Here is a 144,179-nt window from a genome sequence, read left to right as displayed (position 1 = left end):
GGTTTTCCACATTGCCGGGTAGATGCCAGTGTCGTAGCTGTACTGGAATAGCTTGATTAGGAGCATGACAAGTTCTGGAGCACAAGTCTTCAGGACTATTGCAGGAATATTGTCAAGGCCCAAAACCTCTGCAATAACTCGTGCCATCATCCATTTCTTGATATCACATGGAGTGATTTGAATCGGCTGCAGATGGACATCTGTGATGGCGGGGATCTCCAGAGGAGGCTGAGATAGATCACCCACTCGGCACTTCTGCCTGAAGATTGTTGTGAATGCTTCAGCCTTACCTTTGGCACTGATGTGTTGGGCTCTCCTCCATCACTGGGGATGGGGATACTTGTGGAGCCTCCTCCTCCAGTGAGTTGTTGAATTGTCCACCACCATGCAAGGACAATGTGATAGGACTACAGAGCTTACATCTGATCCGTTGGTTGTGGAATCACTTAGCTCTGTCCATCACTTGCTGCTTATGCTGTTTGGCACACAAATATTCTTTTGTTATAACTTCACCAGGTTGACACCTCATTTTAGGGTATGCCTGGTGCTGCTCCTGACATGCCTTCCTCCACTCTTCATTGAACCAAGGTTGATCCCCTGGCTTGATGGTAATGGTAGAGTGGGGAATATGCCGGGCCAGGATGTTACAGATTGTGGTTGAGTACAATTCTGCTGCTGCTGATGGCCCACAGAACCTCATGGATGCCCAGTTTTGTGTTGCTAGATCTGTTCAAAGTCTATCCAATTTAGGTGGTAGATTCCCCAAGGGTTCGCTCCATGTTGCAGTGATATCGCTGTAGTATTGTAGAAGGCATCGGGTCATAGTAGCCTTTAACTAAGTCTATCAAATCATTAAAGGATTTTGAGTCAGGGGCACCTGGGTAGATCACGCTTTTTATTACACTGAAGGTCAGGACCCCGCATGTCTTCAAAAGGATTACTTTCTGCTTCTCGTCCCCCTCAATATTATTAGCCCAGACTCCGGTTTCCTCCCACAGTCCAAAGATGTGCAGGTTAGGTTGATTGAACATGCTAAATTAACCCTTAGTGTCCCGGGATGTGAATGGTTGGAGGATTAGCAGGATAACTAAGCAGGCATAGGGCCTGGATGGGATTGATGTCGGTGCCGAGTTGCCTCCTTCTGCACTGTAGAGTTTCTATAATTCTATAAATAACACATGCGCACTGCGTATTGGGCCCAATCTTCTATGCTTGCATCGTAGGCTGCAAATTTACCAAAAAGAGGTATTGTTCTTACCAAATTACTTGCCTTGATAATGAAGGTTGTCAGGGGGAAGATCAAAACTCCTTTTACTCCTCATCGCCAATGTAATAATCTCGCCGAGGCTAGTATTCCGTCACCAACACCCTTTATTTACATAGTGAATAAAGCACCACTTCTGCAGCTACAGTTCACAGGTCAAGCCCAGCAGTCCTTTGACTGCCGCTCTGAATAGAGGCAGCTGATTTTAAACTTCTGCTGCTCCTTTCCTATTGAGCAAGCCTCTGCTCACTTAATCAGGGAGCTCGTACTCTACGAACTACACGTCTGCTGCCCTTGTCCTTCTAGGTAATAGAGGTCACAGATTTGGAAGGTACTGTCAAAGGAGCATGCAATGAATCTTGTAGATGGTGTACATTGCTGCCACTGTGCGTTGGTTGTGGAGGCAGTGAATGTTTAAGATGGATTTTTATGGTTTAATTTTTATGGTTTACATATAAGCAAACCAACAGGGACAAAAACAATATCTACTTCCACCTTCAGTGTTGGGTAATGACCAGTTAATCTGTTTTGATGAAAGGAACATTTAAGATTGAGTGAAGAGTGGGCTAACACATGAGTCCTGGTTATTGGGACACTTAGACCCGTCGTACTGAAGTTCTATTCTCTCACCATGGGCAGGGTTTCAGTGATATGGATATTATATACATAATCATGTCACCAACATCTCGCTGCCATTTATGCCAGTGTGATCTTATGGTCCCGCCAATGGCACACCCCCGCCATGGGTTCCCTGATGGTGAGGGGTGCATTCAATGGGAGACCCCATTGACAATGGCAGGACAATAAGATCCTGCTGCCAATGAGTGGTGCGCTGTCTCCCGCCACCACGAAAGACACTGCAGAAGGGGAGGAAAATCCTGCCCTGGCCTAGTGGTATTACTGCTAGACTATTAATCCAAAAACTCAGCTAAAGTTCTGGGGACCTGGGTTTGAATTCGAATTCAATAAAAAGTACCTGGAATTAAGAATCTACTGATGACCATGGATCGATTGTCGGAAAAACCTATCTGGTTCACTAATGTCCTTTAGGGAAGGAAATCTACTGTCTTTACCCGGTCTGGCATACATGTGACTCCAGAGCCACAGCAATGTGGTTGACTCTCAACTGGCCTCTGAAATAGCCTAGCAAGCCACTATGAACAAGGGCAGCTAGGGATGGACAATAAATGCTGGCCAGCCAGCAATGTCCATGACCCATGAATGAATATATATTTTAAAAATTGACTAGTGCAATTGCACAAGATGTTTAAGTCATTATTATCACTGCCTATGTATAACATAACGTTTTGGACTCAATAGAATGATATCAATGATTTGGTTGAGTGGGTAGGGAAGTGACATCAAGTTACAAAGAGCAACATCTGCACTGATGTTACATTAATGAAGATACTCCTAACATTTCATGCACTTAAGTTTGTTTCAGCATCAGGTGAGTGGGACTAAAAACATGTAAGAATGGCCAGTCTTAAGAGCCTTGCAGTTCTCATGATCTGCTGCCAGCTGACAGCAATTGGCAAACATTAACCTTACCGTCTTCAGAGCAAAAGGAAAATGGAGCTTCAATGTTGTTCGAATCTTTCCACTTTCTCAGGAGGCTAAAGAAATCCAACATGTCTGCTACAACTCCCGCCAACCTTTACTGATGCACCATAGAAAGCATCCTTTCCGGGTGTATCACAGCTTGGTATGGCTCCTGCTCTGACCAAGACAGAAAGAAACTACAAAGGTGTTGTGAACGTAGCCCAGTCCATCACGCAAACCAGTCTCCCATTCATTGTCTCTGTCTACACGTTCCACTGCCAATACTTTTCACTGTATCCCAATACACATGACAATAATAAATCAGATCAAATTAAATCAAATCAGGCAGTTTGTGCGTTTGTTAGTCTATACTCAACTGGAGTCACATCAAGTAGAACTACAAGGCATGAGACCAATTCATCAGGTTGTGACCCCTCCCAACCCCCTGGAGAATTTTGTTTTGACATCTAGGGAAGGGGTCAAATGGACACTGCAGGAAAAAATAACATTCAATGCTGCTTACCTGCATTCAGCTGGCAAAGACGCCGCATTTCCTGAATACATCATGTTAAATTTATCAGTCGGATTCCTGCTGTTCGCTGCATCAGTTAACTCTGGGAAGTTTCAATTATTCATTAAGCAGGCTTTCTCCTTTCCTAAATTCTGCAAGGAGCTAATGAGGGCTCAGGCTGGCAGCTTGATTAGTATCTGACGGAGATACACACAAGCCAGCGGGAATTCCACGGCGATGTTAACATTGCAATCTACAATGTGGGTTTGCATTGAGTCAGGTGTGGTGTCTGCAGCCCTGATTTTCTAAACATTTTATTTTATATAGCCTAATGCAGACATTAAAGTAACACCAATCAAATAATCCCGATTTATTTGTCATTGTGAATTATGATATACTTGGTTCTGTTAGCAATAATGAATTACATTAAATCAATGTACTGTCTATAATCAGGCACAATTGAAATGACACTGATCTGGTTCAATTGAGAATTCGACTGAAGAGCGGCAATCAAAGGATGTTTGTGAGGAAATGCATTATGCATGGATTTCAATGCTGGAGTCCATCTGAATGAGGAATGGTGTAGAACCATCGAAAAGTTATGGCACAGAATGAGGCCATTCAGCCCATTGTGTCTGTGCCGGCTGAAAAGTAAAAAACGAATCGCCCATTATAATCCCACCTCCCAGCCCCCGGTCCGCAGCCTTGCAAGCTACAGCTCGTCAGGTGCAGATCCAGGTACATTTTAAATGACTTGAGGGTTTCTGTCTCCATCGCCAAAACAGGCAGCAAATTCCATATGCCCACCACTCTCTGGGTGAAGAAAGTTTCCCTCGTGTCCCCTCTAATCCTCTTACCAATCACCCTAATCTGCACTCTCTGCTAAGTGACCAGTTCACTAGGGGAAACAAGTCTTCCCTGTCCATTCTATCCAGCTCCTCGTCATCTTGTACATCTCAATTAAGTCAACCCTCAGCCTCTATTGTTCTAAGGAAATAGAACTGGCTTGTGCTACCAAATAAACCTGTTGGATTTTAACCTGGTGTTGTGAGATTTCTTACTGTGCGAAGGAAATAACCACAGCCGAGCCAATCTTTCCTCACAGTTGCAATTTTCAAGCCATGGAAACATTCTTGTAAATCTCTTCTCTCCAGTGCAATTATGTCCTTCCTGTAATGTGGCAACCAGAATCATAGAATCCCTATAGTGCAGAAGGAGGCCTTTCAGTCCATCGAGCTTGCACTGACTCTCTGACAGAGTATCTTACCCAGGCCCACCTCCCGCCCTAACCCCACACATTTACCATGGCTAACCCATTTATCCTACACATTTTTAGACTGTGGCAGGAAACCAGAGCAAGTGCAAACTTTACACAGTCACCCAAGGCTGGAATTGAACCCGGGTCCCTGGCACTGTGAGGCAGGAGTGTTTGAGCGCTGCCCATGTACACAAAATTTCAACTATGGCCTATCCAGCATTTTGTACAGTTTCAGCATTACAACCCTGCTTTTCTATTCGACACTTCATTCAACACAGGCTTGGAGGGCCGAAGGGCCTGTTTCCTGTGCTGTACTGTTCTTTGTTCTTTGTTCATCCAATAAAGGAAAGCATTCCACATGTTTTCTTTGTGTATTCCCTTGCTCTGATTGCCCTTCACAAATGCATTACCTCACACTTCTCTGAATTGAATTCCATTTGCCACTTCCCTACCCACTCAACCAAATCATTGATATCATTCTATTGAGTCCAAAACGTTGTTTGATTTCAAGAAAAAATTAGACACAGCTCTTGGGGCTAAAGGAATCAAGGGATATGGGTAGGGAGGGGGGGGGGAGGGGTCAGGATATCGAATTTGATGATCAGCCACAATCAAAATGAATGGCGGAGCAGGCTCGAAGTTTCTAGTTTCTATGTTTCTATTCTGGAACTGACAGTTTATCACATGATTGGATGATATTATATTACACTGAGTATCTGCCCCTGGCTCAGAGTGGTGTGAGCCTACTTGTGACACTAATACATAAACTTTAAAAAACCTGGTATTCTGACCTTTGAGACAGTAGATCATGAGCTCAAACCTCACTCCAGGGAATTGAGCACAAAATTTAGTCTGACATTCCACTGCAGCACGCCTCGGGGTCTCTGCACTGTTTGCAGTGCTGGCTCCCAGATAAAATGTGAGGCCCTGTCTGCTTTTGCAGGTGGTCAAAAAAGAATCCCATGGCACCATTAGGAAAATAAGCAGGGGATTTATTGCCAATGTCCTGGATTTCCCGGGGTGGGCACAGTGGCACTGTGGTTGGCACTGCTGCTTCACAGCGCCAGGGACCCGGGTTCGATTCCCGGCTTGGGTCACTGTCTGTGTGGAGTTTGCACATTCTCCCCATGTCTGCGTGGGTTTCCTCCGGGTGCTCCAGTTTCCTCCCACATTCTCAAAGATGTGCTGGTTAGGTGCATTGACCTGAACAGGCATCGGACTGTAGCAACTAGGGGAATTTCACAGTAACTTCATTGCAGTGTTAATGTAAGCCTTACTTGTGACTAATAGATAAAACATTTTTTTAAAAATAAAAAAAACTTTTAACTTTTTTCAGCTTATGCCATTTGACATCATTGGAACAAGGCTTGTGCTTTCATGGTTGAGGGCCCCACATTCTGTTTAGCTCAAATTCCAATACTTTGGAAAAAGTCTGAGAGACAAAACTCCAGCGGGCCGAATTTTCATTTGATCACCGGGAGTCATGAGTTGGGCCATTTCCTAACGCCATGTCTCTGTCTCCTGCATAAGCCCACACACACGTGTTCCTTTCCCTGGGGAGACTGGTTCATGTTGGAGTTGGAGCAGTAGCTTCATGAGTCAGGTAGTAATGGAGGTAGGTGTATGTTGAAACCTGCAGGTTAAAAGGGCCACCTCCATTCACTGTGATTTTGGCCCAGTTCTATTCATCACTGTTAGGTTTCCTAGCCCTCACCTCTCACCCTGCCCCCGTCCCAACCCCCCTTCCCACCCATACCTTCAAACACTCCATACACCCATCCATGCCCTCTCTATACCCCCATTAATCCCCCCCCCATGCCCTCCATTTACCCCCTTATCTCCCTAGCCCTCTCCATATGATCCATACCCATTCATCAACTATCCATTATGGACAAAACTCATGAACACTATAATAATGCTGGGAAGTATTTTAAATGCTCATTAAACCATCAAAATTAACAATTATCAAGTCAAACACCACTTTAGAACTTTCTCCGAGAAACTCATGAAATAGTCAGTCAAACACACAACCATCAAAAATAACTCGAAAGAAAAATAATCCTATTAAATGGTCATAAAACTGTAAATCAAACAAAATTCATGTTTTCTTTGGGGATGGAGCCCAGCATTCATAATGAGATTCTAATGCACAGCTGTACAAACAAACCCTCCAGAGCTGAATATAAGCGAACTTTTGAAGGGGACTAAACAGATGCCTAGCTTTCTGGTTAGATTTTTCAATGACTCAATAGATGTATATGCCAGAATTTTACCGCCTCGCCCACCCGAGACTCGTAAGATCCCGCCCGAGGCCAATGGAGGATACCATTCCGAGAGTCTTGGGATGGGCATGCCAGTAAAATTCTAGCCATAGACTTTAAATCAAAGTAACAATCAAAGCACAGACTTCAGGAACCCACCCGCCTTGCTAAAGGTCTCAAATGCAGGAAAATACAAAACTGAAGCAGACATTTGAAAGGCTGTAACTGACATCACTTTGAGTGTGCGTTAAATCATGGTTTCTGCTTCAATCATCATAGCAGCCAATGGGAATCGGCTGGAAATTTTAAATTCACGGAACCAAAGCTTCAATTTTGAGCTACCTAATGTGGGTTTGTTCAGCATTAATACGGCAAAATCGGGAGCCAGGAGCTGGTTGCTGTTGTACATCACTTAGCTCTTCCGCTTCTGAGTAAAAAACATGAGGGCTCAACTCCCAGTCCCAAGATTTAAGCCCCCAATCCATGTTGATACTTCAGTGCAACCCTGAAGGAGCGCTGCACTGTTAGACAATGAGATGTCAAGTCAAGGCTTCATTTGCCTTCACAGGTATAAGATCAGGGCCAAGGGTGCTCAGCGGTGCCCTACACCACACCTGAGTCAAGGAACAAAGGTGCAGAACTACCTTCATTTCCAGCGCATGCTTTGTTTCTGAAGACTAGGCTCTTCTACTCCTTCTACAGCCTTCGAATAGTTAATGCTGATTGAGCATAATCCTGGATGTTAACTACCTGTCTCCCAACCGCCCTGCCAGCAAGCTCCCACTGTTGGTTCCCTGACACAGACACCATCTTTGTTGTGTACCACCTTCTCACGCCAAGCAGAAGATGAACAGATGGCACCTTGCACAATTGGATGGTTCTTGGTGTAATTAATGACTGAAAATATTGAGAAGTGTTTTGTTTTATATTTTCCTAAGATTTCCTTCATGGTTTTCTCACCTCAATGTCCAGGAAATCAGACTCCAGCGTGATCCTGCTAGGGTTTGTAACTGTACACTGGCTGTCGACTGGTCTAAGTCCCACTGAGGCTTGTTAATGGCTGACCTCAGCAACTCTCTAAGACACAGAGCCTGGATATCAGGCCGTAGATGGTCTGCTCATCATCTTTGGCCATTGGAATGTAAAGGAAGGCTGTAAGTCTGGCAATGTCCCAGACCACCCAGATTCTCCCCACAGACCAGCACTTATAACAAATCGTCTATGCATGATCATAATTCATTCACTTTTTATTCCTTCAATTTTTAATCATGGGCGTTCCTGGCTGGCTAGCATTAAAAGAGGGCAGTTGAGAGTCAACCACATTGCTGTGGCTCTGAAGTCACATGTAGGCCAAATCGGAGAGGATGGCTGATTTCCTTCCCTAAAGGACCTGAGTGAACCAGATGGGTTTTTTCCAACAATCAACAATGGTTTCATGGTCATCAATAGATTCTTAATTCCAGATATTTTTTATTGATTTCAAATTCCACCATTTGCCGTGGCGGGATTCGAACCCGGGTCCCCAGAACATTAGCTGAGTTTCTGGATTAATAGTCTAGCAATAATACCACTAGACCATCCCCTCCCCTATTATATGTGACTGTAAGAGGAATTTTCTGAGGTGTCCCACTGGGGTGTCTTGTACTCAGTTGATCTCACTAAAACAATACATAGGGCCCAATTTTACCATTGCGTCGCACCCGTTTTCGGGCACAAAAAGGTGGTAAAGTCAGGTGTGAGGCTATTAACATGATCCGCACCCGCATCTGCGCAGATGCCCACTTTACCAAGGCCCGAAAATGGCCGTGATCCGAATCGCGCCCGAAACGGGTGCAACGGCGATTTAAATGCATTTGCCTGCATTTAAATTGAATTAATGGGCTGCCCACCCAACTTTCCCAGCATTTCCCCCTTTGCCATCGCGTTCGCCCGTCCAGATTCGGCGCAAAATAGACATGCTCAGCAAAGGTCTGTTTCGGGCGGTCCAGCTTCTGAAGAGGTAAGTTCAAAGCTTCCAACGCTCTTTGACTCAGATCCGTGATGGAGGGAGGAGGGGGCCGGGCTAGATCATTCTCTGGTGAGGGGGGAGAAGGGGGGGGGGAGGGAGGAGGGGGCGGGTCAGATGTATCTCTTGGGGGGGAGGGGAGGGAGGAGGGAGGCCCAATCATTCTTTGGTGGGGGGGGGAGGGGGGGAGGGAGACCAGATGGTTTTCTGGTGGAGGGTGTGGAGGGATGCCAGATCGTTCTTTGGTGGGAGGGAGGGGAGGAAGAGGGAGGCCCGATCATTCTCTGGTGGGGGGGAGGCCCGATCGCTCCCGGGAGGTGGGGAGGGGGAGGTGGATGGAGGCCAGATCATTCCCTGGGGGTGGGGGGGGGGGAGGGAGGCCCGATCATTCTCTGGTGGGAGTTAGGGAGGCCAGATGGATCTCTGGTGGTGGGGGCGGGGGGGCAGGAGGGGTCTGCTGCCACTCTGCGGGCGATCGGTGGGGGAGAAGGGGGGCAGGGGGTTGCGATCAGTCTGGGTAGCGGGGGAGTGGTGTTAATTTGTGGTTAGACAGTTTATAATAACTTTGCATATATTGTTCCAGGCACGTTGTGAATTCTCACTATGTATAAGGGGGACAGTTATGTTGTGGAGGGTGGGGCGAAGTCTGTGGGGGCCATTGCTCCCTGCTTTTTGCTCCCGGGCCACTTTATCCACTTTTTGCGGCCCGGGAGAGATGTGACAGCGGCATGATTTTCAATTTTATTTCTCACTAAACATGCGCAGTTCAAAGCTCCAATCAGACCAGCGTTTTGGGCGTGATAAGCCCCGCCCACAGCACAATTCAGACTCGCGATTTTTTTTCCAGGCAAAGGCGTATGGGGGCTGAGAGCAGATTTACAAGTCGGATCTGAATTGCACCCAGATTCAGCACTTAGAATCAAAATGGTAAAACCGGGCCCATAGACTATGGAAGTCAGTGTGTAGTTAAAGAATGAAAGGGAATTTGATTTGCTAATGCATGCATCAGGTGAGAGAATAGCCCCACCGTCTATCACCCCTGCCTTAACATTACAAACATAGAATTGATATACTGTCTTGTACACTTCAATATCCCGCCCAACCTGTCTCTCAAACTGGAGGGTCCAATTACAATATTATACATTATTACCTTAGCCAATAACGTTCCACCTGTCAACAGGATTAGGAGATCGTTACCCATTGCGCCTAAGGTTCCTACCCCAGTACCTAGGAAACCCAACCCATGTACACCCTGTATAGCCAAGGCCACAGCTAACATCTGTGAATTGTAATTGGCAAAAGGAGTCATTTTGCCGTTCGAATCGGGGCCTCTTTTATCTGTATGAGAGACTGCACCAGCCTCGCTACCCAGGAGAAAATTCACTCCCATACATTCCAGGTCTCTGATTAAACTTGCTTTTGCGTGTCCCAAACAGATAAGAGAAACTGCCTTTCTGTACTTCATTGTATTAAAAGAATTTGGTCTGTCTACCGCTGTGTTTCCCATCATGCTGAGCAAACAGATCATTGTTTGGCCAAGGTTCACAAACACATTGAAAACTACATTCTAGTTACAATACCTACATATATATATATATATTTAAAAATACAGTTTAAGTTTATAATACTTGTTAATTTGTGGTTAGACAGTTTATAATAACTTTGCATATATTGTTCCAGGCACATTGTGAATTCTCACTATGTATAAGGCACTTTACAATTACCTTTACTTAGTCTACTTATTATAGTAAAACTGAAATGAAGGGCTTCTATAATCTGATTTCATTTTACCCTTCTTCAGTGACTCATCTCATACACAACAAGAATAGAATTACAGCATTTCCCCTTGTTTGGATTTGTTGTCTATTCATCCTCAGATCTCACATTATTACTTGCAAAGGAGACTGGGCATGATTTCATTAGTACAAGATTAATGCAGCATTTTATCTGCATTGTGTGTTTATTTAGGACGCATACAGATCTGCGATTCAAGTTTCAGGCTTATTCCTGTTCGCTGCAGTTTAAACATGCGTGATGACAGCTGTACCCTCGGCTGTCATTTGTCTGGACATTTTCTACACAGAGCCCTGAGGCATCACTGCACAGTAGGTAACTGTCAACGTCTCTGTCCCTGCTTAAAACGAGCAGCATGACATTGCTCACCGACCAGCCGAATGCTCTCTCCCAAGTCCAGGACGTGCTTTGCGAGGATTACTGCGGTTGGTGAAAAGTGCCAACGTCCTGGGTGCATCGCATCAAAGACACAAGATTTTAACTGTGCGTGGCCTGGAGGCACTCATTTAGAGCTAATTAATGTCAGGAGGCATAACTGAGATGGGATTACTGTCCTCATGAAATAAGCACACACACATATTTTATAGGAACACTACTGTTATCTCAATAGACGAGTGAGCTGCCAAACTGAGCAGTTTAAATTGTTTACTGGCTTATGTGCTCATTTTATGCTTCTCAAGTTGAGAAATATTTGATTTAGAAGGTGGAAAGATGTTTATGCTCCTATGTTATAACAAGCGTCTAAACCAAACACAGACCAAACCTGTGCTATTCTACTAAAATGGACAGGTTCAGTTTTGTTACATTTCTAGGGATTTCCTTTGAACTAATTTGTTTAAAGTTTGAAGTTTATTTATTAATATCACAAGTAGTCTTACACTAACATTGCAATGAATTTACTGTGAAAATCCCCTAGTCGCCATACTCCGGCGCCTGTTCGGGTACACCGAGGGAGAAGTTGGCATGGCCACCTAACCTGCATGTCTTTGGAGTGTGGGAGGAAACTGGAGCACCCGGAGGAAACCCATGCAGAAACGCGGAGAAAGTGCAAACTCCACACAGACAGTGACCCAAGTCGGGAATCGAACCTATGTCCCTGGCACAGTGAGGCAGCAGTGCTAACCACTGTGCCACCATGCTGCCTCAATTTGATTTATTATTGTCACATGTACTGGGATACAGTGAAAAGCATTGTTTCTTGTGCAATATACAGACAAAAGATAAGTACATAAGGGAGAAGGAAAGGGATAGGGTACAGAATATGGTGTTACAGTTACAGGTAGGGTGAAGAGGAAGATATATGATAGGACCGTTCAAAAGTCTGATGGGACAACAGGGAAGAAGCTGTTCTTGAATCTGCTGGTACGTGTTTTCAGAGTTGTGTATCTTTTTCCAGATGGAAAAAGGTGAAAGAGAGTATATCCGGGGTGCATGGGGTCCCTCATTATGCTGGCTGCTTTCCTGAGGCAGTTTTTTTAAGTTTATGTTTATCACAAGTAGGCTCACATTAACACTGCAATGAAGTTACTGTGAAAATCCCTTAGTCGCCACACTCCGGCGCCTGTTTGGGTACACTGAGGGAAAAGTTAGCATGGCCAATGCTTCTAACCAGCACATCTTTTGGACTGTGGGAGGAAACTGGAACACCCAAAGGAAACACACGCAGACACGGGTGGTGACCCAAGCCGGAATCGAACCTGGGTCCCTGGTGCTGTGAGGCAGCAGTGCTAAGCACTATGCCGCCGTCCCGCCATACACTCCGTCTACATTTCCCACAGTGAGAAGTGTAGACGGAGCCAATGGATGGGAGGCTGATTTGTCTGATGGGCTGGACTACATTCACAATCCCTTTTAATTTGTTGCGGTCTTGGTCAGAGCAGGAGCCATACCAAGATCTGGAAAGGATGCTTTGTATGGTGCATCTGTAAAAATTGGTGAGAGTCGTAGTGGGCATGCTGAATTTCCTTAGTCTCCTGTGAAAGTAAAGGTGTTGGCGGGCTTTCTTAACGATTGGATCGGTGTGGAGGGACCAGCACAGATTGTTGCTGATCTGAACACCTCGAAACTTAAAGCTCTCGACCATCTCCACTTCATCATCGTTGATGTAGACGGGGACATTGTAGTGAACCATCGTTGGTTCCCACTGGATAGTGCTGAGCCAGGGGCTGGCCAGGACTACAAGGATGTACATATGTTACTGTCGGGTTGTGCTAATGTTGCTATTGGGTTAGGGTGGGGTTGTTACACCTTTGTACTGTAGTGTTGTGGCACACCCCAGTCGGGCTCCGCCTCCTGGGAGAGGTATAAGAGTCCCTGCTCTGGCCGGGACCCCTTCAGTCTGGGATAGTGTACATAAGTTCTGATAGCTTCGTTAACAGTAAATAAAAGCCTTTCATTTACTGAGCTTCAGGCCTCGTGTCTGAATAGCGCATCAGGCATATCCTTCACTACGCTTCTTGAAGCCGATGACGAGCTCCATCGATTTTGTCACTTGCCCAGCTGCCTCTAACCACTCCTCCCCTACAGTCCCACCATTGGTTGCTGACATGTTCGCCCTCACAACCCTCGGCTTTCTCAAACCAATTGGGAACCCCGGCACCCTGCGGTATCCGGAGCTGATGATTCTCAACTGTCAGTTAAGCCACGTTTCTTTTTCGCATCTCCGATATTTATGCAATGAATAATTGTAAGCTTTCAATGGAAATGAAGATAAAAAGACACCACTTTGTTTAATTGCCCTGTTGATTTTTCTGCTGGGTGAGTAGGTGGGGGGTGCGGGTGGGGGCTGGAGGGAGTTGCTCGCACCAGTGTCCATAAAATTAATCTCCCTCCCACACAAACATACCAGAGTTCAACGGGCAGTTGAATTTTCCTGCTGTTTTTGAATACAGTTAGAGTGTTGAATGTTGCTGCTAATCTGTAAATCATGTTTGAATAATTCTGTTTTTAATAACTAATGTACAAAATTATCGTCCTTCACTGAAAAACATACCATTGTGTTTTGCCTTAATCTATAATTATTTTCTCATAATTTTGCAACTCTGGAGGGACACATATGCTCCTTTTTGTCATCACATCAGTCTGACTGGCACCCTGATGTGATGGCATATTATTTTCTTTAATAAAAGGCCGTCAAATTACAAACAATTAAGCTCTCTCTAGGCATTTACAAATCCAAGACGCACTCCACATAGTGGTAGGGAGATGTTAATGTCTTAAATCCCACTCTGCATTAGTCTGCTCCGACTGTTGCTTCATTAACTGTGCTTTGAGCTCTCCACACACTAACTGGTGACTAGAAAGATTCCTGCAGGACTGACCGGCCAGTAACAAATATGTTTACTTTCAGAAAACTTCCACATTTTTACTCATCACAAAGTCCCAACACACTTAGACTCTTTTGTCATGCCTACAGCAATAAATTTAGTTGCATCCATTTAAGAGGCTTTAGATTTGCACCTTCATGTGTACAATTTTCATAGAATCCCTACAATGCAGAAGGAGGCTATTCAGCCCATCGAGTCTGCAACAACCCCACCCAGGCCCCATCCCCGTAACCCCAAGGATTTACCCTGCTAATCCCCCTGGCAATAAGGGGTCAATTTAGCATGGCCAATCAACCTAACTCACACATCTCTGGATTGTGGGAGGAAACTGGAGCACCCGAAGGAAACCCACAGGGACACGGGGAGAATGTGCAAACTCCACACAGACAGTCGCCCAAGGCTGGAATTGAACCCGGATCCCTGGCGTTGTGAGGCAGCAGTGCTAACCACTGTGCTGCCGTGCCGCCCCAAATTTTTACTCATGCGATATCCCCAGTTGAACTTAGAATCTCACACAATGGGCAGAGTTTTCAGAGTAGCTCTGCAGTTACAGGAGGGGGCAGGTGCTGCTGAATCCTTGAAAGGGGACAGCAGGGGGTCCATGTCCATGGGAATGGGGGAGGGGAGCGGAGAATGCTGATGATTCCTTGAGAGCCAGTGGTGGGGGCACAGCGGGGTGAGGGGGCTTCGGGTGGGCACCTGTAGCCACGCGACGCGCTCCGATATTGCCGGCTCAAACGCCACCATTCAACAACTACAGGACAAGCCCGAACAGACACCATCAACTTTGCCGCACCAGTCACGTACACACCAGCAATAGAAATCCATGGCAGAAACATCTGGGGGAAAAGATTGTGTCCTGGGAAAACCTGGCCCAGAACGCCGGACGAGAGACCAAACCACTGGAGGGTTCCCGGAAAATCCCGGGGCGGTTAGTCATCCTGCAATTGATGGCCAGAGATTGGGCTCACTATCCAATTAAGGGCAGCCAGCAGAATCTCGAAGCTGGAGGGCAAAGCAAAGGCTGCGATGGAAGAAGGTAAGTCAGGGAGAGAATACTTCAGATAGAAGCACATTCTCTCCAAACATTCACACTGGTCACTTAAAAAATGGGTTTTGCAGCCATGCTACCTCTGAGGTGGTGGTGGGTGGGCTGGGGTGGGGGTAGGGGGCGGTGGGGTGGGGCGGGGGGGGGGGGTGGCCGCGGGTGGGGGAGGCAGAGTTAGGAGTTCCCAGGCAGGCAGGGGTGAAACTATCAGGCAGGCGATAAGGCCAGCCCATTGCACTCGGGGTGTGCTGAAGCCTGCGACGGTGGTTTCCCTCAGCCAGGGTAGAAACTAAAGGATCAGGGTAGGCATTGAGGTTAAACCGAGCTATACCTGATGCAATTTTTCAAAGCCATCTCAGCCTTTTGGCTAAGATGCAGAATTGGGGCGGCACGGTGGCACAGTGGTTAGCACTGCTGCCTCACAGCGCCAGGGACCTGGGTTCAATTCCCGGCTTGGGTCACTGTCTGTGGAGTTTGCACGTTCTCCCCGTATCTGCATGGGTTTCCTTCCACAGTCCAAAGATGTGCTGGTTAGGTGGATTGGCCGTGCTAAATTGCCCCTTAGTGTCAGGGGGACTAGCTAGAGTAAATGCATGAGGTTGTGGGGATAGGGCCTGGATGGGATTGTGGTCAGTGCAGACTCGATGGGCCGAATGGCCTCCTTCTGCACTGTAGGGATTCTATGATTCTTTTAGACCAAGCCCGGTAGGGGGTGCAATGCCTCATCCTGTCAGCTTGGATCTGGTTTGTTTATCCCTCATGTGGGGACCATGATTGGACTTAACTTGATTAGAAATAAAGTACTGGAAAAAAAAGGCAGGGAGTATCTCTGGGCTTGGCTGGGGTTCCGGTCTAGTTTATAACCGGGAAGCCACTTCCAGGCAACTAGACTGCCCACGGTGGTGTGTGAGCTGCCTGTGGGATCCTGAAGACCGACTGGAATAGCCCAGTCTGCCTCCTCTCACTGACAATAAGTGGCTGTTAACTAGTTCAATCAGCTAACCACTTCCCACCTCCCCACCCTAGCCCTGCAGAAATGGTCAAGTGGCAGGACGGAGCCAGGGAACTAGCACACATGCCGCCAGCGTCTTTTCCAGTGCCTGCCCACGTCTGATCAATATCAAGCCAGATATAAAAGCCACTCCAGCTATCCCAGCCATCCCACCCCAACCGTCCGGTGCTAGTTTTCACTCTGTGATTCATGGGGTCACAAAGGGAAGAATAAAATTCATTTCAGGGAGTCAGTCCCCATGCAGTTTAACCAGACAGCCTTGTGAATGAATAATGCCTCATTGGTTTCCATGCAATCTTCTCTTCGGTGTTTAAATTCATGAGAAACTGTTAAAACTCAACTGAAAATGTCAAACTCTTTCACTCCATTTCTGTGCTCAGATCCATTCGGCTTCCTTTTCTTAAAAAAACAACTGATAGCAAATCTATGCAACAGGGCAAAAATCCCAACCCAATCCCATGTGGACCTGCACCCACTACCACAGAACTGTTGAGAATCTGCCTCCAGGCATGGCTGCAAGCACTGGTATTGGAGATGATAAAGTGGAAGAACTGTTCCAAGAATTAACATTGAGCAACGTGGTTGGAGGAGAACAATCTCAGTCTAACCTGAGCCATGCTCTGCTTTGGAATGCTTCCACTCCCTCACCATAAATATTTAACAAGAGGTTAAGGTGCACGATTCTTTGATTTTATTGACCACACAAGTTTATTTTATTTCTTAGTGTCACAAGTACACTTACATTAACACTACAATGAAAATCCCCTAGTCGCCACACTCCGGCGCCTGTTTGGGTACACTGAGGGAGAATTTAGCATGGCCAATGCACCTAACCAGCACCTCTTTCAGACTATGGGAGGAAACTAGAGCACCCGGAGGAAACCCACGCAGACATGGGGAGAACGTGCAGACTCCGCACAGACAGTGACCCAAGCCAGGAATCAAACCTGGGTCCCTGGCACTGTGAGGCAGCAGTGCTAACCATTGTGCCGCCCTAATGTTAGGAATGTCTTTTTTCACTTGCTTTACAAGTAGAATTAAGACATTAAAGAATTTAATTCAGTGTCAGCCTATGCTTTGCGGATAGCACTTTCAGCTTCCAGTCAGAAGGTGCCAAATCCCACTCCAGGGATTGGATATCGTTATCTAAGCTGACACTTTGGTGTCGTACTGAGGGTGTGCGAATTTGCTTGGGGTGTTATCTTTCAGACGAGGTTGCACTCCATCTGCCATCTCAGGGCGTACAGATTCCATGACATTATTTCAAAGACAAGCTTTGATTTAATTTGATTTAATTTGATGTGATTTGATTTATTATTGTCACATATATTAGTATACAGTGAAAACTATTGTTTCTTGCGTGCTATACAGACAAGGCATACTGTTCATAGAGAAGGAAAGGAGAGAGTGCAGAATGTAGTGTTACAACCATAGCTAGGTTGTAGAGAAAGATCAACTTAATGCAAGGTAGGTCCTTTCAAAGGTCTGAAGGCAACAGGGAAGAAACTGGTCTTGAATCAGTTGGTACGTGACCTCTGACTTTTGTATCTTTTTCCCCATGGAAGAAGTGGAAGAGAGAATGCCCGGGGTGCGTGGGGTCCTGAATTATGCTGGCTGCTTTTCTGAGGCAGCAGGAAGTGAACACAGAGTCAATGGATGGAAAGCTAGTTTGTGTGATGGACTGGGCTTCATTAGTTCTCACCAGTGTCCTGGATAATCCTATTTTAGGCCAATTAAATAACAAATTAAAATCAATCAAACAAACTGAGGGACAAATAAAAGAGGCAGACCCTTAAAGGGATACTGCTTTAAATGAAAACAAATCACAAATGAAACTTAAAACATCAAACCAAAACGTGATTGAGAGGGTCAATATGGCACCCAGTCCTTGTGCCCATCAGGCATGAAAGGCTTCAACAGTGCCGGCAGGCACCATGTCATCCCTCCAGGGACATCCGGCCTCGATTGTACCTGCAGTAGAGAGGCAGACAGTAGGGCCAGAGGACCCCCTTAGTTGCCTGCTGCCTGAACCTGTTAATTAATAGTTTGGCCAGGTCCAGGAGCTGGGTCATAGCTCAGCATTTAGAAGGCAGTGGTATAATCAGACAAAGTCAACATGGATTTACAAGGGGGAAAATCATGCTTGACAAATCTTTTGGAATTCTTTTAGGGTGCAACTAGTAGAGTTGACCAAGGAGAACTGGTGGATGTGGTTTATTTTAGACTTCAGAAGGCTTTCAACAATGTCTCACATAACTGACTACTATGTAAAGTTAAAGCGCATGGGATTGCGGGTAGTGTCTTGAAATGGATCGAAAGCTGGTTGGCAGATAGAAAGCAAAAAGTTGGCCTAAATGGGTATTTTTCCAATTGGCAGTCAGTAACAAGTGGGGTACCGCAGGGATCTGTGCTCGGACCCCAACTGTTCACATTATATATTCATGATTTGCAAGAGGGAACTAAATGCATTATCTCCAAATTTGCAAATGATGCAAAGTTGGGTGGGAGGGTGAGCTGTGAGGAGGATGCAGAGATGCTTCAGTGTGATTGGGACAGGCTGAGTGTGTGGGCATATGCATGGCAGATGCAGTATAATGTGGAAAAATGTGAGGTTATCCACTTTGGTAGCAAAAATAAGAAGACAGATTATTATTTGAATGGGTGAATTGAGAGAGGTAGATACTCATCGAGACCTTAGTGTCCTCATGCATCAGTCACTGAAAGTAAGCGCACAAGTACAGCAGAAAGTAAAGACGGCAAATGGTATATTGGCCTTCACAGCGAGAGGATTTGAATATAGAGATAAGGATGTTTTACTGCAACTGTATAGAGCATTGGGGGGTGAGGCTACATCTGGAATATTGTGTGTAGTTTTGGTGTCCTTATCTGACGAAGAATGTTTTCACTGTAGATGGATTGCAGTGAAGGTTTACCAGGCTGATTCCTGGGATGACAGGTCTGTCATATGAGGAGAGACTAAGTCAGTTAGGATTATTTTCACTGGAGTTTAGCAGAGTGAGAGGGGATCTCACAGGGTTAGACAGGGTAGATTCAGAAAGAATGTTCCAAATGGTGGGCGAGTCCAGAACTAGAGGTCATAGTCTGAGGATAAGGGGTAAACCTTTTATAACTGAGGGGAGAAATTTCTTCACCCAGAGGGTGGTGAATGTGTGGAATTCACTACCACAGAAAGTAGTTGAGGCCAAAACGTTGTCTGATTTCAAGAAGAAATTAGATAGAGCTCTTGGGGCTAAAGGGATCAAGGGGTATGGGGGGGAAAGGGGGATCAGGATATTGATTTTGATAATCAGCCATGATCAAAATGAATGGTGGAGCAGGCTCGAAGGGCCGAATGCCCTTCTCCTGCTTCTATTTTCCAAGTATCTATGTTTCTATGAAAAGTAAACAAGCTGGCAGAAGATTCAGGCCAGCATAAAACTTACTCCCAGCAAACTCGCCCCTCCTCATCCAGCATTGTATCTTCCAGCAGGGGCAAGGGATAATTCCGCCTGTGTTTCAATGCATGTTGAAAGGGTTAAAAAATCACATAAGCTGCAAGCTGAACCTCAGTCACACAGGGAAATCTATGCGTAAATGATAGGTTTTGATTAAAATAAGCCCAGATAACACTCAAGGACTATCTAATCAAATGATATGCAGCTGCAGTTCATTTCTGCTTATTAGAACAAGGAACAATGGGAAGGGAGGTTGAGATGCCATGGGTCAGAGATATAGATATCATTTCTTGACGATACAACATGCACAAGTTACACCCTTATGTATGCATGATGTAACCATGGTTTTTATTGGTAAATACTAATTACTTGTAATCAAAGCTGAGACTTTAATTACTTTTGTATTTCTGAATTTTTCACTCTGAATGCCCTCAATGGACATTCAGGGTCCTATAGTTGGTTATAATAAAGTTCATCTTGGAACCACTCTGTAACTTTGTTTGGCTACTTGATAGTTTTTAAATACAACAAGAAAACCGTTGTAACAGCCCCTAACACATGCAGAGACTGACGAGTTGACTACATAGTTAATGCATGAGAACAGTGGGTACATAGTGGACAAACACGCAGTCACACAGGATTGCGCAGGCGAATGTATCTTATGTTAACTGTTATGAAAAAGTGATGGTTGTTTTTTTTTTCTGATATGAGAAAAGGGGACGTTTGGCATCTGGAAATGCAATCTTGTACTGACTAACTGGATAGCCATGGTCATGTGATTCTGCCAGGAGGCACTCTGCCTCTGGAGGAAGACATCTTCAGATCACTTGAATAAAGACCTTTCACTGAAACACGCTAAAGCTGAAACAATTATCCCCAGACTGTTTGTGGGACCTTCCAAAGCACAAACTAGCTCCAGTGCAGTATCTCCTGCATTACAAGAATGACCACACTTCCAGCTCCCAAGTGCACAGTATGAGTATCATAAGCACATGCAACAACAATGTACAATTCAAACAAGCGGCACGGTAGCACAGTGGTTAGCACTGCTGCTTCACAGCTCCAGGGTCCCGGGTTCGATTCCCGGCTCGGGTCACTGTCTGTGTGGAGTTTGCACATTCTCCCCGTGTCTGCGTGGGTTTCCTCCAGGTGCTCCGGTTTCCTCCCACAGTCCAAAGATGTGCGGGTTAGGTTGATTGGCCAGGTTAAAAATTGCCCCTTAGAGTCCTGTGATGCGTAGGTTAGTGGGATTAGTGGGTAAATATGTGGGCGTAGGGCCTGGGTGGGATTGTGGTCGGTGCAGACTCGATGGGCCGAATGGCCTCCTTCTGCACTGTAGGGTTTCTATGATTTCTATGATTTAAGTTACTGTTGAGTTTGACTGATTCATATAGATGTGAGATAAGTATTAGTGTCTCAGAAGAATAATGGTCAAAATTCTCCAGTCCCACCGGCAGCGCACCCCCTGCCCACGGGTTTCCCACCAGTATGGGGAGACATCAGGGAGAATTCCCATTGATGCAGCTGGACCAAAGAATCCCGCTACTAGCAAACAATGGGGGCAGCACAGCGGCACAGTGGTTAGCACTGCTGCCTCACAGCGCCAGGGACCCCAGTTCGATTCCAGGCTTGGGTCACTGTCTGTGTGGAGTTTGCACATCCTCCCCATGTCTGCGTGGGTTTTCTCCGGGTGCTCCGGTTTCCTCCCACAGTCCAAAGATGTGCAGGCTAGGTTGATTGGCCATGTTAAATTGACCCTTAGTGTCAGGGGGATTACAGGAATAGGGCCTGAGTGGGATTGTAATCGGTGCAGACTCGATGGGCCAAACGGCCTCCTTCTGCACTGTAGGGATTCTATGAATGCACCACCTCCCACTGGCGGGAAACACGCGGCTGGGAGGTTGGACAATCTCACCCGACATTTTGATGAATTAGTAGCATTTTAGAATATTTGAAATAAACATGTTCTCCTGTAATATTTATATTTATGGTATGAAAATGTCTGTACTTTTGCTACTGACGTGAATTAATGGTTTACTTACAATTTTTAATATTTTAAAAATGCACATCAACTTATTACAATTAGCAGCAAAAATTCAGCAAAATATTTATGGTTTCCATAAGTATTCGCTAATTCAGATGAGATTTCTTTGCGGTGGCAAATGGTACAGCCAGTAGGTCGTCCACAGGGTCTTTTCCCTACCTAAGTGATCCACTGATTAAAAAGTTTGAGAGCTACAGAACTGTAAAAAAGAATTTTCTTTACTGTGGCCTGTTATTGATAGTCTGCCTGTTGCATTGCTATCATAGTGCAATAGCGCCATCTGCTGCTTGGCATTGCTACAGCATAGAGGTGAGCAAACGTTCACTGATCAAAATTCTCCCCAACAAAAACCTTGTTCAACAGAGGTATGAATATGAGCTACTTTTTGTGTTAAAGACTTAACAGGTAAATTCTGTACTCAAATCTCAGGGTATGAACAACTCAGGGGATATAACTAAAACCGTTTTTCTATAAATGCAGGCAAATGGGGTTAGCTTGGATGGCCTTTTTGGTCGGCATGGACAAATCTGCGCCGAAGAGCCTGTCTCCGTGCCGCAGATTCTATTGGCCGAATTCTCCAGCTGCGCTGGTCTAAAAGCCGGAAATTCCTGCCCAACCGTCAATGGCGTTTCACATTCTCCGCAACCCGCCCACTAAAATTCCAGTGGTGGGCGGGATGGGAGGATTCCGGCTTATAATTCGATAGGAAGTATTTTCTGTATAAAGTATTCCACATAGCATATAAGAAAATGTGTATATATGCTACAGAATTGTTATGCTTGCCCATCTAGATTATCTCCCTTGCACATTTTCTACATCTGGATTCCACTACGCTGGCTGAACAAGTCATTCCAAGAGTGTTGACTGAAATGTTTTTGATTAGTTAGGCTATTGTTACAACCAAATGAGGATCAATGAACTAGCTCCCCTTTATTCAGTCCTCCAGTTGGTCACAACAAAGGTTTTTTAAAAATTTATTTTCCCTGTAAATGCCTTTTCCAATCCAAATGTGTTTACTTTTTAATAAGGAATCAATGAAATCATGTTTTATTGAATCCAAGAAAGAGCAAGTTTATTAGTTACTAAACCTGAGAAAAAAAGACATGAACACACACACACACACCTCAGATGTAAGAAAAGTTAAAGCCCAAATAAAGGATAAAAGAATTCGCAATTAAGTCCTTTGCTTGTCCCTTCAGGTGTAAATTGTTGAACATTGCCACCAGTTGAAGTTAGCTGATTTCCTTCAAAATCTTGAAGTTGAGTTAAGGTGCAGGTAACTGCAGCTTGATGGAGATAATTTTAGCTTCAGAGAGAAAAAAAAATCAAACTGCACCGTTCATTATCATTTCCAAATAACTTTGATTTTTTTTCCTTTTCTGACTTGGCAAAACCAATTTTTAAACCTCCTGTCTGTATATGCCAAGAAGGAATTTGATTAATATGGCTTGCAAGTTGTCAGACAAGTAATCACATTTTTTATATTTCATCTTCAAAACCTCGGACAAAGAACAGTACAGTACAGCACAGGAAACAGGCCCTTCGGCCCTCCAAGCCTGTGCCGCTCCTTGGTCCAACTAGACCAATCGTTTGTATCCCTCCATTCCCAGGCTGCTCATGTGACTATCCAGGTAAGTCTTAAACAATGTCAGCGTGCCTGCCTCCACCACCCTACTTGGCAGCGCATTCCAGGCCCCCACCACCCTCTGTGTAAAAAACGTCCCTCTGATATCTGAGTTATACTTCGCCCCTCTCAGCTTGAGCCCGTGACCCCTCGTGATCGTCACCTCCGACCTGGGAAAAAGCTTCCCACTGTTCACCCTATCTATACCCTTCATAATCTTGTACACCTCTCTTAGATCTCCCCTCATTCTCCGTCTTTCCAGGGAGAACAACCCCAGTTTACCCAATCTCTCCTCATAGCTAAGACCCTCCATACCAGGCAACATCCTGGTAAACCTTCTCTGCACTCTCTCCAATGCCTCCACGTCCTTCTGGTAGTGCGGCGACCAGAACTGGACGCAGTACTCCAAATGTGGCCTAACCAGCGTTCTATACAGCTGCATCATCAGACTCCAGCTTTTATACTCTATACCCCGTCCTATAAAGGCAAGCATACCATATGCCTTCTTCACCACCTTCTCCACCTGTGTTGCCACCTTCAAGGATTTGTGGACTTGCACACCTAGGCCCCTCTGTGTTTCTATACTCCTGATGACTTTGCCATTTATTGTATAACTCCTCCCTACATTATTTCTTCCAAAATGCATCACTTCGCATTTATCCGGATTAAACTCCATCTGCCACCTCTCCACCCAATTTTCCAGCCTATCTATATCCTGCTGTATTGCCCGACAATGCTCTTCGCTATCCGCAAGTCCAGCCATCTTCGTGTCATCCGCAAACTTGCTGATTACACCAGTTACACCTTCTTCCAAATCATTTATATATATCACAAACAGCAGAGGCCCCAGTACAGAGCCCTGCGGAACACCACTGGTCACAGACCTCCAGCCGGAAAAAGACCCTTCGACCACTACCCTCTGTCTCCTATGGCCAAGCCAGTTCTCCACCCATCTAGCCACTTCTCCTTGTATCCCATGAGCCTTAACCTTCTTAACCAACCTGCCATGTGGGACTTTGTCAAATGCCTTACTGAAATTTTAAGGTAGCAGAAATCAACAGGGTGGTGGGGGCATTTCATCCTCTACATCAGGTTTTGAAGTTTGGTTGGGTATCTGGCTGATTAGAAGTTCCATTTTTTTGAAAGAATTATAGTTAAAGTTCAGCACTTTGCATGTATAATGCCTTCCTTTCAAGAATCTCTTTTTGAAGTTGACTTGACACCATCTTGCTGTGAAATTCCATGTAACATGCCAGGACAGGTCTGCAATGTAATCCATATAGGAACTTTCCAGAAAACAGGTCAAGTTACAACCAGACATCAGGTGACTGGTGGTAACCATCTTTGGTCAGTGTCTTTTCTGTGTTTTTTTTAAACAGGTCCTTTACACATAATTAAATAAGTTTTTGGTTAGCTGACAACAATTTCTCACGGTCACAATTTCCATCATTGTGACACTGTTAAAGGATATTGATGAACAAATAGAGTTAAGAAACTTATCAGCCCTGATCTAATTGAATGGCAGAACATACTCAAGAGCCTGAATGGCCTCATCCTGTTCCTATCTTTCTATGTTCCTAACTCGAGTGTCTCAGATTCAGAGAGAATCTGCTGTGTAGCCTGGAGTGATTATACCCTACTTAGAATCATAGATTCTCTACAGTGCAGAAGAAGGCCATTTGACCCATTGAGTCTGCACCAACCACAATCCCGCCCAGACCCTATGCGTGTAACCCCTCATATTTACCCTGCTTATTAACCCGACACTTGGGTTAATTTCGCAGGGCTAATCAACCTAACCCGCACATCTTTGGACCCTGGGAGGAAACCGGAGCATCCAGAGGAAACCCATGCACTCACTGGGAGAAAGTGCCAACTGCGCACAGACGGTGACTGAGGCCGGAATTGAACCCAGGTCCCTGGCGCTGTGAGGCAGCAATGCTAACCACTGTGCCATCGTGCCGCCCCTGGCTCTGGGTTAGAAAACATGCTGATGTGAACAGTACTCATGCTTTAAAATCATTAGATGAACTTTGGAAAGTATGCAAGTTCCCTTTACGTATAAGACGTGCAGGGAGAAATGGTGAATTGCAACAGGCCAAAAATACTCTGGAAAAAGTGTGGATACCTCCTAAAAGGTGGCATTTTTATCCTCCAGAGATGGGATTCAGGGGTGGAGCACTTTGCACAGAAAGAACTGCCAATCGTTTCCTTTAAAACATGGTATTATCACGTTGAAAACAAGCTGGATGGATTTAAAGCCAGACTCACTTTTCAAAGAGTACTGATGGACTGCTGTGTACCCTGTTCCATGGAGACATGGCTCACTCCTGCTTCACCACCAGTGCCCTACAACCAGAGGGCGTCTCAATCCATCAAATGGACTGCAGGCAAGGCTAGGGGAGGTGGGGTCTGCCTTCTAATCAACGCCTCTTGGCGCTCAGACTTAACAACATTGTCGAGTTTCTGCTCCCCGGACCTAGAGCACCTGACGCTGAAATAGCACCCCTACCACGGGAGTTCACCCCTGTTATCCTGACAGCAGTTTATATCCCATCCCATGCGGGCGTGAAGACCGCGCTGGACAAAATGTATACCACCACAAACACCCCGAGGCCTTGTTCATCGTGGCTGGGGACTTCAACCAGGCCAAGTTCAGGAGTGTCCTACCAAGTTATTACCACCACATCTACTGTCCCACCAGAGGCCCAAACATCCTCAACCACTGCTACACAAACATCAAACATACCCACTGCTCTATCTTGAGGAGTGTACATATTACAGAGAAAGAGGTGCTGGAAGTCTTAAAGCGCATCAAGGTAGATAAATCCCGAGGACCTGATGAAACATATCCCAGGACATTGTGGGAAGCTAGGGAGAATATTGTGGATCCGCTGGCAGAAATATTTGAATCATCAACAGCCACAGGTGAGGTACCTGAAGATTGGGGGATAGTAAATGTTGTGTCTTTGTTTAAGGAGGGCTGCGGGGCCTGGGAACTACAGGTCGGTGAGCCTAACGTCTGTAGTAGGTAAGTTGGTACAAAGTATTCTGAGAGACAGGATCTATGGGCATTTAGAGAGGCAAGGACTGATTAAGGACAGTCAGCATGGCTTTGTGAATGGAAAATCATGTCTCACGAATTTGATTGAGCTTTTCGAAGGGGTATTGACATGGCTAGTGGATTGGCTAAATGACACGAAGCAGAGATCAATGCCAATATGTTATTCTTTACACCATGAACTTTTATTTTCTGCAATAACCTTTGATGTGGCATTTTGTCAAATGCCTTCTGGAAATCTAATTACAATACATTGACTGGTTCCCCTTTACATGGGATTCTTTCAAGGAACTCCAATAAACTGGTTAAGCATGATTTCCCATTCACAAAACAAGGAATCAGTGTTGGGACCTCAACATTTTATAAATTATACAAATTACTTGGATGAAGGGACTGAAGGTATGGTTATGAAAGTAAATTGTGAAGGGGACATAAGGAGGCTACAAAGGGACATGTGTGGCCAAACGGGCCATCTAAAAATGGCGATTTGTAAAGCACTCTGGGACAATTGGGCAAGAACTAAAATGACAGGCTGCAGTTTAAAAGACAGAGAAAAACAGGCTGCAACCCTGACGAGTGAATAAACAGGATATGTTTCATCTACAGGATGAAAGAGACTTTCTGGTCACACTGGGTTGTGTACCAGACAGGAGGGTGCCGTGGCCCCTTGTTTGGGGGGAAGGTGTGAACTCTATGTGCCTCCAGCACCTACAGAGATCGGTGTGGCAGCACCTGATTGGACTCTTATCGATCAGGGTGATCAAGCCCTGGTCGATTGATTGACAAGAATCAGGAGACCGCCCAAAAGGACACGAAACCAGGGAGGGATAAAAGCTGCTGCACAACAGAAGAAGCTCTCTCTCTCTCGCTCTCTCTCTCTCGCTCTCTCTCTCGCTTTCTCTCGCTCTCTCTCTCGCTCTCTCTCTCTCTGACCCCACGAACGAGCTACAACAACGGTGACCATCGCCAACGACGACCAGCACGAGGAGAGCCACCACACCCGAGAAGGAAGGAAGACCAGAGCCAGAGTGCCAGACCAGACCAAAGGACCAGACTACGCAGAGGACAACCGAGACCAGCGCACAGATAAAGGCCAATATCTGTTTGGGTACTTGCCAGTCACGCAAAGTTAAGTTAAGGTCTTATATTGGACTTGAACTTTAGTATTTTCCTGTAAGATAACTTATCGTTGGTTGGGTGGGTGATTATTGATTGTGTGGGTTTAAATAAATATTGGTTGTACTAATAAGACGTCTACTCGTAGTTATTTGTCCACCGTATAAGGGTTAAAACAGACTGTGCGGCAGATAAGAGGCAACACATGGATAGGTTAATTGAGCGGGAAAAGATATAGCAAATATAGTATAAAATGTGAAATATGAAATTGAGCATTTTGGCAGAAAGAATAATAAAGTAGCATATTATCTAAATGGTGAGAGATTGCAGATCTCTGAGGTGCAGAGGGATCTGGGTGTCCGAGTGCATGAATCACAAAAGGATAGTATGCAGGTACAGCAAATAATTAGTAAAGTTAATAGAATTTTATTGTTTATTGTGAGGGGAATTGATTATAAAAGTAGGGTGATGATGCTTCAGTTGTACATAGAATCCTACAGTGCAGAAAGAGGCCATTTGGCCCATCGAGTCTGCACCGATCACAATCCCACCCAGGCCCTATCCACATATCTCTACATATTTACCCACTAACCCCTCTAACCTATGCATCCCGGGGCACTAAGGGGCAATTTAGCATGGCCAATCAACCTAGCCCGCACATCTTTGGACTGTGGGAGGAAACCGGAGCACTCGGAGGAAACCCACGCAGACACAGGGAGAATGTGCAAACTCCGCACAGACAGCGACCTGAGCCGGTAATCGAACCCAGGTCCCTGTAGCTGTGAAGCAGCAGTGCTAACCACTGTGCTACCGTGCTGCCCATGACAGACTACATTTGGAGTATTGTATATAGTATTGGCCTCCTATTTAAGGAAAGATGTATATGCGTTAGTAGCAGTTCACAGAAATTTTACTAGACTAATACCTGGAATGGGTGGGTTGTCTTATGAGGAAAGATTGGACAGGTTAAGGCTTGTATCCCCAGGCTCAAAGGACCAAGTGGCCTAGCCCTGCTCCTTCACCATATGTTTGTATGTTCAGATGTTTTTATGTGCTGAATTAAATTAAAATATCTGGAGGTTCATATACACAAGTGTTTTGAAGTTGAGTGGACAAGGTTCTTAAAAAAAACATACAGCATCCTTGCCTTTGTAAATAGAGGCTGCACATATATATATATATATATAGTGTCAGACACGCACTCAAATTTTGCTTTCAGATAATGATGAATCACCATTGAAAAGATATGGGCCGGAATCTTACCACCGTTTACACCAGAGTCACTATAGGAAGGATGTGGAAAAGATTGAAAGGGTGCAGAGGAGATTTACAAGGATGTTGCCTGGATTGAGTGGCATGCCTTATGAGGATAGGCTGAGGGAGCTCGGTCTTTTCTCTTTGGAGAGACGAAGGATGAGAGGAGACCTAATAGAGGTGTATAAGATGTTGAGAGGCATAGATCGGGTGGACTCTCGGAGGCTTTTTCCCAGGGTGGAAATGTCTGCTACGAGAGGACACAGGTTTAAGGTGCTGGGGGGTAGGTACAGGGGAGATGTTAGGGGTAAGTTTTTCACATAGAGGGTGGTGGGCGAGTGGAATCGGCTGCCGTCAGGGGTGGTGGAGGCGAACTCAATAGGGTCTTTTAAGAGACTCCTGGATGAGTACATGGAGCTTAATAGGATGGAGGGTTATAGGTAGGTCTAGGAGGTAGGGATGTGTTCGGCACAACTTGTGGGCCGAAGGGCCTGTTTGTGCTGTAGTTTTTCTATGTTCTAGAGTCATAGAGGTTTACAGCATGGAAACAGGCCCTTTGGCCCAACTTGTCCATGCCGCCCTTTATTTTTTACCCATTAAGCTAGCCCCAATTGCCTGCGTTTGGCACATATCCCTCTATACCCATCTTACCTAAATGCTTTTTAAAAGACAAAATTGTATCCATCTCTACTACTAACTCTGGCAGCTTGTTCCAAAAACTCACCACCTTTTATGTGAAAACATTGCCTTCTGGACCCTTTTATATCTTTCCCCACTCACCTTAAACCTATGCCCTCTAGGTTTAGACTCCCCTACCTTTGGGAAAAGATGTTGACTCATCTAACTGATCAATGATCCTCATTATTTTATAGACCTCTATAAGGTCAACCCCTAAGTCTCCTACGATCCAGGGAAAAGAGTCCCAGTCTATCCAGCCTCTCCTTATAACTCAAACCATCAAGTCCCGATAGCATCCTAGTAAATCTTTTCTGCATTCTTTCGAGTTTAATAATATCCTTTCTATAATAGGGTGACCAGAATTATAAAAATAAGGGATTTTCCCATCTCGCCACAGTGAACGAAGGTTTGGCTGGCCGTCAAATTCTCCAACTTCACTGCAGCGGGAGCGTGGCGTGAACGACAGGTTAAGATTGCGCCCATGGAACAGCACCATTCAACACAGACGCAAATGTAAATGAAAGCGAGCGATCAGCAATTTGGCTGACTTTCATTGGGGGGGGACTGTGGATGACCTTGCAGGATGACCTTCAGCAGCTTTGAGCCTTGTGGGCTCAGCTTCAGACTGCATCACCTCAGCATGGGCAGCAGTAGTTTGAGTTGGCTTTTGAACATTAAGAGCAGGGGGGACTGGCGTGGTGGCAGCGTTGGGAAAGCAGAAATAGAGAAGGGGAGGGTCAGATTAGGGCAGGGAATTGGGAAGAAAAGCAAGAGCATCCATGGGTCCACCATCGGCAACTTGCACCATAGAAAGCATTCTTTCTGGTTGTTTCACAGCTTGGTATGGCTCCTGCTCTGCCCAAGACCCAAGGAACTACAAAATGTCATGAATGTAGTTCAATCCATCATGCAAACCAACCTCCCATCCATTGACTCTGTCTACACTTCCCACTGCCTCGGCAAAGCAGCCAGCATAATCAAGGACCCCACGCACCCCGGACATTCTCTCTTCCACCTTCTCTCATCGGGAAAAAGGTACAAACGTCTGAGGTCACGCAACAACTGACTCAAGAACAGTTTCTTCCCTGCTGCCATCAGACTTTTTAATGGACCTACTTCGCACTAAATTAATCTTTCTCGATACCTTAGCTGTGACTGTAACACTACATTCTGCACTCTCTCCTTTCCTTCTCTATGAATGGTATGCTTTGACTGCATAGCGCGCAAGAAACAATACTTTTTACTGTGTGGTAATACATGACAACAATAAATCAAATCATAGAAATCATAGAAACCCTACAGTGCAGAAGGAGGCCATTCGGCCCATCGAGTCTGCACCGACCACAATCCCACCCAGGCCCTACCCCCACATATTTTACCCGCTAATCCCTCTAACCTACTCATCCCAGGACTCTAAGGGGCAATTTTTTAACCTAGCCAATCAACCTAACCCGCACATCTTTGGACTGTGGGAGGAAACCGGAGCACCCGGAGGAAACCCACGCAGACACGAGGAGAATGTGCAAACTCCACACAGACAGTGACCCGAGCCGGGAATCGAACCCGGGACCCTGGAGCTTTGAAGCAGCAGTGCCAGATAACAGGATAAGGGATTGATAAAAAGTCACCAACCTAAAAACCTAACTTTGTTTTTTGCTCCACAGATACTGCTCAACATGCTGAGTATTTCCAGCAATTACTGTGTGGAATTTTGCCAAAATATGACGAAGGGCACGATCTTACGAAAAAAAATTAAGGGGCAGAACTTTACAGGGGAGGGGTGGGTGGATCCTCAGCCTACCAGAGAAGCTGGCTCCTGAGCTCTAGGGGTGCCATTGAGCAGGCACCCTGATCTCCCAGTACTGAAGATCTCCTGTCTACACCCCCGCCCCTCCCCACCTGCCACATGGACATCGGGACCTCCCCCACGGAAGTTGGGAGCTCCCCTACATGGACAATTTCACACCCCACCAGATACCCCACCCCCCCCACAGAGATTTCTCTCCCTCCCCAATCACCCCTCCCCTAGCACAGTTCCCTCCCTCCCCCATTGCCGACACCCTCACCCTTTCTGGGTGCAAAGACAATTTTGCCGGCAAAAAGAGGGCTGTTAAGGTTGTGTGAGGCAAGAAAATGAGTGCAATGAGCCCAATTTTTCCACCTCTCACACAATCTTACCACCGTGCCTCGCCAAACGACAGACGGGACGAGGTCGTATGTCATATTGGGTGAGAAAACCAGATTGCAAATTTTGTGCACTTAAGTTATTTTTTAGGGGAAGGGATGACTTTTGCACCAGTTCTGAGGGGGGGGCGGGGCCTGGCTTCACAGAGACCGGGTGTCATTTTAAAAGGGCACCCCAACCTCAGAGTGAAATTGAATGTCCCCCTCACGCATCGGGCTCCCGCTCCCCTCAACAAAGATCGCTAGCATTGCGGCCCTCCCATGCCCCACCTTTATTACCCCCTTCATGACCCCTTTATGCTCCCCTCAGGTTACACCCCCTCAGGCCCTACTCCCTTGGCATTGCCCTCGGCACTCTGTCAAGTGCTAATCTGGCACTGCCCACCTGGCACTGCCATGGTGCCGGTTACCACTGCCAGGTGGGCACTGCCCAGGGGCTTCAATGACATCCATGCCCCCCACCCCCCGACATGGCCGTTATGCCATTTGTGGAGACCCAGTAATGATTCTCACTGCGTTCCCGCTGCGCCCAAGGGTCAGAGAATCCCGGGAACAGGGAGAATCCAGTTTCAAACAGACCAGGCATATTTAAGTGCTTATTTAAATATGCTAATCTGGTCCCTGTCCTCACTGAGCCAGATTATGTCTGGGTACGGTGGCTGGGAGAAATGCAATGGGGTTTCACGCCGGTGCTGAATGTGCTAGACCCCTCACCCACGCTTTTCCAACCCCGCGCCAGTTCAACGCGATCTGCGACGGGCTCGACATAGCTAGCAAATCATGGCCTCTGCTTTCATTTCAGATTTTTAGCATCTGTAATATTTTGCTGTTGCCTGAGCATGGGCTTACACTCTCATGCGGTACTGAGGGAGTGCTGCATTGTCCGAGTGCTTCAATTAGGAGGTTAAACCAATAAAATTATTCAAAGATCAGGGGAATGCTGCCAGTGTCCTGATTCTAAAATTGTCCCATAACCAAAACCTAGACCAGATCACCTGTTCATTTATTTTCTTGCTGTTTGTAGATTTTATTGTGCCTAAGTTGGCTGTCGTGTTTCTCTGCATTGCAACAGTGACTGCTCTTTGAAATAAACTTCATTGGTTATAATACAAAGCACTTACAAGACACAAACAGGCCATTCAGCCACACATATCCACACGGTGGCACAGTTGTTAGCACTGCTGCCTCACAGCACCAGGGACCTGGGTTCGATTCCCAGCTTGGATCACTATCTGTGCGGAGTTTGCACATTCTACCCGTGTCTGCATGGGTTTCCTCCCACAGTCCGAAAGATGTGCTGGTTAGGTGCATTGGTCACGCTAAATTCTCCCTCAATGTACCCGGACAGGTGCCAGAGTGTGGCGACTAGGGGATTTTCACAGTAACTTCATTGCAGTGTTAATGTAAGCCTACTTGTGACACTAATAAATGACTAAACAGATCCATGCTGATGATTATGCTCACTCTTCCCACCGTTCTTCACCCATTCCCATCAATATATCCTTCTCTTCACTCTCACATGCTAACCTAGTGTCATCATAAATGCATTGTTGTCTCTCCCTATCCTTGTGGTGGCAGTTTCTACACTTCCGTCAAGTTTTTGTGTGGCCCCAAGATTGTGGAAGGCGCCGTACAAATGCAAGTCATTTTTTTAAATCCACTCAAGGGAACTCCCACTGAGACCTTGCTTGTTCCTCTTGCTGTGCCGCAGGAGCGGGGATTCTACTTTCCCGAAAGTGACCGGAGCTCAGTACAACAAATGTATCAACTCAATTTCTTGCAAGACATTTCCACAAGCTTTCAAAGATAAATAATAGCACCAGAGGAAACTATTCATTTCCTGTCAGAACACTGCGGGCAGTGTTTCAAAAAGAAAATCAAATGAAAAAGCTAATGACAATGTAATGATATGAATACAAACAGCCTACTGTGGCTGCAGGCAAATTTGACTTGGCATCAATCAAGTGGGGCGTTAATGGTAGCTAAACTGCTGAATAGATATTGTTACTATTTTATAACACCCGGCACTCAGAATCTATCACACATAAATATATCCAAAATGAACAGGCATAATTCCCCCCTGGGCAATTGTAATTCAAATGACGGACGTTCAAGTGCAAAGTTGTTGTGGTGACTGATGGGGCAGTTTGCCAAGAGAGCGGGAAATTTGATTCTAAGGCAGACTGACAAGCACCAGGCAAACAATCCTGAACGCACTTGATATAAGGATCTTCCTGGACATATTCCCTAGAGAATTGGATGGGGAGGATTGCAGTGTCGATTTGAAGGCTGCCCGCTATTACGGCTGGAATTCTCCCACCTCACCCGTGGCTGGGATTCTCCAGTCACGCTGCTGTGAACGGAGAATTGGCTGAATGGCAAATTCACTGTTCTCGCTGGCAGCAGTAGCAGGCAGGGGAGGGTGGTGAGAGGGGGAAGGGGGGCACTACGAGACTGGAGAATTACGGCCTATATCTATTAACCGGCAGGAGGTGCGACAGGCTCCATGTTGGTGAATGACTCCACACCTCCTCCTTTCCAGCCCCCACCCTCACCCAATTGTTCTCCAAGAGTTGGGTCCAAGTGCAATCAGAGAAAAATACGTCACGATATGTCCATCCACCGTACAATCATAGAATCCCTGCAGTACAAAAGGAGGCCTTTCGGCCCATTGAGTCTGCACCCACCACAATCCCATCCAGGCCCCATCCCCGCAAGACCACATATTCACCCTACTAATCCTCATGACACTAGGGTCAATTTAACATGGCCAATCAACCTAACCCGCACATCTTTGGACTGTGGGAGGAAACCAGAGCACCCGGAGGAAACCCACAGAGACACGGGGAGAACGTGAAAACTCCACACAGACAGTGACCTGAGGCCAGAATTGAACCCAGTCCCTGGCGCTATGAGGCAGCAGTGCTAACCACTGTGCTGCCTTTTCCAACTAAATAGGCAAACGAAATTAATTACAATCATTTGTTGCAGGGAACTTCCATTTTTTTTCCAAGTAACTGAAGTGTGGAGATGCAAAGTTGAATGACATTCAAAATATACTCCAAGATAAGAGAGATGAGAGTGGCAGACCAGGAGCCTGAGAAAGCAGTATGGAACTGTAGTACCCAGGAGAGTGAATGGGGAATAACCCTCCAGAGTGATCAACATTTAATAATTTATCTCAGGATAAATATGGATGAGGAAGGGTGGTTGATCCTTCCTGGCTTGTCTATCCGGAAGGACCCTACAGTTCCAGCCAATTTTTTTTCAATGCTTCCAGTGTTTTCACCTCCACCATTCAGAGGTCTGTTCCATATGTTTATCACCTTTGTTAAAAGACCCATCTGGTTCCCTAATGTCTTTTAGGGAAGGAAATCTGCTGTCCTTATCTGGTGTGACCTACATGTGACTCCAGAGCCACAGCAATGTGGTTGACTCTCAACTGCCCTCAGGCAACAAGTGATGGGCAATAAATGTTGGCCAGCCAGTGATGCCCATGTCCCTTGAATCCCATGGCCCTTCAGTGGTGCAGCTGTCCCTCAGTACTGCGACAGAGGGTCACCCTAGACTTTATATTCAAGTCCCTGTGGACCGGGATGTGAACTCACTAATTTCCAACTCAAGAGACAAGAGTGTTGCTACTGAGCCCATGGATGCAGTTCTCAAGATGGAGTCTGACCAGAGCACTCTTCAGTTGCAGCAACATTTCCTCAGCATTTATGTGCTTTGCTGTTGTGGCTGTACATCACTGGTTATGTTAATTGTTCACTTCAAGATTGGCTTCTCCTCCTGGCCTCTGCACCTTTACTTTTGGTCTATGCTCAGTTCATCAGCATGTTGTCCCTCGTGTGTGAAAGCTGGATGATATCACCAATGTTGGTGGCACCCTACTCTACCATCTCTCTCCATTCCTTCACTGTTCCTGGATCATGAGACTGGTTGTCCAATAGTCTTCCTATGCCCAATGGTACAAGCAACTTCCCCAACCTGGTCAGATGCTTGGATGTCAACATTCCCAACTCTCGACATGGGGCATAGATCAGCTAGATAGTCAATATCTTTTCCCAAAGGTAGGGGAGTCTAAAACTAGAGGGCATAGGTTTAAGGTGAGAGGGAAGAGATACAAAAGGGTCCAAAGGGGCAATTTTTTCACATAGAAGGTGGTGAGTGTCTGGAACAAGCTGCCAGAGGTAGTAGAGGCGGGTACAATTTTGTCTTTTAAAAAGCGTTTCAACAGTTACATGGGTAAGATGGGTATAGAGGGATATGGGCCAAGTGCGAGCAATTGGGACTAGCTTAGTGGTTAAAAAAAAAAAGGGACGGCATGGACAAGTTGGGCCGTAGGGTCTGTTGCAATGCTGTAAACTTCTATGACTATCTATGACTCTATTCAACAGTTTTATAATTCAGTAATGGAAGCATTCAAAGAAAATGAAGAAACAATTCTTTTTAATACCCTTCAAATTTTCTCCTGAGTTGCTCGCAGTGGTTCCCAGATTAAACTTAAATTCCAAAAGACCCCAGGACAATTCTGAATGTTCAAGCAGAAAGGAAGTCCCGCAATAGAGCAAATTTTAATAGCAATTTATGTGGCATTACTTGTAACCGCAGGCTGTACCAAAGCACTTTAATGGTGAATGATGTATTTTTAAAGGCTAATCAATTTTGTATGACACACAGCAGCCAATTTGTACAAGGCAATGTCACATAAACAAGTTGGTGGAAGGATTAACTTTGCAGGACTCTGGAGCGAGCCCTCCTGTCAGGTATCTCTTTACAGGTGACAGGATAGCACAGGAGGCCTTAGTAACATCTCATCCAAAAGGAGGCAACACCCCTTTAGAGCCACACAAAGTCAACTTAGATTTTAAGTTCAAATCTCTGGAGGGGTACTTAATCTCCCAACCTTCCCACTGCCAATGACCCACAGCTGACATTTAGATGCAAGTCCTGTTGTAGTGTGGAGTGTGCACAATGTCATCACTCGCCAAGGCTCCTTCGACAACATCTTGCAAACCTGCAACCTCCATCACCTAGAACAACAAGGGGAAACCTTCAATGGGCAATTGCCCTGCGCTAGGACCCATCTGATAATGCGAGCGAAATCACAAACTTCAGGTGGTTCTGACTAGGTTACAGTAATAGTTATCTGGGAAAAGTTGGAAGAATTAAAACCACTTCTGGGTTTCTGGGTAACTATAGCACTGACCTCCACTGACCCACCCCTTATGATGGGATGCGAGGCATCCTGTCCATTAATCCCTGACCCCCACCAACCCGCTGCCCAAAAGCGAGAGAGAGAAAATGGAGTTAATGTTTCAAGTTTGTATGTCTCTTCAAGAAGAGACTGATGCTGCCTGACCTGCATTTTCTGTTTTTATTTCAGGTCTCTACCTCAATGGACCCAGAGAAACAAGACAGCTGCACAAGCTAAGTTACAAATATACCCTCTCTCCTTTCTGTTTAACCTGCTGATTTATTATACATCGTGAAGAGAGTTGGCTCAATTTCTGAATGGGACTGAGATTACATTGTACAAGAAACAGGTATCCTGGAATACACATCAGGGTCAATGTGATTCTCCTGGACTGGTTTACAATTGAGTAAAAGGGGCAGAGAGAGAAAGTTAACAGATTATGCACCCCCATAACCCCTCCATCCCAACTGGCTTGGATCCTTATCTGTTTATTCACCTCTCCCAGGAGATTACCTGGCTCGTGGTGGCGTAAGCACCATCAGTCCATGATTCACAAGGTGTCAGGACTGGACACCTTGTGAAAAGTCCAAAGATGTGCGGGTTAGGCTGATTGGCTATGCTAAATTGACCCTCGTGTCAGGGGTATTAGCAGGGTAAATATGTGGGGTTACAGGAAGAGGGCCTGGGTGTGATCATGGTCAGTGCAGACTCGATGGGCCGAATGGCCTCCTTCTGCACTGTAGAGATTCTATAATGACTGTGGGGCACAGGCTGAATGGACCAGCTGGTCTTTTCCAGTCCTGCCACAAACTGTCAAATCAAGGGACACATCTATTGACAGCAAATTGATCATTTTCAAAACCAATTTATACAGATGCACCATAGCAAGCATCCTTTCTGGATGGATAACAGCTTGCTATGGCTTCTGTTCTGACCAAGACTGCAAGAAACTACAAAGGGTTGTGAACGTAGCCCAGTCCATCACTCAAACCAGCCTTCCAACCATTGGTTTAGTCTACCCTTCCCGCTGCCTTGGGAAAGCAGCCAACATAATCAAGGACCACACGCACCCCAGACATACTCTCTTCCACCATCTTCCGTCGGAAAAAAGATACAAAAGTCTGCGATCATGTACCAACCCACTCAAGAACAGCTTCTTCCTTGCTGCGATCAGACTTTTGAATGGACTACCTCATATTAAGTTGATCTTTCTCTACACCCTAACCATGATGGCAAATTGTGGGGCCGTTAAGTCAAGGAGGCCGCTCGCTATTCAGTGAATTTGTTTTGATTGTAAACCAGGTAGAAACCACAAAAGAGGCTACAAGTATTTACATTTTGATTTATTATTGTCACATAGAATCCTGACAGTGCAGAAGGAGGCTACTCAGCCCATCGATCCTGCACCGAGAACAGTCCTACATTCTGCACCCTCTCCTTTCCTTCTCCCCTATGTACTCTATGAATGGTATGCTTTGTCTCTATAGTTTGAAAAAAACAATACTTTTCACTCTACACAAATATAGGGTGGCACAGTGGTTGCATCACAGCACCAGGGACCTGCTGCATCACAGCACCAGGGACCTAGGTTCAATTTCTGAGTGACTATCTGTGTGGAGTTTGCACTTTCTCCACATATCTGCACGGGTTTCCTCCGGGTGCTCCAGTTTCCTCCCATATTCCAAAGATGTGCGGGTTAGGTGGACTGGCCATGCTAAATTGCCTCTTAGTGTCAGGGGGATTAGCAGGATAAAAACGTGGGGTTATGGGGAGGGAGCCTGGTGGGACTGTTCTCGGTGCAGGATCAATGGGCCGAGTAGCCTCCTTCTGCACTGTCAGGATTCTATGATTCTATGTGACAATAATAAATCAAAATGTAAATACTAGTAGCCTCTTTTAAGTGGTTTCTACCTGGTTTTCAATCAAAACAAATTCACTGAATAGCGTCCTCCTTGACTTAATGGCCCCACAATTTGCCAGTAATAACTGTGTACTCTAGCCAGATTAATTGCTGCAATAAATAAAGCAATGACTACCAGAATCCCATGCACATAGAGTAATAACATACAGAATAACAATTTAAAATGGGATTTGAAATATATTTATTTATAAACCAGAATTTAAAAAACTATTTCATGATACATAATTTGATTTTATTGCGGATGAATATTCACTTTTTGTTTTACTTCTGCACCATGCAACAACTTTTGTGCAATTCATTTCCTATCTCCTGTTTTCTCTTGGATAACCTTTAGCCTGCAGGATTTTCCGCTCCCTCCGAGATCAATAGAATTTTGAATGGGTCACCATAATTTCCGGCCTCACCCATTCCGTGACGGGGACATATAATTCAGCTCATTCCCTCCAAAATTCCTAAGGTTCGGAGTTTGGTTTTCCAAGTTGGAATGGTAGAATGAAGGGGTGTTTGGATCAGGGCCTGAAGCCACAAAAGCATTCTCTCCCTTTCAAAACCCACATTCCCCTCCACAAATCCTGCCAGTTTGAGGGGTTGACGTATAAAGTGTCTGGCGGCAATGGACAGCTGTATCAGAACGTCATATGAATGAGGAGTCAGCCAGTTTCCTCACTCAGGCCCTAAGCAATGTTGTGGAGCAGATGTTTGTGCTCCCCTGGTGTCGGGTATCCTTAGGGCTTTGGAAGCAGCAGGTTGAGGAATTTAGAACTTCGAGTGCTGGTTTTAACTCGCACAATCAGTTCTATTACCAAAATTGGAGGCGCCAAAAAAAAAACTGAACTTCAGATCAGTAGCAGGATCCCCATTCAGGTGGGTACCTCAGTTGCACCGTTAGTTTTCACGTTAGTTCCAGCAAATCAGATGTAATTATAGTTTGCGCTACTGATTTTGTTTTCATTTTCAAGGTGTAGACATCATTGGCAAGGAGGGCATTGATTATCAATGCCCACTGCACATTTTTGAATGGGTTATGGTCACAGGCAACGGACAGGTGTGCGATCCTCTCTAATACCCTCTGTATCTCCCCCTCCCACCCGCCCCTTCCCAATCCCCTCCACACTGCCAGGCTCCGCCAGTATTTTCAGGAACTTTGCTTCCACATCTTACAATGCCACTTCAATTAATCCCTCAGGGCACAGTATGGGGCAACTTTTACTCCATTGTTCCCTCACATTCTGCAGGGCACAGCCTCATCAGGACAGATACCCACACTGGAAATCATAGGCAGGCCACTGCTGCATTGGGCTGGAGCTCCATAATGTGGAAACGTGCTGCCATCTAAACTTTAATTGAAAAGGGATATATTTGCAGAGGATGAAAATTAGGTAAAATTACCAACTAGGCCTGTTCTTGAGGAGTAGTTCGGCTACATTTGTAGTACGTATGCAGTAGAGGAAATCACATCTGAACTACTTTCCGTGTTGGGATGTGCTGAATTGTCCCTTTTCAGGACAACTGGCTTCAAGTAGAAGTTGAAATCCTGACAGTTCCTGCAAAGAGCTGTGTCCATGCTAGGAGCCTTCACGCGTTTCCATGAAGTATGTCACCTTTAGTAGAGTATCTGGAACATTAAAACAAAGTTGCAACGTCAGTGATCCATCGAGAACTGCAAACAAAATTTTCACGTTAGTTCCAGCAAATCAGATGTAATTATAGTTTGCGCTACTGATTTTGTTTTCATTTTCAAGGTGTAGACATCATTGGCAAGGAGGGCATTGATTATCAATCCCTATTGTTAAAATTGAGTGGCTTGCTAGGCTACTCGAGAGGACAGTTAAAGAGTTAACCACGGTGTCGCCGAATTGGGAGGCACATATGGGCCAGTCTGGATAAGGATAACATGTTTCATTCCCTAAAGTGTATTAGTCAGTTTGGTTTTTCCAACAATCTAACTACTTTATGGTCAATTTTACTGGTACTAGCTCTGGATAGATTCGTAATGTCATTGTCACAGAAGGAGGTAATTTAACATACTGAGTCCCTGGAGCCCTGCCAAATTAGTTCCCTCAGTATCTATCCAATTTTCTTTTGAAATCAATGATCATCTCCTCTTGCTGTAAAAAAAAGTACTTCCTCGCATTCCCCCTGCATCTCTCGCCCAAAACCTTAAATCTGTCTAAGTTTATTTATTAGTCACAATTAGGCTTACATTCACACTGCAATGAAGTTACTGTGAAAATCCCCTATTTGTCACCTATCCGGCGCGTGTACACGGAGGGAGAATTTAGCATGGTCAATTCACCTAACTTGCACATCTTTGGACTTTGGAAGGAAACCGGAGCACCCGGAGGAAACCCACGCGGACACAGGGAGAACGTGCAAACTCCACACAGACAGTGACCCAAGCCAGGAATCGAATCCGGGTCCCTGGCGCTGTAAGGCGGCAGTGCTAACCACTGTGCCACCCTAGTCCTTGTATTGTCAACAAATGGGAACAGCTATTTTTGGTCCACCTGATTTAAATCGGTCATAATCTTGTAAACCTCTCTCCAATCTCCCCCCAATCTTCTTTGTTGCAAGAACAGTCACAACTTCTGCAACCTCACCTTGCAGCTAAATCCCCTCATCCTTGAAACTATTCTGGTTGATCTCCTCTGCACCCTCTCAAGAGACCTCACACATCCTTCCTCAAGTGTGGCGACCAGAACTGGGCACAATACTCTAGTTGCGCCGTAACCAAAGATTTATACAGGTTCAACATAACTTCCTTTTTTTGTACCAATATCTCCATTTATGAAGTCCGAGATTACATATGCTTTGTTAACATTCTCTCAATCCATCCTGCCAAAGATCTATGCACATGAATCCCCAAGTCCCTCTGATCTTACACACTTTTTAGAATTGTGCCATTAAGTCTATAGTACCTCTCTCTATCCCGTCTGTCAAAATGCATCACCTCAAACTTTTTTGCATTAAGCTCCACCTGCCATTTGTCTGTCCATTCTGCTGGCCTATGTCCTGTTGCAGATGACTGATATCATCCCCATTGTCTTGCAAACCTTTCAGTTTGGTATTTTTGCAAGATTTTGCCCTGCCTTCTAATTTCATAGCCATTTCAATACAGCTGCAAAAATAGTGGTCCTAGCACTGACTCTTGAGGAACACCACAGTCCACCATCTCCCAGTCTGAAAAGCAACCATTTACCATGACTTAGTTTACTGTCCTTGTGCCACTTTTTTTAAAATCCAAGTTGACACCACCCCTCCTTTTCCACAAACCTCAATTTTATTAAGCGGCCTTTTATGTGGTACTTTGTAAACCTTTTTAAAAAAAATCCATATAGACAACATCCATTTCATCGATCTTCTCTGCTGCTTGATCAAAAAATGCAATTAGATTAATCCACTTTAATTGCCATTTACAAATCTGCGCTGGCTCTCCTTTATTAACACCAACCTTCTCCAAGTGCCTGTGGATTTTTTTGTTGATTACTGTTTCTTAGACCTTACCCATCACCGAGCGGCCTGTAATAATTTATTTCCAGATTGTTTTGAATGACATCCTTCTTCAACTGATCCAAATAAAATCATTACTACGATTCTAGGTTTCATATTTAAATTTTTTTCCTGCTCTAACTGCGCCTCTTAGAAGGTGCTAACTGGGTTATAATTCCACAGTTTCCAGAAGCTTCCAAATCCTTTAAATCTGCTGGAGAAAATGGTCGAAGCAAGGTGAGAGCAGGAAACTGAACAAGTGACTACAAATTACCTCGAACCAAGTCCTGATCCATCCGTTCTGACACACTACTCCAGGATTGGGGGAGAGCTCGAAGATTTGGCAGATTATCAGGGCTGATATCCTGAAGTAAGAGTCTCCTGGATAGATATCTTGTATGGTTGTTAAAGAAAACACATAGTAGAATGAGAAGCAGTTCAAAGGTCACATGGATGTCATTCACTGTCAGTGTCCTCAGTCTTCCATAACCAAGAGCTGACATTTATACACACATCAATACATCCCAAGGTACCAATAGTTGGAGATCCGGCACTGATATTATGGAGAAGTGAGGGAGAGGCTGAAAATGTGGCTGCAAAGGTGATTGTTTGGAGGTGGGAGAGATATGGCAAAGGGAGGAGTTTCAAAAAAAGGGGTTCATTTTCAGGCCTCCGCTCTGGCGTAAAAGGAAACTGTCTTGAAAACAGGGGCAGAGGACAATAAGCTACAGACCCATTACCACTGTCAGTGTGCCTGCAGCACATTCACCCAGCCCTACTGCTGCAAGGCCAGAGAACTCAGGCTCACGAGTCCTTTTAAAATACTAATCCGAGATGGGCAGCACGGTGGCATAGTGGTTAGCATTGTTGTCTCACAGCACCAAAGACCCAGGTTTGATTCCCGCTTGGGTCACTGTCTGCGTGGAGTTTGCATGTTAAAGTTTATTTATTAGTCACAAGGCTTACATTAACACGGCAATGAAGTTACTGTGAAATTCCCCTCGTCGCCACTGTCTGGCACCTGTTCGGGTCATTGCACCTAACCAGCATGTCTTTCAGAGTGTGGGAGGAAACCGGAGCACCCGGAGGAAACCCACGCAGACACGGGGAGAACGTGCAAACTCCACAGACAGTGACCCAAGCCAGGAATCGAACCCGGGTCCCTGGCGCTGTGAAGCAACAGTGCCACGTTCTCCCTGTGTCTGCATAGGTTTCCTCCCACAGTCCAAGGATATGCGGGTTAGGTGCATTGGTCATGCTAAATTGCCCCTTGGTCTCCCGGGATGCATAGGTTAGAGGGATTAGCGGGGTGAATACGTGGGTTACAGGGATAGGGCCTGGGTAGGATTGTTGTCGGTGCGGTCTCCTGTCACTTTATTATTCATCATGTCCATTTTAGAACACTCCTTGACCTATGTTGGAAAAGAACAGCTTTAGTTCAATCAAAATTAATCAAACAAATTAAAGGGCTTCAATTGTCATCCTAGAGTGTCCTCACTATCCATCCCAAAGTCTGGATGTGGTCACAAGACAGCCAGATGCTGTGTCACCAATAGTAGAGCAGAAAGAAGGATTGCACAGAGCAGAGTTGAAAGAGCAGACAATGCGAGTAAGGGGGAGTAGCCAACACTCCCGGATTGTCCACGAGTCTCCCAGAATGGAAGACCTGATCCTTATTTAATGCAGTTACTGAACTAGAAGAAAAGAATCCATGGTTCACGCCTGCCTGTCCACAGTGGGGATCTGCTAGTTCAAATGTATACCCATTCTCACCATCATCCCACTTGCCTGCACCCCCAGAAAGCCTTTACCCCTACCACCAACACCACCCACCACAATCCTCTGCAATTGCACTTGTTTTAGGATACCTCCTATCTTAAGAAATGGCTAGAAAACATATCGCTTGTCCCTCTGCTTTCAAGACAGTTCCCTTTTACACCAGAACGAGGCCTGAAAATGAACCCCTTTTCTGAAACTCCTCCCCTTGCCATATCTCTCCCACCTCCAAACAATCACTTTTACAGCCACATTTTCAGCCTTCCCCTCACTTTTCCATAATATCAGTGCCGGATCTTGCACCCTGAAGTTACAGCAGGGGGACACCAGCCAGGAAGGGAGCCCTGTGGGCACAGGGGCCAACATCGAAGGATACTGGCTTCTGTAGAAGCGCTGGACATCTTGAAGCCATTCCAGCATATCTGCCACCGAAGGGCAGAGACATGAACGCTCAAGGATTGCAGTCAAACCAATGGCATCAGCATGTTGTTCGTACGTTTGGAAGCACGATGTCACTTGATTATTTGTCGTGTCCCGTACCTTTTTTAAAATGCTCCTTGACCGATGTGGGAAAAGAACAGAATTAGTTCAATCAAGATTAATTATCAAACAAATTCAAGTTAAAGTCACATGGACTTTCCTCCCTGACTCTTTTTGAAATTGCTATTAGAAATTTAACTGTTAGCACAGTTGAAGTCTGATTCCACAGGATTGCAGGCTCATTTTGGTATTCTGGAATCACTCAAAAGAATATGGATTTTCCATTCAGCTTTAACATTGCTTTCTTGCACAGTGAACTTATACTGTCAAATAATTTATCCTAGTCGTTCTGACAGACAAGTCAGCTCGGTTCAGTTGTTGGAACACTGATCTTGGATTCAGAAGGTTGCATGTTCAAGCCCCACTTCAGCATTTGAAGGCAGTCTTGACTGACACTCAGAGAATGTTGCACTATTATAGGGTGCTGTCTTTCAGATCAGATGTCCAGCAGAGTTTGATTTAATACATTATGCACAATTTGACAAAGTACAGTAAGCTTTACCCGTTCCAAAGCCCAACCAGCACAAACAGACAAGACTGCTTGTCATATAATTTGCTACTTGTGGGACCTTTAGTGCATCCATTCGGTTCAGCACCACCACAATTCAAATGTAACTTATTTGATATGGAGCACACATGGACATCTCAAAGATGTGCCAAATAGATGGAGGTTACTTCTCAACAAGATGTCTTAATATTAGACTAGGCTTTATTTACTTGCTTCTACTTTCCACTACGCTTCTGAATCCTTGAATTGTGTGGATTATCTTTCAGAGCTTAGATTGAACAAAAAGAGAATTAACAATCCAACCAAATCAAAGTTAGCAACGCTTCATTGTTTGAACTGTGGATGGTTCGGTCAGTCAGATGAAATTGATAATAATTATGAATCTGTAACTAAAATTCGTAACGGTTCAAGGTGAAGTTTCATTAAAAGAATGAAGGATCCACAGACCCATACAGGTCAAAAGGCCCACCACCATCTAAATTCCCAAACTGTAAATCGGTATCTGACTTCTGCTGTTGTGCCAGTGGACACTCTATCTGGCCTCAGCACCTCAAAGCAGGGTCGGGAAGAAAGTAAAAGGGCTCCCATTTCTTGGGCAGTGCATGTTAATGACTGCACACTGAAGGCAAGTCGAATACCAAACCAAAACTGACTGTCTAACCTCACCTGGGCCAAATATTGAGGAGTGCCAAACTCCTGTAGAAGTAAACCCTAGCATGAGTCTGTGCATTGTTAAACATGCAGGTAGGGTAAAACGGGTGATGGTATCAGATCAGTTATCCATTCTGCATCTCTCTTAATTTTCAGAAACGGCCCTATCAGTGTGATGATTCTACTATTAATATGTTTTATATTAGTGGGGGACTGCTTGAAGATGCAGTGCTTTATTACAAGCAGTTGGTTTGTTTGGAAGGAATACAGCTGGAAAGCAGGACAATTACTCATTTTAGCCATGCAAGTGTTTATTTAGCAAAGGCTTCATGTGATGTTCTTTGATCAAAGTAATGGAAAGTGAGTTAGGTATACAGAGACTGAGTCATTGTGATATTAGGTTAATGGGAGGAGCTAGGCTTGTAGTAGAAAAGACATTTTCATTTTGAAAAGGGCAGTTGCTGACTGAAGCGGTTTAAAAAGAAAAGGTCTGCTTTCTTGCTCCAAACAAGTATTTTTCTGAAAAAGCTCTCTGAAAGCTCTAGGGCTGTTATCCAAATCAGAGCAAGTTTATCGGTGTTTGCTAACTATTTTAAAAGTGGAGTTTAAACCTGTAAGAGAAATATTGCTTAATTGGAACCGAATTAGTGATAAATTAGAAATTATGAGTTGTTGCTTTTCACGTTTAAAGATAGTTCAATGTTTAATAGTTAAACTGTTTGATTTTGTTAGAGTTTTATATAAACTGTGTTATGAATAAAGCTTCTTTTGATAAGAGATCCTTTGTCAGTGGAGCTACTCCTGAGGCATTTATGCCAAAAATTAAAAAAATTGTTGGGACCTAATGTAATTCCATAACATCCTTTGGGCTTCGAGTCCAGCACCCGAACATCAGCCAAAGTCACAATTATCCTCAAGCAGACAAAAATGTGAATAAAATAAATGACACATGCTGTCGAGGCTTTTCACAAGAATACCAAATTGTAAAGGGAACAACAATTTATACTGCATGAATAGAGAATGCTCTTGGGATGGCAAATGGACTCTGATGCAGTATAAATTGCTGTTCCCATTACAATTTGTATTCTTGTGAATTGCCCTGCTGAGTGCAAGAGAAAAAGCTTTGACAGCATGCATCTATTTTAGCAATACTAAAATAAATGAATCAAATTTGAGAAGCTAGATGATCAATATCGAATGTATGTTCCCAAGGGAAATTTCAGCTTAATTTTTTTTTAAATGACAACAATGCTGCACTAAGACTGTGGCTCACTATAAAAACTCTTTGTACTGTAGTCACCTGGAGAACTTTTCATTCCTCTTTACTTATGAACCATATCATTGTGAATTATATCATTCTTTGTTGGACTCGTTGGCAGGAGTGGTTTAAATGCCATCCACATTCCCACAAAAATGAAACACCCATAAATGCATCCGATTTCAGCAATAAGCCAATGCTTGTACAGATTAATGTCCCGATATGGCACTTAAGACTTAATTATCAATAAGTGAATGATGTGGAGCCTACATTTTTTCACCAAGTTGTTCCAACTTGATTTCGATAGCCTGGTTGAGTTTATACTTCAGACGGGCTTGCAGGTCAGGAAATTCTCGGAAGGGAGTATTCTTAAACACCACTTTGTTGCATGCCTGGAGTTGCTCCGCTAGGTTACTCAGTGAGCTCAGGATGGGGAGACATTCAGTCAGTGTACTGTCCCATGAAATCTGTTGCTGCTCAACGACCTGGAAACATTTCTCTAGGGCTTGATGAAGAACCAGCAACACTTGTCCCTGAGACATTACTTTCTGTTCCAGGAACCTGTAATTTACAGAATCACAAGATAATAAATCCAGTCAACAAGAAAAAAATACCCTTGTACAAATGATCAAGCTATTAAAATATATTTTCAAAAATATATTCATTGCCAAACTACATCTTTTAAACTACAGATGCTAAAGTGCTATAAACGTCTGATCATTAAGCATTGAAAGTTAACTAAAAAAGGGCCAAACTTGAAATATTGATTCCTCTGTTCTCTCTACAGGTGCTGATGAGTTGTCTGCTCCCAGTACTTTCTGGTCTTTTGTTGGTCTTAGCTGTCACTAGTTCAGTGAGGCCTTTCTAATCAAATGGAATTAATTGGATTTTACGATCTCAATAAATATCACACAAATTTGACATGAGAATGTTGTATAAAACTACACCACAATAGTGACTGCATCCACTAACCAGTCCATTAAATGGGAAGCACTTTGAGACAAGCAAGCTCTCACAGACTAAACGTCTTTCTAACTCAGCCACGTCAGATTATATTCTACGGACACGTTAAGTGACTAGATATCAGCCGTGGTTGACCTGACTTGAGAAGATTGTGGGTTCAAGACCCACTCCAGGACTTGAGCACAAAAATCAGTGCCGATACTCTAGTGCAATATTGAGGGATTCCTGCACTTTGGGGGCGCTAGCTAAAAGATGGAATGTTAAACTGAGGTCCTGTCTGCCCGCTCAGATAGGTACAGAAAATACCGAAGGCACTATTCCAAAGAGAAGCAGAGTTAAGTTGGTGTCCCGGGCAACATTTATTGCTCAATCGACATCACAAAAACAGATTATCTGCTCATTATCACATTGCTGTTTGTAGGATTTTGCAATGTGAAAAATGGCTACTGAATTTAAGGCAGAACGATGGCACAGTGGTTAGCACTGCTGCCCCACAGCGTCAAGGACCCGAGTTCGATTCCCGGCTTGGGCTACTGTCTGTGTGGAGTCTGCAAATTCTCCCGTGTCTGTGTGGGTTTCCTCCAGGTGCTCCGGTTTCCTCCCACAGTCCAAAGATGTGCGGGTTTGGTGGATTGGCCAGGTTAAATTGCCCCTTGCTGTCAGGAAGACTAGCTTGGGTAAATGCGAGGAGTTATGGGGATAGGGCGTGGGTGGGATTGTGGTCAGTGCAGACTTGATGGGCCAAATGGCCTCCTTCTGCACTGCAGGATTCTATGAATTTCCTACACCAGTGATTACATTTCAAAAGTACTAATTGCCTGCAAAGCCCTTCAAGATGTCCAGTGGTTGTGAAAGGCATCATATAAATATAGGTCTTTGTTTCAAAAAGAACAATCAGAATAGGGTTAAATCACCAAGGGATGCACATGATGAATTTGTAGGTAAGTGCATCAAAATGGCAAAAGCATTCAATAACGAGTTTGCTCAGTATTTACCAGGAAAACTATTAAGGGCAGCATGAAGATAGCAACAAATTTATTAAGATACTTGAGATCGAAAGCGAGGAATCAATTGACAATCTAATCAAATAAAATTCCTGGCCCAAAAGGATTAATTCTGTGCATAATTAAAGTTAGGGAGGAGATAGCAGAGGCGCTATTATAGGTACATAAAAAATCATTAGGAAAAACAATAGTGCCAGAGGACTAGCAGGTAGCTAATTTTATTCCTATATCTAAAGAGAGAGATGTCCAGGGAACTGTAGCCCAGTTAGCTTAATGGCAGTGGAAGGAAATTTAATGGAATCATTAGTCAAAGATGTAATAGAAATATATCCAGTAAATTAAACTATAATGAAGGATAGTCAGCACGGATTTCAAAAGTGAAGTCATGTTTGACTGCACTTACAGAATTCTTTGAAGTAACAGAGAGAGTGGACAAGGGTAAAACAGTAGATGAATGGGAGATTTTCAAAACGCATTTAATACAAGGTACTGCGGAGTAGACGAAGAGCATGTTGGTTTCGCTTGTTGAGTCAGGGACAAGTATCAGAATAGTAACAAGTTGGTGGCAAAATAGAAAACAGCAAATAGGGATTAAGGGTAGATAATCAAACTGGCAAAAGATGTGAAGTAGTGATTCTTAAGGTTTGGTATCGGGACTGCTATTGTTCCTGTTTACATAAATTACTTAAACTTTGGAATTATAAATACAATTTCAAAATTAGTGGTCAACATCAAATTGAAGGAGGCTGAGCAAATGAACTTCAATAGGGACAAGTATTATATTTTGGTAAGAAGAATGAGGAGGCCATATATTGCTGGAATGAGTCTAAATGGAGTAGGGGAGCAACAGGATTTAGAAGGACTGATCCACAAGTCAGTAAAAGCAGTGACAGAGGTTAATAGTGCAATAAAAGAGTGAAGCCAGGCAATGGGATTCATTTCTAGAGGAATGGTACTGAAAAGTCGAGAAGTTATGTTAAACTTGTGGCAATCTTGGTTAGCCCACATCTGGGGGTACTGTGCTCAGTTCTGGTTGCCAGATTTTGTAAAAAAGGGATATGGAGGGACCAGAATGGGACAAAAAAGATTCAAAACGACAACAGAACTGAGAGGATATACTTATCAACTTATCATGACTAAAACAAAGAACAAAGAACAGTACAGCACAGGAAACAGGCCCTTCGGCCCTCCAAGCCTGTGCCGCTCCTTGGTCCAACTAGACCAATCGTTTGTATCCCTCCATTCCCAGGCTGCTCATGTGACTATCCAGGTAAGTCTTAAACAATGTCAGCGTGCCTGCCTCCACCACCCTACTTGGCAGCGCATTCCAGGCCCCCACCACCCTCTGTGTAAAAAACGTCCCTCTGATGTCTGAGTTATACTTCGCCCCTCTCAGCTTGAGCCCGTGACCCCTCGTGATCGTCACCTCCGACCTGGGAAAAAGCTTCCCACTGTTCACCCTATCTATACCCTTCATAATCTTGTATACCTCTATTAGATCTCCCCTCATTCTCCGTCTTTCCAAGGAGAACAACCCCAGTCTATCCAATCTCTCCTCATAGCTAAGACCCTCCATACCAGGCAACATCCTGGTAAACCTTCCCTGCACTCTCTCCAATGCCTCCACGTCCTTCTGGTAGTGCGGCGACCAGAACTGGACGCAGTACTCCAAATGTGGCCTAACCAGCGTTCTATACAGCTGCATCATCAGACTCCAGCTTTTATACTCTATACCCCGTCCTATAAAGGCAAGCATACCATATGCCTTCTTCACCACCTTCTCCACCTGTGTTGCCACCTTCAAGGATTTGTGGACTTGCACACCTAGGTCCCTCTGTGTTTCTATACTCCTGATGACTCTGGCTCTCTCCTCCAGAGATAAGGCTGTGGGGGTGAGGGTAGAAATAGAGAAAATGCTTTCACTAGCAAGGCGGCCAGGACAAATGGCATAAATATAAGCGTGCTGAATAAATCTAATATGGAACTCAAAGAACAAAGAACAGTACAGCACAAGAACAAGCCCTTCGACCCTCCAAGCCTGCGCCAATCATGCTGCCTGCCTAAACTAAAACAATATGCATTTACAGAGTCTGTATCCTTCCATTCCCATCCTACTCATGTTCGTCTAGTTGCCCTTTAAATGCCGCTATCGTACCTGCTCCCACCACCTCCCCGGGCAGCGCGTTCCAAACATTTACCACCCTCTGTGTAAAAAAAAACTTGCCTTGCACATCTCCTCTAAACTTTTCCCCATGCACCTTAAACCTATGTACCTTAGTATTTGACTTTTCTACCCTAGGAGAGAGCATCTGACTATCCACTCTGTCCATGCCACTCAATCTTGTTAACCTCTATCAGGTTACCCCTCAATCTCCATCATTCCAGTGAGAACAAGCTTCTCCTCATAGCTAATACCCTCCAGACCAGGCAACATCCTGGTAAGCCTCTTCTGTACCCCCTCCATAGCATCCACAACGTTTTGGTAGTAATGGCAACCAGAATTGTACACAATATGCTAAATGAGACCTAACTAAGGCTCTGTACAGCTGCAGCATGACCTGCCAATTTTTATACTCGATGCCCCGACTGATGAAAGCGAGCATGCCATATGCCTTCTTGACTACCTTATCCAACTGCGTTGCCACTTTCAGTGATTGGTGGACGCCCAGATGTCTCTGACTGTCAATACTCCTAGGGGTTTACAGTATAATTCCTACATGCATTGGACCTGCCAAAATGCATTACCACACGCTTGCTCGGATTAAACTCCATCTGCCATTTCTCCGCCCAAGTCTCCAACCGGTTTATATCTTCTATATCCTCTGATAATCCTCTTCATTATCTACAACTCCACCAATTTTTGTGTCGTCTGCAAACTTACTAATCAGACCAACTACATTTTCTTCCAAATCATTTATATCCACTATGAACAATGAGCCGATCCCTGTGGAACACCACTAGTCACAGCCTTCCATTCAGAAAAGCACCCGTCTACTGCTACCCTCTGTCTTTTACAGCCAAGTAAGAAGTCTCACAACACCAGGTTAAAGTCCAACAGGTTTTAACCTGGTGTTGAGAGACTTCTTACTGTGCTTACCCCAGTCCAACACCGGCATCTCCACTTCTATGTCCAAGCCAGTTCTGTATCCATCTTGCCAGCTCTTCTCTAATCCCATGTAACTTCACCTTTCGCACCAGTCTACCATGAGGTACCTTGTCAAAGGCTTTACTGAAGTCCATGTATACAACATCCACTGCCTTTGCCTCATCTATCTTAGTCACTTCCTCGAAAACCCGATCAAGTTAGTGAGGCCCAGCCACTCCTTCACAAAACCATGCTGTCTATCACTAATAAGTCCATTTGTTTCCAAATGTGAGCAAACCCTGTCCCTAAGAAGCTTTTCCAATAATTTCCCTATCACTGACGTAAGGCTCACCGGCCTATAATTTCCTGGATTATCCCTGCTGCCCTTCTTAAATAATGGAACGACATTGGCTACAGGTGACGTTCCAAAGGACTGGAGGATAGCCAATGAGGATACAAAGATTTCTGTCAAGGCCCCAGCAATTCAGGAGAAACTTCTCTGTCCAAAGAATTTGGAAGCTGCTGCCGTATGCGATTGAGACAAAAATCAAACACATTTGAGAATTTAGATATGCATATCAGGAAAAAAGGATTAGGAAGAATATGCTGATCTGATTAGACAAAAAGGGATGGGAGGAGGCTCATGTGAAATATAGACCAGTTGGGCTGGGTGACCTGTTCCTGTGATGTAGACTTTAATTCAAAAGAGTCAAAACATGCATGTTCAGGTGGGAACATCCATTGTAAAGTCAATTAGATATTCCATTCTTCATTGTTCCTTTCCCAGGAGTATTCATAATGGAAACATTATACTTACATTCTTGAAATCACTTTCTTGGGATTTAACTTTTCTTAAATGATATAGATTTATGACAGTGGTTTTACGTTTTCAGTCTGCTTTGCTTATTCAATCTTTGGATCTTGATAAACTGAAAAAACTGAAGACTGCATCCAAACGCCCATTCACATTAGTAATTGTGACCTAATCACTTGTGTGCTTGCTGACTGATAATCAAGTTAATGGGGGAGAAACTACAGCATATACTTTATTTGAACAAAGGGTGAACTGGTCCATGCCCCTTTCTCCTCTGCTGCAGTGACCCCCATCATATGGTCACCATACCATGAGCAATTAGTTAAACAGTGCCTATTTTCACATGCACGGGACTGTGCATTAAGCCTTGAACGAAGATTTTAAAAAACGGCAAGGTGGCATTGCATCAATGCACTGGAAGCTAAATGCTTTATTTGGTCTCTCACCCTTCCATAGAAACAAAGACGACAGGAGAAGGAGACGACAATTTGGCCCTTTGAGCCAAATCATCATCACAATCATGGTTGATCATCCAACTCAATAGCCTAATCCTGCTTTCTCCCATAACCTTTGATCCCATTTGCGCCAAGTGCTATATCTAGCCACCTCTTGAATACATTTAGCGTTTTGGCATCAACTACTTACTGTGGCAATGAATTCCACAGGCTCACCACTCTTTGGGTGAAGAAATGTCTCCTCACCTTTGTCCTAAATGGTCTACCCCGAATCCTCAGACTGTGACCCCTGGTTCTGGACTCCCCCACCATCGGGAATATCCTCCCTGCATCTACCCTATCTAGTCCAGTGAGAGTTCTATGATTTTAGACACAATTGTAGTTTTTCTGAATAGAATTGTTTTCCTTGAAGCAGAGGAGACTGAGTAGGGACATGACTGAGATGTATATAATTATGAGGGGCATTGATAGAATAGATAGGAAGAAACTTTCCCCCTTGGTGGAGGGATCAATGATCGGGGGATAGATTTAAGGTAAGGGGCAGGAGGTTTAGAGGGGATGTGAGGAAAAACATTTTCATCCAGAGGGTGCTGGGAGTCTGGAACTCACTGCCTGAAGGGGTGGTGGAGGCAGAGACCCTCATAACATTAAAAAAAATATTTAGATGTGCAGTTGCCATGTCAAGGTATACAAGACTATGGGCCAAGTGCTGGAAAATGGGATTAGAATAGTTAGGTGGTTTGTCTTCGACCACCACAGACAAAATGGGCCAAAGGGTCTTTTTCTGTATTGTCGAATTCTATGACTTTATGCTCCTGTGAAGTGCCTTTGGGTATTTTTCTAGAAGCTTTAGTAAGGAAGTACTGTTGCAACTATACATGTATTGGTGAGACCGCACCTGGAGTATTGTGCACAGTTTTGATCCCCTTATTTGAGGAAAGATCAGTGGCATTGGAGGCAGTTTAGAAGAGGCTCACTAGATTGTTTCCAGAGATGAGAGGTTTGTCGTATGAAGAGAGATTGAACAGTTTAGGCCTATACTTTTGGAATTTAGAAGAATGAGAAGAGATCAAATTGAGGTATATAAGATGATAAAAGGTATGGATAAAGTAGCAAGAAGTTTAACAACACCAGGTTAAAGTCCAACAGGTTTATTTGGTAGCAAAAGCCACACAAGCTTTCGAGGCTCTGAGCCCCTTCTTCAGGTGAGTGGGAATTCTGTTCACAAACAGAACTTATAAGACACAGACTCAATTTACATGAATAATCGTTGGAATGCGAATACTTACAACTAATCCAGTCTTTAAGAAACAAAACAATGGGAGTGGAGAGAGCATCAAGACAGGCTAAAAAGATGTGTATTGTCTCCAGACAAGACAGCCAGTGAAACTCTGCAGGTCCACGCAACTGTGGGAGTTACAAATAGTGTGACATAAATTCTGATTCTAGGATCGCATGATAAAGACTCAGGAGGAAAAAAGCAGAAATATTTATGTGAAATAGTGTGACATAAACCCAATATCCCGGTTGAGGCCGTCCTTGTGTGTGCGGAACCTGGCTATCAGTTTCTGCTCCGCGACTCTGCGCTGTCGTGTGTCGCGAAGGCCGCCTTGGAGAACGCTTACCCGAATATCAGAGGCCGAATGCCCGTGACCGCTTTATCCACATCATGGATAAAGTAGACATGGGGCAGATGCTTCCACTTGTGGGGCATTTTAGGACAAGAGGTCATAATCTTAGGATAAGGGGTAGCAAATTTAAAACAGAGTTGAGGAGAAACTACTACTCCCAAAGGATTGTGAATCTGTGGAATTTGCTACCCCAAAGTGTGGTGGTTGCTGGGACAGTGAGTAAATTTGAGGAGTTAGGCAGATTTTTAATTGGTAACGGGTTGAAGGGTTATGGGGAGAAGGCAGGAAAATGGGGATTAAGTGCATATCAGCCATGATCAAATGATAGAGCTGACTTGATGGGCCAAATGGCCCAATTCTGCTCCTATATCTTATATTATGAATATAGGAGTAGACCATTCAGCCCATCAAGCTTACTCCACCATCCACAACCAAAACAGCTTCTTCCCTGATGCCAAACTTTTGAATGGGCCTTCCTTGTATTAAATTGATCTTTCTCTACACCCTGACTATGACTGTAACACTACACTCTGCACCCTCTCCTTTCCTTCTCCCCAATGCACTCTATGAACCGTATGCTTTGTCTGCATGCTGCACAAGAAAAAATGTTCATCACTGTATCCCAATACATGTGACAATAATAAATTAATCATGGCTAATCATGGCTTCAATGCCTTTTACATCCACTAACCCTAATGAGTAAGAAGTCATAGAATCATAGAAACCCTACAGTACAGAAAGAGGCCATTCGGCCCATTGAGTCTACACCGACCACAATCCCACCCAGGCCCTACCCCCATATCCCTACATATTTTACCCACTAATCCCTCTAATCTACACATCCCAGGACACTAAGGGGCAATTTTAGCATGGCCAATCAACCTAACCCGCACATCTTTGGACTGTGGGAGGAAACCGAAGCACCCGGAGGAAACCCACGCAGACACGAGGAGAATGTGCAAACTCCGCACAGATAGTGACCCAAGCCGGGAATCAAACCCGGGTCCCTGGAACTGTGAAGCAGCAGTGCTAACCACTGTGCTACCGTGCCGCCCAGAGAAGTCTAACACCAGGTTAAAGTCGAACAGGTTTATTATTTTTTTCTTTTTTAAAGAAACAAGTCAAACTTCTTAGAATCATAGAAACCCTACAGTGCAGAAAGAGGCCATTTGGCCCATCGAGTCTGCACCACCACAACCCCACCCAGGCTCTACCCCCATACCCCTACATATTTACCCACTAATCCCTCTAACCTATGCATCCCAGGACACTAAGGGGCAATTTTAGCATGGCCAATCAACCTAACCCGCACATCTTTGGACTGTGGGAGGAAACCGGAGCACCCGGAGGAAACCCAGACACGAGGAGAATGTGCAAACTCCACACAGACAGTGACCTAAGCCAGGAATCGAACCCAGGTCCCTGGAGCTGTGAAGCAGCAGTGCTAACCACTGTGCTACCGTGCCGCCCAGAGAAGTCTAACACCAGGTTAAAGTCGAACAGGTTTATTTGGTATCACGAGCTTTCGCAGCGCTGCCCCTTCCATCGGGTGAGAATATAGGAGCACTCACTCTGGCTGTGCTTGGCTGGTTCGCTGTGTTTGTCTTTTAAACACTCATCTGATGATGAAGCAGCACTCCAAAAGCTCGTGATACCAAATAAACCTGTTGGGCTTTAACCTGGTGGTGTCCACCCCAGTCCAACGCCGGCATCTCCACATCATGGCCCCAATGACAACATGGGAATGTGGTTTGTGCTCAGCAGACAAACTGTACTGAGAAAGGCAGTCGCCACTGGGATCCTATAGAGCCCCACTCGCTGACCACTAACACTCTGATAGACTTTCCCCAGCTTTCACTCAGTACCTGCTCCACACTCACTCCGCCACTAACCTGATCCCACTCCACGGTCCGTCTCGCGATCTGCCCATGCGCAATGGCCACCACGGAAACTACGCACGCGCAGTACTCACCGCAGAAACTACGCACGCGCAGTACTCACCCGCACAAACCGCGCCTCCTCCCACACGAAAACCCGCCCCGAAAATGCGCCTGCGCGCTTCCCCCCTCCTCACGCCCGCCTCGAAGTCGCGCATGCGCACGTCACCGCCCCGAAACCGCGCTCTCGCCGATCACCACCGAAGACACGCCTGCGCGTCCCGCCGGAGCCGCGCCAACCTGGGACTGAGAGCCGTCACAGCTGCCACAATGCTAGTGTGTAACACCTATCCCTCCCTGAGTAGGGCCCGATGAGTGCTGCTTGATCCAGATAATCCTCCCAGTCACCTGCAGAGCCCATCAGACCTACCCTCCCTCCCAGACCTCCCCCAACCCAATTCCAGTCACCCATTTGCTGAAGCTGGGAGGGGAGCTACTGCACCTAAGTGTCTTCTGTGCACTGTGCTAGCTCTGGTGTCACGGATATGCTCATTGCTCTAAATATTCAAAATTGGACAAATACCTTAAAATGGCTAAATCTATGCCTGTCCATGACCACTGACCAAAATGAGCTGCCAAGCTGTGTTGGACAAACTTGCACTTCATTATTCCTGAAAAGCCACAAGTGAAACACTGAGTTGCACAGACCAAATTCAAAGCAAGCAGGACAGATGCTTCTATCATAGAATCCCTACAGTACAGACGGAGGCCATTTGGCCCTGTGAGTCTGCACCGACAACAATCCCACCCAGGTCCTATCCCCATAACCCCATGTATTTCACCTCCTAATCCCCCTGACACTAACGGGCAATTTAGCATGGCCAATGCATTGAACCAGCACATCTTTGGACTGTGGGAGGAAACCAGAGCACGTGGAGGAAACCATCGCAGACACAGGGAGAACGTGCAGACTCCACACAGATAGTTAACCAAGCTGGGAATTGAACCCGAGTCCCTGGCGCTGCAAGGCAGCAGTGCTAACCACGGTGCCACCGTGCCGCCCGTGCATGCGATAACGCAGGCTGACCAACCAGAGTCCACTCATCTGCAAGGACAAAATGTCCCTGCAACCACAAATTAGGGTTGTATGCCCTTGGTTTTTGAAGGTTAAGGAGTATTCAATTAAAGTTTTCAAGATATTAAGGGAAACAGACAGAATAGATACAAAATATTGGGGCGTCTAGGATAATGATTGGCAACATTTATACCAAAATAATCCTTTTTAAAAGTCCTGACCTGCTGAGAAACTCAGCACACATGGAGCAGTTGAACCAGGAGCACTCCTCATCACAATGGATGTCTCGGCACTCTACACCAGCATCCCCCATGATGATGGCATTACTGCAACTGCCTCAGTACTCAACGCCGACAACTGCCAGTTTCCAGATGCAATTTAACAACTCATCCGCTTCATCCTGGACCTCAATGTCTTCACCTTTAACCTGGTGTTGTGAGACTTCTTACTGTGCTTACCCCAATCCAACGCCGGCATCTCCACATCATGTTCACCTTCAACAACCAGTTCTTCATCCAGACACACGGAACAGCCATGGGGACCAACTTCACACCTCAATATGCCAACATCTTCATGCACAGGTTCGAACAAGACCTCTTCGCCGCACAGGACCTTCAACTGATGCTATACACTAGATACATCGATGACATTTTCTTACTTTGGCCTCATGGTGAACAATCACTGAAACAACTATATGATGACATCAACAAGTTCCATCCCACCATCAGACTCACCATGGACGACTCTCCGGAATCAGTTGCATTCTTGGACACACGCATCTCCATTAAGGACAGTCACCTCAGCACTTCACTGTACCGCAAGCCCATGGATAACCTCACGATGCTCCACTTCTCCAGCTTCCACCCTAAACACGTTAAAGAAGCCATCCCCTACAGACAAGCCCTCCGTGTACACAGGATCTGCTCAGATGAGGAGGATCGCAACAGACACCTCCAGACACTGAAAGATGGCCTCATAAGAACAAGATATGGTGCTCGACTCATTGATCAACAGTTCCGATGCACCACAGCGAAAAACCGCACCGACCCCCTCAGAAGACAAACACAGGACACGGTGGACAGAGTACCCTTCGTCGTCCAGTACTTCCCCGCAGCGGAGAAGCTACGACATCTTCTCCGGAGCTTTCAATATGTCATTGATGAAGACAAACATCTCGCCAAGGCCATCCCCACACTCCCACTTCTTGCCTTCAAACAACCGCACAATCTCAAACAAACCATTGTCCGCAGCAAACGACCCAGCCTTCAGGAGAACAGTGACCACGACACCACACAACCCTGCCACAGCAACCTCTGCAAGACGTGCCGGATCATCGACACAGATGCCATCATCTCACATGAGAACACCATCCACCAGGTACACGGTACATACTCTTGCAACTCGGCCAACGTTGTCTACCTGATATGTTGCAGGAAAGGATGTCCCGAGGCATGGTACATTGGGGAGACCATGCAGACGCTATGACAACGGATGAATGAATACCGCTCGATAATCACCAGGCAAGAGTGTTTCCTTCCTGTTGGGGAACATGTCAGTGGTCACGGGCATTCGGCCTCTGATCTTCGGGTAAGCGTTCTTCAAGGCGGCCTTCATGACACATGACAGCACAGAGTCGCTGAGCAGAAACTGATAGCTAAGTTCTACACACATGAGGACGGCCTAAACCGGGATCTTGGGTTCAAGTCACACTATCTGTAACCCCCACAACTTGCCTGGACTTGCAAAATCTCACTAACTGTCCTGTCTGGAGACAATACACATCTCTTTAATCTGTGCTTAACCCTCTCTCCACTCACATTGTCTGTACCTTTGATTACCTGTAAAGACTCGCATTCCAACCATTATTTTGTAAATTGAGTTTGTGTCTTTATATGCCCTGTTTGTGAACAGAACTCCCACTTACCTGACGAAGGAGCAGCGCTCCGAAAGCTTGTGTGGCTTTTGCTACCAAATAAACCTGTTGGACTTTAACCTGGTGGTGTGAGACTTCTTACTGTGTTTACCCCAGTCCAACCCGGCATCTCCACATCACGACTGCTGAGTTTATCCAGCATTTTCTGATTTTTATTTCAGATTTCCAGCTTTTATTGGGGAATTTCTGAGATGGGGGGGGGGTCCAGTCAACCAAGCTGTGATTGGCCGCTCACTGAGACACCCAGCACCTGATTGGCCTCCCTCTGGGACAGCTGGCACCTGATTGGTTGGCTACTGAAGCCACCGGACCCTGATTGGCCAGCGATTGAGGTCGGTGAGTTGTGATAGGATAGACTGTCAGGCGGCGGGGGCAGTGATTGGCTGTGCACTGAGGCAGCCGGCACCTGATTGGCCGCCCCGCTGAGGCGGCGAGGCCGTGATTGGCCGTCCGCCACATAAGCCGGGTAGTGATTGGCTGCCGCTCGGGCTGCCGAGAGGTGATTGGCCGCCGATCGGTGCTGTCTGTGATTGGTTGGATTTGAAATTTGAACGGTTGTGGCGCGCGGCAGCTGGAGGAGAAGCGGAGTCGGTAAGTAACCGGGGACAGGGGGAGGGGGACAGGGGCTCAGTGCGGATGATGCTGTGTCCCGGCCTGGGTTATGGGCCTCCCATGCCCTGAAGCAACTTGTGGATCTCCGGGAGCCGGCCAGAGGCTGTGCCGCCACCACAGATCCTCAGTCCCATCAACAGCAATCAGTGAGGTTAAGAGGGGCAGCTGACCCATCATGACCAACTGATAGAGAATAGAAAGCCCCAGCACGGGAGGAGGCCATTGGCACTTGGGGTTAAGGATCTGGATGAAACTTGGGCAAGATATTTCTCAGGGTGGACAGGCAGGCTATGCTTGCAGATTGTCCTGCATTGATCCTGGCCTTTCTCCACTACTGATCTCCTTAAACACCCAGACCCTCATTTCTGAGCTGGATTAGATGGCATGGTGGTTTAAAATTTATTTATTAGTGTCACAAGTAGGCTTACATTAACACTGCAATGAAGTTATGCCACACTCCGGACCCTATTTGGGTACACTGAGGGAGAATTTAGCATAGCCAGTGTAAGTAACCAGTGTGTCTTTTGGACTGTGGGAGAAACCGCAGCACCTGGAGGAAACTCACGCAGACACGGGGAGAATGTGCAAACTCCACGCGGACAGTGACCAAAGCTGGGAATCGAACCCGGCACCCTGGCGATACACCCGGTGCGGGGAGGGGAGGGATGGCGACCTCCTCGTGATCCTGGGCCTGGTGAAACGTGCCATTTACCGGTCCAGGCAGCGGGCGATCGAGGGGGCCGTCCATCCTGATTGTCTTCCCCTCTACCACGGCTACGTTCGCGGCCGGGTGTCCCTGGAGAGGGAGCATGCGGTGTCCACGGGCACGGTTGACGCCTTCTGCGCCCACTGGGCACCGCAGGGGTTGGGGTGCGTTATCGACCCTAATAATCACATTTTAATTTGATGTTTTTAAGTTTCCTTTGTACTTTGATTTCTGTTCGGGCTGTTCCCCCTCCTTTTGGGGAGCTGCCCCTTTTACTTTGTCCTGACTTAATCTGAGTTTGTTTATTTGGTTTGACCTAAAAAGAGGGCACCAGTGCTAACCACAGTGCAGGTTAGCACTGTTGCCTTTTAGTGCCAGGGACCCTGTTTTGATTCTGGCCTTGGGCGACTGTGGAGTTTGCACGTTCTCCCCTTGTCTTGAGTGGGTTTCCTCCGAGTGCTCCGGTTTCCTCCCATGGTACAAAGATGCGTGGGTTAGGTAAATTAGCTGTGCTAAATATGCAGGGTTATGGGGATAGGGTGGGTCCAGGTAAGATGCTCTTTTAGTGAGTCAGTGTAGACTTGATGGGCCAAATGGCCTCCTGCACAGTAGAGATTTTGTGAAAATCATAGAAACCCTGCAGGGCAGAAAGAGACCATTCAGCCCATCGAGTCTGCACCGACAACAATCCCACCCAGGCCCTATCCCCGTATCCCTACATATTTTTACCCACTAATCCCTCTAACCCTCATATTTACCCGCTAATCTACGCATCCCGGGACACTAAGGGGCCATTGAGTTTGGCCAATCAACCTAACCCGCACATCTTTGGACTGTGGGAGGAAACCGGAGCACCCGGAGGAAACCCACGCAGAGACAGTGACCCGAGCCGGGAATCAAACCCAGGTCCCTGGAGCTGTGAAGCAGCAGTGCTAACCACTATGCTACCGTGCCGCCCCATCTGTTCAGCTGTCCTTTTTCTCTGGCCAAGGTTCTCCTAGGCCTCTCTCTGTATTTTCAACTCTCTTTTCTCTAAGACTCTCTTTTAAAACATACCACTTTCATAGAATCAGACAGTGCAGAAGGGGGCCATCTGGCCCATCGAATCTGCACCGACCACAATCCCACCCAGGCCATATTCCCATAAACCCATGCACTTACTCTAGCTAGTCCCCCTGACACTAAGGGGTAATTTATCATGGCCAATCCACCTAACCCGCACACTTTTGGACTGTGGGAGGAAACCGGAGCACCTGGAGGAAATCCAAGCAGACACAGGGAGAATGTGCAAAACTCCACACAAAGTGACCCAAGCTGGGAATCAAACCTGGGTCCCTTGCGCTATGAGGCAGTACTGCTAATCACTGTGCTACCCACAAAAATTATACTCAACATGGTAAGGGGGCAATGAGATTTGAACTCTCAGCCCCGAGTTTACAAGGCTAGTGCTCTAACCCCTGAACTATGGAGCTTCCTTTTTCTAAGTTCTTCGTGTCCTGTCTTGCTTTTTCCGTTGACATCGCTGCCCATTCTTGTGAAGTGCTCTCAATGTTTTCCTGCGTTGAAGGCACCACATAAGTGAACTTGTTTGTGTAGAAATTATTTCTTTGTGCAGAGACCCTTGAGCAAAACTGATGGCTGACATCTTCTGTGGCAATGTGACCTGTGGTGGCAGTGTGCTGGGGTTCCTGTTTGTTCGGTGTTTACACTCAGCCTTCACACAATCCTTTTCTTTTACCTAAAGCTGTGCTAACAATAGTTTGTCTGCCTCTCTCCTGGTTTCTGATTTAATCCCTCTGACCCAGGAGTGACTCCCTTCTGTTTTCCTATCCAGGTAGATATGCTCTTTGGTGTCCTGCTTCACTCCTTTGTACTATACTTTATTTGTCATTTTTCCCCCTCTGCATAATCCCTACGCTTACTAATCATGGGGAAGGGTGCTAATGTATGCTAATCCGGCTCTGCACTTGCATGAGCCTGTATGATGGAGTCTTCAATTTAAGAAAAAGTGCCCCACATTTAGGTATATTCTGGCAGAAAAAGTTAATGCTGGGCCAAAGGAAAGCTTGGAAGAGGTGATCGTTAGAATTCGTACAGTGCAGAAAGAGACTACTTGGCCCATCGAGTCTGCACCAACTCTGACAGAGCATCCCACCCAGACCCACATATTTACCCTGCCAACACCCCAACCTATGCAATTTAGCATAGCCAATCCACCTAATCAGCACACTTTTGGACTGTGGGAGGAAACCGGAGTGCCCGAAGGAAACCCACAGAGACACCGGGAGAAAGTGCAAACTTCATACATCCAGGGCCAAGGCCAAAATTGAACCTGGGTCCTTGGTGCTGTGAGGCAGCAGTGCGAACCACTCTATGACTCTATTTTTAAAATCCTCTATGACTCTATTTTTAAAAAGCATTTAGACAGTTACATGGATAAGATGGGTATAGAGGGATATGGGCCAAATGTGGGCAATTGAGACTAGCTTAGGGGCTTAAAAAAAAAGGGCGGCACGGACAAGTTGGGGCGAAGAGCCTGTTTCTATGCTGTAATCCTCTATGACTCTGCAGCATGGTGGCACAGTGGTTAGCACTGCTGCCTCACAGTGCCAGGGTCCAAGGTTCGATTCCCGGCTTTGGGTCACTGTCTGCAGAGTCTGGACGTTCTCCCAATGTCTGCGCGGGTTTCCTCCAGTTTCCTTCCACAATCCATTTAGAGAATTGGCCATGCTAAATTCTCCCTCAGTCATCCCGAACAGGTGCCGGATTGTGGCGATTAGGGGATTTTCACAGTGACTTCATTGCAGTGTTAATGTAAGCCTACTTGTGACACTAATAAATAAACTTTAAACCCTACCGCCTAAATCCTCTCTTTCCTCTCCTAATCACTCCACACTGAAGAAACCCAAGCATTTTAAACTCCACCACTGTCTTCCAAATGTTTATTCAGTATGTTAACCAGACAATATTAGCTAGATTGATTTTAAGCTTGAAAGACATCAATAAGGTTTGAATATGCTTTCAGCTCCAGCATTATATAGCACTTAAGCTTCTTGAATAAATGGGCTCTGGATACCTAAGAAAAGACAAACAAGCTGTTATTTTCCATTGAGAGGTAAGCATGGCTTTGATTCAGTGCTGCACAGGATTCCTGTCTGAGGCTAGACTGGCAGGGTACTAGCAGTTTGTCAAAGGGCAGGGTTTTGGCAACGGGGTCCAACAAAGAAACAACTTGAACTGCAGTAACCTCTGGACATAAGAATGTCATCTGTCACGTGTCCCAATATTGGGAGCTTTTCATTGGCCCCTTTCCTTAAGAGCTGGGGAAGTAACTTGAATGGGTTGATGCTTGTCACATCATGAGCATAATTTTCTATGCCACGGTGGCACAATGGTTAGCACTGCTGCCTCACAACGCCAAGGACCTGGGTTCGATTCGCAGTTTAGTCACCTTCTATGTGGAATTTGCACGTTCTCCCTGTGTCTGTGTGGGTTTTCTCCGGGTGCTCCAGTTTCCTCCCAGTCCGAAAGACATGCTGATTAGGTGCATTGACCCGAACGGTGCTGGAATGTGGCGACTAGGGAAATTTCACAGAAGCTTCATTGCAGTGTTAATGTAAGCCTTACTTGTGACTAATAAATTTACTTCTAACTTCCTAAAAATGAGCTAGATGGTAGTGAAATAGCAAAATGAAGCCACAACAGCACTGATACCACCCCTGCCCTGATATTTCTTGCTTCTGGTTCTTGGTATTCATTTGCTGTAGGGGACTAACTGACCCTGACCATGTTCCAAATAAAGTGTTAGCAATTCCATAGCATCTGTATGCATAAAGATGATGTTATACTACAGGCTGACAAACTATTTTATTGATTTTGTTTCAAGTATCATAACTCTGCTTGATCACACTTCTTTGGGCAAGCTATGAAGCAGTTGTCTGCTTCATATTAAATGAATGTTTTAATTTACAGTATATGGAAGGCATTTTGAGGTGGTCTTTCTAAGGTGGTTAGATTAGTTTCAAATGACTGTCAGGAGCCTCGGATGCCTTCTGTCCACATTTTGCAGCATTGTCACGTATGAATGGGCCTGGGCTGCTGAGTACCCTGGCCTCTTGCTTACATGGCTTAAGTGAAAACCTACAATATGGGCTAAAGTCTTTGTTACAACCAATGGGCTCAGAAAGCGGAATGATGATTTGGGGGTCAGAATGCCCTGGATAATCAAAAATGCACAGGGTCTGAATCTTATTGTAAACCACATTCCACCCTTTATAATCAAGCATGGCAATGCCTATCTCAAAGTCCTCAATGGTCCCAAACATCTTTAGACATGGGAACTGCCTGTCCTATGCAGAATGGATTGCTGATTGGTCATCCTATTTTGCCACTTTCACTCAAAGTGCAGAATGGATGCTTAAGGCCTTAAGTTGTAAGGCCTGTTCCAATTTGAGTTAATGGATAAGCAAGAAGATGACACTCCCAATCTACACCAGGGAAAGCTGAAATAAGGTAGAACCTGGAAGGGTAGTTGGGACAGGAGCGCTCACCTATGGTCGTCTGTTTTTGGCAGTGATGGTATTGCAATTGTGTCCTCTTCCCAACTAGATCTACCTTGGTACAGCAGGAAGAGGTTATACTCAAGGTAAGTGTGCATGCTGGGACAGAGTGCTGGCTAACGTCACAGCAGCAATTCATGCTGCCTGGTGTTGCATACAGCACTTGAGGTCTGGGCTCAATAAAATACATCCACAGTTGGATCAGCCGTGCAGAAAAGTCATGGGGCTCTTAGAAGGTAACTCTATTGACTCAACTCGATGGGATCCCCTTCCAAAGCTCCTGGAACATAGTGGGACTAACGCCAATAAATCTGTTGAAGGACATAGTCACTAACACAAAAGGACAATCGCTGATACAGCCACTAACCAAATTCTTGCCTTTTGTGAAAAATCAGCATCACCAGAAATGGCTGGAGGACACTTCAATTATTGTCAATCTCCAGTGCATCTGCTGACATAGTTTGGTCTCAAGTGTCTAACTCAACTACAAAACAGTCAACTCCCTGTTGATAGGTGAAGAAATTGGGACTGGCTTGCAAAACTGGTGTAGAGTGGGCAACAATACTACTGTCATCTCCAAACAGCGGATCATACATGTTTATGATAGTCAGTTTTGTTTTGGCATGGAGGCAACTAAAGTTAGAGCTTTTCATCTAGATGGTATTTCATATCCCAGATCTTTGATGAGGTGAATAGCCTCTGTCAAGTATATTGTAAATAGTATGTGGGCAGAAGGTTGAAAGTCAAATTCACATTGGAGTTGACTGTTTTGTAGTTGAGTTAGACACTTGAGACCAAACTATGTCAGCAGATGCACTGGAGATTGACAATAATTGAAGTGTCCTCCAGCCATTTCTGGTGATGCTGATTTTTCACAAAAGGCAAGAATTTGGTTAGTGGCTGTATCAGCAATTGTCCTTTTGTGTTCGTGACTATGTCCTTCAACAGATTTATTGGCCCAGTTAGGCTCAAGTTGGACTTGCTTTAATAGTCCAGAAAGGACAAAACTTGTATAGCCCCAATTTCCAAAAACATCAAAGGGATTGAAACTGGACCATATAAAGTTAGTGAACTGTGGTAACTGTTAATCCAGCATAGTGTTGCTGATCTTTCAAAACACCAGCTTAAAATAGATTACATCCTCTATCTGAATTCTAAAAGGAGGGAAAAGTAAACCTAAACACTATTCTTGGTCCAAGTATTTTTTATTTGGCAACAATGTGAAAACAATTACTGCTTATCTTGTATTACAAAATGTCCAATTCCTCTGTTTCAGGAAACCATGCCTTCCAAGCGGAAAGCAACCGGTCGCAAAAAGAATGCACTGGAATTAAAGAAGTACGAAAAGCTTCAAGCTTTCCTGAATGATTTTGACATTGAAGGTAATGAGCTCAATTGACTGTTTGACAAAGAAAGCTGTGCAGACAGTATTTTTCAGTTTTCCCTGATTCTGTGTTTTGTTTAAATGAGCTAATCCTGTGTCCTCTCTTGTGAAGGTGACTTTTCTTGTCTGCCAGTCCATATTTAACTTTATCCTATCTTCCTGTTTCCTTTTGCTTATCAAAGGAAATAATGCCAATGTGAATTTGACTTTCAACCTTCTGCCCACATACTATTTACAATATACTTGACAGAGGCTATTCACCTCATCAAAGATCTGGGATATGAAATACCATCTAGATGGAAAGCTCTAACTTTAGTTGCCTCCATGCCAAAACAAAACTGACTATCATAAACATGTATGATCCGCTGTTTGCAGATGACAGTAGTATTGTTGCCCACTCTACACCAGATTTGCAAGCCAGTCCCAATTTCTTCAATTTTGCATCCAAGGAACTCTGTCATTCATGAACATTGACAAAACAAAACACCTCTCACCTGATGAGCCAAATATTCCACTTCCTATTTATGTTGAAGGGGGCACTGGAAAATGTTGAACACTTCCCATATTTCGACAGCCACCTATCAACAGGCACTATTGACGAGGAGATCCAACACTAGCTCAGTCTTCTACACACTGCGGCCACAACTGTTTGACGACAAAGCAAGCCACTAAAAATCCTAGCATACAGAGCAGTTGTTGTCACCACACCTCTGTGCTACAGTGTGACCTGGACTGTGTATCAGCATAAGAGCACTGGAGAAATTCCACCAGTAATGCCCTGCCGCGTCCTCGGGATTCAATGGGAGGGCCATCAGATATATGCTAGTGTCTTTCTAGATGGCAGCTCCACAAGCATTCCGGCAAAACTCTTGTGAGACCAACTTTGATGGACAGGACACTGTCATTATAGCCAGAAAGCATCTTCTCTGCCAAGTTCTGTTTTCTCAACTCTGTCATGGCCAGCGTTCCAAGGGAGGACAGAGAAGTTATTTAAATGTTCCTTGTGAAACGTGATAGCGTTTTGTGCAAACTCCCTCTGGCCATTAATGTCAATAATTTAAATGGCAGCAACTTGTCCAGCAAGCGCATCCTATGACATGGTGGCTCAGTGGTTAGCACTGATGCCTCACAGTGCCAGGGTCCTGGGTTCAATTCCAGCCTTAGGTGACTGTCTGTGTGGAGTTTGCCCATTCTCCCTGTGTCAGCATAGGTTTCCTCTGGATGCTCCGGTTTCCTCCCACAGTCCAAAGATGTGCAGGTTAGGTGGATTGGCCATGCTAAAGCCCCTTAGTGTCAGGGGGATTAGCCGGAATTAGCCAGGTAAATACGTGGGGTTATGGGATTAGGGCCTGTGTGGGATTGTTGTCAGTGCAGGCTCGGTGCGGGTTGAATGGCCTCTTTCTACACTTTAGGGATTCTGTGATTCTATATGAAGAGAGACTGGATCGACTGGGCTTGTACTCACTGGAATTTGGAAGAATGAGAGGGGATCTCATAGAAACATAAAATCCTGATGGAACTGGACAGGCGAGATGCGGGAAGAATGTTCCCGATGTTGGGGAAGTGCAGAACTAGGGGTCACAGCCTAAGAATAAGGGGTAAGCCATTCCAGACTGAGGTGAGGAAGAACTTCTTCATTCAGTTGTGAACCTGTGGAATTCACTACCACAGAAAGTTGTTGGGGCCAGTTCATTAGATATGTTCAAGAGGGAGCTGGAAGTTGCCCTTGCGGCTAAAGGGATCAAGGGGTATGGAAAGAAAGCTTGAGTGGGATACTGAAAGTGCATGATCAACCGTGATCATATTGAATGATGGTGCAAGCTCGAAGGGCTAAATGGTCCACTGCTGCACCTACTTTCTATGTTTATACTTCAAGCCCAAACGCGTCAATAATGAGGCAGAGAAGGAAAGGAAAGGACACAAATCCTGCACACAGGATCCCACAGACTCTTGAGGTATCTGGCTCCATGTGCGCAAAGATATGTGCATTGAGGATCTGTCTCTTCAGCCACATGAAGACCCATAGCTGAAATTCATGACCCTGAGGAGACTTTATCCTGGAATTGATGGCCAGATGATGATGAATTTGACTTGCAGGTTGCTGGTGAAAGGTAAATGACCTGAAATATTAACGTTGTTTCTCCAGAGATGCTCCCGGATAGTGTTTCCAACATTTTCTATTTTTTGATTTGTGTGGTTATTTAATTTTAATACATTTTGTAGTCAGTCTCTGAGCAATATTTTTGGCTTCTGTTTCCCATCATCCCTATCTCTCTGAACAAGTTCTCATTGGTATAGTTAGACCTTTATTTTGCGTTTGGGTGACACTGCTACTCCTTTTGTTCCAGTAATCACCTCACCTTGAGCACTAAATTCTGCACGAAGATGAACAGTCACTAATTGCACTTGATGTTTGCTGGTCTGAGCTGTGATTTTTCTTTTGTGTAGTTCAACGGCGGACGAAAGAGATGGAAAAAGCGATGAGCGATCTTCTCCTCACAGTCGATACATATTACAGCCGTGCAATTATGAAACTTCCACTGGCTGTTAGACAGATGGCATTCCAGGATTACCTTGGTACAGCATTGCTTTCCCTGAATCTACTGTGCAGAGTTGATGGGGCATTTACACAAATCACTGTTACATTTTTCAAGTTCTTTTTGAGGGCCTGAACCAATAGCACATTAAGCCTGAGGGACTTGTATTAGGTATTGTTATTTGAAATGTTCATTATATGTACAGTAAACTATATAAGCGTATTATTCCAAGATTAGTTGTGCCCTCTGCAGTTTTTCTCCTCTTTTTTGAGTCCAGAGATTTTGCTTAATTTGACAGCAATGCCAGTAGGATGTGACTTTACATCATTTTCTGTTCATTAGGTTCCCATGTTCACTATCCTTTCATAGAATCCCTGCAGTGCAAAAGGAGGCCATTCGGCCTATCGAGCGTGCACCAACAACAATCCTACCCAGGCCCTATCCCCATATCCCCAAGTATTTCCCCTGATAATCCCCTGACACTAAGGGACAATTTAGCATGGCCAATCCACCTAACCCGCACATCTTTGGATTGTAGGAAGAAAACCCGAGCACCCGGAGGAACCCCACGCAGACGTGGGGAGAACGTGCAAACTCCATACAGACAGTCGCCCAAGACCAGAATTGAATCCGGGTCTCTGGTGCTGTTAGGCAGCAGTGCTAACCATTGTGGCATCATGCCACCCTTTTCTATTGAGAATAGCCATGATGAGGCGATGCCGGCGTTGGATTGGGGTGGACACAGTAAGAAGTCTCACGACACCAGGTTAAAGTGCAACAGGTTTACTTGGAATCACGAGCTTTTGGAGCCCTGCTTCACTCATCTGATGAACGAGCAGCACTCCGAAAGCTCATGATTCCAAATAAACCTGTTGGACTTTAACCTGGTGTTGTGAGCCTTCTTATTTTCCTATTGAGGAAGGGATACACTGATCTTGGGATCTGCTATATTGGCTACGTTAGCTGCTCTATGACCAGATAGATCCCAGCAAAACTGGGGGAGGCTCCTGCCTTTGCAGACCCCTCTCCAAGAATCTCCTCCCTCTGGGTGCAGCAGCTGCTAATGTTTGATGTACTAGGGGTGCTAGAAAGGAAGCTGTTAGCAGCACTTGATGTGCTGGTCAGGTAGAATTGGCAACTTTGGCTGGAGGCTAAAGAATTAGAAATGTATCAAAGAAACCAAGCTGACATCAAGAAATTGTGGGGATGCATTGGAACAGCAAACAGTACTGACATGAAACGTATAAGCGAGGCAGAACTAAAATCCACCTTGGATGAACTGGAAAAAGGCATGTGCCAAACTGATAGCACTTCCCTAGGAAATTTGAAGGACTTTGCAGGGACCTGATCCACTTTGCTGTCTAGACTGTTACTTTTATTTCATTAAAACATTAGATGTTCTAAAAAACAGCCAGGCAATAAATGTTCCTTCATCAGAAGACCCAGAACTCCTCAAAAATATCAATAATTGGAAACCAATAACAACAGGTCCAACATTGTTCCATTTCTTGACCCGAATAATTATAATTGGCGTCATCTGCTTAAGTGCCCCAAGGCAGAAGGGTTTCATGGTGATGTGACACCAAGTTGTGACAAGGACATTATGAATGAAACTAGAAGCAATTGAGTCATTAACCTGATTTTAAAAAACCATGTTCCAATGCTACTATTGAAAAAGATAGAAAAAAGGAAATAGTCAAAAAAGGCCACCCACTTTCCCCATACTTCACTTAACTATGGACCCATTACTCCAGTCACTAAAATTATGTCTCGAGTGTATGGATCAAAAACAATGGCACCTCCAAGAATGCCACACCAAGTATGTGCATTATTAAGTGATTCCTGTGTTGGGTAATTTTTTTAAAAGTCTTTGAGTCATTCTTCAAAAAGTGTTTAAATCAATATAAAAAGACTGTTGGGTTCCAATTTGTCAATGAAGAATCAGACTCTTTTGCAATCACGGAAATAATGGACCTCCGATAACAAATATATGAAATACATAACCCTGGAAGAATAGAATAATCTCTGAGCGAGTATTGAGTCAGGTACACCATCTTAAATAAGTTGATGTCAAAACCTACACGATACCAGAATCTCAGGATACCTCTGAGAATTAAATGATACCTAGTGTTCAGTTGTACGCCTGTTGATCATGTACACAGTGCTTGATTGGTTTGACTTGGGTGTGGACTCAGAGAAATGTAAACAAAACTGTAGGAAGAGCTGGAAACTAGAGCTGGTGGATTGAGTAGATGTTTTAAAACATTATGAATAAAACTTATTATACACAGAAACTAGTGGCAACTCTGAGAGAACAGGTATCACAATATTGACCAAACAGCAGAACAATGACAGGGAAATTATACATGTACCCAATGATATCTCCAGCTGTTCGAGAAGCAGAGATGGCAGATTAACCATACCCAAGTTGGAAGTCCCAATAACAGCAGATATAATTAGGATATTTGAAGCCTTGAGATCATTTGACTTCTCCATTGTAATAGCATCTTTCATTGTGGGACATCATAAAACTAAAAAGATCTAAAAGCCTTCAGGTGAAGAAGCACAAAGAATGATAGAAGGACACTGAGAAGCAGTGATAGAGAAACAAAAGAGCCAAAACAAGACATGGGCTGGGAGGGAGGGGGGGTGGATTGCAAAATATTTAAATTGGGGGAAAGACGGAGGCAAAAGTGGACAAAATTAAATGAACAGTCAGAATTGAAAATGGGCAAATCTCCAATACCAAGGACTGCCCTATTATTGCAAAAACAAAACTGCAAGCAATTGGGTTGGTTTAATTTCCAAAATGAAACAACAAACTTTGCAAATGCTCTAATCCAATCTATACACCACCAGATACACAGTATCATTTAGAATGTGTAGGTCAATAAAACCACTATTTTGGCAATTAAATTTTGCCCCACGTACTAGGGAATTGTCTTGCAGTTAAGAAAGCAAACTTGAAGAAGCACAGTAGGATTCTCAAAAGACTAAAAGACAAAATCAGTATGTTTGGCTGGAAAGCTTTCATCAAGTCTGAGACAGCCAGATTTTTAATCAGCAAGGGAACAGAGGATCATGGGGATAAGGAAAATGGAGATGAGGATTATTCTCTCAGATCAGCCACGGTCTCACTGAAGGGCAGAGAAGACTTGATGGGTCGAATGGCCTACCTTGCTCCTCTATCTTGTAAATTAAGCAGGAACTCATCGCCATGCGACAAAGTATGAATGCCAGACATCATAATCTAAAAAAGAAACCATGGGCCCGATTCGCCCAAAAAACTTCTGAGTGCTGAATTGGCGAGGAAAAATGGCATAAATCACAATTGTTTTTTCAGTGCAACTTCAGACTCTAATCTCCCACACTCTGTGCAATGCAGAGGTCACAATCGTGAATATCATTAAAAGCTCGGGGGCGGGGGGGGTCCTTTTCACACCAGAGCCTGACAGTTCTGGAACTCTGCGCATGTGCAGTGGCCCCGATCTGTCAGCCTGCAGTTTGCTGGCCAGCTCAATCGCTGGCCAGCCCGGGACACCCCCACGCCCCCCCAAGTGCTGTCCCCACACCACACACACCCCACAGCCCGATCTTGGTCCCACAACAATTCCCGGACCAGCACTCTCCCAGTCCGGTCCACCCTGCTCTCCAGCCCGTCCTGATTGCTGGCTTCCCTCCAGCCCTGACTAATCCGATCTGCAGAGTGTCAGCAGGACCCTCCACCCCCACAATAAGCCCTGTCCCTTGGCACTGCCTGATGCCTGGTGGGCAGTGCCAAGGTACCCTCTGGACATGGGAACTTTGCCCCTTGGGCAGTGCCGGGGGCACAGGCTGGCACTGCCAGGGTGCCCATGCCCAGGGGGCACCGCCGCCTCAATTGCCACCCCCTCGCCCCCTTCACTCCGGCAGGGTTTCTCATTAGCTCCCTGCAAGTGGGGTGCTACTCTAAACCCCGCTGGAATGAAATGCTCCTGGTGGGGTGGGAGATGCTATCGGGCCCGGAGAATTCCGTGCCGGTCCCGATTAATGACATTTAAATAACATGAAAAACAGACTTAAACTACTTACCTGTCTTCCCACCGGTTTTCAGTGCGGTCCCGACTGCGCCTGCTCTCAGGCTGTGGGAGATGCACATGCATCGGGAATGAATGCGCGAATCCTGTGAAATGGCCGACATGCGCACCTCCCAACCCAACGTGCACGTTTTTTGGTGCGTCAGGATGGGAGAATTGGGCCCCAAAAGAAGCAAAAGAAATATAAACCTCTTGAAGAGTGACTAAAGGAGTCAATGTAAAATTATTTGGATTTGTAATTGGAACCACCCTTGTTAAATTCTTCAAGATTAACCAATACATAGCTTTGAATATGAGGTCTTATGGTGTAAAGGGTAGTGTCCTTTCCTTTGAGCCAGAAGCTCGGAGTTGAAGCCCCACTCGAGGACTTAGAAGGGAAAGGAAGGTTCATCCATAATATAACCAATGAGTATCAATTTGTAAATCCTTCTAACAGCATTATTGGTCACCCATGTGATGGAATTAATTTGAGATACCATCACTATATTTAGCTCTGGGCTACAACATGCATGTAAAGAGTTCTTGCCACAGCAACTCGTACTACTTTGTGGGGATAGTTGGCTTATTTGGCTGGATGATCGATGTTGGTCAGATTGGTGCCAACAGCACTGGGTTCAATCCCCATTCTAGCTTGGGTGGACTCAGGACCTGCCTCCTTGCCCTACCCATGGTTGAAGTTGTATCGCTATGGGTCAGACCTGCATTCAGGCAGAACTTGAGAAGAACATGGCTTTCATTAATGAAACTGTGAGGTTAAAGTTACTGGCTCCAATCTTGGGTCCCGAGATTGTCTGGAATGGGATGTAAATTTGGAATTGCAGATCAGGATTGTATTTGTCTGCATGCCCAATTTGTTAAAATGAACTTTTTGTCTGCCATTGAAAATTTGCAAGTGTCTGGTATTGGGTGCACTCGGTTATCGGGACTATCAGCGAGTATTTCTTTATATAGTTTCACTATATTATTATGAATTTTTCCTTTCTTTTCTTTAAAGCTATGGGTGGAGGCTCAAAGGCAGTAGCTGAAGTCGAACAAGTAAGTTTTTCTCCCCATCTTCTTTTATCTTGTTTATGGGATATAGGTGTCACAGGTAATAAATGCTAGCCTTGCAAGTGAGACATTGCCGTTGTCACAAACCTTTAGGCACTAAGTGTAGTAAAATCTTAATGCAATGTAATTCTCTCCCGATAGGGTAAGGTGTCTGATCCTGGTGACGTTTTCAAAATTCATTTATGGGTGTCACCAGCTAGGCTCGGATTTATTGCCCATCCCTAGTTGCCCTTCAGAAGGTGGTGGTGAGCTGCCTTGTATGGTATAGATTCACCCACCGTGCTGTCAGGGAGGGAATTCCAGGATTTCAAACCTGTGGCAGTGAAGGAACAATGATATATTTCCAAGTCAGGATGCTGAGTGACTTGGAAAGGAACCTCTACGTGGTTGTGTTCCCAGATATAAATAAATCATCATAGAATCCCTACAGTGCAGGAGGCCATTCGGCTTATTGAGTCTGCACTGACTCTGACAGAGCATCTTTTCCTACCTCATCCCTGTAACCCCGCACATTTATTCTGCTCATCTCCCTAACCTGCACATCTTTGGACACTTGAGGGGCAATTTAGCATGACCAATCCACCTAACCTGCACATCTTTTGAATGGGAGGAAATCGGAGCACCCAGAGGAAACCCACGCACTGGGAGAACGTACAAACTCCACACAGACAGTGACCCAAAGCCAGAATTGAACTCTGGTTCCTGGTGCTGTGATGCAGCAGTGCTAACCACTGTGCCACAGTACATTCCTCTGAAATTTTCCATGTTGTCAAGCAGATGCCAGTATTGTAGCTGCACTGGAACAATTTTTCTAGGAGCATGGTTAAATCTGGAGTACAAATTTGTTGTCAGGGCCCCTAACCTTTTCAGTATCCAATGCCTTTCGCTGTTTTCTGATGTCATGCGAGAGTGGATTGGCTGGAGATTGGCACTTGTGATGCTGGGGGTTTGGGAGGAGACTGAGATGGGTTATCCACTCAACACTTCTGGCTAAAGGTGTTGCAAATGCTTCAGCTTTATCTTTCATATTGACATGTTTTCTTCCTCTATCATTGAGGGTGGGGATATTTGTGGAGCCTTCTCCTCCTGTTCATTGCTTGATCATCCACCACCATTCGTGACTGATAAGGCAGGTGTTGCGGAGCTTTGATCTGATCTTTTAGTTGTGGGATTGCTTAGCTCTGCCTATTTATTATATGTGATTCTGTTGTTTGGTATGTATGTAGTCCTCTGTTGTAACTACACCAAGTTGACATTTCATTTTTAGATATATCTGCTCCTGGCAAATCTCTAAAATGGTGTAATGAGACTGATGGTAGCTAAGGGGAACACATTTCTTATAATGTAATCAAGAAAAAGGGGCACAACTTAAAATTAGAGATAGACAATGCGGGAATTAAATTAGGAAGCACTTTCATACACACAGTGGTGGAAATGTAATATTAACCTCCCCATTTGTTGGGACACTGGGACAATAGAATTTTTAAAGATTGGAAGAGATTTTTTTATTAGGTAAAGAAGCAAAGAGAAATGAATCCAAATTGGGCGAATGGAGTTGAAGTGCAGGACAGGGATGATCAAAGTGAATAGGGGAACAAAATCAAGGTCTGAGTAGCTTGCTCCTATTCCTATATCGTGTTTTGAAAAGCAATAGAAAGGTGAATACCCTAGTCAAAGTGTCTTAGCTGACTGCTGTTTTTACCTTCCCATAGACAATTGGGAAAAGTACTAGTGTGTATTGTTAAATTCCACAATACCCAGCAGTCCCTAGCACGCATTCTCCTTTACAAGGAAACAAACACAAATTGGAGTATTTTTAAAATAATCATTTATTCTAATACTGCTCTGAAATAAAAATGCACCTTGCCCGATTTAAAAATGGCCTTTGTCCTTTGAATGTTATCTGCTTGGGATTAATTTTTATGTAGTGTCAAATCCTTTTCTATTCTTGAGGATTATAGGAATTGGAAAATGTTCTCCTATATTTAATCCGTTTCTTTGCTACAGAAACGTATTGTTGCAGCCCGCATGGAAGTTGAAGCCATCGAATCTGAAATCTTGAAAGATGCTGCACCTCTGAGGATCACCAAAAAACGCAAGCTTGGTATGAAATGTCATTATCATATTAGCTTTTGTACGCTGATCTACTTTAACTGCCTGCTGTAAAATGCATGGATTTCTTCGAAAGCATTAGACCTACAAAAATGTCAACCATCTTCTACATGCATAGATTTTATGAATGAAATACGTGCTATCAGGGTTGGTGTGTTGTTGCTCTTGTGTGCTGTCCCTGGGTGGGGGGGCGGTGGTGTTGGTGTTGTCTGGTGCTAAATCAAGTTGCATCTTGCCTTAAAAAGTTGCCATTTTGGACTGTTGCTTTCAAGAATGTATAGCTGAGCAGTATATAGATGACTTTTCCTGCTTTCATGAAGAAAGGCAAGAAAATAAATTGAAAATGCCTCATTAACTTATAATGAAAGTATATTTATTTTTATTTTATTTTCACTTCTCTTGCTGGGAAAGTTCTTGTATCTGTAATGCATAAGAAATAGGTGCCAGACTGGGTCATTTGGCTCCTTGAGCCTGCTCTGCCATTCAATAAGATTATGGCTGATCTGATTGTTACCTCAAATCCACTTTCCAGACTGGCCTCATAACCGTCGACTCCCTTTTCAATCAAAAATCTGTCTGTTTTTCTTTAAATTAGTAAAGGATCACAGAAGAATATTGTACAGAGCAACCTTCCAGCGCCATTGATCAGCACAGTTCCAAAGGAAATTCAAAAACACCCCTTCCAAACCCGTAAGAGGGAGTAGCCTATTGTATTGCTGAATGAAAGGTGTTCAAACCAAACCACTTGGTCAACAAAAAGCATATGTACTGTTGAATCTTGACACACACACCTGTTGCTACTGACTCTCATGTACAGCATCAAGTTGTTGATACAAACTGCCCTTCCCACACCTCCAGATCCACAATATCCTTTACAGGACTAAACAGCAGAAATACAAATTGGATCAATTTGCCTGTGCTTTGCAGACTGGCTTAGAGGTTTTTTCTGTTTTTGCCAAGATTTGGCAATATTAGAGCAAGGAAAAGTGTTGCCCAACAGTGCAATTCCTAATGGATAGAGCGAGCAATGATTAGCTGTCTTTTCTCTATAGATGAATGAGTAAGTACTTGTAAATATTTTAATTAATTTTCAATGTATTCTCTGCAGGTAAAAACAAAGCAAAGAATGACTATGATGGAATTGTAAGTGACGATGAAAATCTTCCTCCTTCAACCAAAATGTTACGAAAGGTTAGTGTGCTTATAAAAATCTTGGGCGGGTTAGGTTGATTGGCTGTAATAAATTCCCCCTTAGTTTCGGGGGGATTGGTAGGGTAAATACGTGGGGTTACGGGGATAGGGCCTGGGTGGGATTGTTGTTGGTGCAGGCTCGATGGGCCAAATGGCCGCCTTCTGCATTGTAGAGATTCTATGATTCTCCGGCCTTCTTGCGGCAGAAGGCTGTTCGTCAGCGGTGGGATCTTTTGTTCCTGGCACCGTCAATGGGATTTCCCATTGGGTAAGCTCCACTATGCTAAAAAACCCATGTTGGGAGAGTGCCGCTGCCCGAACCAGAAGATCCCACTGCTATGAGCCGCCGGAGAATCCACCCTTTGTTTCTAGTCACTGTTTGACGGATGAATTGTAGCCAGTAAGCGATTGAAAATCTGCACAATGCAACTGTATTGACAAGCAGAACGACAGTTGCAAATCTCATTCTTGTTAAATATTGTTGGTTATTTAACACCAAACTGAAGTGTAGGGTGGGGAAGGAGATTGGGTTTGCAATACTAGAGCTGTGTAAGTGTTCGCTTAGACTGAAACCTAAAGTCAAACAAATTGCAAGCTAGCTTCAGGCAATAGCCACCTTCAATCTGATTCTGGATTTGATCTGTTTTTAAGTTTTTGTTTTTTCTCTGTTATATATCAGGGACTGGCTTGCAGCTTTCCATTGTATAGGCATACTTGAGATCTTTTCTAATGTGTACTTGTATTTGCATGCATGGAGCTGTTTGATCCAATACTGAGAAGAAATAATTTCAAGAAGGATGTTCCTGCATTTATTTGAGAGCAACCAATTCAATGCTTAACTAATTCCTCTCAAAGGCTTCCTAAAATTCTGCTTACAATTTAAAATAACCTGCCGGTATAATTCTAAAGTAAGTAGGATCTATAATAGTAAACTTTTAAAATTTGTCGGTCCAAGGAAAGATGCATTCATTCATTGTCGAGCCATAGCTGTCCTCGGAAGCTGCACTTGAATCTCTGCAATCCTCATACTATAGGTGCTCCCAGCATAACTTTTAATGTGGAATTCCAGGGTGTTGACCCAGAAGCGGTGGATTATGTACAAATAGAGTTGCTTTGTGACTTGCATGTGGTGGCATTTCCTTGTCATTGCTGGTCTTACTCATGGCGACAGAGAGCATGGGGTGGGAGTTGCTGCATGCATCTTGTAAATAATGCTGCAATTGTGGTACTAAGGGTATTGCATTCAGTGGTGGGGTATCCAGTCAAGCTGGCTCATTTATTGAAAATAGTGATTGTTTCTTGAGCATTTAGAGACTGTAGCTATCCTAGTGAGTATACAATCAGACTCCTGATTTGAATCTTGTCAATGGTTGAGTGTTTCTCTGAAAGAGCAAGAGCTGGGCTACGAGCCTCAGTACCCTGCTTCTGTTTTGTTGTTATAGCCAATGGCATTGATCCAGTTGTAGTTAAACCTTTACATAGTGGGGGTTGAAGGTTAGAGAGGGAGTTGGGTTGTAGTGAAGATGACCATTGCCAATGGCATGTGTAGTAAAGATGTGCTCTGTTGCCTCATGTCCTACTGTATGGTCAGCAATAACATTTTCTCTTAAATTATTCTCCTAATAGGCTAAAAATGGTGGAACCTTCTCTGTTAAAAGTAGACCTCCATCAGCATGTACCACAAGTACTCGGACTAGAAGGCAAGTACCACCTCAATGTTTATTCCTATTACAGAAGATAAATCTGAAACTTAAAATGCCCTGATCACTACAGTTAACAAGTTCATCCGTTCACAAGTAATTTTTTGATAATTTTTCACATTTGTGTCCTGGTTGTGGCTTTGCAATGACAATGCTGACCACAGAATGGTTACAGAACAATGTCCCTTTGAGTCTGTCAGCTCTCTACAAGAGCAGTTCACCAGATGCCACAGTCCCGTCTTTTTCCCATATCCTGGAAAATGTTTTGTCTTCAGATAATGATCCAATTCTCTTCTGAAAGCCACAATTGAATCTGCTTGCAGCACACACTCAGGAATTGCATCCCAGATCCTAACCGCTTGCGGCATTAAATAAACATTTTACCTATCACATTAAATCAGTGCCCACTGGTTCTTGATCGCGTCCACAAATAGGACTGATTTCTTCCTACCTATTCTGATTTTGAATACCCTGATCAAATCTCCCAATCTTCCCTTCTCCAAAGAGAACAGCCTCAACTTCCCCAATCTATCTATGCAATTGAAGTTCCTCATCCCTGTGTTACGAAAGAGGTTACTCCCCTTTACCTCGTGTCATAATCTGCTACAAATATTTGGGAAGGTGTTATCTGTTCTTAATTAACGTTTAGAGGTTCATTAATATAAAGGCCTGACACTCGCTTTAAGTGAATAATTAACCAGGTATTTTATTTAAATAACCAGGAACTTTAACTAAACAAGTAACATAAACTCAGGTACGTTTTGACTGAAATGCTGATTGAATAATACAAAGAACATTCATTACCAAAATAGTAATAATGGAAATTTAGGGGATGATTCTCCCAAAAGTGCTGAATTGTGAGAAAACTGGTCTAGATCACGCCAGTTTTTTCAGGGAACTTCAGACCCAAATTACCCACACTCTGTGCAATGCAGAGGTCACAATCGTGAATATCATTAAAAACTTGGGTGGGGCGGGGGTGGCCTATTCGTGCCGGAGGTTGATGGCTCTGCTCATGCGCAGTGGCCCCGATCTGTCAGTTTCCCCATTTCCTGGCCAGACCGGGACCACGGCAGTGCTGCCCCTCCAGCAACCCCTCTCCCCGCCATGGCCCGATCGTGGCTCGCAAGACAATTCCCAGGCCAGCCCCGACACTCGTCCCGAAATGCACCGATGTCCAGCCCACTCAGTCCCCCCGCCCCGCAGTGGCGACTCTCCCAATGCTCACCCCAATCGCTGACCTCCCTCCAGCCCAGACCGATCCCCATGCAGAGTGGAAACAGGACCCTCCACCCTCACAAATCGCCCCCTAGGCCTTGTGCACAATTTGCCCTGCCCCATGCCCGGTGGGCATGGGTGCCCTCTCAGCATAGGCACTTTGCCACTTGGGCAGTGCCATGTGGGCCGTGCCCATGCCCGGGGGCACCGCCACCCGACCCCCTGGGTGGCCCTGATTGCCCCCCCCCTTCACTCCGGCGGGGTCTCCGCTAGTTCCCCGCAAGTGGGGAGGTACTCTAACCCCCGCCAGAGTGAAAGATGTGCCATAATAACATTTACCACAGGTAAACACCCTAACCCAACAACATTATACAACCCCCACAGTGACAACACCCTAACCCAACAGTAACATAAGAACAACCCCCAGTGGTAACCAACGATGGTTCACCACATTCACCCCTCCTTTAAAACAAAGACCGGCGGGGTGCAAAAAAACAGGTCATATATGTACAAAATTCACATGTCCAGACGGTCTGGAGGACCGCACCGTCGCTGTGATCTCCTCAACACCGGTTGCGACACCGGAGCAGGTGCTTGCGGTGGCGTTCTCTCCAAAACAGCGTCCGGCTGTCCCCTCATGGACTCCCGGGCCGGTTGACCCTGGTGAGGCGATGGTGCAGGGGATCCTGGAACCTTCTGTGGTGGCGCCGATCTCCGAGTCTCAGGCAAGCTGTACATGGGAGTATAACTGTTATGCACTGGTCCCGGTGCTGACCGCGCCACGTCTGGGGAAGAAATAAGTAATAGGGGATTCGTGACAGGGGGTATGGGAGCGACAGGAGTTGCTACGTCCCCTGCGGGCGCCAGGTCTCGAATGGAGACTGTCCTCTCGCCCGTCAGGATATGCCACATAGGCATACTGAGGGTTGGCGTGGAGGAGTTGGACCGGTTCGACCAAGGGGTCGCCGCAGAAGGACGGGTCCTGGGTACGTCAACCAGGCTGGTAATGAGATCCCCGAGGACGACTTCCGAGGGAATGAGAACATCCTCTCGTGGGGAGTAGCATTGGTTGCCGTACACAGGAGGGAGCGGATAGAATGGAGCGCATTTGGAAGGACCTCCTGCCAATGGGAGACTGGAAGGCCCCTGGATTTCAGCGCCAGTAGGACAGCCTTCCAGACTGTAGCATTCTCCCTTTCCACCTGTCCGTTACCCCTAGGGTTGTAGCTCGTGGTTCTACTAGAGGCAATCCCGTATGAGAGTAGGAATTGCCTCAAGTCGTTGCTCATGAACGACGAGCCCCTGTCGCTATGTATGTAGCAGGGGTACCCGAACAGGGTAAAAAGCTCACTGAATGCCTTAATCACGGTGGCAGTCGACGTGTCCGCACAGGGGACAACAAACGGGAACCGGGAGTACTCGTCTATTATATTGAGGAAATAGACGTTCCGGTCCGTTGAGGGAAGGGGGCCCTTAAAATCCACACTCAGCCTCTCGAAAGGGCGAGTGGCCTTGACCAATTGTGCCCGGTCCGGTCGATAAAAGTGCGGTTTGCATTCCGCGCAAATCCGACAGCTTCTCGTCACTGACCTGACATCCTCCACCGAGTAGGGCAGGTTGCGGGCTTTTACGAAGTGGTAGAGTCGGGTGACTCCAGGATGACACAGGTCATTGTGGAGGGCCTTCAAGCGGTCCTCCTGCATGATGGCGCATGTTCCGCGCGAGAGGGCATCCGAGGGCTCATTGAGCTTCCCTGGACGATACATAATATCGTAATTATAGGTGGAGAGCTCAATTCTCCACCGCAAGATCTTATCGTTCTTGATCTTGCCCCTCTGCGTGTTACTGAACATAAACACCACGGATCGTTGATCCGTGATCAGAGTGAACCGCTTCCCCGCCAGGTAATGGCGCCAGTGTCTGACTGCCTCCACAATGGCCTGAGCCTCCTTCTCCACCGCTGAGTGCCGAATTTCAGGGCCTTGAAGGGTGCGGGAAAAGAACGCGACGGGCCTGCCTGCCTGGTTTAGTGTGGCGGCTAGGGCGAAATCAGATGCATCACTCTCCACCTGGAAAGGGATGGATTCATCCACCGCGTGCATCGTGGCTTTCGCAATGTCGCTTTTCAAAGCCTTGAAGGCCAATTGGGCCTCCGGCGTGAGTGGGAAGGTCGTGGACTTGATGAGCGGACGGGCTTTGTCCGCGTAGTTGGGGACCCACTGCGCATAATACTAAAAGAACCCGAGGCATCTCCTCAGTGCTTTCGTGCTAGCGGGCAAGGGAAGTTCAGTAAGGGGGCGCATACGGTCTGGATCAGGGCCAATGACCCCGTTTTCCACCACGTATCCAAGGATAGCTAACCTGCGCGTACGGAATACGCACTTCTCCCTGTTATAGGTCAGATTCAGGCGAGATGCAGTGCGCAGAAAGTGTTGGAGATTCGTGTCATGGTCCTGCTGGTCATGGCCGCAGATGGTGACGTTATCCAGGTACGGGAAGGTAGCCCGCAACCCGTTCTGGTCCACCATTCGGTCCATAGCACGCTGGAAGACCGAGACCCCATTGGTGACACCAAATGGAACCCTGAGGAATTGGTATAGACGACCATCCGCCTCAAAAGCCGTGTATTGTCGGTCCTCTGGGCGGATGGGGAGTTGATGGTAGGCGGACTTAAGGTCTATGGTAGAGAACACTCGGTACTGCGCAATCTGATTGACCATATCAGAAATGCGCGGGAGAGGATACGCATCCAGCTGCGTATAACGGTTAATGGTCTGACCGTAGTCGATGACCATCCGAGGTTTGTTCCCGCTTTTAACTACCACGACCTGCGCTCTCCACGGACTAGCACTGGCCTGTATGATCCCTTCCTTGAGGAGCCGCTGAACCTCAGATCTAATAAAGATCCGGTCTTCAGCGCTGTAACGCCTACTCTTAGTAGCGATGGGCTTGCAGCCTGGTACCAGATTCTTAAATAAAGAAGGTGTGGTGATTTTTAGAGTGGAAAGATTGCATGCGGGGCGCTTTGGGCAATTTGGAGGCTGCGGCTGATTCCCTACTGCCAGTGAAGGGAGTGGCCCACCGTACTGTAGGATCACACTCTTCATGTGGACCATAAAATTTAGTCCGAGGAGAATTGGCGCACAAAGGTGAGGTAACACAAGGAGCCTGTATTGCTCGTAAATTGTGCCCTGTACCTCTAGGGTTACCATACACCGTCCTTGGATCGGTACAGACCGGGACCGTGATGCCATGGAAATTGTCTGCTTGGCAGGTAGAACCCGGAGTCCACACCTTTTTGCAGTGTCAGGGTGTATGAAACTCTCGGTGCTCCCACTGTCAAACAGACAATACACAGTACGACCATTTACCTTGATGTTCATCATGGAATTATCAAGCCTGTGGTGCTTTGTCTGGTCCAGGGAGATCGACGCCACCGTTGGCCCCTGGGCGTCACTGCATGCAGCCGATGTTGATGCTGAGGACCCCTGCTGGTCGCTCCTAGTCGTCGTGGACCATGATGGCCGACCCCATGAATCGCACGTGGGTGAGGGCGCCAAACGTAGCGACTCCTGGTGGTCTTCCTCCTCCTCCGTCAGCCACGATGGCGCCGTCTTGGATTCGCACGTGGTCGGACCTCGTGGGTACTGCGACGCCGAAGGAGATTGTCTCCGCTCTGGAGGGTTACAAGCTGCACTGCCGTTTTTGGACTTCGACCTGCAAACTTTAGCATAGTGGCCCTTTTTACCACACTGGCTGCAGATTGCCGTTTTTGCAGGACACTGTTGCCGTGGATGCTTGGCCCCACCGCAAAAATAGCATCGCTGGCCGCCTGGAGCTGCCGCCGTCGTCGGATCGATATGGGAGCGCGAGCCCGCGGGGCGAGGAGGGATTTGAGCTTGCTCTTGCCACGTTGTCTCCACGTGGTCCTCGGGGTACAGAGCCAAGCTTTTCGACGCTGCTTCCAGCATCTCAGCCATTTCCATCGCTTGGGTCAAGTTGAGGTTCCCTTTCTCCAGTAACTTAAGCCGGATGTACGAGGACCCTACCCCTGCTACGAACGCGTCTCGGGCGAGGTCGTACATATATTGTTCGGCTGATACGTCTTTACAATCGCAACCCCTGGCAAGCTGCAGGAGCTCATTGGCGTAGTCCTCCATGGTTTCGCCCGACTGCCGACGTCGTGTAGCGAGGAGGTAACGAGCGTGTATCTCGTTGGGTGGTCTCGTGTATCGTTTCTTCAAGAGCTCGATGGCCCTCGGGTAAGTGGTGGCCGCACGAATCGCAAGATAAATCGTGTCGCTTACCCTTGCGTGGAGGACCTGGAATTTGTCGTTGTCTGTAGTAACAGCTACAGAGGCTGCCAGGTAGTCTTCGAAACACTTCCACCAGTGGTCGAAGGTGTTAGCGGCACCGACCGCACGTGGGTCCAACGCCAGACGTTCTGGTTTTAATATTTGTTCCATACTCCCTTTTTACTGTTGAGAGTTTTATGTTTGCTAATAAAATTGATGTGCGACAATCAAGCACGTGGAACAAGGCTTCAGTTATTGAAGGCTTTTATTAGCAAACAATGGAACTAACTAACACGAGTACACCAGTTCAGACTGGAGGGGTCCTGCCGGAGCAGAGGGTCTTATACCTCTCCCCCGGAGGCGGGGCCCCACCGGGATGTGCCATAATAACATTTACCACAGGTAAACACCCTAACCCAACAACATTATACAACCCCACAGTGACAACACCCTAACCCAACAGTAACATAAGAACAACCCCCAGTGGTAACCAACGATGGTTCACCACACAGACAAAATATCCTCTTCTCTTAAACCCAAATTGTCATCTTTGAAGCTTCTTGGGCCTTCCGGAAAGGCATAATTATGAAGCTGACGTGAAGCACTTTTATAGATATTATCTTGTCCTGCAGATTATTTAAAATTCAATCACTGGCTGCAGATTATTTCATACTCTATCACTGGCTTCCTGCTAAGTATGTGACTTCCACCAGGCAATTTGAATACTCTATAAGCTATCTATTTGATTTGCTGGGGTTTGCAAATCTGGCTTTCAGATATTTCACTTCTTCAGGAACCTCTTCAATAACAACGTAGCGGTGAAAGTCTCCCAAAGACATGTCGACATCTCTTAACAAAATTCCCCTGTGGGATGATAAATTCAGTAAGAAGTTTAACAACACCAGGTTAAAGTCCAACAGGTTTATTTGGTAGCAAAAGCCACACAAGCTTTCGAGGCTCTGAGCCCCTTCTTCAGGTGAGTGGGAATTCTGTTCACAAACAGAACTTATAAGACACAGACTCAATTTACATGAATAATGGTTGGAATGCGAATACTTACAACTAATCCAGTCTTTAAGAAACAAAACAATGGGAGTGGAGAGAGCATCAAGACAGGCTAAAAAGATGTGTATTGTCTCCAGACAAGACAGCCTTCGCGACACACGACAGCGCAGAGTCGCGGAGCAGAAACTGATAGCCAAGTTCCGCACACACAAGGACGGCCTCAACCGGGATATTGGGTTTATGTCACACTATTTCACATAAATATTTCTGCTTTTTTCCTCCTGAGTCTTTATCATGCGATCCTAGAATCAGAATTTATGTCACACTATTTGTAACTCCCACAGTTGCGTGGACCTGCAGAGTTTCACTGGCTGTCTTGTCTGGAGACAATACACATCTTTTTAGCCTGTCTTGATGCTCTCTCCACTCCCATTGTTTTGTTTCTTAAAGACTGGATTAGTTGTAAGTATTCGCATTCCAACCATTATTCATGTAAATTGAGTCTGTGTCTTATAAGTTCTGTTTGTGAACAGAATTCCCACTCACCTGAAGAAGGGGCTCAGAGCCTCGAAAGCTTGTGTGGCTTTTGCTACCAAATAAACCTGTTGGACTTTAACCTGGTGTTGTTAAACTTCTTACTGTGTTTACCCCAGTCCAACGCCGGCATCTCCACAGGATGATAAATTCATCAGGTTAATAAATTTCAGCAGCCAGTATCCAACAGATTTCAACTTTGCATGATGTGATTAGCTGCTTAGTATTTCCTCGCAAATCCGATGTCTTGTCATGACGTGCCACTTGATGAGAAAATCAGGTTACATTTATAACTTGCATTTATGTAATGCTTTTAACCTAATAAAGTGGGGACATTATAAAGCAAAATTTGATATGGAGCTGCATAAGGAGATATTAGGGCAGATGAGACGGAAGCTTGGTCAAAGAGGTATGTTTTTAAGGGTCGTCTCAAAGAAGGAAAGACATGCATTTGTATTGTGCTTTTCACCACTACTGGACATCCTTGAAATGCCTTACAGACAATGAATCACTTTTGGAAGTATGGTTACTGTTGTGATGTGGGAAACATTAATGAAGGAGAGAGGTGTAAGGAAGGAATTCCCGATCATGGGACTGTAACAATAGAAGGCACAGCAAACAATGGTGGAACAGTCGAAATCAGGGTGCTTGAGACCAGTATCGGAGGAGTGCGGGTATCTGAGGGTTGTAGGCCCAGAGGAAATTTGAAACAGAGGATAAAAATTTTTAAACCGGAGGCATTGTTTAACTGGGAATCAGTGTAGGTCAGTCAGCAGAGGATAATGCAGGGACATGACATGGGGGGGACAGCAGAGTTTTGGATGAGTGTACAGAAGGTAGAATATGGGAGGCCAGTCAGAAGTGCATTAGACTGTTCGATACTAGAGGTAATAAAGGCATAGATGAGGGATTCAGTTGTGGGTGAGCTGAGACAGGATGGAGACAGACAATGTTATGAAGATGGAAATACCCACAATTTGCCAACAGTCTGTTTCAGACTCGAACAGTGTCAGGGAGAAGAATGAAGTCAGTCTCCACGGAACGGAGATTGCAGTTGGTGCTGAAGGTAATGGCTTCAGCTTTCCCAATATTTATTTAGAGAACATTCATGCTCATCCCCTATTGGACGGTTTGAGATGTGGAGCTGGGTGTCGCAGCAGACATGTGGAACTCTATTTTTGGGTGATGCTGTAGAATGTAAGTGAGCAATATGGCAGAGGCAAGGACAGTTTCTTACCCAATACTGGAGATGACAATGCAGAAGCAAGAAGGAATGCTTTGAATATGATTAGTTAGATAAGAATAAAATCAAGCGCGTGCAGCCCTTGCCCAGGTGGACAGTACAGATAAGCTGAAGAAAGAAGCTGTGATCAGCTATGTCGGGCTGCAGAAAGGCTGTGAAGGCTGCAGCGTGGTAGTTTACCTTTGCCACAGTCACATAGGTTGTCAATTGTGAAAAGAGCCATTTTAATGCTATTGCAGTGGATGAAAGTCTGATTTGAGGGATTGAAACATGGACTTCAGGAAGGATGGGACAAATTTGGAGGTAACAGCACATTGTGAAGAGGAAAGGGAGATTGGTTATGGAGCAATTAGGTTTCAAGGATGGAAGGTAAAGAGATTTGTTTTTAAGAAGATGGTTGAAAGAGAGATGATTTGATTTATTATTGTCACATGTATTAACATAGTGAAAAGTATTGTTTCTTGCGCGCTATACAAACAGCATACCGTTCATAGAGAAGGAAACGAGAGTGTGCAGAATGTAGTGTTACAGTCATAGCTAGGGTGTAGAGAAAGATCAACTTAATGCGAGGTGAGTCCATTCAAAAGTCTGACAGCAGCAGGGAAGAAGCTGTTCTTGAGACGGTTGGTATGTGACCTCAGACTTTTGTATCTTTTTCCTGACAGAAGAAGGTGGAAGAGAGAATGTCTGGGGGGGGTGGCGTGGGGTCCTTAATTATGCTGGCTGCTTTGCCGAAGCAGCGGGAAGTGTAGACAGAGTCAATGGATGGGAGGCTGGTTTGCGTGATGGATTGGGCTACAATCTTTATGTCCAGTAGTGGTGAAAAGCACAATACAAATGCATGTCTTTATGCATCTTCACGACCTTTTGTAGTTTCTTGCAGTGTTCGGCAGAGCAGGAGCCATATATGGACAGTATCTGAAGGGAGGGAACTATTCACAATATCAGCTATTATTGGAACAAGAGAGGGAAGTTTGGTCAGCACTTCAGGGGTTATCTTTGCATTCCAGGCGGTGATCCTGGAATAGTGAGCAGTTTTGGCAGATGTGAGCAAGACCCAATGGTACTTTATATGGTTGAGCCAGATCTAGATGGCTAAACGAATTGCCCTCCATATCCATTCAAGTTTGTATCCCTTGTGGGTGAAGATGAAGGCTGTACCAGATGGGATGGCCAGAGAGTAGTAGTTTTAGTGGCAAAGGCAGTGATGCAGATGTGGTAGACTAAATCAGTAGCTGCGGAGATTTTGTGAATGAAAGGCAAACGTTTGGACCATCAGTTATGGTCTTATCTGTGATTGATACAATAGGCCTTCTGAGGCAACATGTGATGACAAGTTTAAGGAGGTGGCCCTGAATGTAGGTGGCTTGTGTGGCAGAGGAAATTGAGGAAGGAGAGGACCGTGAATATAGAAGAGGGAGTACAAGGTGAATTGAGAGGAAGGTTAAAATCTTTGAGGATGAGAAGTCACTCACTGTCAAGGCTGATTGAGGGAAGCAGCAAAATTCTCTTGGAGAGTTTTTTTAAAAATGGTATTTGAGTGGATGGTGGAGAACTGGAATAAGGTGGGATGCTCGAAGGGGAGTGTGCCAGAGGACTAAGAACACAGACCAAGGTCTGACTTGATGGTGACAGTCACACCACTATCATGATGGCCTGGGAAGAATAAATTAATGGAACTGCATAGCTGGGTGTGTTAGTTTTAACGGAAGGTGTTACTAGACCTCACCAGGTTTTTGTCAAGGCTATGATGTCAGTTTATCCATTCACATTAATTGTATGGATGGCAAGTGTTTTGTTCACATGCCTTTCTGCAATTGTTTTAACCCAGGAATAAATCCTAGTTGTCTTTCGCTAGAGGGTTGGCCTATGAGGAGAGATTGAATGGAGTTGGTTTATGTTCTCTGGAAGAATGAGATGTGATTACATTGAATCAAAGTATTCTGGGAGAGCTTGACACAGTGGATGTTGAGTGGCTGTTTCCCCTAAAGTTAAAGTTTATTTATTAGTCACAAGTAAGGCTTGCATTAACACTGCAATGAAGTTACTGTGAAATTCCCCTGACTGGAGAGTTTAGAACAAGGAGTCATAAGGGATCAGCTATTTAGAAACAAGATGAAAAAATGCCTTCTGTTTAAGGGTGTGACTCTCTAGAATGTTTTTCTCCCTTTATTGTAACTTTTGACATTGTGTCTTTTCAATTATACAGGACCAGCCGAACAAAGGGTCTCCGTCCTTCAAATACCAGTGATATATGGGGTCCCACACCATTGATGACGCCTAAATTTGATTCACGGTCAGTTTATTAAGAGTTCTTTGTATCTAGCCATCAAATTGAAGTTTCTACCTTTCTGCAAGTTGACATATTTCCTGTGTATTTATTTCCCTCTGGTATCCAAGCTAAACCAACTGTTTTTAAAAATACCTTTTGATAAATTGCTTTAAATGCACACTGCAATTTCCCTCCACCCTCCTGCTCCCCACCCCCACTAAAATATACCTTGAACTTTCAGTCTTCCAATAACCAAAGCTTGGAAACTTGGCTTGAGTAGCTGCACGACTTTGTTTTAGTTATGTTTTTGAATAGTTTTGGTATGATGTGGCTGTGAACCCCTGTTTTATAAAATGGTTTGCAGGTTGCTGAAAACGACAACTCGCATACGGAAAGCGGGGGAGAGTGTATATAGCTTATCAGGAAGCCCACTTGCTGAACCCAGAGAAGTAACCATCAGTATCCCAACTGAGAGTGGACAGGTGAGCTGGCTGAGAACTCGGCCTTATTGCTGCAGCAAACATCCATTGATTAAGGATCTCGTTGTAAATGAGAGTTTGTAGGTTCTGTTTTTTCCACAACCTGACAACAAGTTCATTTTAAATGAAGCTGCTGTGAAGACTAAATTGGATTTTCCTGTGTTGTAGAGTATCCAACTTCTGGCCAGCAAAATAAACAATACAGATTTAACTCAATTGGATGACAAGACATTTAAGAGTTTTGAGGAACTATCTGTAAGTATTTTATTACGCTGAACAATTGCTGTTAGCATATCCAAATGGGCAATAGTGACGATACAACTCATTATGATGCTGCTCTGAGAAGCTCAGAGGATGGGAGGCTGGTTTCCCTCATAATATCTCCAGCCTTTGTAAATGGGGGGGGGTGGTGGTGGAAAGCAGGCAATCGGGGGCCTCCCAGAGGGTCGGGTGGCAGGGTGGTGCCCCCTGAGGGCACGTTAAATTCCCACCTATTTTAGTGTTTTCTATAAATTTGGCGATTGTATATTCTATCCCTCCATCCAAGTCATTAATATAGATTGTAAATAGTTGGGGCTGAGGACTGAACCCTGTGGCACCCCACTAGTTACAGCTTGTCAACCAGAAAATGACTTATTTACCTCCACTCTCTGCTTTCTGTTAGTTAGCCAATACTCTGTCTAAGCTAATATATTGCCCCCAACTCTGTGGGATCTTACCTTCTGTATTAACCTTCTGTGTGGCACCTTATCAAATGCGTTCTGCCATTTGTGTTCCTCAGTCTCGTCATCTTAGGGACCAACACTGACTTTAGCTTCTCTCTCTTTTTATATACTTAATGCTAGATTTCTTTCAAAATTTACCATTGTTTTTATTACATTTTTAGTAACCCTGTATTGGTTTTAAAATTTTCCGAATCCTCCAGTCTGCCACCTACCTTTGCAATATAGTACACTTTAGTTTATGCCTTTGTTTCCTTTTAACCTCCTTACTTAGCCATGGATGTATTTTCCACCTCTTACAATCTCTCTCTCTGAAATATATTTTAGTTGGGAGGAATTGAATATCTCCTTAAATGTCTGTCACGATTCATGAACTGTCCTGCCTTTTAGTCTTCCTGCCCAGTCAACGAGGGCCAAATCTGCCTTCATTAGATTTTCAATTTGATTTTAATTTTACTACTGATCTTGAATTTTTTACTCTGCAATTTTTCCTACGTGACCTTCGATCCTAAAACAAGTCAGAAAAGGTAGAGAGAATTACTTAGCTGTGATATCACACAGGCATGTTCACTTGATGTAGGAATGCTGCAGCTTATCTCCCAGCTCTCCGGCGTTGGTCTACTCCTGTCCCCACTGTCTCTCACTTTTCCCCTGCTCTTCTAGATGCTGCTGACTGCCTCTGGGTCCTTTTCCTACCCACTGCCTGCACATCTTTGGACACTCGGGGAAATTTAGCATGGCCAATCCAACTAACCCACAAATCTTGGACTGTGATGGAAACCCACGCAGACACTGGGAGAACGTGCAAACTCCACTCAGACAGTCACCCAAAGCCCAAAATAAACCCAAGTGCCTGGCACTGAGGCAGCGGTGCTAATCACTGTGCTGCCGCTCCAATAGATTGCCATTTCTACTTCCTTGGAAAGGCCTGTCCCTGAACTTGGTTATTTCTATTATTGGGCCCTGTTTTACATTTATAAATGTAATAAATTTATTACACAATTTATCCATGTGTAAAATGGACCACCCTTAAAGGATTAGAGTTTTAGATGGTTGAGAACAGAAGCTATGAATATTTTCCTTCCAGCCATCCTCTGTAGACCTTCTAACCTTGGGTGCTGAGCTATATAATTAATGTCAAAAAATGCAGAACTTGATTAGAAGATGAAATTGAAATAAATTCTAACTGTAATTTTGTTGACTGGGCGAGGGGAGTTTGGGGAAGAAATGTGGAGTAAATGTCACTGAAGTGCAGCATTATAATTTGCATTTGCTTTTACCTTGTAGCGTCAACTCAACAAAATGTTGAAGACAAGAAAATGAAAGCTCGGAGTTTCCAGCATCCTATGTGTGAATGCTTGTTTAAAGTATGACACCATTATAATGTGGTTTGATCGTGATTAAAACTGTTTTTGTTTAAAAACTGTTTTGTTAATAAAATAATTTTTTTAACAATTGGAAACAATCCACTGCTGGTTCAAGTTGACCCCTGTGCAGCAAGAGGCTGTTCTTGCTTCCGAATATAGATACTGCATCAAATTCAAACCGGCTCATGCACCCACATTTCTTACAAGATATAAACTATTTTCGACACTAATTTTCTACAATTACAGGTCAGCATTTATTGCCATACCTTACTTAGAAAGGAGGTTGAGACTCACTTTCCTGAATGGCTGCTGTCTGTGTGGTGAAGGTGCTCAATAGTTTATTATTACTGACTTGCTTTTTAGGCCAAATCTGTGGGCAGTTGGAATCTTGCACACTATTTTTCTTTGTGGAACAGTGATCGTATTTAAACCGACCAGGCAACGGTGGCAGGTTTCCTTTCCCTAGTGAGGCAATTGGATTTTAGTGATGACAGCTTCGTGGTCACTTACTGATATCCACTTCTATTTATTTACAGATTTACTTTTAACTCGGTCCACATTCTAAAATGACCATGATGGGATTTTAAACTCGCATGCTCTAAATTATTAGTCCAGTGACATTTTTGTTCCCTGGACAGCACAGTGGTCAGCACTGCTGCCTCACAGCACCAGGGACCCGGGTTAGCACTGCTGCCTCACAGCGCCAGGGACCCAGGTCAGCCCTGCTGCCTCACAGCGCCAGGGACCCGGGCTAGCACTGCTGCCTCAGCGCCAGGGACCTGGGCTAGCACTGCTGCCTCACAGCGCCAGGGACCCGGGCTAGCACTGCTGCCTCACAGCACCAGGGACACGGGTTAGCACTGCTGCCTCACAGCGCCAGGGACCCGGGCTAGCCCTGCTGCCTCACAGCACCAGGGACACGGGTTAGCACTGCTGCCTCACAGCGCCAGGGACCCGGGCTAGCCCTGCTGCCTCACAGCGCCAGGGACCCAGGTTAGCACTGCTGCCTCACAGCACCAGGGACACGGGTTAGCACTGCTGCCTCACAGCGCCAGGGACCCGGGCTAGCCCTGCTGCCTCACAGCACCAGGGACACGGGTTAGCACTGCTGCCTCACAGCGCCAGGGACCCGGGCTAGCCCTGCTGCCTCACAGTGCCAGGGACCCGGGCTAGCACTGCTGCCTCACAGCGCCAGGGACCCGGGTTAGCACTGCTGCCTCACAGCGCCAGGGACCCGGGCTAGCACTGCTGCCTCACAGCGCCAGGGATCCGAGTTCGATTCTGGCCTTGGATAATAATGACCTAGAACGAGCATGCTGGGCATAGTTTCAAAATTTTCAGATGACTGTAGACTCAGAAGTTTAGTGGACTTTAAAGGTGGTGATAAACTTGGAAGAGGGCATTAAAGAAAATGGATGGGAATGTGGCAGAGGAAGTTGAATGCTGAGAAGTAATATATTTTGGTCGGAAGAACGAGGAAAGGCAATATAAAATACAGGGTAGAATATTGTGTACAATTCTGACCACACTTTAGGAAGGACGTGAAGGCTTTAGAGAGGGTGAAGCAAAGATTTATGAGAATAGTTCCAGAGATGAGTGACTAGGTGGATTGATTTGGAGAAGCTGGAGTTCTCTGTAGGGAAGAGAAGTTGGGAGGAGCCTTGATAAAAATCGTGATGGAGTCTAGACAGTAAATGGAAACTTCCCATCGGTGTACGTGGTGAAAACCAGAGATTGGTTCTGTTGCAATTGACCTTAAATAGGCATTGATGAGGTGAGAAAAATTTCCTATGCTATGGGTGATTGGGACGTGGAATGCACAGCTGAGAGTTTGGGGGAGATGGATTCAGTTGTGGCTTTCAAGTGGGAATTGGATAAATGCCTGAAGGTAAACAATTTGCAGGGAAAAGCGTAGAGGATGTTGCTCTGGGAACCTGCACAGACAGGATGGACTGAACAGCCTTCCCTGCTGTAGGTAACCATTCCCTAACAAAAAAGAAATTGTTTGTGGGAATTGCCTAAAATATGCCAGGAACCTGACCAGATTTGTTTTTGAATGTCCTGGGCAAAAACTGGAAATGTGACACATTTTTAAGTCGGTGGTATCCCAGCACATGCTCTTAAGTCCAGTACTGGAGTAGAATAGCATTGGTGGAGAGTTTTTTTTTAACCTAGCTCTTTCAGAGCTTGGATATTCATAAAATGCTGCACACTGAATGTTGCATAAATGATCATCTCTCTGGTGCACATCTGAGTTATGAAACTGATCACTTTGGGACAGGTAGCCGGAGGTCCTAGACTTAATAAATCTCAGGTGAAATGAATTGAGCTGATGGAGCCCAGAGCTAAAATGTTGCATTGTTTCACTTGCAGGTGGCAGTATAGGACAGTAAAATAGTCAGTGCGAAGATAAGTAATACATATTGAACGGAAGTCTAAATGAAAAATAGAAATGAGGAATAAGTAGGCAGGTCAATTACTTGTGGGGATGTTTATGTTCTAACATGGAACATCTGGCTTTAGATTTGGACTATCTCTTTTCCTAATGTGTCACTTTTGATAACTTGAATTTTCCTGTGTCACTTTGAAAGTGCATTTTGTCTGCTGCTCCAAGCCCAGACTCTTCATTTTAACTTGCTCTTCTTGGGCCTTTCTCCTCTGTCTCATTGTCCTGTTGCACGGTCATGCCTCATTTAGGTAACTACATGAAGATGTAGCTTTGTCTGGGTGCGATAAGGCCGAGGGCTTAATTATGGGAATTTGGTTGGTGAGACAATATGAAGGGTTGATCTCTTTCTAAAATCTAGTCCTTGGAACAAAGAAGGTGAGGTGGTGGGAGTGACTTGATAGAGGTGTACAAAGTTATGAGGGGAAACTATAGAGTGGACATGTATAAAATTGTTTCCCATAGTGAAGAATTCTAGAACCAAGGGACATAGATTCAAGATAAGTGGCAGTAGGTGTAGAGGGGACATGAGGAAGAACTTTTTTACGCAAAGGGTGCTGGATGTCTGGAATTCACTACCCAGAGACACTAAACTCTTAAAAGTACCTGGATCTGCACCTTAAGTGCTGTAAGCTACAGGGCTCTGAGCCGGGTGCAGAAAGGTGTGATTAGAAAGGGCACCTGGGTGTCCTCAGACTGACATGGACAAGATGGGCAGAATGGACTCCTGTGCTGTAACTTTTCTATGGTTCTTAAGTTTGCAGTTAGAACTTAACTTGACAGTAACTTGTAGTTTCTTTCAGTCTTAGTTAAAACAAAAGCTCCCCTGCTAAGAGGCAGCTACAGTGTAAAGTAGATAGCTAGTTTAGCACTGGTTCCCTAGCCAGCAGAAGTTGACTCTGGTCACTGAATCCCAGCTACTATAAATGCAGGAGTTTTAGCAGATGCAGTTAGTAGCTGAGTGCATTAAGGAGGAGGTGCTGTTTGATCTTTTATATAAAAGGAGTAGCCCACGAGAGGGGGCCATAGACAGCAAGACCCAAGATCTTAAGCCCAGAGATATTAATTGGATGAGCAGGTAGGTAGTTGTTTAATGTTTATTTTGCTCCTTTTCAAAACTGGGGTAATACTATCAATGGAAAGAGCAGCACGGTGGCACAGTGGGTAGCACTGCTGCCTCACAGCGCCAGGAACCCGGATTCAGTTCCAGTCTTGGGTCACTGTCTGTGTGGAGTTTGTGCATTCTCCCCATGTCTGCGTTGGTTTCCTCCGGGTGCTCCAGTCCAAAGATGTGTGAGTTAGGTTGATTGGCCATGCTGAATTAACCAGCCAGAACGTCTGGGTTTGAATCCTACCTGAGGTCTTGATGGCAAAGGAAAGTGCAATGATAATGCCATCAGAGTATCATCTTGGAAATCTTTCCAATGTACCAATGGCAGAGGGTAAGGGTGGGAGAAAGTCCTGAGCAGCCATGTGATGAAAAGAATACCATCACTAACTAGTGTCATGCCCTGTACTGGCATGTCGTATTATCATTTTCCAGGTAATATGTTTAAATATTTTGGGGTGGCACAGTGGTTAGCACTGCTGCCTCTCAGCGCCTGGGATCCAGGTTCAAATCTGGCCTCGGGTAATTGTGTGGAGTTTGCACGTTCTCCCCATGTCTGCATGGATGTCCTTTTGGTGCTCTGGTTTCCTCCCACACTCCAAAGATGTGTGAGTTAGGTGGATTGGCCATGCTAAATTGCACCTTAGTGTCAGAGATTAGTAGGGCAAATTGGTGGGGTTACAGTGATAGGGCTTGGGTGGGATTGTTGTTGGTGCAGGCTTGATGGGCCAAATGGCCTCCTTCGGCACCGTTGAGATTCTATGATTGGACAACATTAAATAAGCTATTAAGATGGCTGCCACAAGTCAAGTGACCTTTAGTATTCAGGCTGCAGACATGCCCTGTATTGGCATGTCATATTATCATCTTCCAGATCATACTTTTAAACACTGGGCAACATTAAATAAGCTATTAAGATGGCTGCTGTGAGTCATATGACATTTAGTATTTCGGCTACAGACAATTTCAAGCCTCAGGCAAATACTTAATTAAATTTTGGACATGGTATAGGTACCTCAAAGCCATCTGTGAAATTCATCCATCTCTTGGCTTAAGGATGGACTCGGGTTTCCACATTGCCTAATTCCTTTCCTTTCCTTCAGAGAGACGTGATCGAAATTCCATTTTGTAGCAGAAGGAAGTGAATAGCCAATGTCAACCTTGCATTGTATCATAACGGTCTCTCACATACCATGGTATATAATACTCAGGTATTAATTCATAATACTGGATGTGAGATCAACGTAACACCATACATTATATGAAAAGTGAAAAGTCACGTGGTGAGACAGCTATGTTTTCTTTATCTGTTGAACAGTAGTTTGCTGGTCAGAGCCATCAATTCAACCAGTCTGTGAACCAGGCAGAAACCACCTACAAGACATCAACTCAAAGACCTAACCTGTTCCAGTTTTTGAAGTTCACCCGAGAAACAACCTTCTAGATATTCGACTACAAGAAACCTCGCAAGCTGCTGTGAACCTTTCACTTTATAAAGCCCCTCAACTCAACTCTAAATTACTGGAACTATTCAAGAATTCACAGATCTGCCGTTTGGAAGATCGGAAATCATAAATGAGCGACTGAATTAACTGTAATATGTAAGTGTGCACTATCTTTTTCTGTATTGAATCTTCGTGTGTGTGTGTGTGTGCTTGAGATGCAGTAGGTGGGACTTTATGGTCTTGCTCATCCTGAAACTATAAAATCCCACCCAAGACCAAAGGACCTTTCCATGATCCGCCCCTCGCCTGCTCTGATTCCCGTGATGGGCGGGACAGTAAAATTCTGGCCAGTATATTTCATTGCATTTATTTGGAGTACGCCTGAGAATAAATTACCTTTATTTTAAACTCATGAAAGCCTACTGCTGCATCATTTAATTAGAATACACATTCCAAGGGTAAAAAAGGACACATCCCCATACAAAACATACTGATTACGCACAATAAGAAAGAGTATATCCTGTCTGTGACTGTAATATCAGAGTCCAACATGAAAGTACATGTTGCCACAGAAGTTCCGACATGCTGAGTGAAGTTTAACACACTGCCACCATCCAACCTACCTGGTCCCGTTATGAATGCATCTTCCTTAGTTAACAAGTCCTGGAGTGGGGCTTGAACCCTGACTTTCTGACTCAGAGGCAGAGACATCATCCACTGCATTCCGAAAGGAGATGACGGAATAAAATAAGCTTTTGCGACAGGCAGCTAACTCAAGGTGCCCACAGGTCGTATAACTTGACCAATGTACGATGTCCAATGTCACTTCTATTTTCAATCCACTGAGAAAACACACACACATTCCAGGATATTTTGACAACTCCATCCACTGACATTAAACAGAGCAACAATCTGGATTGACACGATTCAGCTGATCAGGACAGACGCTGGCACAACACAAAGTCACAATCACAGCTGAGCAGAATTCAATCAGCTACCAAAAGCAACATAGAACTGAATAAGACTGGCCTTCTTAACACTCTCCAAAATCAACAACTTGCAATTATGTAGTGTCTTTCAATTCATAAGATGCCCCATTCCATAGGAGCATAATCACATGAACAACTGGTACTAAGACAAGTGGTCAAATGTGATAGTTCTAAAAGCAGGAAAGGCTGAGAGGTTCAGAGAAGATGTTACAAAGCTTAGATAGCTAAAAAGGTGATTACTGGTGAAGGACTGTATAAAAATAAGAAGGAGAGGAGGCCACAATTTAATGACCGTTGTTCTTGAAGCCTGTTCCCCTGACGTCTGGCTGAAGTATTTTACAGGAGAGCCGAGGAGGACACAGCATACGCTAAAGGAAGAATTAAATGCCCTCCCCTGAGTTTAGGGGTGGAGAGTGTGAACTCTGCCTCTCCCCTGATTAAGCCCAGTGCAGGAACTTTCATGGATGGCTTCCTTCCCCTGCTGCCAACTGAGGCCCTTAAGTTGGCAATCAACATGGGATTCAACATGCAGGAAACCTGAAAAGCAAAGCTTGTTGGGGCTGTTTGAAGATTGACATGGTGTGGGGTGAGGGTGTGGATGCTGGTTCCATCATTCAAAGGTCTGATCGAGAGACCCAGCATTGGGCTGCAGAGTCCACTGAGATTCATGTTCCTGACCTAGCTGCTGGCCTATTTCCTTTGCAATCCCTGTGACCAACTGCCCTCACCACCCCCTTCTGCCATCAGTCATCCATGACCGTAGTCTCTTGCCGATCCTGGGTCTCAGGTGGATGTATTATTGGCAGAAACCACAACCCTCTCGGTTCCGCTGCCGAGCAATGCACAATTCCTCACCTCAAATTGGTTGGAAACTCCCAGAGGCCTGAGTTCCACACCCAGGGTCCTTATTCGTGGGGAAGGCCTGCTGTCGACCAGTTACACCTCTACTTTGGCAGGAGGCTAAGGAAATCCAGCATGTCTGCTACAACTCTCAACAATTTCTACAGATGCACCATAGAAAGCATCCTTTCCGGATGTATCACAGCTTGGTATGACTCCTGCTCTGACCAAAACCACAAGAAACTACAAAGGGTTGTGACCGTAGCCCAGTCTATCATACAAACCAGCCTCCCATCCATTGACTTCCAATACACTTCCCACTGCCTCAGAAAAGCAGCATAATCAAGGACCCCATGCACCCCGGACATAATCTCTTCCATCTTCTTCCGCTGGGAAAAAGATGCAGACGTCAGAGACCACATACCAACCGACTCAAGAGCAGCTTCATCCCTGCTACCATCAGACTTTTGAATGGACTTACCTTGCATTAAGTTGATCTTTCTCTACACCCGAGCTATAACTGTAACACTACATTCTGCACCTTCTCCTTTTCTTCTCCCCAATGAACAGTATGTTTTGTCTGTATAGCGCATAAGAAACAATACTTTTCACTGTATGTTAGTACATGTGACAATAATAAATCAAATCAAATCAAATCAAAAAATTAAGCTGTTGATTGGCGCTTATTTTGTTGGGCCTTCCCAAAAGTAGATGATGTGGGGCTGTTACTGGTTCCCCAGCTGGCAGGTGCCCCCCCTCCCCCCCCCTCCGGTGTGAGACACCCCCTGGGTGGGACCCTCCTGGGACCCCCCCCGGGTGGGACACACCCCGCTTCCCCTGCTCCCCCCCTCCTCCTCCAATAAATTCTGTTGAAAGCCCCTAGCAGTCAGAGTTGTAAAATGGTCAGATGTTTAACGTTTAAAACCAACAACTTAAAAACCATGGCCTGGATATAGGACCCAAGAGATTCACTCTTCACTCTCTGTAACCATTGCAAGATATATGTACAACAGTTTGCATTTATATAGGGCTTTAAACATAGAAATTTGTCTCAAGAAGGAAATGGATAATGAGACAAACGATATTCCAAACGTTTGGTCAAAAAGGCAGATTTTTGAAGCAGGTCTAAAGTATTAACATTCACTTCATTTGCTATTTTTGAAACCTTGCTGTGCTCAGATGGCCTCCTGTTCTTTGACTGCATGTAAAGATGCTCATTCACTGGTTTAGGGCAAAAAGCCTTGTTTATTTACAGGTTAAAACTATACAGAGGCTTGCAGCCTCGTGGCTGCAATCAGCTCCCGAGATGACTCAGGTTCACCAGATTGATTCCAGGGATGAAGGGGTTGACGTATGAGGAGAGATGAAACAGTTTGGGCTTGTACTCGCTGGAGTTTAGAAGGATGAAGGGATCTGATTGAGGGCTATAAAATTTTAAAAGGGATTGATAAAGTAAATGTAGACAAAATGTTTCCTCTTGTGGGGCAATCTAGAACAAGAGGTCACAGGTATATAAGAACATAAGAACATAAGAACTAGGAGCAGGAGTATGCCATCTAGCCCCTCGAGCCTGCTCCACCATTCAATAAGATCATGGTTGATCTTTTTGTGAACTCAGCTCCACTTACCCGCCCGCTCACCATAGCCCTTAATTCCTTTACTGTTCAAAAATTTATCTATCCTTGCCTTAAAAAACATTTAATGAGGTGGCCTCAACTGTTTCACTGGGCAGGGAATTCCACAGATTCACAATCCTTTGTGTGAAGAAGTCGCTCCTCAACTCAGTCCTAAATCTGCTTCCCCTTATTTTGGGGCTATGTCCCCTAGTTCTAGTTTCACCCGCCAGTGGAAACAACTTCCCTGCTTCTATCTTATCTATTCCCTTCATAATCTTATATGTTTCTATAAGATCTCCCCTCATTCTTCTGAATTCCAATGAGCATAGCCCCAATCTACTCAGTCTCTCCTCATAAACCAACCCTCTCAACTCCGGAATCAACCTAGTGAATCTCCTCTGCACCCCCTCCGTTGCCAGTATATCCTTTCTCAAGTAAGGAGACCAAAACTGTACACACTACTCCAGGTGTAGCCTCACCAGCACCTTATACAGCTGCAACATAATCTCGCTGTTTTTAAACTCCATCCCTCTAGCAATGAAGGACAAAATTCCATTTGCCGCCTTAATTACCTGCTGCACCTGCAAACCAACTCCTTGAGATTCCTGCACAAGGACTCCCAGGTCTCTCTGCACAGCAGCATGCTGCAATTTTTTACTATTTAAATAATAGTCCATTTTGCTGTTATTCCTACCAAAATGGATGACCTCACATTTACCAACATTGTACTCCATCTGCCAGACCCTCGCCCACTCACTTAGATTATCTATATCCCTTTGCAGACTTTCAGCGTCCTCTGCACACTTTGCCCTGCCACCCATCTTAGTGTCATCTGCGAATTTTGACACACTACACATGGTCCCCAACTCCAAATCATCTCTGTAAATCGTAAACAATTGCGGTCCCAACACTGATCCATAACACTGTGCACCTTTATCTTATGTAGCAGTCTTTGGTGCGGCACCTTGTCAAATGCCTTCTGGAAATCCAGATACACCACATCCACAGGTTCCCCATTGTCCACTGCACATGTAATGTTCTCAAAGAATTCCACCAAATTAGTCAAACATGACCTGTCCTTCATGAACCCATGCTGCATCTTCCCAATGGGACAATTTATATCCAGATGTCTCGCTATTTCTTCCTTGATGATAGATTCGAGCATTTTCCCCAGTACAGAAGTTATGCTAACCGACCTATAGTTACCCGCCTTTTGTCTACCTCCTTTTTTAAACAGTGGCGTCACATTTGTTGTTTTCCAATCTGTGGGAACCACCCCAGAGTCCAGCGAATTTTGGTAAATTACCACTAGTGCATTTGCCATTTCTCCCGCCATCTCTTTTAGTACCCTGGGATGCATTCCATCAGGACCAGGAGACTTGTCTACCTTTAGCCCCATTAACTTGCCCAACACTACCTCTTTCGTGATAATGATAGTTTCTAGGTTCTCACCTGCCACAGCTTTCCTGTCATCAACCTTTGGCATGTTATTTGTGTCTTCCACTGTGAAGACCGACAAAAAATACCTGTTCAATGCGTCAGCCATTTTCTCATTTCCAGTTATTACATCCCCTTCTCGTCCTCTAAAGGACCAATGTTTACTTTCGCCACTCTTTTTCGTTTTATATATTTGTAGAAACGTTTGCTATCTGTTTTTATATTCTGAGCTAGTTTACTCTCATAATCCATCTTACCTTTCTTTATTGCTTTTTTCGTGGCTTTCTGCTGACCTTTAAAAATTTCCCAATCCTCTAGGTTCCCACTAATTTTTGCCACATATGAGAGGCAGTACATTTAAAACCGAGATGAGGAGGAACTAATTCTCACAAAGGGGGATGAATTTGTGGAACTCGCTGCCCCATAGCGCGGTGGAATCTGAATCATTGAATGATTCCACAAGGGAGATAGAAAGATTTCTAATGAAAAAACAGAAAGAGGGATATGGGGAACAGGTGGGGAGGTGGATTTAAGACCAGGGAGAGATCAGCCATGATCTGATTGAATGGCGGAGCAGACTCAAAGGGCAGAATTGCCTAACTTATGCTCCTGATTCCTATGTTCCTCTGAGTACAGAAGCCAGCTCTTACCCAGGTGATGCCTCACCCTGCTCTCCGTTTGGTTCCCCGGGTCATGTGACTCTCACTCTGCAGCTTATAGAATCCCTACAGTGCAGAAGGAGGCCATTCGGCCCATCGAGTCTGCACCGACCACAATCCCACACAGGCCTATTCCCATAACCCCTCATATTTATCCTGCTACTCCCCCTGACACTAGGGTTAATTTTGCATGGCCAATCAACCTAACCCGCACATCTTTGGACTGTGGGAGGAAACTGGAGCCACCCGGAGGAAACCCACACAGACAAAGGAAGAGTGTGCAAATTCCACACAGACAGTGACCCGGAATTGAACCCGGGTCCCTCGCGCTGTGAGGCAGCTGTGCTAACCACTGCGCTACCGTGCCGCCCGATTCTTGATCCTTCAAGGGACAGTCGCCACACTGCACCTCCATAGTAGCTCATTGACTATACAGTGTTTTGTAAGGGATAAGCTAATGTCCCTTCTTTCCAAAATTGTTTGGCTGAAAGCTGTATTTGTTCTTTACAAGTTCCTTCACCGATTAAACCCACGGTTTTCCATTCTGAACATTCTGCTTTATGTTAATCTAAGTGAAATATGGGTCTGATTACAGGCAATTTCGCCTGAATCCATTCAAAAATCGAACAATAAAGCTTAACAATATCCAGTGAACAATATCCAGCCAGTTTCTAGACAGCCAGCAGGTGGTGCTAAAAGCTAACTTTTGAATAATCTCCTAAACAGGGACAACAAACATCAGTGAACTTTCCAAACTGGATTAGTAATAAAATAATCCACTCGGAACTTGAGGGAAAAAAATATGAAACCAACAGTAAATCTAGATCTGTGGTCCATATGTTTATTTGATTTTGCATGCTGTATGTCAAATTTATAACAAAACAACCAAAGTATTTGCATTTAAATAGCTTCATCCTTCGTTGCTTTGTTTTGAAATGAATCCCAGTGATGTTTGTGGAATGGGGAGGGGCTCACTGCTACAAAACATCTTTACTCATTTATATGTGTGCCAGCCGAGGTGAGCCAGCAAAGACTGACTCAGCCCGAGAAAAAGTGGCAGCTGAAACCCTGCCCCGTGAGTTAACCGCGGGTCGCAGTGTAAGATGCCAGTTTGCTCATCATTTGGTCCCTTTTTTGGATCAGCATTTAGAACGAGAGACTCAACCTTCCCTCTCAGGGGGGAAATAGCCTGAAGGGACCACCTGAAGAAGAGCAGAAGAGTTCTTGGCCAAGATTTATCCCACAACCAACGTCACTGAAACAGATCACAGCACCTTGCTCTCATGCCCACATGCCCGCCCTTGCCCGCTGCCATGCTCCAGTGAAGCCCGACACAAGCTGGGGGAGCAGCATTTCATCAGCTGCTTGGGCACGGTGCAGCCCTCGGGGCTCAGTATTGAATTCTGCAACTTCCCATTGTGCCCTTTCTCTTCCATCTTTAACCCTATCTCTAAAATATCCAGGGGGAGACACGGTGGCACAGTGGGTTAGCGCTGCTGCCTCACAGGGGCCAGGGTTTGATCTTGAGTGACTGCTTGTAGTTTGCACGTTCTCCCCGTGTCTGCGTGGGTTTCCTCCGGGTGCTCCGGTTTCCTCCCACACTCCAAAGATAAGTTTCAGCTTAAGTTTATTTATTAGTGTCACAAGTAGGCTTACATTAACACTGCAATGAAGTCACTGTGAAAATCCCCTAGATGTGCAGGTTAGGTGAATTGGCCAGGCTAAATTGCCCCTTAGTGTCACAGGATAAATACGTGGGGTTACAGGGATAGGGTGTGGGTGTCGGTGCAGGCTCGATGGGCCGAATGGCCTCCTTCGGCACTGTAGGGATTCTATGATTCGATATATGCATTGTCTCAAAGCAAACCATGCCCCCGCATTCCCCCCCCCCCCCCCCCCCCGCCCCTTTCCCACACATGCACTCATCAGGCCATCCTTCTTTTGCTTTTAACGTTGCTACATTTTGTTGCAATCTCTCACAGCTGCACTTTAACGTCTGACACACACTCTTCCCCTTCAGTTCTGACAAAGAGCCAAAACGATTCAAAATGTTAACTCTGCTTTCTCTCCTTCCAGAAGCTCCCGGACCTGCTGTGTTTTACCAACATTCTCTGCTCTCGTCGCCAAATCAGCTCTGATCATTTCATTTATTGCTGTTTGTGGGACCTGGCTGTGTGCAGTTTGGCTGCTGTGTTTTCCACATTACGACAGTGCCTACTCTCTACTTGGGACTGAGATCTAATCATGAGTAATATTAAAATTTGAGAATCTAATAGTGAAAACATGTTTTCGACATATACATAAAGGGAGGTGGACATTCGTGAAAGGTACATTTAACTGGTCTGCAAGTTAAGGGGTGGAAAACCCCTCTGTGTGAAGTGTTGCAGGAAGCACTCTGCAAAGTGCAGATTCGTATACAGTGCAAACCAAACTGGTGAAGTTTTGCGAGTTTGTGTTCCTCAGACTTAAGAGACATTTCTAGATAGAGAAACCAGGCAAACATGTGAGGGTAAGAATTCAGTTGCTTGTCCTGTGTCATGACATTGCAAATACATCTGTATACAGCAGAAACTTTCTAAAAGAACATGTTTCTGGTTGCACTGCGAATAATGGACAGATTGACTCATTCCAAATGTATCTGTGATGTTTTTCCACACACTTATCCACATGGCCAATAGACAAGTAGGTGAAGGTGCCTTGACCAATAATTCAGAAGACATGTGATCAGGTCACACAAAGGTAGTTTGAGAATTTGATCTCAGTTTTTTTTTAAATACCTGGATTTTAAGAAATCAGGAATAGTGACCAGGAGACTGTTTTACTCCTGTCCTTTAGTGAAGGAGACTTGGCGGCACAGTGGTTAGCACTGATGCCTCACAGCGTTAGAGACCCAAGTTTGATTCCCACCTTGGGTCTGTGCAGTCTGCACGTTCTCCCTGTGTGTGCATGGGTTTCCTCCGGATGTTCATGTTTTCTCCCACTGTCCAAAAGATGTCCTAGTTAGGTGCATTGGCCGTGCTAAATTCTCCCTCAGTGTACCCGAACAGGCGCTGGAGTGTGGCAACTAGGGGATTTTCACAGTAATTTCATTGCAGTGTTAATGTAAGCCTACTTGTGGCACTAATAAATAAACTTTAAAACTTAAGCCTGATATCCTTACCTGGCTTAGTCTTATATATGACTTCAGTCCCAGATCAGCGTGGTTGACTCTTACCCAGCTTCTGAAATGGCCTATCTGCCCCTCAGTTGTATCAAAACTGATGCCATCTGTTCAATAAGTCGCCATGATGACTCACCTGGTGAAGGAGCAGTGCTCCGAAAGCTCGTGATTCCAAATAAACTTGTTGGACTTTAACCTGGTGTTGTGAGACTTCTTTCAATAAGTAGACCATAGAAATATAGAATCCCTACAGTACACAGAAGGAGGGCATTCGGCCCATCAAGCCTGCACCGACAACAATCCTACCCAGGCCCTATCCCTGTACCCTACGTATTTACTCCGCTAATTCCCCTTAAACTAGGGTCAATTTAGCATGGCCAATCAACCTAACCTGCACATCTTTGGAGTGTGGGAGGAAACTAGAGAACCCAGGGGAAACCCACGCAGACATGGGGAGAACGTGCAAAACTTCATACAGACAGTGACACAAGCCGGGAATCGAATCCAGTTCCCTGGAGCTGTGAGGCAGCAGTGCTAACCACTGTGCCACCATGCCAATCCATAGAATCTCTATAGTGCAGAAGGAGGACTTAAGAGGAGGTGGGGGAAAAAAGAAGCAATGAATACAACAAGGACAACATAGGGGATCGTGAGTGGGAGGGTGGGAGGGAAACCATTTGTCTTGAACTGATGATGCCATGCATGGATGGAAAGAAGTGGATTCAATGAGCTTGATTCTCATTCTAAGATCCTAATGAAAACTAAAATTCATCAGGTAGTTAAAAAAAAGCGTTTTATTCTTGCCAAATAGCCCAGAGCCTATCAGAGCATGATATACTAAAGAAAGAAAGATTTGCATTTGTATAGTGCTTTGGAGTACCCCAAAATGCTCCACAGCCAATGAAAGACTTTTGAAGTGTAGGCACACTTGTATGAAATGCAGTAGCACAGCAAGGTCTGGCTTAATGCCAGATAATCCAATGATTGTGAGATTTGGGGGCGGCACGGTGGCACAGTGGTTAGCACTGCTGCCTCACAGCGCCAGGGCCCTGGGTTCAATTCCGGTCTTGGGTCACTGTCTGTGCGGAGTCTGCACGTTCTCCCTGTGTGTGTGTGGATTTCCTCCGGATGCTCCGGTTTCCTCCCACAGTCCAAAGATGTGCAGGTTAGGTTGATTGGTCATGCTACCCTTAGTGTTAGGGAGACTAGCAGGGTAAATTGGGTGGGATTGTGATCGATGCAGACTTGATGGGCCGAATGCCGTCCTTCTACACTGTAGGGATTCGATGATTATCAATACGGTCATGTCATAGAATCACAGAATCCCTACGTTTCAGAAAGAGGAGACTCAGTCCAGCGAGTCTGCAGCGACAACAATCCCACCCAGGCCCTATCCCCGTAACCCCACATATTTGCCCCGCCAATCTCTCTAGCCTATGCATCCCGGACACTAAGGGGCAATTTAGCATGGCCAATGGAGCTAACCCGCACATCTTTGGACTGTGGGAAGAAACCGGAGCACCCGGAGGAAACCCATGCAGACACGGGGAGAATATGCAAACTCCACACAGACAGTGACCCAAGCCGGGAATTGAACCTGGGGTCCCTGGCGCTGTGGGGCAGCAGTGCTAAACACTGTGGCACCCACAGGGAGAATGGAACATCTCTTCTTTGAAAGAGTGTTCTGCGGATCATTTAAGTCCACTTGAGAGGGCAGGCATGTCCTCAGTTTAATTTGTTACCTAATAGGCTGTGTCTCTAACAGTACAGAATTCAGCACTGTACTGGAGTGCCAGCCTAGAATTCCTGCTGAAGTCTCTGGAGTGGGGCATCCTTGAACACACAACCCATCTGGCTCAGATTCAAGCTAACCCATGGCTAAGGTCTACCTACATCAGCTGGGACAACTTAATCTTAACATTGAAATGAATAGCTTGTGGCTGGATAAATCTATCCATTGTGCAGACTTGCTAACAGGGATGTATATTAATGCTGAATCTGTACACTCCCAGTACTCTTTTTTCTTAATCGTTTCCTACTGGTTGACACAGCTGCCCAAGAGGAGACACTTCCATTCCATGTATACATTTGAGATTCTGCAGTAGTTGAATGAATCGATTTCACCTCTGTTGGGATTGAGGGGAATTACTGGTATATGTAGTTATCTGTATATTAATCACTCTGTGAAACAATTTTAATTGGGCCTAGAGGCATTTCTCATAGAAGAAAGAAAGGGCTAAGGCATCAGCTGAATTTTATTGGGCAAGGGTATTAAGGTTGCTGAACCAAGGCACATAGATACAGAGTCAGGATACAGGTCAGCCCTGGTCTAATTGAGTAGTGGAATAGGCTCAAGAGACTGGATGGCCTATTCCTTTTCTTAAGGATGGCACAGTGGCACAGTGGTTAGCACTGCTACCTCACAGCTCTAGGGACTTGGATTCAATTCCAGCCTCGGGTGACTGTCTGTGTTGAGTTTGTACATTCTTCCGGGTGCTCCTGTTTTCTCCCACAGTCCAAAGGTGTGCGGGTTAGGTGGATTGACCATGCCAAACTGCCTCTTAGTATTCCAGGATGTGTATGTTCGGGGGATTAGCAGGTAAATATGTGGGTCTACAGGAATAGGGTCTGGGTGAGATGCTCTGTCGAAGAGTTGGTGCAGACTTGATGGGCCAAATGGCCTCTTTCTGTACTGTAGAGATTCTATGATTGTCACTGGAAAAATTCTTCAAGTTGCTACACGCAGCAACATCTTAAATCCACATGTAAATACACATTACTTTCTCAAAATTACAATAGGCGATTCACTTGCAGCAGTCCAAATGATATTTATTTGCCACTTAAGCAACAATAATATTCCAAGTTCACACATCCCTTTATTTTCCTTTAACCACCAAGCCAACATGTTGACATGGCCTCTGCTTCAACCATTAACTCGTCCCACAACTCTCTGGTAACAAAAAAATATTTCTTGATATCTCTTAAATCTCTTGTCTTTTGTCTAAATGTCCTTATATTCTAGATTTCTCAATCACTGGTCTCACTCTTCGCAATTTTAGACACCGCCATCTCTGATCATTTTCTCTACTCTAATAAAATCAGCCCAATTTTTTTTCCCAAGCCTTTATTGGTATTGCTTTTTCTCCATAACAAGCAGTTCCCTAATTAATCGATGCTGTATCTTTACTCACCCAGCACTCTTCAATCAGTGGAGCTGAAAACTGCACACAATACTCAAATTGTGATCTTACTAAGCTTTTACATAGATACACTAATAAATCTTGACTTTTATGTTCCATATTACTTGCTATAAAACCTGGCATTCCATTAGCTTTTTATGGCCTCAGCCACTTCAGGAAGTGTTTTTATATTTGGAACCCAAACCACAATATCATCCACCTTTCCTCAAAGTAGAATAATTGGCACTGAAATTTTATCTGTCATTGTTTCTTTTCCATTCCACCATCTTATCAACACCTGCAAGTTCCTTTCGTCCTTGGAATTATTTAGCGTTCATCATGTTTCAGTATTGTGTGCTGTCCATAAACCTTATAGCCTGTTCTCACGATTGTTTTTGGCGTATCATTTTGGATCAAGATTTGTTTTGCCAACAACTCTGGAAATCTGAAGCACAAAGGGACTCGGGAGTCCTGGTTCAGGATTCTCTCAAGGTTAACATGCAGGTTCAATTGGCAGTTAGGAAGGCAAATTCAACGTTAGCATTCATTTCTAGGGGGCTAGAATACAAGAGCAGGGATGTACTGCTGAGGCTTTTTAAGGCTTTGGTCAGACCCCATTTGGAATATTGTGAGCAGTTTTGGGCCCCATGCCTAAGGAAGGATGTGCTGGCCTTGGAGAGAATCTAGAGGAGGTTCACAAGAATGATCCCAGGAATGAAGGGTTTGTCGTATGAGGAGCGGTCAGGAGTCTGGGCCTATACTCGGTGGAGTTTAGAAGGATGAGGGGGGAACTCACAGACTATTGAGAGGCGTAGATAGAGTGGGCATGGAGAGGATGTTTCCACCAGTGGGAGAGACTAGAACTCGAGGGCACAACCTCAGAGTGAAGGGACGCTCCTTTAAAACCGAGATGAGGAGGAATTTCTTCAGCCAGAGGGTGGTGAATCTATGGAACTCATTGCCACGAGGACTGTGGAGGACAGGTCATTGAGTGTCTTTAAAACAGAGATGGACAGGTTCTTGATCAATGAGGGGATAAAGGGTTATGGGGAGAAGACAGGAGAATAGGGATGACAATCATATCAGCCATTATTGAATGGCGGAGCAGACTCAATAGGCCGAATGGCCTAATTCTGCTCCTATATCTTACGGTCTGATGGTCTAATTCCAATTTGATTTTGCAATGTCAACTATCATTGTGCAGTTGCAGTCACTGGCTACTAGTTTGGCCTATGGAGTGAGTTTCTGGAGTCTTCAGCTTACTCAATTCCTATTCTAGGGGGTTCTTGTGGTGTTGCTTTCAAACCAGAAGCTCCCAATTCAAGTCCTAATCCAGGACTGTACTGTGTGCAGTTCTGGTCAGCTCACTATAGGAAGGATGTGATTGCACTAGAGGAGGGACAGAGGAGGTTCACCAGGATGTTGTCTGGGATGGAGGATTTGAGCTATAAGGAGAGACTGGATAGGATTGGATTGTTTTCTCTAGAGCAGAGAAGGCTGGTGGGGGGGAGGGGGGGGGGGTTGGGGGGGGGATGCAGGGATGGGCAGGGGGGGGGACATGATTGAGGTGTTTCAGATTATGAGAGGTATGGACAGGGTGAATAGGAAGCAGCTGTTCCCCTTGGTTGAGGGGTCAATCACGAGGGGGCATCGTTTCAGGGTAAGGGGCAAGAGATTCAGAGGGGATTTGAGAAAAGAAATGTAACTCAGAGGGTGGTGGGAATCTGGAGTGCACTGCCTGGTAAGGTAGAGGGGGCTGGAAACCTTACAACCTTTAAAACCTATTTGGATGAGCACTTGAAACATCATAACATTCAAGGATATGGGACAAGTGCTGGAAAATGAGATTAGTGGTAGTTATTGTCAGTGGGAACTTGATGGGCCAAAGGGCCTTTCCAGTGCTGGATGACTCTATGGGCGAGATTTTACGGCCTCACTCGTCCCGAAACAATAAAATCCCCCCCAAGGTCAATGGACCTTCCCATTGTCCACCCCTTGCCCGCTCCGATTCCCGTGGTGGGCAGGGTGGTAAAATTCCGGCCTATGACTCTAGGACTCCAGGATTTGATAGTCAGGGAAGAGGCATTTATAATATGACCAAGCAGTTTGAGAATCAATTTGTAAATCGTTCCAAAACATGCCAATGGCAGGTGGTAAGAGTGGGAGAGATTCCTGGTCAACCAAGTGATGGAAAGAAAATTGGAGTCTTTGCCAACACTATTCATAATTATGGACATGCTCTTTAAGGTGTGTGTTGCCACAGTAACTCAGACTCCTTGGTGGGCCATAGATTAGAATCATAGAATCCTACAGTGCAGAAGGAGGCCATTTGGCCCATCGGGTCCGCACCGACCATAATCCCAACCAGGCCCTATTCCCACAATCCCATGCATTTACCCTAGCTAGTCCCCCTGATACTAAGTGGCAATTTTAGCATGGCCAATCAACCTAACCTGCACATCTTTGGACTGTGGGAGGGAACTGGAGCACCCGGAGGAAACCCACGCAGACACGGGGAGAACATGCAAACTCCACACAGACAGTGACCCAAGCCGGGAATCGAACCCGGATCCCTGGCATTGTGAGGCAGCAGTGCTAACCTCTCTGCCACCATGCCGCTCCAGTTGGTTGGATGGCCAATGTGGATCAGATTGCCACCAACAGCATGCAGGGTAGAGTCAATGATCAGAGTTGCCAATGAGATTTAACTGAGGCATCGTCAATTGCAATTTTTCAAAGCCATCTTGGCCTTTTGGCTAAGATGACGCATCAGATCAGGCCCGGGAGGGGGTGCAGTACCCCATCCTGTTAGTTTAGATCTTGTTTGTCTTCCTTGTGGGGACCATGAATTGGATTCAATTTGAATTTGGTTTTTTTTTGGATGGAATAAAAATTTGAAAAAAATTAGCATCATGGCTGGGTGGATCTGGGATCCGCCACTCCTTACCCTATGATGGGGGTCATGGCACTGGGAGTCAGCTCTGCATTGGGGCAGCAGGCTGAAGAAGATTCCTATTTTGTATAGTGGGTAAAAGTTTTTATTCATCAACATTGTGGGCAATGGAAATTGATCAGTACTGTTTAAATCGGCAAATCTAGTGGGAGCATTTCATACAGCTGTTCTGAAACATGTGGCAGCTTTCTAAGAGAAGTAATCTTCCACAAGTCTAGCGGCTTGCTTTCCGTTTATCAGGTATAAAAAGAATTCTTGAAACAAGGCCAGTTACTGACGTATACAATTGGCAGTAAATTTACTGTCAAGTTCTGTGCGTCACCTTTCGGTAGTGCCTGCTGCTGGATATTTGTGCAGCTCAATAAACAGAGCTACAAGTTAAGGAAACACAACAGGTGTTGATGTTAATTCGCTGCTGAAGAATCTGTTAACACCCTGGCATTAAAGATGCAGCGATGTTGAAAGAGAAGTTAAGGGTATCAGGAGACCTGGTATTTAACTGCAGATCAGCAATCAACAAAATGAACAGAAAGCTTAGCTTCCGAGCCAACAGCCTGGGGGCTTCTTGCTAATACATTCACTTCTAAGCCAAAAGGCTGTGGGCTCAGCTCTCGGTCCAGATACGAGGTCATAAGCACCTAGGCTGACACTTCAGTGCAGTGGCAACGGGGAGTTCATTGTTGGAAATGATACATTTCTGCTGAGATGTTGTATTATAGTCCAGTCTTCCCATTCATGTAGGTATTATCACATGTTTGGGGGACCTTGCTGTGTGTAAATTAGCTGCTGCGTTCCCTGCATTATGTGGAGATGCCGGCATTGGACTGGGGTAAGCACAGTAAGAAGTCTCACAACACCAGGTTAAAGTCCAACAGGTTTATTTGGTAGCAAAGCTTTCAGAGCGCTGCTCCTTCGTCAGGTGAGTGGGAGTTCTGTTCACAAACAGGGCATATAAAGACACAAACTCAATTTACAAAATAATGGTTGGAATGCGAGTCTTTACAGGTAATCAAGTCTCAAAGGTACAGACAATGTGAGTGGAGAGAGGGTTAAGCACAGGTTAAAGAGATGTGTATTGTCTCCAGCCAGGACGGTTAGTGAGATTTTGCAAGCCCAGGCAAGTCGTGGGGGTTACAGATAGTATGACATGAACCCAAGATCCCGGTTGAGGCTGTCCTCATGTGTGCGGAACTTGGCTATCAGTTTCTGCTCAGCGACTCTGCGTTGTCATGTGTCATGAAGGCCACCTTGAAGAACGCTTACCCGAAGATCAGAGACTGAATGCCCGTGACTGCTGAAGTGTTCCCCAACAGGAAGGGAACAGTCTTGCCTGATGATTGTTGAGCGGTGTTCATTCATCCGTTGTCGTAGCGTCTGCATGATCTCCCCAACGTACCATGCCTCGGGACATCCTTTCCTGCAGCGTATCAGGTAGACAACGTTGGCCGAGTTGCAAGAGTATGTACCGTGTACTTGGTGGATGGTGTTCTCACGTGAGATGATGGCATCCATGTCGATGATCCGGCACGTCTTGCAGAGGTTGTTGTAGCAGGGTTGTGTGGTGTCGTGGTCACTGTTCTCCTGAAGGCTGGGTAGTTTGCTGCAGACAACGGTCTGTTTGAGGTTGTGCAGTTGTTTGAAGGCAAGACGTAGGGGTGCAGGGATGGCCTTGGCGAGATGTTCATCTTCATCGATGACATGTTGAAGGCTCCAGTGAAGATGTCATAGCTTCTCCGCTCCGGGGAAGTATTGGACGACGAAGGGTACTCTGTCCGCCGTGTCCCGGATTTGTCTTCTGAGGAGGTCGGTGTGGTTTTTCGCTGTGGCGCGTCAGAACTGTCGATCGATCAGTTGAGTGCCACCGAGGCATGGTACATTGGGGAGACCATGCAGATGCTACGACAATGGATGAATGAACATTGCTCGACAATCACCAGGCAAGAGCGTTCTCTTCCTGTTGGGGAACACTTCAGCAGTCATGGGCATTCAGCCTCTGATCTTCGGGTAAGCGTTCTTCAAGGCGGCCTTCATGACACACGACAACGCAGAATCGCTGAGCAGAAACTGATAACCAAGTTCCGCACACATGAGGATGGCCTCAACCGGGATCTTGGGTTCATGTCACATTATCTGTAACCCCCATGACCTGCCTGGGCTTGCAAAATCTCACTAACCATCCTGGCTGGAGACAATACACATCTCTTTAATCTGTGCTTAACCCTCTCTCCACTCACATTGTCTGCACCTTTAAGTCTTGATTACCTGTAAAGACTCGCATTCCAACCATTATTTTGTAAATTGAGTTTGTGTCTTTTTATGCCCTGTTTATAGAGAAGTTAGAGGGACATAGATAGGATGCAACACTGGACGGAAAAGTGGCAGACGGACTTCAACACAGATAAATGCGTAGTGGTCCATTTTGGCAGGTCAAATGGGATGAAGGAGTACAATATAAAGGGAAAGACTCTTAGTACTGTAGAGGATCAGACGGACCTTGGGGTCCGGGTCCATAGGACTCTAAAATCGGCCCCGCAGGTGGAGGAGGTGGTTAAGAAGGCATATGGTGTGCTGGCCTTTATCAATCGAGGGATTGAGTTTAGGAGTCCGGGGATAATGATGCAGCTATATAAGACCCTCGTCAGACCCCACTTGGAGTACTGTGCTCAGTTCTGGTCGCTTCATTACAGGAAGGATGTGGAAAAGATTGAAAGGGTGCAGAGGAGATTTACAAGGATGTTGCCTGGATTGAGTGGCATGCCTTATGAGGATAGGCTGAGGGAGCTCGATCTTTTCTCCTTGGAGAGACGTAGGATGAGAGGAGACCTAATAGAGGTATATAAGATGTTGAGAGGCATAGATAGGGTGGACTCTCAGAGGCTTTTTCCCAGGGTGGAAATGGCTGCTACGAGAGGATACAGGTTTAAGGTGCTGGGGGGTAGGTACAGGGGAAATGTTAGGGGTAAGTTTTTCACACAGAGGGTGGTGGGCGAGTGGAATCGGCTGCCGTCAGTGGTGGTGGAGGCAAACTCAATAGGGTCTTTTAAGAGACTGCTGGATGAGTACATGGGACTTAATAGGATGGAGGGTTATAGGTAGGCCTAAAAGGTAGGGGTATGTTTGGCACAACTTGTGGGGCCAAAGGGCCTGTTTTGTGCTGTAGTTTTTCTATGTTTCTATGTTTGTGAACAGAACTCCCACTCAGCTGATGAAGGAGCAGCGCTCTGAAAGCTTGTGGCTTGTGGTACCAAATAAACCTGTTGGACTTTAACCTGGTGTTGTGAGACTTCTTACTAAGCTTCCCTGCATTATAGCAGTGATTATTCTTCAAAAACATAGAGTTCTTAATTGGCTGTAAAATGGGGTTGTGAACTGGGCTATATCAATACATGTTCCTCCACATTTCACTGGCCATCAGAACACAGGTACATGTTTGCAGTTTAGAACTATTCATAGAATCATAGAATCTCCACAGTGCAGGAGGAGGTCATTCTTCCCATTGTATCTGCACCAACTCAGCACCTTACCCAGACCCATACACCACCACCCGACCAATCCCCATAACCCCTAATCCATCTTGCCTACATATCTTGGGACACTAAGGGGCAATTTGGCATGCCCAATCCCACCTAACCCGGCAATCTTTGGAGTGTGGGAGGAAACCAGAGCACCCGGAGTAAACCCATGCAGACATGGGGAAAATGTGTAGACTCCACACAGACAGTCAGCCAAGGCCAGAATTAAACACAAGTCCCTGCTAACCACTGTGCCACTGAACAGACAAGGTGTTGCCAAGGTTATTGCAAGTGAGGCAAATATCCAGCAATCATTTCATGATCAACTGGGTGGTGAACTGATCTTTCTTGATAGTTGTAGTTCTTAGTTCTTGGTACAGTGTCATTCATCCATATTACCTTTGAACAGACACAAGGAATCTACTTTGCTGAAAAAAAAGACATGTCGAAGCACTTTTCCATGTTCTGGAAGTTACACATATTAACGCACAGAGCCCTATTCTTTGAAGACAGAAAGGACACGTGCACAGATTGTGCCTGTTTCAACTAAACAAAATCAGTGACAGCTATTCACTGATTCATTCCGCTGGGGCATGTTTTGACCAGTCAGGATCAAGTTGCTTGGCTGAAATTTCAAACAATGCTTGTCAGTTAACTGTCCAGTCACAATCAACTGATGCATTCTCCATGACAACGCCTCTGTCAATCAGAGTCCACTTGCTAACCAAGCAGCACTCTCTTTTCATATAATATAAATTATAATTTTTCCCATGTAATCTTGCAAATTGCTCTGATGGATGCAAGATGAAAAGTTTTGATATTGTGTCTCTTTTTTCAGCTATACTTAAGCTCTGTATTACCAAATTATCATTGTTACTTTTTACGTTTAATGATATTACAGAGCTGGCTGAATTACACTAACATAATTTACCCAGTTGTATTTCTGCGCCTCCTTGCTTCTCTCCACAGAAACAGAAGTTACAAAGATGGACCATCACAAACTCTAACCTTTCACACAGGTCAAATTAACGTAACAAAATATTTACAAACAATAAAGTATTTTTGAAGTGCCATCACTGTTGTAATATAAGAAATGAGCAGTCAATTTAAGCACAAGCTCCCATATATACAGATGAGATAATCTACATAAATGGAGGTGTTTTGAGGATAAATATTGACCTGGATGTTAGAATGTAACTGGTGGTAACATTGGATCTGTTGTAATGTGACCAATGGTAACAAACTGTCAGGGTCAGCTGACCCAGTAAGCCATGTAACCAATGACAGAATGATGTGATGATCAGCTGACCAGCTGACTCAGTATAAATGAAAACATAGAGCCGTAGAGGTTTACAGCATGGAAACAGACTCTTCGGCCCAACTCGTCCATGCCACCCTTTTTTTTTAAACCCCTAAGCTAGTCCCAGTTGCCCGCATTTGGCCCATATCCCTCTATACCCATCTTACCCATGTAACTGTCTAAATCCATTTTAAAAGACAAAATTGTACCCGCCTCTACTACTACCTCTGGCAGCTTGTTCTAGACACTCACCACCCTCTGTGTGAAAAAATTGCCCCTCTGGACACTTTTGTATCTCTCCCCTCTCACCTTAAACCTTTGCCCTCTAGTTTTAGACTCCCCTACCTTTGAGAAAAGATATTGACTATCAAGCTGATCTATGCCCCTCATTATTTTATAAACCTCTATAAGATCACCCCTCAGCCTTCTACGCTCCAAAGAAAAATGTCCCAGTCTATCCAGCCTCTCCTTATAACTCAAACCATCAAGCATCCTAGTAAAACTTTTCTGCACTCTTTTTAGTTTAATAATATCCTTTCTATAATAGGGTGACCAGAACTGCACACAGTATTCCAAGTGTGGCCTTACCAATGCTTTGTACAACTTCAACAAGACGTCCCAACTCCTGTATTCAATGTTCTGACCGATGACTGGAAAGACTTGATTACCTGTAAAGACTCGCATTCCAACCATTATCTTGCAATAGTGTCTTTGTCTATATATGCTGTGTTTGTGAGCCCACCTCTCCACTCAGCTGATGAAGGGGCAGCGCTCCAAAAGCTCGTGATTCCAAATAAAGCTGTTGGACTTTAACCTGGTATTGTGAGACTTCCTATTGTGCCCACACCAGTCCAACGCCGGCATCTCCACATCATTACAATTTTAAAAGCAGAGAGGGTATGCTGGGGACTAATTATCCTGCTCTGGGGTGGGGGGTGAGGGGGAGGAGAGAGTGTGTGAACTTTGGGAGTGAGGGGCAGGGGGGATGGTCACGAGTGGAATGGGGGTTGAGGGTGAAAATGAGGTTAACCGGATCAGTGATATTTACCTTGTGAACTTAGATATGCAAACGCCTCATTGACTCCCACAACTCATCAAAAAAGTGAACAGCTTCAAAGGAGCAGGAAAAGGTTTAAAAACACAAAAGGGACAAATCAGGTTGCTTATTTAATGGAACTGGCTTCATTTTGTTTCTTTAGTGAGTACTCCTCTCTGCCACCAGATCCAATAAGCAGTGGAAGCGGAAAGGCAGTTCCGAGTGTATTTTGATACCATTCCATCAATGTTTACATCTCTGGGCTGACAATGGTGTCACGGTTGATTGGAAAGCCTCTCAGGCTGCTGATGTAGTGTGAAATGAAACCAATACCTTTCTGCCTCCGTGGCTTTTTTTTTATTGTGGAGAAACATCAGGCCCGTACACAAGATGAAATAAAGAGTACGGCAGGTGGATTATTTGTGAAATCTTTTCTTTTTGCTTTCCCAATGAAAAAAAAAAGACCTGACAAAATTAGGTTCACACTGCGGTGGTTTTCAAAGGCCGTCTAAAGCACTTTGCCAGCACGGTAAATTCTATCTCTCACTGTGACAGAGAGATGATTCTTTGATTATGAATTCTATTAAATGCCAGCGCTGAGTGGGAACGTGGAGATTTCAGCTTGGTGGCTGCAGAGCCTTCAGATTAATTAGTTCTCTTCAGAGGAGACCCTATTGAGTAATAGATGATGCTCTAAGCCTCAGAGACCTGGATTTCTTTACAGCTTGTAATACAACATACTTTCCATTCGAAAACACTAATGTGCTGACGGGGGGAGATTTGTTTCATTCAGAGGGAACAAACAAAAAAGTGGATTGAGAACAGGAAGAGGTTAGGAGTGAAATGTTATTACCTGATCAATTCAGAGCCTGTCTGGCTCACTGTCACTAACAGGCTTTATCATCTTGATTCAAATCTTAGTAATGCAAAACACAAAGAATTGATACCTTTAACAGTTGTCAATCAAAAACAACTTTCCATCAACCTTAGGCCAACAACACCAGGACTGTAAACAAGGAATACAAGTATTTCAAAGGGTGGCACAGTGGTTAGCACTGCTGCCTCAAGCACCAGGGAGCTGGGTTCAATTCTCAGCTTGGGTCACTTTCTGTGCCGAGTTTGCACATTCTCCCCGTGTCTGCGTGGGTTTTCTCCCACAGTCCAAAGATGTGCAGGTTTGGTGAATTGGCCATGCTAAATTGCCTCTTAGTGTCTCAAGATGTGTGGGTTAGGGAGATTAGCAGGATAATGTGTGGGGTTACAGGGATAGGGGAAAGATACTGAAGGAGGAAATTTTCCAGAAAACCATATTTGTATCATCAAACATATTTACATATTGGACTAATTGGCACCACTCATAACGGGCCAACAATGCAGAGGGGCACCCCCGGATGGATATTCGATCGGGTCCCCCCCTGCACAGCTGAGAGACTCACGAATTTCAGAAACTACGGAAGATCCCTAATCTGCCTAGCAACAGCGCGCAGCTGCATTTTAAACTGGCCAAGGACGATCAAGATCCCTATGAAACGAGACATAGAGTGGGTTATCAAAACCAAGCTATCACTGAAATATTACCAATTCGGCCAAGGCAGACATAAAAATCTGATAAACTAAGAGTTAAGGATAAAAGGTTAAGAATGAAATACTCCAGACACCCAACAGGACAGGATGACATTAACACTCAATCTCACAAGCAGGAAACACAGACACGGAACAATAGGATCAATTCAAATAAGAGGACACATAGAGATGATAATGGGAAACGCATTTAGACACCGGGGCAGGACCAAGTAATCCCATTAACACGAACACACACCATACAAATGCTAATCGATGAAACTTCCTAGGGACTTTTGAAACTGACAGACCACTTTATACATTGTGTAAAAAAGCATAATCAAATGTTCCCGCGCGAATTTGGATCCCTATAAAGATCCAGAGCTGATGTGATTTAATTGAGATCAACGTGGCCAAGCCACTGTTTCTGAGCTGGCTACGGGGGTCTCCCTAGAATCCTAGTAATTGTACAATAAAGACACGCTTTGAACCTTGATTTGCGACTCAACTTCTATTCTGCACTGGTAAGGGATATTTCCCTACAACAAAATGGCGTAGTCGGCAGGATTTGATATCTGACTTCTGACTGATGGCCACAGTTTGAAAGTCGGGATCAAATTTAAACGAATCTGATACAAATCCAGAGCAGTCAAAGGCGAGTGCAGGTCTCCGTTCAAAGTGAGGTACCTTTAAGGGTTAGGGTTTGTCTGTTTTAAGTATTGTTGTCTTGTAGAACTGTATAATCTTGCCTAAGTTTTTAAATTGAAACAGAAGTCCGCACTAAAGAGGTACAGGTCAGAACGACCGCGTGGAAGAAGGTAAGTAACTTTTAACTTTAATAGGAGTAAAGGACCAGAGGTAAAGATAACAGGTTTTGGGCTATTTGATAACAGGAATTAAGACTAATATAAAGATAAGTACCGCATGCAGAACTAATTGGTGTAACTAACCCAGGATTGTAAATGAAACCGCTGTCTGTGCCAAGGCAATAGGACAAGGGAGTGCTTGACTCAAGGTGCCCTACCCTAAACTGGACGTTAAGAGGAGAAATCTCCCACGCTAAGGTTGGGTTTTGAAGCGGGCGCTAAGAGGCACAGGCACTCAGAGTGCAAGGCACGGACAGTGTAAATCGGGTAACAACACTGACTCTGAAGGGACGAACAACCTCAGAGTCGATACAGTTACTAACTATAACAGGGGCTTTGATAACAGAATACATGTGTGTAAGTGTTGAGGAAAAGGGGACCCGATCCATCCTGACCAAGAGACACGACGACGGAGGATCCATTAGGGACCCGGGCGGAGTTTGATAACCTTGTTCGTCTGTAGGGAACACCACAGCCCATAGCAGGATACCCGGTTTTGGGGTAACGGATCAACCCTGCTAGTGGGGGTGGTGGCCGAGCGGGAGGCGTTGTACTTAGAGGGGCTGGGAACAGGGGCGGACAAACCCACTAAACAACCAGCACACATCCCAATAAGACAACACAAAATAGTCCAAGCGTGAGGTGTCAGGAATAGTTGGGGGAGCCCAGGGGAAAGAGACCCACTGGAACCTCACTACGAGGCCCTACAGCAATACAGACGGTGCTGGGGCAGTATCAGTGACAGGAGATAAGGGAGAGAGTTGAGGCACTTTTACTGTAGCAGCCAGCATACGGGGGTTGCAGGACTGCTAGACAGAAAAATGGCAGACCACGTTGTTAAGGGAGAAACTGCAGTAGCTCTCATTTTGAAGTATCTGTTAGCCAGAGAAGCGATTGTTGCAAAGATGAAACGGAACGGGTGGAACGCATCACAAACTTTAGAAGATCAAAGAAAGTGGGTAGACGGAGTTAAACGGGACAAAACAAAAGTAATGGGAGTTATATTAGTGACCCAGTTAGCTGGACTAATTGAGGAAGTAAATGCCTCAATGGAGGAGAGACACAAAGAGACAGAACAAATTAAAGTATTACAGGAGAGAGTGAGGGAATTAGAACACAGAAGACACACTGCAGAGATAACGCAGAGATCAGAGGAAACGGACCCTCGGCGCCCATACGAGTCAGTGCAGAAACATACAGCCACTCCAGCATCAGAAGAAAACGTAGAAAATTATAATCTAGCGCCAGTCACGAGAGGAGGGACGTTAGCACAACCAAAGGCAACCTATAAGCCTTTTACGCCAGGGGAAAGGCAGCAGATGGATAGGAGAGATCTTAGTTTTTGTATTTCAGTGTGTTTGTGAGATCTGGTAGCTTGTCGAATGTAGGTGGTTGTTGTTGTAATTAGATTGAGAGCAGGGAGCTCTTTGTTCCTGTGGAATGTTTGCTACAGGCAGTGGGTGCAGTGTATTGCACCTTGGTTTAGCCTCAGGGGGCTGGGAGAGTGTTAAAACTGTTAAAGATTAAAGTGATAGGATTTCTTGAATTTACTTCTGCTTTGAGTTAATTACAGTTTGGAAGAAAGAAGAATAAAAGCGATTGTCTTAATCAATGTTCTGTATTCTCTTTGAATGTTTTACACTCATCCCAGTCTGAAATGATAAGTTTGAATGAAAAAGGATGTACTGTGGAATGACTTTTGGAAGCTTCCATGTGTATGTGTGTGTGTGTTTAAACAAAGTGGTTGCGTGGATGCTTTGTTGTTGTTTGTTTTAATGTTAAGAAAGGATTTAAACCTTGGAAGGAAGCATGTGCTCTTTCCTTTGTCTTGAAGTAGAAATTATAAGAGTTAGTTGAGGAGTTAAGAGAAGAAAATAAGTTATTTTGTGGAAAAGGTAGAAAAGCAAGAACAAAAGACTGAGGTCTATGAATTAGTTTAAAGTGTATCAAGTCAGTGAAATACAGTATTAATCGCAGAATATCGCGATTTGCGAACGTCAGATAGTTTAGTATTCTGAACTAGTTAAAATTATGTACTGCCGTCGGAATTTCATGAGCCATCAAGGTTCAAGGTTTGCCAAATATAAAAGCACTGCAAAGCTTAAAACCTAGCCAGTTAAGAAACCAAAATGTTCCTAATCAAATAACTGGTATGTATTGTACTTGCTTTGATTTTGATTCGGCGCCTGTTACTTTTCCTAGAGTGCGGGGGTTTCGATCTGGAGCTCAGTTTAAAAAAAAGAAACGGCTTAAATTAAAAGGGTTTGGATATCACGGGTACGATGTGTAAAGTGGTATGATACAACTGCCGCTTGATTATTTTTATTATACAGTATAGCACTGCCATATAGACACAAGAATAACATCAAATCCTGAAAAGCCTTAACCAACTTTGTATGATATATTCATATACTATATTGGGCATTGATAAAGACATAATTATTTTGTGAAGTACTGTGGTGTAGCGCTTGCACGCAAACAAATGATCAAATTAGAGATAGTGTAAGAGTACTCATATAAAGATCGGAACTGTATGGCATGTGATTTTAATGGGGAAAGCGATGTCTTTTGATAAGACTACATACAAATGAATGGATGTATCCGACAATACATCCGAGACCTTAGCACCCAATTGAAGGGGATGCGCCGGTCCGTAATTTCTAATCAGGCACAGGTCGACGCAGAGGGGGACTCAGAAATATTACCAGAAGTCCCAAAAGCCGGGAGCCGGGTATTAACAAAAGTGCTTCCTGCAAAACCAGGATTTGCCCCAAGATGGCACGGACCTTACGAGGTCATTGTTAGCGGAGATACCTGTGCCTGTATAGATATAAGGGGACAGGGGGTCTGGAAACACTGGACCCAATTAAAACTATGAGGACAAATGAACTAAAAAATACCGTTTTGCTCATTCAACTTCCACAGGAACCAGGACCAGATCTACTATCAAGACGTCGGAACCAACTACTTTTAATTTAATTGCCTGTTTATTTTCTGTATATACTGTAATTGTAAAATACTGTTGAAAAAAAAAGAGCGATATGGGAACAGGGACATATCTGATAATAACCCTGACCATTGTAAATACACTCCAACATATGGGGGTTAGGGGAGCAGAACCACCAATCATGGAAGGAAACCTATTCCTGAAAACACACATCCAGATCTATGGGAATAGGACCGCTTGTTACCCCTCAGCGCGATCAGTAAACTCCCTATTCATCGCAACACCAGGGTGGCTCCCACAAGAGTTATTCACTATTGACACATCGGGGGCACCCTGCAAAGAACATATTGGGTACTTTAAGCAAGGGATACAAGGAAGGTGTGTAGAGCTCACTGAGCCGGGAATTCTAAGGGGGACGGGACCCCAACCGGAGGAGACACTTGGGAACTACCCACAATGTTTTAAGGGAGAGGGATGGGGGTGCGTGCATGCCTTTGTCCCTAAAAATGATTCGTGCGCTGAGGCACATTGTGCTCTCCAGGAGTGCCGGGTCCGGGAAGGACACTTCACTTGTGACTGCAAGCAACAAAAATGCATTGCAGTCACCGCGGGTAGGCAGCTTATGTGTGGCAGGTGCAACAGCACCCACGTAAGCTCAGCCTCAGGGACATATCCATTTGATTCTCACCAAGAGGTACAATCAAGTGGACAGTCCAGGGGGAGGGAAGGTTCCACAAGATGGGGCCATGCGGTCAAACGACCCCGGGCTAATGCATGTTATCGGGTTAAAGACGGGTACGTGTTTTTATTTAAAAATGTATATATGACGGCCACAGACAGGCCTCCAAGGTTCTTTTCCGTAGGGACAATCAGACCTCTCACGGTTCCATGCCCAAGTGAAGGGCATGTCCAGAAACGCATAGTGACCAGGGCCATCAGCGCAGAATTTTGCTCCGACTGGCAGGCCCCTGTCACACTAGGGTCTTCTTTAGGATATGGATTTCTGGGGACACTATCCCTGGGAGGCGCCGCAGGGGTGATCAGTGCCAGTAATAGGAACTTCTTCATATGTGGACTGACCATTTTAGGAAACAACACCCTACAAGCATTAGGCGCAATTGACCAAGAACTCGCAGAACTCAGACTATACACACAACAAACGAGATATGCGGTGGACTATCAGCTAGCCAGACAAGGGGGGGTATGCACCATCATCAAGGAAAAATGCATCACATACGTACACGACGAGACACTAAACATAACAGCAGCCATGTCCGGGATACAAAAGCAATTGGATAACTTTAAACAGGGGTTAACAGGGACTGATGGGTGGTTAGGATGGCTGTTTAACACAGTTTGGGGAGCATATATTATGAAGGGATTAATCCTAGTAGTAGCCATCCTGTTCACACTCTGCCTTGGCCTAACCTGTATTAAAGTGATATGTGCAAATATTACATCAAGAATGCTACCCACTGCCAGTATCCAGATGCAAGAACTTAACAACGACACAGAAGAAGAGGAACAACGGCAAGGACAACAGCTGTACAAATCACTGTTCCTCTGAAGGTCGTCCATGGGGGGTCAGCCATGAATGGCACCCCCTGGACGAGAGGAGGGACTGAAGGAGGAAATTTTCCAGAAAACCATATTTGTATCATCAAACATATTTACATATTGGACTAATTGGCACCACTCATAACGGGCCAACAATGCAGAGGGGCACCCCCGGATGGATATTCGATCGGGTCCCCCCCTGCACAGCTGAGAGACTCACGAATTTCAGAAACTACGGAAGATCCCTAATCTGCCTAGCAACAGCGCGCAGCTGCATTTTAAACTGGCCAAGGACGATCAAGATCCCTATGAAACGAGACATAGAGTGGGTTATCAAAACCAAGCTATCACTGAAATATTACCAATTCGGCCAAGGCAGACATAAAAATCTGATAAACTAAGAGATAAGGATAAAAGGTTAAGAATGAAATACTCCAGACACCCAACAGGACAGGATGACATTAACACTCAATCTCACAAGCAGGAAACACAGACACGGAACAATAGGATCAATTCAAATAAGAGGACACATAGAGATGATAATGGGAAACGCATTTAGACACCGGGGCAGGACCAAGTAATCCCATTAACACGAACACACACCATACAAATGCTAATCGATGAAACTTCCTAGGGACTTTTGAAACTGACAGACCACTTTATACATTGTGTAAAAAAGCATAATCAAATGTTCCCGCGCGAATTTGGATCCCTATAAAGATCCAGAGCTGATGTGATTTAATTGAGATCAACGTGGCCAAGCCACTGTTTCTGAGCTGGCTACGGGGGTCTCCCTAGAATCCTAGTAATTGTACAATAAAGACACGCTTTGAACCTTGATTTGCGACTCAACTTCTATTCTGCACTGGTAAGGGATATTTCCCTACAACAATACTCTATTGGAGAGTTGGTGGGGACTCAATAGTCCGAATGGCCTCCTTCTGTACTATAGGGATTCTGTGAATAAGGTTGGAAGTACTAGAACTATCTCTGCTAAATTCAACATTGCTTAATTCAAATGATTTCATTTTCCTGCACCATATCTGTCACTCATTATTGATGTTGCTAAATTCAAATTAATGTTTCATAGAATCCCTACAGTACATAAGGAGGCCATGCGGTCCATTGAGTCAGTACCAACCACAATCCCACCCAGGCTCTATTCCCATAACCCCATGCATTTACCCTGCTAAGTCCCCTGACACTGGTGTCAATTTACCATGGCCAATCAACCTAACCCGCACATCTTTGGACTGTGGAAGGAAACCAGAGCACTGTGGAAGGAAACCGGAGCACCATTCTGATAGTCACATAGTACAAACATAATGAAGTTGTTGGGTTGAGTTAAGGAAGGCGATGGCTTAATAGTATTATCGCTAGACTATTAATCCAGAAGCTCAGCTAATGTTCTGGGGACCCGGGTTCGAATCCATGGCAGATGGTGGAATTTGAATTCAATTTTGAAAAGAAAATCTGAAATTAAGATCTACTGATGATCAGAAGGCCATTGCCGATTGTTGGAAAAACCTGTCTGGTTCAATAATGTCCTTTCGGGAAGGAAATCTGCCATCCTTACCTGGTCTGACCTACATGTAACTCCAGAGCCACAGCAATGTGATTGACTCTCAACTGCCCTCAGGCAACTAGGGATGGCCAATAAATGCTGGTCAGCAGCGATGTCCATGTCCCACAAATGAATAATAAAAAATTCATTCACATCCATCACTATTTATCAGTTAGTTCACAACAGACCCACACATGCCTGGAGAACCTGTGGGGTGGAATTTTATGGCCTCGCTCGGGCGAGACCGGAAATTCCCACCCGAGGTCAGTGGAGATTTCCTTTGTCGGATCCCTGCCTGCGCTACTTCCATTGTGGGCGAGCTGGTAGAGTTCTGGCCCATATGTCCAGAATCAGCTGTTCCTCCCAGCCATTGTGACATTGGCCTCATGTCATGTTTCAAATTACTAATATATTGTATATCAAGAGGTTATTTTCTGAAAGAAATCAATCTAATTTTCCTTTGAATAAAACAATAACCAATTAGCCCATGTTTCAGAAAAAGGAGAGTTTTCCAATCAAAGCCCCCCATGTAAATTCCTGCTTTACATTTTCTCACATAGCCATGACAACAATCCTACTATTTTCCAGTTTTTTGTGATCTCGGCTAATCAAAGATCTCTTAGTTTATTAGGAAAAGTGCTTCCAGGATATTACAGCTGCACTTTATTAATTCGAGATACATTAGACCTGTTTGAATATGACGGAAAGACTTGATCAGCAAACCTTTTTGAAAAGTTACAGTCATTAAAATCCACATTATTCACCATCACTCACCATGATGACAATGAACTATTTCTTGATGTTTGGATTTAGTAACAATCTAACGTTAACAAACAATTTGGACAACTAAATATACATCAAAATTACAACTTTCCAGTTAAGATTTTTTACAGTGAATCTTTATGTCCTCTTGGCCAATTCTTCTTCCTTTGAAATATAAAGAAAATTACGTTCTCCTATTTATGTGATTTTTTAAAAAAATCACTCATTTAGGAACATAGGAATTAAGAGCAGAAGTAGGCAATTCTGCCCTTCGAGTCTGCTCTGCCATTCAATCAGCTCATGGCTGATCTCTTCCTGGTCTCAAATCCACCTCCCTACTTGTTCCCTCTTATCCCATTCCTCCTTGAAACCATTTAACAATTCAGACTCCACCGTGCTCTTGGCAGCGAGTTCCACAAATTCACCACCCTCTGCGAGAAGTAGTTCCTCCTCATCTCAGTTTTAAATCTACCGTCTCTTGACCTATACCTGTGACCTCTTGTTCTAGATTGCTCCACAGGGGCAATAGTATCACCAATCTCTACATTCAATGGGTTAATCTCCGTCATTCCTGCCACCTCCAGTTTGATGTCACCACCAAGCTCATCTTTCCCTCCCTCCTCTTTCCAATTTCTGAAGGGACTGCACCCTCCATCCTACTCTAATCCACCCTCTATCACCCCTAAGACCACTAAATAAAACTTCCTCTTCCCACTGCCATACAATTCTGGGAGATGCAACAACTGCCCTTTTTAGCTCCTGTCTTTTCATTGTCCAAGGCACCAAACACTCCTCCCATGTGAAACAGCAACTTGCTTGCACTTCCTTCGATTCAGTAAGCTGCAAGCATTGCAGATAATGTGATCTCCTCTACAATGGGAAGAGTCGGCTCAGTTTGGGTGACTCGCTCTGCTCCATTCAGTCTGCAAGCCTGACCCCGGACTTCCAGTCACCCAGCATTTAATTCTCTCTTTCTCTCCTCATCTGGCTTCACTGTCCTCGGCTTCCTGCATTGTTCCAATGAAACGTAACAATAGCTCAAGGAAAAGCACCTCATCTTTCAATTGGGATCTTTACAGCCTTTTTTTCAATTTGTGGGCATCACTGGCTAGGCCAGCATCTGTTGCCCATCCCTATTGCCCCTTGAGAAGGTGGTGGCAAGCTCTCTTCTTGAACTGCTGCAGTCCCTGAGGTGTAGGTATATCCAGGGTGCTGTTAGGGAGGGAGTTGCAAGATTTGACCCAGTGACAGTGAAAGAATGCCAATGATGTGTGGTGATATGTGCTGGCTTGCATTTTAATGTAAGGTGCCCAGCTGAGCAAAGGCTAATATGGAACTGAAGAGTGGCACCACCCACAGCATGATGCATGTAGTCACATGGTCAATGAATAGCCTAGAACAGAACTCTGTAAACAGCTAGCCAGCATGGTGAGAGCACCACCACGCAAGACCAGACTTCGAACTGTGAATATGTAAAGCCTACCAATAAAGGCTCTGGACACAATGTTACCCGCCATTTACGCCGCGCTACCACTGCAGTAAGGGTGGAGTATTTGGCATTCAGCCAGATCACTGCAGCGAGACCAGAAAATCCCACTGACATGAACGGCCAGAAAATTCCACCCTTTGGCCACGGAGCAGGCGAGGGGGTGGACAATGGGAAGGTCCATTGACCTCGGGTTGGATTTTACAGTTTCGTGACGAGCGAGACAGGATAATCCCACCCACTATGTTTGAACACAAACCTCAGGATCTCATCTGTAAGCCACACCACTACAACATAAACAGTCAGGATGGTGAGTGACTTGGAGTTGAAATTGCAGGTTGTGCTGTTATCATGTATCTACTGCCCTTGTCTTTCTCGATGGTAGAGGTTGCTGCTTTAGAAGTTGCTGTCGAAGGAGACTCAACATTGAAGCCAACAGATGATAGCCTTTGCCTCCATTGTTTTCTTTTTCTGTTGCTATTTGTTTTTTTTTTGGATGGCAGCTGTTGGTTCTAATCTTGCTGCTCCCATTTACACCTCTTCTGGATCCAACTTCCTTCTCACGTGCCATTACCATCTCCGTTTGCCTTTCATGATCACCCCTTTTGTCCCTTCCACCGTCCACCCTATCACAGGCCTTCCATTTCTGTCCTTCATCCCCCACCTCTCCAACCACCCCCAGCTCAACATTTACCCTGATGTTGAACTTGCTTAAAGCATGGAGCCTTTTTCCAGGTCGGACAAAAAGTCATTGACCTGAAACATGGAAAAATCCATCCCTTTTTTCGCCAAGCATCATAGAAACATAGAAAATAGAAGCAGAATGCCAATGATGTGTGGTGAATCATTGGTTGGTAAATTGATGGAAAAGGTCCTTAGGGATGGGATTTACGACCATTTAGAAAGATGCGGATTAATCCGGGATAGTCAGCACGGATTTGTGAAGGGCAAATCGTGCCTCACAAATTTGATAGAATTTTTTGAGGAGGTAACTAGGGTGTGTTGATGAAGGTAGGGCGGTTGATGTCATATACATGGATTTTAGCAAGGCGTTTGATAAGGTCCCCCATTGTCGGCTTATGATGAAAGTAAGGAGGTGTGGGATAGAGGGAAAGTTGGCCAATTGGATAGGTAACTGGCTATCTGATCGAAGACAGAGGGTGGTGGTGGATGGAAAATTTTCGGACTGGAGGCAGGTTGCTAGCGGAGTGCCGCAGGGATCGGTGCTTGGTCCTCTGCTCTTTGTGATTTTTATTAATGACTTAGAGGAGGGGGCTGAAGGGTGGATCAGTAAATTTGCTGATGACACCAAGATTGGTGGAGTAGTGGATGAGGTGGAGGGCTGTTGTAGGCTGCAAAGAGACATAGATAGGATGCAAAGCTGGGCTGAAAAATGGCAAATGGAGTTTAACCCTGATAAATGTGAGGTGATTCATTTTGGTAGGACTAATTTAAATGTGGATTACAGGGTCAAAGGTAGGGTTCTGAAAACTGTGGAGGAACAGAGAGATCTTGGGGTCCATATCCACAGATCTCTAAAGGTTGCCACTCAAGTGGATAGAGCTGTGAAGAAGGCATATAGTGTGTTAGCTTTTATTAACAGGGGGTTGGAGTTTAAGAGCCGTGGGGTTATGCTGCAACTGTACAGGACCTTGGTGAGACCGCATTTGGAATATTGCGTGCAGTTCTGGTCACCTCACTATAAGAAGGATGTGGAAGCGCTGGAAAGAGTGCAGAGGAGATTTACCAGGATGCTGCCTGGTTTGGAGTGTCGGTCTTATGAGGAAAGGTTGAGGGAGCTGGGGCTGTTCTCTCTGGAGCGGAGGAGATTGAGGGGAGACTTAATAGAGGTTTATAAAATGATGAAGGGGATAGATCGAGTGAACGTTCAAAGACTATTTCCTCGGGTGGATGGAGCTATTACAAGGGGGCATAACTATAGGGTTCATGGTGGGAGATATAGGAAGGATATCAGAGGTAGGTTCTTCACGCAGAGAGTGGTTGGGGTGTGGAATGGACTGCCTGCAGTGATAGTGGAGTCAGACACTTTAGGAACATTTAAGCGGTTATTGGATAGGCACATGGAGCACACCAGGATGGTAGGGAGTGGGATAGCTTGATCTTGGTTTCAGATGAAGGTCGGCACAACATCGTGGGCCGAAGGGCCTGTTCTGTGCTGTAATGTTCTATGTTCTATGTTCTAGAACACAAGAACTAGGAGCAGGAGTAGGCCATCAGTCCCCTCGAGCCTGCTCCACCATTCAATAAGAGCATGGCTGATCTTTTTGTGGACTCAGCTCCACTTACCCGCTGACTCACCTTAAATCCTTTACTGTTCAAAAATCTATCTATCCTTACCTTAAAAACGTTCAACGAAGTAGCCTCAACTGCTTCACCGGGCAGGGAATTCCACAGATTCACAACCCTTTGTGTGAAGAGGTTCCTCCTCAACACAGTCCTAAATCTGCTCCTCCCTTACTTTGAGGCCAAGTTTCACCTGCCAGTGGAAACAACTTCCCTGCTTCTATCTTATCTACTCCCTTCATAACTTTATATGTTTCTATAAGATTTCCCCTCATTCTTCTGAATTCCAACGAGTATAGTCGCAGTCTACTCAGTCTCTCCTCATAAGCCAACCCTCTTAACTCCGGAATCAACCTAGTGAATCTCCTTTGCCCTTTGAGCCTGCTCCACCATATATTTTGACCATGGCTGGTCATCAAATTCAATATCCTGATTCCCCCCCACTGCCATATCCCTTGATCCCTTTAGCCCCAAGAGCTTTATCTAATTTCTTCTTGAAATCAGATGTTTTGGCCTCCAACTACTTTCTGTGGGAAACTCTGCCTGAAAAGAAGAGGTTGTGTAAAACCCGGCTACACTTCAACATCGAAACAGCATATTGTGCATCACATGGTGTTTCCTAAAGCAACACATCAGTGACGCGGGTGACTCATTGTGTAAATTACAGTGAGGAAATAATATATCACAGCGTCGCCACTATATTCGTGACATAATAAATTTATCAATGAAATAATAGTAGCAAAGAGATCATAACAGCAAGAGGGCGGAAAAGCTTCGGAAGAAAGTGACAACACTCTCAATCCATTAGTTGTTAGGGTAATAATTCAATTTTCGGCATGCACCACACAACATTATCAAGGCAGTGTGAACAGTGTGATAGTCGAGGCCATCTGGTGTTTCAGAACACCCACACTGCACACACAATGAAAAATATCACTGGTGTATGTACAACATAGAGCAGGCCGGTGAGCCTTACATCAGTGGTAGGGAAATTATTGGAGAGGGTTCTTCGAGACAGGCTTTATTCCCACTTGGAAATAAGTGGACTGTGGTGAACCATCGTTGGTTCCCACTGGATAGTACTGAGCCAGGGGCTGGCCAGTACTACAAGGATGTACATATGTTACTGTTGGGTTGTGCTATTGTTGCTGTTGAGGTTAGGGTGGGGTTGTTACACCTTTGTACTGTAGTGTTGTGGCACATCCCAGTCGGGCTCCGCCTCCTGGGAGAGGTATAAGAGTCCCTGCTCTGGCCGGGACCCCTTCAGTCTGGGATAGTGTATATAAGTTCTGGCAGCTTCATTACAGTAAATAAAAGCCTTTCATTTACTGAGCTTCAGGCCTCGTGTTTGAGTAGCGCATCATGGACGTATTAGAGAGAGGCAACATGGTTTTGTGAAGGGGAGGTCGTGTCTCACGAACTTGATTGAGCTTTTCGAGGAAGTGACAAAGATGATTGATGAGGGTAGGGCAGTGGATGTTGTCTATATGGACTTCCATTAAGCCTTTGACAAGGTCCTTCATGGCAGACTGGTGCAGAAGGTGAAGTCGCGTGGGATCAGAAGTGAACTGGCAAGGTGGATACAAAACTGGCTCGGTCAAAGAAGACAGAGAGTAGCAGTGGAAGGGTGTGTTTCTGAATGGAGGGCTGTGACAAGTGGTGTTCCTCAGGGATCAGTGCTGGGACCTTTGCTGTTTGTAATATATATAAATGATTTGGAGGAAAATGTAACTGGATTGATTAGTAAGTTTGTGGACGACACAAAGGTTGGTGGATTTGCCGATAGCGATGAGGACCATCAGACAATACAGCAGAATATAGATCATTTGGAGACTTGGGTGGAGAGATGGTAGATGGAGTTTAATCCAGACAAATGTGAGGTAATGCATTTTGGAAGGTCTAATACAGATAGGAAATATAGAGTAAATGGCAGAACCCTTAAGAGTATTGATAGGCAAAGGGATCTGGGTGTACAGGTACATTGGTCACTGAAAGTGGTAATGCAGGTGGAGAAGATAGTCAAGAAGGCATATGGCATGCTTGCCTTCATCGGCCGGGGTATTGAGCTTAAAAATTGGCAAGTCATGTTGTAGCCTTATAGAACCTTAGTTAGGCCGCACTTGGAATATTGTGTTCAATTCTGGTCGCCACACAACCAGAAGGATGTGGAGGCTTTGGAGAGGTTACAGAAAAGATTTACCAGGATGTTGCCTGGTATGGAGGGCATTAGCTATGAGGAGAGGGTGGAGAAACTTGGTTTGTTCTCACTGGAGCGACGGAGGTTGAGGGGAGACCTGATAGAAGTCTACAAGATTACGAGAGGCATGGACAGAGTGGATCATCAGAAGTTTTTTCCCAGGGTGGAAGAGTCAATTAAGGTGCAAGGTTTAAAGGAGATGTACGAGGCAGATTTTTTACAGAGAGTAGTGGGTGCCTGGAACTCGTTGCCGGGGGAGGTAGTGGAAGCGGATACGGTAGTGACTTTTAAGGGGTGTCTTGACAAGTACATGAATAAGATGGGAATACTTGGATATGGTCCCCGGAAGGGTAGGGGTTTTTAGTTAAGTCAGGCAGCATGGTTGGTGCAGGCTTGGAGGGCCGAAGGGCCTGTTCCTGTGCTGTAATTTTCTTTGTTCATATGGACTACCAGATACCACACAAACAACTACCATCAGCACCAATGCAGTTAGCACTATCAGTTCCTTCACTGCTGTGGGGAGATAACCTATCCTGCTCGCACTGTGCTTCCAGGGGCTGACATACTAATGTACAAATTTTTTTAAAGGCTTTTACTTAATGTCCATCCTGAGCTCAGACTGCCCAAGCTCTCACCACAGCCAATGAAATCCTTTTGAAATGCCGCCACTTTGATAATGTAGATAAACAATTTTACGGTCTCGCTTGAAATTCCCGCCCGAGCTCAACACCCCTCACCCGCTCCAATTCCGTGGCGGGTGGGGCAATAGAATTCCAGCGAGAGAGTGCTACCAAGCTGCCATTTTACTGATGGATTAACTAGTCATCTGATAAGAGTTAGCAACAGTCTTGGAGTGCTAGCAGTGTATGCTCACCGTCACATGAGGCATGATTTGAGTGGTCAATACATGGAGCCTCCAGTTCACAGAAGAAGCTGGAGCTGTTGTAGCTTAATGCCATCAGTTAAACATCAGGGAGATCTAAGCATCCCCAGAGCTAAGGTAGACTGTGTGAAACATAGCATCATAGACTCCCAACAGTGCAGAGAGAGGCCATTCTTTACTTGATTTGATTTATTATTGTCACATGTATTAGTATACAGTGAAAAGTATTGTTTCTTGCACGCTATACAGACAAGGCATACTGTACATAGAGAAGGAAAGGAGAGGGTGCAGAATGTAGTGTTACAGTCGTAGGTGTCGAGAAAAATCAACGCAATAAGGTAGGTCCATTCAAAAATCTGATGGCAGCAGGGAAGAAGCTGTTCTTGAGTCGGTTGGTACGTGACCTCAGACTTTTGATTCTTTTTCCCGATGGAAGACGGTGGAAGAGAAAATGTCCGGGGTGTGTGGGGTCCTTGCTTATGTTGGCTGCTTTTCCAAGGCAGTGGGAAGTGTAAACAGAGTCAGTGGATGGGAGGCTGGTTTGCGTGATGGACTGGGCTTCATTCATGACCCATTGTACTTTCTTGCAGTCTTGGGCAGAGCAGGAGCCATTCCAAGCTACGTCACTGATGCACCATCAATTACGATACGAGGACTCCAGCGAGTGAGTGAAAATAACAAGCTTTTAATTGCAAAGAACTGGAGCACACCCTTGTAGCTAACCTGGCCCAGACTGAGGCAAGGAGGAGGAACCATCACCTTTATACCTTGTTCAGATGGAAAGGGAGGAGTCTCAGGTGGAAAGGGAGGAGTCTCGGACCAGGTGCAGCAGGGGTGTGTCCAGGCATACAACATGTAATTACAGTGGGTCACCACAGTCACAACCAGAAAGAATGCTTTCTATGGTGCATCTGTGAAAGTTGGTGAGAATCATAGTGGACATGAGGAAGTAGAGGCGCTGTTTGGCTTTCTTAACTATAGCCTAGGCATGGAGGGACCAGGACAGGTTGTTGGTGATCTGGACACCTAGAATTTTGAAGCTCTCGACTATTCCCACTTCATCCCCATTGATGTAGACAGGGACATGTCCTCCACTACGCTTCCTGAAGTTGATAACTATCTTGGCCCATCGAGTCTGCACTGACAACAATCCCACCCAGGCCCTATCCCCGTAACCCCATGTATTTACCCTGCCTGACACTAAGGGACAATTTAGCATGGCCAATCCTCCTACCCTGCACATTTTTGGACTGTGGGAGGAAACCGGAGCACCCAGAGGAAACCCACGCCGACATGGAGAAAACATGCAAATTCCACACTGACAGTTACCCGAGGCCGGAATTGAACCCGGGTCCCTGGTGCTGTGAGGCTGCATTGCTAACCATTGTGCCACCTTGAGTACTTCATGAACCCAAGGCCCAAAGTCCAACTTAAGTAAATATTTCAGAGTCTGCCTTGTTTCTACTTTGGTTTTTTATTTCCAATTTTCTCCTCTCCCTCCATCTGAGATTAAAAAGCAAGAACTCCCATTCCTATAATGCCTTTCATTATCTCAGGATGCAGTAATGTGCTTCACAGCCAAGGAAGCATGTTTCAAGTGCAGTCCCTTCATGTTATAGGAAATGCAGCAGCCAATTTATGTACAGCAAGCTCTCAAAATAAAACCATCAATGAGACAGTGATCAGATAATTTGATGATGGTCATTAGCCAGGGCACCAGGGAGAACTCAGATAAAAGCAAAATATTGCGACATGGTGGCACAATGGTTAGCACTGCTGCCTCACAGCTCCAGGGTCTCAGGTTTGATTCCAGGTTAGGGTTACTATCTGTGTGGACTTTACACATTCTCCCAGTCTGCGTGGGTTTCCTCCAGGTGCTCTGGTTTCCTCCCACATTCCAAAGATGTGCGGGTTAGGTTGTTTGGCCATGCTAAATTGCCCCTTAGTGTCGCGGGATGCGTAGGTTAGAGGCTTTAGCAGGGTAAATATGCGGAGTTACAGGGAAAGGGCCTGGGGTGGGATTGTGGTCGGTGCAGCGGTGCAGACCCGATGGGCCGAATGGCCTCCTTCTGCATTGTAGGGTTTCTATGATTTCAATGAACTGCGCCCAAGCATAAGGCAGTCCTGTGAAAATTAGTGATTATAGAAAACCGCTTGACTGCAGATGCTGGAAATCTAAAAATGAAAAACAAACTGCTGAATAGTTCCACGGAACAGGGAGAGCTCCACTGCACTCCTTTGAATAGTGTCAGGTGAACATTCATGTTCACCTTAGAGAACAGACTGGGCAATGGCTCATCTAACAGAGGGCACCTCTGACATTCTGCGGTGTTCACTCAGTATTGCGTTGAAGTGTCAGCTTGGATTGCATGTTGAAGTGAGACTCAGACCCACAAGATTTTGGCTCTAGGGGAAGAGTATTATCGCTGAGCCACAGCTGGCAATGACACCATAGATATCATAGATCTGGATGCCGTCAAGGTCAAAGATATATGCCCGAAGTTTACAGCCTCGCCCACTCCGAGGCCCATAAGATCCCGCCCGAGACCAATGGAGAATGCTGTTCTGTGAGCCTCGCCTGCCCCGATTCTGCAGCGGGCGAGGCGGTAAAATTCCAGCCATAGAGTGAGAGGAGATAGGCTCCTGAGCTGCAGAGAAACTACTTCTCTTGGAGGGTTATGAATCTGTGGAACTCATTGCCCCAGAGCATGGTGGAGACAGAATCAATCAACAGATTCAAGATGGAGATAGATATGTTTCTGATAAAGCTGGATAAAGGGTTATGGGGAGCACTTGATTTGATTTAATTTATTATTGTCACATGTCTTAGTATACAGCTATACAGACAAAGCATACCGTTCATAGAGTGCATAGGGGAGAAAGAAAGGAGCGGGTGCAAAATATTGTGTTACAGCAGGCAGGAAAGTGGAGTTGAGACCAGGATAAGATCTGCCATGATCATGTTAATTGTCGGAGAGGGCTCGAAGGGCTGAATTGCCTGCTCCTGCTCCTCATTGCTATGCCATTCAGCCAGGGCAGGCATCACAGCCACATAGATAGGACATAGATAGGATGCAAGACTGGGCAGACAAGTGGCAGATGGACTTCAACCCAGATAAATGTGTCGTGGTCCATTTTGGTAGGTCAAATGGGATGAAGGAGTATAATATAAAGGGAAAGACTCTTACTACTGTAGAGGATCAGAAGGACCTTGGGGTCCGGGTCCATAGGACTCTGAAATCGGCCCCGCAGGTGGAGGAGGTGGTTAAGAAGGCGTCTGGTGTGCTGGCCTTTATCAATCGAGGGATTGAGTTTAGGAGTCCGGGGATAATGATGCAGCTATATAAGACCCTTGTCAGACCCCACTTGGAGTACCGTGCTCAGTTCTGGTCGCCTCACTATAGGAAGGATGTGGAAAAGATTGAAAGGGTGCAGAGGAGATTTACAAGGATGTTGCCTGGATTGAGTGGCATGCCTTATGAGGATAGGCTGAGGGAGCTCGGTCTTTTCTCCTTGGAGAGACGAAGGATGAGAGGAGCCCTAATAGAGGTGTATAAGATGTTGAGAGGCATAGATCGGGTGGACTCTCAGAAGCTTTTTCCCAGGGTGGAAATGTCTGCTACGAGAGGACACAGGTTTAGGGTGCTGGGGTGTAGGTACAGGGGAGATGTTGGGGGTAAGTTTTTCACACAGAGGGTGGTAGGCGAGTGGAATCGGCTGCCGTCAGTGGTGGTGGAGGCGAACTCAATAGGGTCATTTAAGAGACTCCTGGATGAGTACATGGAGCGTAATGGGATGGAGGGTTATAGGTAGGTCTAGAAGGTAGGGATGTGTTCGGCACAACTTGTGGGCCAAAGGGCCTGTTTGTGCTGTAGTTTTTCTATGTTTCTATATATATTTTCCCACAACTCTCACCAGGCAATACAGGTTGGTGACCAGGAGTAGGAAACTTAAACTGAATTTATCCTCTCCCCGGCCCAAAGATACCAACTTCGGCACCACGGCAGGTGAGAGCGGTCACCTTCCAGTTGTGAACAGCTCAGGGAATGCATATATCCACTGAACTACTGGGGCTCATCTGGCATGTAAGCCTCAGCAGAAAAAGATGTGGAATTTTTTTTTTCTCCAGCATCTATCATGACTTGCTCGCTACAAAAGAAAGATACTCACTTATCACATCAATGAGAGCCAGGGCGTAAGGTACAGAACAGAAACACTTAGCCGCATGAGTTAAGCCAGGATGAAGACAATTTCAGTGCATGAAATATGGAATTGCCTAGTATTCTGGTTAGAATTTTCAGTAGCTGATAAAGGGAGAAGATTCTTGTCAGCAGTGTGCAGGAAGCCGTGGTTGATTAATTGTCAGAGTATTTTTGCAATAAAAACAGCAGCCAGCCTGCTGCGTGACATCTGCAAATAATAAGAAAGCAGGAGCTGGATTTACACACGTAAGGCTTACTAGAAATTGATCTACACGACTGACAACTTAAAATAACTTTTTCAATATGGTCTTGCTGCAGTATATTCTGAACTTTCAGACTATACTTAAAAATGTTACGCAGAAGCATGGTGTTGAAATAGCCACTAGAAGACAAAGAACAAAGAGAACAAAGAACAGTACAGCACAGGAAACAGGCCCTTCGGCCCTCCAAGCCTGTGCCGCTCCTTGGTCCAACTAGACCAATCGTTTGTATCCCTCCATTCCCAGGCTGCTCATGTGACTATCCAGGTAAGTCTTAAACGATGTCAGCGTGCCTGCCTCCACCACCCTACTTGGCAGCGCATTCCAGGCCCCCACCACCCTCTGTGTAAAAAACATCCCTCTGATGTCTGAGTTATACTTCGCCCCTCTCAGCTTGAGCCCGTGACCCCTCGTGATCGTCACCTCTGACCTGGGAAAAAGCTTCCCACTGTTCACCCTATCTATACCCTTCATAATCTTGTATACCTCTATTAGATCTCCCCTCATTCTCCGTCTTTCCAAGGAGAACAACCCCAGTCTACCCAATCTCTCCTCATAGCTAAGACCCTCCATACCAGGCAACATCCTGGTAAACCTTCTCTGCACTCTCTCCAATGCCTCCACGTCCTTCTGGTAGTGCGGCGACCAGAACTGGACGCAGTACTCCAAATGTGGCCTAACCAGCATTCTATACAGCTGCATCATCAGACTCCAGCTTTTATACTCTATACCCCGTCCTATAAAGGCAAGCATACCATATGCCTTCTTCACCACCTTCTCCACCTGTGTTGCCACCTTCAAGGATTTGTGGACTTGCACACCTAGGTCCCTCTGTGTTTCTATACTCCTGATGACTCTGCCATTTATTGTATAACTCCTCCCTACATTATTTCTTCCAAAATGCATCACTTCGCATTTATCCGGATTAAATTCCATCTGCCACCTCTCCGCCCAATTTTCCAGCCTATCTATATCCTGCTGTATTGCCCGACAATGCTCTTCGCTATCCGCAATTCCAGTCATCTTCGTGTCATCCGCAAACTTGCTGATTACACCAGTTACACCTTCTTCCAAATCATTTATATATATCACAAATAGCAGAGGTCCCAGTACAGAGCCCTGCGGAACACCACTGGTCACAGACCTCCAGCCGGAAAAAGACCCTTCGACCACTACCCTCTGTCTCCTATGGCCAAGCCAGTTCTCCACCCATCGAGCCACTTCTCCTTGTATCCCATGAGCCTTAACCTTCTTAACCAACCTGCCATGTGGGACTTTGTCAAATGCCTTACTGAAATCCATATAGACGACATCCACGGCCCTTCCTTCATCAACCGTTTTTGTCACTTCCTCAAAAAACTCCACCAAATTTGTAAGGCACGACCTCCCTCTTACAAAACCATGCTGTCTGTCACTAATGAGATTGTTCCGTTCTAAATGCACATACATCCTGTCTCTAAGAATCCTCTCCAACAACTTCCCTACCACGGACGTCAAGCTCACCGGCCTATAATTTCCTGGGTTATCCCTGCTACCCTTCTTAAACAACGGGACCACATTCGCTATCCTCCAATCCTCAGGGACCTCACCCGTGTCCAAAGAAGCGACAAAGATTTCCATCAGAGGCCCAGCAATTTCACCTCTCGTCTCCCTGAGCAGTCGAGGATAGATGCCATCAAGCCCTGGGGCTTTGTCAGTTTTAATGTTCCCTAAAAAACCTAACACTTCCTCTCTTGTAATGGAGATTTTCTCTAACGGGTCAACACCTCCCTCCGAGACACTCCCGGTTAACACGCCCCTCTCCTTCGTGAATACCGATGCAAAGTATTCATTTAGGATCTCCCCTATTCCCTTGGGTTCTAAGCATAATTCCCCTCCTTTGTCCCTGAGAGGTCCGATTTTCTCCCTGACAACTCTTTTGTTCCTAACGTATGAATAGAATGCCTTAGGATTCTCCTTAATCCTGCCTGCCAAGAACATCTCGTGACCTCTTTTTGCCCTTCTAACTCCCCGTTTGAGATCTTTCCTACTCTCTCTGTATTCCTCCAGAGCTCCATCTGTTTTTAGTTGCCTGGACTTAACGTACGCCTCCCTTTTCATTTTAATCAGATCCTCAATTTCCCAGGATTCTCTAAAGGTAAACTTGCAGGTTGAGTCCGTAATTAAGAAAGCAAATGTAATGTTGTCATTTATCTCAAGAGGCTTGGAATACAAAAGCAGGGATGTACTTCTGAGGCTTTATAAAGCACTGGTTAGGCCCCATTTGGAGTACTGTGAGCAATTTTGGGCCCCACACCTCAGGAAGGACATACTGGCACTGGAGCGGGTCCAGCGGAGATTCACACGGATGATCCCAGGAATGGTAGGCCTGACATACGATGAACGTCTGAGGATCGTGGGATTATATTCATTGGAGTTTAGGAGGTTGAGGGGAGATCTGATAGAAACTTACAAGATAATGAACGGCTTAGATAGGATGGACGTAGGGAAGTTGTTTCCATTAACAGGGGAGACTAGGACGCGGGGGCACAGCCTTAGAATAAAAGGGAGTCACTTTAGAACAGAGATGAGGAGAAATTTCTTCAGCCAGAGAGTGGTGGGTCTGTGGAATTCATTGCCACAGAGGGCTGTGGAGGCCGAGACGTTGAGCGTCTTCAAGACAGAAATTGATAAATTCTTGATTTCTCGAGGAATTAAGGGCTATGGGGAGAGAGCGGGTAAATGGAGTTGAAATCAACCATGATTGAATGGTGGAGTGGACTCGATGGGCCGAATGGCCTTACTTCCGCTCCTATGTCTTATGGTCTTATGGTCTTATGGTTATCCACGGCTCTCGAATCCTACCTTTCCTATCTTTCCTTTTTACAGGCACATGCCTATCCTGCAGCCTTATCAATAGTTCCTTAAAAGACTCCCACATGCCAGACGTGGACTTACCCTCGAACATCCTCTCCCAATCAACATCCACCAATTCCTGCCTAATCCGGCTATAGTCAGCCTTCCCCCAATTTAGCACCCTGCCCGTAGGACAGCACTCATCCTTGTCCATTACTATCCTAAAGTTAACAGAGTTGTGGTCACTATTTGCCACATGTTCCCCTACCGAAACTTTGACGACCTGGCCGGGCTCATTTCCCAGAACTAGGTCCAGTATAGCCCCCTCTCTAGTCGGGCTATCTACATACTGTTCCAAAGAACCTTCCAGTACGCATTTTACAAATTCCTCCCCATCCGGCCCCCCAGCTCTAAGCACTTTCCAGTCTGTGCCAGGGAAATTAAAGTCCCCCACTACCATGTAACCTTTAGCATCCTGCTCCAGACAGTCCTGAATCTCAAGCAAATACCAAATTAAACAGGCATTCACAGGCATCCCAGGATGTGACGATTATTTTGGGGAATACCGTTGCATTCTGGAAAGAATGTATGGGTGGAATCTTCCAATCTTTTTGCAAAGTATCGGTTTCAGCAAGGGGAAAAATTGAGAGAATCCTGTCGGTGAGAAGTTGCTGCATCTACAGCCACTTTTAAAAACAAAGTTTTCCCACATTTCATGGCACCCTCACGACAACCTGTCTCAGATTCACTCACCCTGGCATCATTTCAGCCCATCCATCATGCAGCACATCTTTTAAACGCCATCTCTGCACTTGTTCCAAATCCATCCAAAAGGGTTGGCTGCCAAGCAAGCCATTCATAGAATCATACAGTGCAGAAGGAGGCCATTCGGCCCATCAAGTCTGCACCGACCACAATCCAACTCAGGCCCTATCCCCATATCCCAATGCATTTACCCTAGCTAGTCCCTCTGACACTAAGGGGCAATTTAGCATGGCCAATCCACCTAACCCGCGCATCTTTGGACTGTGGGAGGAAACCCCACACAGACATGGGGAGAACGTGCAAACTCCACACAGACAGTGACCCATGCCGGGAATCGAACCCAGGTCCCTGGCGCTGAGAGGCAGCAGTACTAACCATTGTGCCACCATGCCACCTACTTCAATTAAAGCACAACTAAGGATGGGTAATAAATGCTGGCCAGCCAACGACACCCATGTCCCACGAATGAATAAAAAAAGAGAAGTACAGAGTTAAACATTCAGCAAGCTTTAGTCAAAATCGTTAACGATGTTCAGCTGTTAAAATATAGAAGAAAGGAAAAGAGGAACATGAGGGCAGGAATGATTAGATGGTGAAAGTAGTGATGATGCAGGGCATTAGGGGGTGAGAAGTGGGGCTTAGTCAGTGACTGGAATAATGTAAGAATACAAGAAATAGGCAGAGCTGTAGGCTGTTTGAACCTTGAGCCTGCTCTCCCATTCAATATATGGCTGATTTTCATCTTTAACTCCACTTTCTCACCCGCTATCCCTTGATTCCCTGAGATAAAAAATCTGTCTATCTCAGCCTTAAATATGTTCAATGTTGGAGCATTCCCCACAAATCTTGGGGTGGAGAATTCCAAAGTTTCACAACCCCATGAGTGAAGAGATTTCTCCTAATCTCGGTCCTAAATGGTAGTCCCCATCTCCTGAAACTCTGCACCCATGTCATAGAGATCATAGAATCTCTACAGTGCAGAAGGAGGCCATTCAGCCCATTGAGTCTGCACAGACTCCAATTCCCGTAACCCCACACATTTTTTATCCTGCTAATCCCCTGACACTAGGGTCAATTTAGCATAGCCAATCAACCTAACCCGCACAACTTTAAATTGTGGGAGGAAACCGGAGCACCCGGAGGAAACCCACGCAAACATAGGGACAACATACAAACTCCACACAGACAGTAACCTAAGGCCGGAATTGAACCTGGGTCCCTGGCACTGTGAGGCAGCAGTGCTAACCACTGTGCCGCCCCTGTCCTGGGTTCCCCAGCTAGGGGCAACAACCTTTTGCTTTCCAGCTATCTAGTGGCAAAGCCCAAGGGGCAGATGCCATACCCGCAGAGATCTACAAAGCTGCTGGCCCTATACTTATCGAGAAGCTCACCGAGTTGTTCCAGTCCTTTGGGAAGCAAGGATCCATTCCACAGGAACTTAAAGATGCTTCCATCGTACACCTCTACAAGAGGAAGGGCAATCGGCAAGTACGCGACAACCATAGAGGAATCTCGCTGCTCTCCGTCGCAGGAAAAACCCTCGCAAGAGTCCTGCTAAATCGTCTGGTCACTCATCTGGAGCTGGGCCTGCTTCCAGAGTCACAGTGTGGCTTCCACAAAGGTCACGGGACTATT

At 45.3% G+C, this 144,179-nt stretch overlaps 2 protein-coding genes across 4 annotated transcripts; one reads left to right on the top strand and one right to left on the bottom strand.

Moving 5' to 3' along the window:
* Nucleotides 1-38,720: 38,720 nt before the first annotated feature.
* airim (AFG2 interacting ribosome maturation factor) lies at nt 38,721-56,660 on the bottom strand. Of its 2 annotated transcripts, none has more exons than XM_078237166.1 (5): nt 56,622-56,660; nt 47,048-47,338; nt 44,197-44,376; nt 42,319-42,437; nt 38,721-40,170 (listed from the first exon to the last, which is right to left on the bottom strand). In XM_078237166.1, exons 1-5 carry the CDS (start codon nt 56,657-56,659, stop codon nt 40,121-40,123), a joined length of 678 nt encoding a protein of 225 aa, XP_078093292.1. In that variant the 5' UTR covers nt 56,660; the 3' UTR covers nt 38,721-40,120. The 2 variants fall into 2 exon arrangements, with proteins under 2 accessions (XP_078093292.1, XP_078093293.1); XM_078237167.1 differs by having other exon boundaries at nt 38,727-40,170; nt 56,595-56,650.
* A 3,486-nt stretch (nt 56,661-60,146) lies between these two features.
* Nucleotides 60,147-92,777, top strand: LOC144508949 (borealin-like). 2 transcript variants are annotated; one of them, XM_078237165.1, is made up of 12 exons: nt 60,172-60,205; nt 63,958-64,047; nt 66,768-66,873; nt 69,324-69,452; nt 74,483-74,523; nt 76,546-76,642; nt 77,759-77,841; nt 79,468-79,541; nt 90,046-90,132; nt 90,473-90,590; nt 90,756-90,842; nt 92,597-92,777. In XM_078237165.1, exons 3-12 carry the CDS (start codon nt 66,774-66,776, stop codon nt 92,630-92,632), a joined length of 852 nt encoding a protein of 283 aa, XP_078093291.1. In that variant the 5' UTR covers nt 60,172-60,205; nt 63,958-64,047; nt 66,768-66,773; the 3' UTR covers nt 92,633-92,777. The 2 variants fall into 2 exon arrangements, with proteins under 2 accessions (XP_078093290.1, XP_078093291.1); XM_078237164.1 differs by lacking the exon at nt 63,958-64,047 and having other exon boundaries at nt 60,147-60,205.
* The last annotated feature ends 51,402 nt before the right edge of the window (nt 92,778-144,179 follow it).

Source organism: Mustelus asterias, chromosome 21 (genome assembly GCF_964213995.1).
Source record: "Mustelus asterias chromosome 21, sMusAst1.hap1.1, whole genome shotgun sequence".
In the NCBI taxonomy this organism is placed as follows: Eukaryota; Metazoa; Chordata; class Chondrichthyes; order Carcharhiniformes; family Triakidae; genus Mustelus; species Mustelus asterias.
This window is presented reverse-complemented; position numbering and strand designations above follow the sequence as displayed.

Excerpts from the sequence above, each read along its gene's own strand:
- airim (XM_078237166.1), bottom strand. The coding sequence starts at position 56,659 with ATGGGCAGATCGCGAGACGGACCGTGGAGTGGGATCAG. Across the intron at positions 47,339-56,621 it reads GGACCGTGGAGTGGGATCAG|GTTCCTGGAACAGAAAGTAA; the intron begins GTTAGTGGCGGA and ends TGTAAATTACAG. Across the intron at positions 42,438-44,196 it reads CAGCGCTTCTACAGAAGCCA|ATATCTATCCAGGAGACTCT; the intron begins GTATCCTTCGAT and ends CAACCATACAAG.
- LOC144508949 (XM_078237164.1), top strand. The coding sequence starts at position 66,774 with ATGCCTTCCAAGCGGAAAGCAACCGGTCGCAAAAAGAATGCACTGGAA. Across the intron at positions 77,842-79,467 it reads CAACCAAAATGTTACGAAAG|GCTAAAAATGGTGGAACCTT; the intron begins GTTAGTGTGCTT and ends TTCTCCTAATAG. Across the intron at positions 90,591-90,755 it reads TCCCAACTGAGAGTGGACAG|AGTATCCAACTTCTGGCCAG; the intron begins GTGAGCTGGCTG and ends CCTGTGTTGTAG.